General features: G+C 42.0%; 3 protein-coding genes and 3 pseudogenes across 4 annotated transcripts in view; 4 read left to right on the top strand and 2 right to left on the bottom strand.

The window, feature by feature from the left end:
- Positions 1 to 18,908: 18,908 nt before the first annotated feature.
- On the bottom strand, positions 18,909 to 54,356 carry SMIM3 (small integral membrane protein 3). Its single transcript, XM_055143030.1, has 2 exons — positions 54,230 to 54,356; positions 18,909 to 20,206 (listed from the first exon to the last, which is right to left on the bottom strand). Exon 2 carries the CDS (start codon positions 20,193 to 20,195, stop codon positions 20,013 to 20,015), a length of 183 nt encoding a protein of 60 aa, XP_054999005.1. The 5' UTR covers positions 20,196 to 20,206; positions 54,230 to 54,356; the 3' UTR covers positions 18,909 to 20,012.
- A 1,746-nt stretch (positions 54,357 to 56,102) lies between these two features.
- LOC129406296 (small nucleolar RNA SNORA72) lies at positions 56,103 to 56,218 on the top strand (annotated as a pseudogene).
- A 23,523-nt stretch (positions 56,219 to 79,741) lies between these two features.
- LOC129405833 (S-adenosylmethionine decarboxylase proenzyme-like) lies at positions 79,742 to 81,698 on the bottom strand (annotated as a pseudogene).
- A 13,764-nt stretch (positions 81,699 to 95,462) lies between these two features.
- DCTN4 (dynactin subunit 4) lies at positions 95,463 to 133,406 on the top strand. Of its 2 annotated transcripts, XM_004620614.2 has the most exons (14): positions 95,463 to 95,643; positions 98,463 to 98,533; positions 101,467 to 101,645; positions 110,786 to 110,829; positions 112,412 to 112,519; positions 113,992 to 114,012; positions 114,566 to 114,639; positions 115,689 to 115,801; positions 116,630 to 116,739; positions 118,344 to 118,417; positions 122,382 to 122,436; positions 123,625 to 123,732; positions 127,614 to 127,711; positions 130,154 to 133,406. In XM_004620614.2, the coding sequence occupies exons 1-14, from the start codon at positions 95,509 to 95,511 to the stop codon at positions 130,365 to 130,367; spliced, it is 1,404 nt and encodes a 467-aa protein (XP_004620671.1). In that variant the 5' UTR covers positions 95,463 to 95,508; the 3' UTR covers positions 130,368 to 133,406. The 2 variants fall into 2 exon arrangements, with proteins under 2 accessions (XP_004620671.1, XP_004620672.1); XM_004620615.2 differs by lacking the exon at positions 113,992 to 114,012 and having other exon boundaries at positions 95,464 to 95,643.
- Positions 116,345 to 116,465, top strand: LOC129406362 (small nucleolar RNA SNORA48; annotated as a pseudogene).
- Positions 133,407 to 143,580: 10,174 nt separating the features above from the next.
- RBM22 (RNA binding motif protein 22) overlaps positions 143,581 to 144,179 on the top strand; it is an 11,357-nt gene continuing 10,758 nt past the window's right edge. Inside the window, exons 1-2 of the mRNA XM_055143397.1 lie at positions 143,581 to 143,701; positions 143,962 to 144,015. Of these exons, the coding sequence (XP_054999372.1) occupies positions 143,648 to 143,701; positions 143,962 to 144,015 (108 nt within the window). The 5' untranslated portion in view covers positions 143,581 to 143,647. The remainder of the gene's footprint in view (positions 143,702 to 143,961; positions 144,016 to 144,179) is intronic.

The raw sequence follows: 144,179 nt of genomic DNA, 5'->3' as shown, positions 1-144,179 counted from the left end.
TGTAAGCAGCAATGAAATGAACATAGGTGAGTACATGTAAGTATACTTTTATGCATACTTTTATGTATACTTACAAATATGAATACATATTTGATTATATTGCATTTGGATGCAAATACGAATTACATATTTGATTATAATATAGGAGTAAGCACTTTTAGTGATTTCCTCTATGCAAGTCTGTTATTTGTGAGGAAACAGCATAGTTCTCCTCTGGAATTTACCCTCACCTTCTGCTGCAATGGAGAATGAGACCAAGTGTATATACTAGCATAGTGGTATATACTAGCATTGACATTTGCAAGATTGTGAGAGGTTGCCAAGGTGGTGTCTGCAAGACTCTGAACACTATTTATACCCTATAGTGTCTTGCTCCTTGTGTTATTGTGCTAAATTTAGATCATAAGAGTTGATTGCTTGGTATTCACTTCACTCCTGCTTCATCCCCAGGATAAAGTCATGTACCTGAACTGCAGAAAGAGTGCCGTGGATAAGGTATTTGTTTTACATGCACCTGACACAGTTTCTATCCCCACACCATATATGAACCCCCAAGCAAATCTGGGAGTGATCCCTAAGCTCAAAACCTTGAGTAAACCCTGAGAACCATTGGGTGTGCACCCCTAAGATAAATAAGATTAAATAGAATTAAAAGGTATGTATGTACCTCAGTAATATACTGGTAATGAGAGATTTTTAACACTGATTTATCACCTTTGATAGATTGACTAAAGTAAAACTCAACAAAGAAACACTGAGTTTAAAGGAAGAAATGGAAGAGAAGGACAGCAGATGGATACAGAGCACTACATTTCCCTAAAGTTGAGTACACATTCTTTTCCAATGCATATGGAACATTCTCCAAAATGTTGGAGGCCCAAGATCTCATCTTGGGTCACAAAACATGCCTCCACAAAACCAAGAAAATAAAAAATCATCTCAACAATTCTTCAGTCATAATGCATGAAGAATGAGAATTGATCATAAGCAGAAGCAAGGGAAAAACTCAAACACTTAGAAATTAAATAATTCACTACTGAAAAACCAGTGGATGATAAAGGAAGTTGGCGTGGAAATCAAAAGATTCCTTTAAAAAATGAGAATGAGGACATGAGCTACCAGAACTTGCAGGACATAGCAAAAGGGTGTTAGGAATAAAGTTCATCACAATGGAAGTGCTCATTAGGAGTAATACAGGACCTACACAAGTAACCTAACCATACAACTTAAGATGCTAGAAAAAGAACACATTACAAAGATCTCAACCCATGATAAAGTGGGATTCATTCCAGGAATGCCAGGATGATTTAACACCTGCAAATGTAATACACCAATCAATATAATACGCCATATTTATTACCCCCCAAATTAAAATCATATGACCATATAAAATAGATGGTTGGGAAATTTGATAAGTTCCAACACCCATTCATGATTTTTAAAAAGCTCTCAATAAAATGTGAGTTTGAAGCAACATAGTTAAAGCCATTTACCACAAGCCCACAGCAAATAATACTCAGTGGTTAAAAACTGAAAGCTTCCCTCTAAGAACAGGCACAAGACAACAATGCCCACTCACACTGCTATTCAATATAGTACTGGAAGTCCTTGCTATAGCAATTAGGCAATAAAAAATATATTAAAGGCATTAGTATTTGAAAAGAAATGAAGCACTCTCTATTTTCAGATGACATGATACTATACTTAGCCCAGAAGACAAAATTCCAAGAAACGATTCACTTGTATAATAAAGTGGCAGGCTACAAAATCAACATGTAAATGTTTATGACTTTCTTATATACAAATATTGACATAGGTAACAGAGAAATTTTAAAAATAACAGTCCCTTTCACAGTTTTATCTCCAAAAAAGAAATACCTAGGAATAAGCTTATCAAAAGAGGTGGAAGACCTATTTATTTATTTTCTGATAATTTTATTTACTTGTTCTTAAAGTTTTGTTGAAATAAGCAATATAAAGTAAATGTTTTTGTGCCAAAGTGGGCATGTTGGGATTGGGAGGAAAACTGTGCATATTTGGTAGGGGGAGGTCACATTGATGGTGTTGGAATGCTAAATGCTTGAAACAACTGTATAATAAACAACTTTGTAAATCATGATGTTTTTAATAAAACTAATTTTCAAAGAGAGGTGAAAGACATATACAAAGAAAACTACAAAACACTACTATGAGAAATAAAATAAGATACAAGGAAATATAAACACACATATTATTCATTGACCAAGAGGATTAACATTGTCAAAATGACAATATTCTGCAAAGCACTATGCATATTCAATGCAATTTATCTAAAACATCCCTGACATTTTAAAAAGATATATGAAACAACTCCCCACCCCCTACCACCAATAGCCTAAGAAATTCCAGGGGAAAAGAAGAAGGGAGGCATTGCTCTCCCCAACCTCAAACTGAATTATAACACTGTAGTAATTAAAACAGCATGGTACTGAAAGAAGGGTATATTCAGTTCAATGGAATATAATCGAAAATCCAAAGACAGATCCTCAGGTATATGGATAGCTAATTTTTGATAAAGGAACAAAACATATAGGTGGTGCAAGAAAGGCCTCTGAACAAATGGTGCTGAAAAAGTGTTTGGTTACACACAAAAAAAATGAACTCAGACACGTTTAATCCCATTTACAAAAGTCTAATAAAAATGGATTAAAAACTTCAGTATAAGATCTGAATTCATGATTTATCCCAAGGAAAACATAGGCAGAAATTTCCATAACATAGAAGCTACAAGTATCTTTAAGAAACTACGTGGAGCTCAATTTCTAATTTTTTGAGAAGCATCCATATTGTTTTCCAAAAGGGCTGAACCAGCCGGCATTCCCCATTTGACCCAGCCATACCACTTCTGGGAATATATCCCGGAGAAGCAAAAAACTATAGTCGAAATGACATCTGCACTTTTATGTTCATAGCAGCACTGTTTACAATAGCCAGAATCTGGAAAAAACCAGGTGCCCAAGAACAGATGACTGGTTAAAGAAACTTTGGTACATCTATACAATGGAATAGCTGTTAGAAAAGATGAAGTCATGAACTTTGCATATAAGTAGATCAACATGTATCATGCTAAGTGAAATGAGTCAGAAAGAGAGACAGACATAGAAAGATTGCGCTCATCTCTAGAATATAAAATAACAGAATGGGAGACTAACACCCAAGAATGGTAGAAACAAGTACCAGGAGGTTTGCTCCATGGCTTGGAAGCCAGCCTCACATGCTGGGGAAAAAGGCAGCCCAGAGAAGGGAACACCAAGTAAAATGTGGTTGGAGGACCCACTCGGGAAGGGAGAGGCGTGCTGAGAGTAAACTACAAATTGAACATGATGGCCACTCAATACCCCTATTGCAAACCACAACACCCAAAAGGAGAGAGAGAACAAAAGGGTGGGGTGGGGGGGATGGGATTGAGGGTGGGAGGGATACTGGGTTCATCGATGGTGGAGAATGGGCACTGGTGAAAGGATGGGTTCTCGAGCATTGTATGATGGAAACACAAGCATGAAATTGTGTGTAACTGTACCCTTATGGTGATTCACTAATAAAAAAAATAATTTAAAAAAAAAGAGAACACCACATTCAAAGTTTTCTGGGCAGCATTTCCAAATATATCACTTGTATCACTTGTCATCCCGTTGATCTTCGATTTGCTTGAGCAGGCGCCAGTAATGTCTCCATTCATCCCTGTTGCATGCATGTGTAACTCAATGATATCTGCTTGCTCCAGGAACACGAAGAGACTCAAATCGTTCATTCATGGTTTTGACAAAGAAGTCTGTCCATCTCGTTGGTGGGCAGCCACGCAGTCTTTTGATATCCCGTGGAATCTAGTCGGTAACAGCTCTAGTCCAGCGGTCATCTCTGAATCACATTACGTGTCCGGCCCATCTGATTGTTGATGTCTTGGCAAACGAGACGGCATCCCTGAATCAGGGAGGCAGTTTCAAAATATAATAAATTTAAGACAGAACTTTCACCATCAACTAATAATCCTCTAAGACCCCAGACAGGAAAGTATGTTCCCGGCAAGCTCTGGGAAGAAGCCAGCTGGAAGACTGTTTCCAGGTTCGGCTGCCCCACACAGGTTTCCAGATGGCAGGACCCTTCTGAAGCCTCAGTGCCCATGTCTGTGAAATCAGGGGAGTCCCACTCCCTGCAAATTCTACTGACAATAAGCAATGCAATAAATGAAAGTAACTATATCCATACCCTTCAAATGGTGATGGGTGTGTTGTGAGTATTATGTTCATGAGAAATCATTGTTAATAATATGGTAAACCCAAAAATAATAATATTAAAATAAATAAATAAATAATAACAAAACATTAGCCCTCAAAAAAAAAAAAAAAGAAACCAAGTGGAACCATGTCAGGGTCTTCACCCTCCCCCAGTCTGAAGTCTGGCTCCCACACAAAGGGAAGGCTGGACCACATCTAGCCCAGAACTGCCTTTCCGGCCAGGCACCACACCAAACCCATCAATATATCATCTTCAACTCAGCTGTGTGGACTGAGAGGAACTCACCACCCTCCTCCAGCCTGAAAACTGGCCCAGACACACAGGAAAGGCTGAACCCTCAGAAAGTGGCCCTGGGCCTCCCCTCCCAGGCACAGCACCTGACCCATTGATCTAACATCTTCAACTCAGGACTGCGGATTGCAATGGGCTCTTCATTTTCCCCCAGCCTGAAGTTCAGCCCCAACACAAAGGGAAGAACAGACCCTCAGCATTCCACACCCGAACTGCCTCCCTGCCCTGTACCGCCCCTATCCTGAAGATCTAGCATAAAACTCAGATGTGTGGACCACAGCAGGCTCTCAAACCCTCCCCTAGTCTGATGTCAGCTCCACCCAAAGGCAAGACTAAACCCTCAGCAAACTACAAAACGTTACTTCAATAAATAAAAGTGGGCATTAGGAAACAGAGACTCTGCTCAAGGATTGGAAGAATTAACATTGTCAAAATGGCAATACTGCCCACAGTATTATACAGATTCAATGCAGTTCCTATAATGATACCCAAGACATTTTTCAAAGAAATTTGATAAAACACTTGAAATTCATATGGAACACTAAGTCCTCACAAATAGCTAAAGCAATCCTTGGAAAACAAAAAATGGAGGTATCAAATTTTACAACTTTGAACTGTACTACAAAACTGTAGTAATTAAAACAGCATGATATTAGAATAAAGACAAACCCGTAGATCAATGGAGTAGAATTGAATATCCAGACTCACACTCTCAAATATATAAACATTTAATCTTTGATAAGGTTGCAAGAAACAGGAGGTGGAGCAAGGAAATTCTCTTTAATAAGTGTTGCTGGACAGATACATGCAAAAAATGTACTCAGACCTCTATCTGACACCATGCACGAAAGTCAGATCCAAATGGTTAAGGACCTCAATATCAGACCAGAATCCATAAGTTACTTTGAAGAAAATGTAGGCAACACCCTCCACAATACTGAAGCTAAAGGTATCTTCAAAGATGAAACACCAAGCAAAAGGTAAACCAAGCAATGCTAAACCTTTTAGTATCTGTATTGGAAACCACAAAGTCCAAAGGGAGAGAAGAGAGAGAGAGAGAGAGAGAGAGAGAGAGAGAGAGAGAGAGAGAGAGAGAGAGAGAGGAGGGAGGCAGAAGAAAAGTGCCACCATAGGGGCAGGTGGGGTTGGAGAGGGGTGATGGGAAGGAAACTGGGGACCTTGTGCTGGGAAATATACACTGGTGAAGGGATGAATGTCAGAACACTGTATGACTGAAACCTAATCATGAACAGCTTCATAAGGTTCTATCTCACAGTGGTTTAATAAAAAAAAACTTTTAAAAATAATATAAATAAATATTTCTAAACTAAGTAATTGGGGAAAACAAAATCCCACTGATTTATAATCTATGGTTTTTCACCATTGTAGATTATCCAAAATTATGAGAGCCTAAAATTCAATATTAAATTAGTCGTGTTTAACCACTACATAATTAATTCTTAAAGCTATAATAAATAACTTGCATTCTATTATACATATCTCTAATACTTCAGAAGTAATATTAGATGATTTGGGAAAAGACAATAATGAAAGAATACAAAAAGGAAATAATTGGGATTTTTCTAAAGCAAACTTTGCCATTCAGCTACCTCTGGTAAAACTCTGATTCAAATTTTTGTTTTAAGTCTTAGAAATACCCTTCCTGTGAATAATTCTCTCTCGCTATGCCTAATTGTCATACATTAAGAGTCTCTTCATTTAGATCTTCAGTTTGTAGCATATGAAATGTGACATTCCACATTCCTCTACTGAGCTCATTTATTTCATTGAATAAATTAATTAAAGTACAAACTAAACTATCAAAAAATCAATGAATAACACTAAATTGTTGCTTATGTATTTTTAGTTAGCACTTTAGTTTATTTTCTTCATGCAATATGTCAGGATTCTGAAATTATTAAACTATTCATAAAAAATTAAATTGATGACAAGTATTTTTATTTTTATTTTTCTTTATTTTTATTCTATCAATACTTCATACACAACCTACATATTGTATTAAGTGATAAGCTACTGATATAGATATCAATTCATTCAATCAATCTTGTTTCTATTGATAGAAGATTGGCTATGTTGGAAAATGTATTTCTTTTTTTTTTTTGCTTTTTGGGTCACACCCGGTGATGCACAGGGGTCATTCCTGGCTCTACACTCAGGAATTACCCCCGGCGGTGCTCAGGGGACCATATGGGATGCTGGGAATCGAACCCGGGTTGGCCGCGTGCAAGGCAAGTGCCCTACCCGATGTGCTATTGCTCCAGCCCCGGAAAATGTATTTCTAATTGCATTAGAATTTAAGTTTGGAGGGACTACAAATTTCAATAATTCACTGTCACTGTAGCACTGTCGTCCCCTTGTTCATCAATTTGCTAGAGCAGGCACCAGTAACGTCTCCATTGTGAGACTTGTTGTTACTGTTTTTGGCATATCGAATACACCACGGGTAGCTTGCCAGGCTCTGCCGTGAGGGCGGGATACTCTCAGTAGCTTGCCGGGCTCTCCAAGAGGGATGAAGAATCAAACCATGTGCAAGGCAAACGCCCTAGCCACTGTGCTGTCGCTCCAATTTTTAATTCTTTATAAAACATTATGCCTCAAGGTGACAAATGTCATACCTTGAATGCTTATTTAATATTTCTTAGTAATCACAACAGAAATACAAAGATTCATAAACAGGAATTCCTGTTTATTTATTTAAACAGGAAGAAAACGAATTTAAGATGTCCTAAAATTATGTCTGGCTTAATGTGTGGTTTAATTTACTAGAAATAACTACAGATTTTGAAGTTACTGCTTTTGGAACTCTCTCCAAAATTACAAATTAAGAACAACAGAATAACATGTAAAAACAACCAGACAACAATGATTAATTTCTTACTCCTGTAAACTTTCATTCCATGTAAGCTCCATAGATCCTCATCATATTTACCACACTGCTGTTTCTTGTGATCTGTTTGGCAACACCTTAGTAATCAATCTCCACAGTCCCATTTATTTTCTACTCAGCCAGCTATCTCTGATGGACTTTTTGTATATTTCCACATTTGTCCCCAAAATGGTCCTGAAATTTCTATTAAAACTCACTTGTGCTGACACTTCCCAGTATGAAAAAGGTCTTTTTCTTAATGGAGTAATTTTTCCCATCCCTCCCCTCTCAGCCATTCTGATTTCCTATGAAAGCATACTGTCCACTGTACTGGGCATAGGATCCAGCTTGGGGGTCAGGAAGCCCTTAGCTACTTATTCTTCTCATATGACCATGATGTCCCTAGTCTATGGGGTAGCCATCATCAAGTACCTTCTGCCTAAGTCCTGCCATTTGCCTGAATTGGACGAAGTAATCTCTGTTTTCTACACATCCTAACACCCAGGTTAAACCCAGTCAATGTAAGGGTCTAAGGATGCGGTGTTGCTCAGGCTCTGCAATGTAGGTAGGAGATTAGCCAGGCCATCCTGGCTGTTCCCGGGGAGGGAAGGGGAAAGATTGATGGGCTATGCCTAGTGATACTCAGAAGTGATACTCACCATGTGTGGTGCTGGAAATCAAACCAGAGTCAGCAATAGGAAAGGCCTATGTCTTAAGCCCCATACCACCTCTCTAGATCCCAATTTCTTGACTTCTATCTGACTGTTGCCATTTGTCTTAAATAAATGTGTTACTAACACATTATCATAAATGTATCTCTAATAATTATAATGTATCAGTTTCAATGACTGCATTAGATACCAATATCCAAGCTATTTTTCTCAAGTCCAGATTTTAGTAGCCTGGTTATTGCTTTTATTTTGATACATTCCAGATTTGTAAATATAATTTCTAGTAGCCCAGGTTTTTATATGATATTATTACCAGAATTCACCACAGGTTATAACTAAAAGATAACTAATGAAGAGAAGATACACTCATTTGTTGCGATTGTTCAAGATGATAGTTATCAGCACTTAATTACCAATTTATGCAAGTTAGGGTGACACAAATAGTGAAGTGCTGTGGTAGTCTCCAAACACTAAAAGAAAAATTAATATGTAAGAATTTATTTCATGTAGTGTTTGATGTCAGTCAGATGGACACCTTCTACCAGCAGAGATCAGTTGCAGAAAACGAGACAAACATGTAAGGGACAAACAAATATACATGGACTGTCCACTCACAGGTTAGCCTTTCATTCAGCACATTAGCACTCCTCCATCCCCACCGGGTTACCAACAGGTGAGCCATTATTGACAGATATATTAAGGAGAGTAATAAACACATCAGCATTCAATTAAGATTAAAATCAGAGCCTGGGGTATTTCACATAGCTAATCAGATTCCTGCCCCCCTCCCCCCCATCGTGTAATCCTATCCCCCACCCCTCAGCTCCCCCCCCCCCGACACACACACACACCATGTAATCCCATGAAGGACCAGTACTGGTCCTTCGTTGGGAAGGACCAGTAAAGAGAAGCTTCTAAAATCTTAGGGCTAAGATGAATGGAGACGTTACTGAGTACTGAGACAGCTCAAGAAAATCAACAATCAAAGGGATGATGATGATGATGATGATGATGATGATGATGATGATGATGATGATGATGATGATTCTTTCCTGATGCTTTGTGCAAACTCTTTGCATTCTAAAACCTAAACTATTTTAACAAGGGGCATAGCCCATCCTTGGGGTATTCTGTTAGGAGGATGGGAAGTTTGTAACTGTACCTCACAGTGATTCACTAATAAAAATTTAAAAAAAAAAAAGACGATGGGTACTGTCATTTATTATTTTTTGGCGCCACCTAGTTGTAAGAAGCCTCAGCCTGTATGTTACCCTGAATATTTCTTGTCACAGGAGCCTGATTTGTGCTATAGGGAGATTTCAAAGTCACTGGAGGACTGAATGACTGAGATCTAATACTCTTCTTTTTTTTTTCAATTGAATCACCAGGAGATCCGCAGTTATAAAGTTTTTTATTATTGAGTTTCATCAAAAAAATGGGGAAAAGAGAACAGAAACTTCCTCGAAGAAGAAATTTAAATGGCCCAAAGGCACATTAAAAAAATGTTCCATATCACTAATCTTCAGGAAGATGCAAATCAAAACAACAATGAGGTGTGATCTCACACCACAGAGATTGGCACGTATCCAAAGAACAGGAAACAACTCATGCTGGTGTGGATGCAGGAAGAAAGAGACTCTCCTTCACTACTGGTAGTCCAGCCTTTTTTGGAAAATAATATGGACATTCCTCAAAAAAACTAGATATTGAACTCTCATATAACCCAAACATAACACTCCTGGGAATATATTTTGGTCCCCTTAGGAGACCAAGAGCACAATGCATAAAAGTCATCTGCATACCTACATTCATTGCACTATTCTTTTTTCCTTTTTATGTCCCCCATTGTGGGCTTTTGCCATCAACCCCTACTATGGGCTTTTGACCCTCTCTCTTTGAAGCTTCTTGACCCTTCTCGTGACTGGTAACTCAGTGAAATTTCTGTTCTTACAAGCAGAAATTCTCTAGGACCCCTACAGTGTTTTGCAACTTTATTTTTGCTGCCGGCTGCTTACAGAATTGAAAGTTGGTTTTTGTTTGGTTGTGGTTTTGGTTTTGTTTTCAGACAAGAGCTGAAATATAATTTAGTTCAACAGAGAAACACTTGAAGGGAAAACACAGAAGGGAAAAACAGGAAGAAAAATGCATTGCCCTTAAATGAAAGCCATACATTCTTTCCAAGGCACAGTACTGACACTTCCAGATTGACATCAGAATGAGTTTCTATGAAACAAAATCATGAGCCCAAAATCTGCCCTTGAAACAGTTTTCAACTTCATCTCTATGTCTTAAAGTTCAGGGACAATGTTTGTGGCCTTACTTGAGGTCAGATAACCAGTGACAATATCTATTGTGTTTCCAACTATGTGTTTCTTTAGGTTTGTAAGCAAAAGCCTTATTTTGGCTCTGCTGAATTTGGTGTGTATATGTTGATCACAGCAAGTACTTCTTGATCTATTATTCCCTTAACTAATAAGTAGTGTCCATCCCATTTTCTAATTACTTTCTTTAGATTGGGTGCTATTTAGTCTTATACAAGTACAGCTGTCCAAGATTTTGTTTTTGTCAACCATTGACATGGAGCTATTGTACAATTGATTATTTGCTTTACATATACCTTTCAGTATTTATTTCAAGACTGACTTAGTTACAGCAAATTTTGCCAGGGCTTGTTTGTCTGAGAATATTTTTATCCTTCCCTCCAGTCTAAGTGAAAGCTTTGTAGAGTTGAAAGCTTTTCTCACTCAGTAATTTGAATATGCTACTTCACTCTTTTCTCTTGTACAGTTTCATATGGAAGATCTGCTGTGATTCTTATATTATTTCCCTGATATTTGAGGTTTTTCTCACCTGATGCTTTAAATAGTGTGTGTGTGTGTGTGTGTGTGTGTGTGTGTGTGTGTGTCTTGGTTTTTGCCACTTTGATTACAATGTTTCTTGGTGTTGTTCTGCTTGGATCTACTTTGTTTGGTACTCTTTCGACTTCCTGAATCTGTACAACAGCTTCCCTCCAGAGATAGGGGAAGCTCACAGTTATTATCTCTCCAAGCCACCAATTATTCTTCTCCTTTCTCTTGTTCTTCTCCTCTGGGTATTCCTCTAATTCAGAGATTATTTCTCTTGCTGTTATCCATTAAGTACTTTATTTCTCTTCCATTCTTTTGCTTCTCTTTTCTTTTGCCCCTTCCTTATCAATGCAAACTTATATTTTGGTCTACCAGTTTATCTATACTCTTCTTAGCTTGTGAAATTTTGCTACTATGGCTTGCTAATGTGTTCTTTAGCTCCTTCAATTCAATTGTTTGAAATCTTTCATACTCTGATTCAATTCAATTCTTTGAGTTGGTTAAATTTCTTAATTTCAAATGCCAGTGTTTAATTTCTATTGCCAATGCAGTAAATATCTATCCTGATCAATGCAGATGTCCTCATTGACCAGAATCGGGAGTTTTGGTGAGTTTGAGAAATTGCCTGGACTTTTGCCCCTATCTGCCACAGTAGGTGAGTACCTTTGTTTCTCCATTGTTCTTTAAGTTTTTTGGGTGCCAGTGGTGGAGCTGTAGATGGAACTGTAGAGTCCCAAGTGCCTGAGTTCTTATATGTACAGTTGTTTAGACAGTGGGCTACTGCTTATGCCTCTGATTTTCGGATTATTTTTCTTAGTATGTGACGGTATTCAGCATAGCAAGGAAGTCTTAACTAATTGTTCCATTTAGTTACCTCAGATTTATGGAGACAAGCTGTCTCTCGATCAGGACTCTGTTGTTTCCCACCTTTGACGGATGAATGGAGTAATACATTTTTGGGTTTTTGATGTGGCAGCTGGTACTGGGGAAGGGGTCCCTGGAGGAAGCTGCTCACCAGGCAGCTTGACCAAGGAAAGAGGGGTGGGAAACTGAGGTTCCAGATCCCTGGAGCACACCTGGCAATGAAGTTTAGAGACTGATTTTACGCAGTGAATCTGTGGGCTGAGGGATGGATGGCAGTGCAGATGGAGAGAAGCCCTGGGTTTGAGCGTGTCCTAGCATCGAGCTGCCCTACTAGGAAGTGTTCAACTGGGAGGAAGAAGTGGTGCTAAAGGTGATAAGTGTTACGTGTGAAGCTCCATCAGCAACTGTACTGTAAACCACAGAACAGAAAAAAAAACCCACAGTACAAAAACTTATTTAAGAAATAAAAAGTGCCTTTGGTAGAAGCAGCCTGGTGGGTAGGAGACAAATGGGGCTGAGGGCAAACATTGGTTGATACTTGTTGAAGGGGTCAATGTTAAAACTGTGTATGCCTGAAACCAAACCATGAATAACTGTAATTTCACAGTGAGCAAATAAAAATAATAATAATAAATATTTTTTCCTCTTTTTGCCTATGCATTCATTCTGTTGACACTAAAACTTCATGGTAACATTAGCCTTAAAAGACACCTTTAAAGTATAAAGTTGTGACAGTTTTCTGTTTTTACCCACGTTAACCTCTACATTTAAAAAGAACCCAAATTGTTTTGTTCTATGCTTTCTTGGGCACACACATGCTTGCAACATTCATATATTTGTCATTTTTCCTATTTTTTCTTGGGTGCATGTGTGCAACCCATTATATTCTAAGATGTAAACTGTTTTGTCCATGAAAAGATCCCAACTTTGGTGTTTTGCTCAATATAATCTATGAAATCAGATTTGATATAGAGGAATTTAATCCAGTTTGTATCGAAATTTGTGCATGATATGAGACAGGAGTCTAAATTCATATTTTTACATATTTTCCCAGCACCTTCTCACCTTCTGCTAAAAAGGCTTTCCTTGCCTCACTGCACACTGTTTGCTCCTATGTTGAAGATTAGCTGCCCATATACCTGAGGATCTGTCTCGAAGCCCTCAATTCTATTTCATTGGTGTGCAAATCTGTCTTTATTCCAGTATCGCACTCTTTATTAGTATAGAATAATTGAAAGTTGGGGGGGAAAAAGTCTCACATGTTCTATTTCCTAGGAAATCTTTGGATATTTGGAGGCTTCTATTACTCTATATAAAATTCAACAGCATTTTGGTCTATATCTTTAAAAGTGTCATGGGTATTTTTACAGGGACTGCATTGAGTCTGTATAGGGCTTTGTGTAAGATTTTCATCTTGAGCAATATCAATCTTTCCAATTCATGAACATAATGTGTTTTAATTTTCATGTGGATTCTATCATTTCCTTTAGTAATAATTTTTATTTTATCCCTATAATTCTTCTGTTGAACTGGAGCAATAGCACAGCGGGTAGGGTGTTTGTCTTGCATGCGGCTGACCCGGGTTCAATTCCTCCGCCCCTCTCAGAAAGCCTAGCAAGCTACCAAGAGTATCCCACCCACACGGAAGAGCCTGGAAAGCTACCCATGGAGTATTCGATTTGCCAAAACAGTAAAAAGTCTCACAATGGAGATGTTACTGGTGCCCACCCGAGCAAATCAATGAACAACTGGACGACAGTGCAGTGCTACTTCTTTTGTTAGGCTAATTTCCTCAGGGACTTGATTTTTAAAAAAAAATTATTGAATCACTGTGAGATAGTTACAAGCTTTCATGTTTGGGTTACAAACACAAAATGATCAAATACCCATCCCTCCACCAGTGCCCATTCCCCACCACCTATATCCCCAGTATACCCCCCTTTCCCACCCTCCCCCTGCCTCCATGGCAGAAAATATTCCCCATACTCTCTCTCTACTTTTGGGCATTATGGCTTGCAACACAGACACTGAGAGGTCATCATGTTTGGTCCATTATCTACTTTCGGCATGCATCTCCCATCCCAACTGGTTCCTCCAGCCATCATTTTCTTAGTGATCTCTTATCTATTCCATCTGCCTTCTCCCCTCCGCTCATGAAGCAGTCTTCCAGCTATGGGGCAATCTTCCTGGCCCTTGTATCTACTCTCCTTGGGTGTCAACCTCATGTGATGTTACTCTACACTCCACAAATGAGTTCAGTCCTTCTGTCTGTCCCTCTCTTTCTTACTCATTTCACTTAGCATGATACTCTCCATGTCTATCCATTTATAAGCAAATTTCATCACTTCATCTCTCCTAACAGCTTCATAGTATTCCATTGTGTAGATATACCAAAGTTTCTTTAACCAGGGACTCGATTTTTTGAGGTGCAATTGTGGAAGGGATGTTTAAAAAATTTCTCCCTCCTCTATTTCATTAATTGCGTACAATGCTGTGGATTTCTGTGTGTTTATATTGTAGTATACTACCTTACTGTACAGGTTTATAGCTTCTAAAAGGCTTTTGTTGTTGTTGTCTTTAGTGTTTCCTAAGTATAGTGTTAGGTCATTATCAAATAGTGTAGGACTTTTTTTTCCTATCTTGATACATTAATATCTCTTTTTTGTGTAATTGATAAGGACCTCCAATACTCAATCTAATAAGTGATGAGAGTAGAAACCTTGTGTCTGACCTTAGAAGAAAGCCTTTCATTTTTTTCACTGCTAAGTATGCTATTAGCTGTGGGTTTATGGTAAATGGCTTTACCTGTATTGAGGAAAGTTACTTTTGCTTTTGTTTTGGGAACATACCTGGGGACATACCATTGGTACTCATGGCTTACTCCTAGGTCTTAGCTCAGGGATCACTCCTGGCTGTGCTCAGGGGAACTGTATGGGTTGCCACAGATTGAACCCAGGTAGGCTACATGCAGCAAAGTGACTTATACACTGTATTATCTTTTCAACCCTGGAAGAAAGTTACTTTTATCTCATTTTATTGAGAATTTCATCTTGAATGGATTTTGAACCTTGTAAAATGCTTTTTCTTCATCTATTGATGTCATATGGTTCTTACTTTTCCTTTTATTTATATGGCATTGACTTGTATATGTTAAGTATTGCCTTATATGCTAATTTGCATGTGTTAAATAACTTATATTGTTATATATTGATTGCTATGCATATATTAAACCATCTTGCAAACTGGGATAAATCATATTTGAAATGGTGAATTTTTTTGTCCTTTGGATTATTATATGAATGCAAAAATTCATCCATTTATTCTACGTTCTACAATTTCATGGCATAAAATACTTTATAGTAATTACTGATGACCTATTAAATTTCCATGGTGGCTGTTGCAATATCTCCTGTTACATTTTTTATTTGGTTTATTGGGCCTTTTCCCTTTCTTTCTTTATAAGTCTCACTAATGGTTTGTCAATCCTTTTTATTCCTTCAAATAGCCAGTTCTTGGTTTCATCGATCTTTTGAACTGTTTAAGTTTCTGTTCATTGATTTCTGCTCTCCGTTTTATTATGTCCTTTCTTCTGCTTGGTTTGAGATCCTCTTGTTGATCTTTTTCTAGTACCTTAAGTCACGCTTTTAAGTTATTTATTTAGGCCCTTTCCAGCTTCCTAAATGAATACTTGCATTGTTATAAACTTTCCTCTTAATACTGCTTTTGCTCTGTCCCATATATTCATTCTCATTTATTTCCGGGAATCTTTGTATTTCTTTTCTCATTTCCTCATTGATAACACTAGCGGTTCAGTAGTGAGTTGTTTAATTTTCAAGCATTTGGGTTTTTCCTTCATTTCTGTTTGTCAAATAATTCATAAGCCCTAGGGTCTGCTTCTGGGTTCTCAATTCTATTCAATTGGTGTGAAATTATCTTTATTCCAGTAGCACACTGTCTATAGCTTTATAGTTTAAGTTAAATCCAGGAAAAGAAAAGCCTCCAATCTTTTTGTCTAAAACCGCTTTGTCTATTTGGCAAGGTTTATTAGTTGATATAAATTTCAATATTTTTCCTCCAGATCTTTTAGAAGTTGTTTTTTAAATTTTTTTTTATTGAATCACAATGTTGAAAGTTACAAAGCTTTCAGGCTTAAGTCTCAGTTACATAATGCTCGAACACCCATCCCTTCACCAGTGCATATATTCCACCACCAAGAACCACAGTAAACCTCCCCCTACCCACCCCAGCCCCCTACCCCACCTGTGTAGTTAGTGAATTTCACATTACTTTCTCTTTACTTTGATTACATACAAACAAAAAAACTCACTATTATTGTTTGGAGTTTCCCCCCCAGAGTCAGACCTGCTGGAAAGGAAGCATTTAATAATTTGTTTTCCATTGCTGAGTATGAAGAGATATGAGGTCGTGTGGCCACAGCAGTGGCCGTGAGGTTCTATATTTCTGTATTTTAGTATTTTAGTGACTAAGTCTAGAGGTCATCTGCACCTGTATATTTATCGCAGCACAGTTTACAATAGCCGAATCTGGAAAAAAACCAAATGCCCGAGAACAGATGACTGGCTAAATTTAAAACTTTGGTACATCTACACAATGGAATACTATGCAGCTGTTAGAAAGCATGAAGTCATGAAATTTGCATATAAGTGGATCAACATGGAAAGTATCATGCTGAGTGAAATGAGTCAGAAAGAAAGAGACAGACACAGAAAGATTGCACTCATATGTGGAATATAAAGTAGCAGCAGAGAGGTACAAGCTAGCAGTGATGCAACCTCTGGCAGAAAGCCCTCTGGACTTAGTCACTAAAATACTAAAATACAGAAATCTAGAAGTTATTTTAAGTATTTTGATAATATATCATTAGGTTCATACATTTTTAGGAATGTTAGTTCTTCATGATGTACATATGCCTTGATTAATAAAAATTTACTGGCCCTGTGACAATTTTCCACAATAAAGCCAATTGGATTCAACCTCTGTCCAGTGAGGGTCATTCACAGAGAATGGGACAAATACATAAGGCTGGCCAAGTTTTAGGGACACGTAAGCAGCCTGAGTTCGGAGCTTTATGTACCTGTGGGCAGCCAGGGCCATATCAGTCAGTGGGTTCATTTCAAGAGATATAAGTGTGTACTGTGTGAGGTGTTTGGTAGAGAGGTATTTTCAGGTGTGGCCCCAAGACCCCTGAACACCACAGTAAAATCCCTATTTTTTTAATGTGAAAACATGGACTGACATGTTTGGGGGGTTTGTGGAAGATTTAATATTCTTAACCTAAGCACGTACATTCTATTTTAAATCATTCCATACAGCTAAATAAGCAAATTTTAGCACCAATTTCAATAGATATAATTTTTAAAACACTGTAAGTTATTACTGATTCTACAGATCAAAACTGTAGAACTCCCACCTTGATGAGATGTTACTTCTGCTCCAATTGAAAAGTAAAGGAGTAGAAAGCTCTGGTCCCGCCGTAGGACTGTCTCGTCTCAGCTGCTATCTGCTCATCTGGAAACTATTCAGGGTTCAGTCCCAGGACCCAGTAGTTGCTTGGATTCATATGAGCACCATAAATATCTCATCCCTGTCATATTTCTCCCAGTCCCAATGTAAAATCTTGCTTTTACACATTAGCAAAAACTAAATCAAATCTGGACCTCTGACTATAGTTAGGGAAAGATAGCTTTCACTTTCTGGCCTCTACCACCCAGGAAAGCAAATCAGAAATATACGGTGGGAAGCAAACCAGAATTCAATCACATTTACCTAATTACATATAGCTTGACTATTTTTCCCCATCCCTCCTTTAACTCAGACCTCTGTACTATAGTCCAGAAAGAGCTCTGTCTCCTTTATCTCTCTAACCTAACCACTCCCCTCACTGCATAATTTACAAAGAATGATTGTAAAACTCACAGGACCTGCTCAGTCTCCTTGCTTTGGTACCCGCTTAGTTCCTTTAGTCCCGCTACTACTCCTGTTCAGGGTGCTCTGTGTTCTGCATTTAGCACTGCACTCCTGTCTGTGAACTCAGTCTCGATGATCTAATGCTGTGGTAGATCTGTCATGTGGAGATAAGCCCACAAAATATATCACCAGCTGTGAAACCTTTCCCAAGAAACAGATACAGGTTTCCAACTGCATCCTGAAAGTATTCTGAATGTCACAAAGATCAGCAACTCATGCATGCCACACTAAATTCATTCTTTATTTACAAAGTCATTCATTCCCTTGCATGCTTTGTCTGTATAAACTGCACAACTGCCACCCACTTGTCAAAGTTAGAGCACTCAGAGTCAGTCTGATTCTCCTCTTTCCTTTCTTACTTCTACATTCAAACCATCTTTAAGGTCCGCGAATGCCATGGAATATTACCTGAGTAACTTCATTTAAGAGATACTCTTTTTGTGTGTTTTAAAGCAGGTTTGGGAATTTCTTTTGGGGGACACACCCAGCCATGTTTATGGCTTACTTCTGGCTCTGTGCTTGGAGGTCATCCCCCAAGTATACCCTCAGTGCCAGAAATCAAAGCATATTAACTCTCTGTCTCTGTCTCTATCTCTGTCTCTCCCTCTCTCTCTCTCTCTCTCTCTCTCTCTCTCTCTCTCTCTCTCTCTCTCTCTCTCTCTCTCTTTCCCACCCCGTCTCATTCAAATTTTTCCTGTATGTTGTTTGGTTTGGTTTTGTGTTCTGGCTATCAAACCCAAAGCCCTATATACAAGTGATGTGCTCTATCTCTGAGCCATCTCTGGCCCTAACAAACCCTATTGGATTTGGTTTGTTTTGTTTGTGTGCTTGCTTGCTTGCTTGGGGCCACACCTGGCAGTATTTACACTACTCTCCACTCCATATTTGGGGTCCCTCCCGGCAGTATATGGTTCTTGGGGATCATGTGGAACTGGCGCCAGGGACCACATCTGGGCCTTCCACACGCACAGCACATGCTGAGCTCTTGGAACTCTCTCTCTCCAATTCAGCACACACTCTCCAGAAAAATACCTCAGTAATGCCTTCTAACATTTTATTAGAAACTTGTCTTGTACAACAGTGAAGTCAGGTCAAAGTAGAAGCATCATTTTATAATAACATCATGGTATCTGGACTGCTTTCTGACATAATTTAATAAGTCCCAGGACATTTCTAAATTGGACCAAAGATCTTGAGTGGTTCAGAAATCTTCCTACATCATTTGAAATAATCGTCGTCACTGCTTGGGGTTGGCTCCAAAAATCCTGGGAATGTGTCTTTAAAATATGTCTGTCCTTTGGGTTGGTTGCAGTCCTGGTGGGAGTCCAGGAAGACAGTCTGGAGTACTTACTGCAGGATCCTGGCAGAAGGGCAGAGCGCCCTTGTGTGTGTCACACCAGGGGATGGAGGTTAGAGAACTCAGTAGGGCAGAGAACTCAACCACCTGTGTTTTCCAACATTGCTTGAATATCAAAGCGAGTTCGAGCACCTGCTTTGGCGGTCCAGTGCAGACAGAAGCCCAGTGCCCATGCCAGCTCCCTTGACAGTGCCAAAAATAGTAGAGCCCTCCCCTACATTAAATAGGGGCAAAGATTCTGGCTGAAAAAACTCCTGAAAATTTCCACTTCATCTACCCCTCACCTTGCTCCATCTCCACACCAAGCTCAATTTTCTCTTCAGAAAACTTGAGAAAAGCAAGTTTTGAGCCACTGTGGTTTGGGGTCCTTGGAATGAGGATAGAATGCTCTTTGCTTGGTTTGAGATATGGGGCCCTGGTAGAACCACTCTTCCGCTCGCTCCTTCACCATCTTGAAGACCATCATCAGCAAATAGGTCATTTGGTTTTTCAAAGCTTCTTAGCATTCAGCATAACAGTGCCTATCAGTGGTGGCTTTAAATGCTCACAAGAAACTCTACGAAGCCACTAATTCCATAACCTCTGAGGTAGGCAGGATAGGGATCATGACCTCCATTTGAAAGATAAAGAAGTAGGAACTCACAGAATCATGTCACTTGACTGAACCCACACTATCAGCCAGTGAGAGAATCAAAGCCAGAACAAGGGTCTCCTCTTACATATCTCACTCCAGAGTCCACATTCCCAAGGCCCTCCTGCTTGTTTTTGAGGGAGAAGAGACTGAGGGAGTAGATGCCATCCTCATATGTCACCTGCCCCTCCTTGGGAGGCATTCATACAGGTCCATTGAGAACAGGGTGAGTCCGCATGCGGTAGATGATGACTGCCATCGCTGGGCATAGCAGCAAGGACGTCATGATGACAATGGTGGCCAAGATGATAAGGATAATGACCCAAATATCCAAGATGTGCTTGGGGAGCACAGCTTCCATGGGAACCTGGCTGACGGTGTCCATCCTTCTCCACTCTGAAACAAACAGGAAAGAATAAATAACCATTCAGCACCATCTGCCTGCCTACCCTATCAGCTACAAACCTGGTCAGGAGATCAGAAGCATCACTTACCAGCCATGTGATCTTTGAGATTGCTCCAGAAGGGCCAAGAAGATAGCTCAATGGGCTGAGCTGGGCTGAGCATATGCTTTGCATGCCGGAGGCCCAGGTTCAATCCCAAGCACCACACTGCCCTCCATGCACTGCTAAGGAGTGACCCCTGAAAGCACAGAGCTGGGTATAGGCCCTGAACTTATAAGGTGTGACCCAAACAACAAACAATAGGTAGATATAAATATTTCTCAGTAGATAATATTAATAACCTCTTTTACTGAGGTTTTCCTCTATGCCAGGACCTAGGTAAGGCACATGTGTATGAACTCACTCAGTCCTCAGTCCTACCACAAAGCCCTTGAAATAGAGGCTCTAGATTTTCATTCCCTTCTATTTATTGGCTTTTATATTCAATTATTCTCAATTTATTCATTGAGAAAGTCTTAAAATATGTAGATGTATCCAATTTCTCAAGGAAAGCGAAGTCATATGCACAGGCCCTCCCCCAAAGGCTCCATGTTTATCTATAATACTCTCTTAGAAGCAACTGTTTCCTTATCTATAAATGGGAAATTCAGTGATTTGGGTCTTTATCCCTTCCTCCATTCTCCTGGTATCAGAATCTCCTTTCTTTCATAGAATTAATTCACTCCATGTGGTTTAGTTGAGGTGAGTGCTGAGCAGTGGGATTGATAGTGATCTGGGTTTGGCCATCATAAATCTCTATCAGTGCAATACAGAGATAAGCAAGTGGCCCAGGCTAAGTCTATCAAAGTTCTTTTACTCGAAAGTCACAGGAAAAGGTGATTCATTCTGCTCGAGCTGCTAAACCAGAACAATCTGAGTCTGAGAAGGCAGGACCTGAGAATACCCCACCCACATGAGGAGAAGCTGTCCTAGAAAGAAAAAGACAAATAGAGCCTTGGTGACCTCGTATGACCAGTCCAAGTTGATGCCATCTACAGCTTTGGACATGCCAGATACATAAATGAATAGATCCTTGTGTTTTCCTTAGCCAACATCAGTTTGGTTTGTCCCACTAGTAGTAAAAGTTATGATGAATAATTGCGTAAATCAATTGATTCCAAACTTTTTTTAATTCACAGTACTCTTCTTCCTAATAATTCTCAGAGTTCTTTAGGTCAAAAAAATTCCCAGATAGTTCCAATTATTTTGTAGCTAGGTTAAAACAACTTAATGAGCATAACTGAAAAAATTTTCAGTAGAACGTTTTTACTGAAAAAAAATATTTTTTACTGAAAAAATAATGCCCAAATTGAAAGAATATTTTTTATGACATTCTTATTCAGTTATTTAATTCAGTTACTTGATGTGGGTCAAGAACTACACAACTTCTGAAACTCTGGAATCATTTGGACAATGTCTTCTCCCTTCATATTTCACATTCATTTGCAAAGTACTTGCTGTATCATAGCAACTGTCCAAAACTCAGCATCACATATAGCATCACCAAAAATGTAGTAAGATTAACAAATGCCTTACATTCAAAAATCCTAAGTTTGATCCCTAGTAACACAAAAATAATAATATTAAGTTGTAAATTACTTTAAGCCAGTAGTTTGCACAGTGGCTGAGAGATTTCAAGCATTATTCATGTCAAAAAGTTTTTAAATATCACAGCCCCAACACACACACACACACACACACACACACACACACACACACACCTTTCTTGTTGAGTTTCATTGTGGCTCTCAAGGACTCAGAGCAGAACTTGGTAATCACAGACATAACACATTCTTCTGCAGACAATATAAATCTAGCAAAATCGGTTTTGGCTCCCTGTGTTACAAAGATCTATAATTCTTTGTTTTAAAATCTATAACTCTGAGAGTTGAGGCCTCAGGGAAAATTCTCAATTCCAGTTCTATTCCCTCAATAACTTTTTCTTTTAGTGGCTTCATGCCCACGATTATATAGGTAAATGCTGATGAACATAACCAAAGTACAGTCCCCAAGATAGACAAAGACTTTTGTTTCTGTGATTATTGTTACAGCAACCAACACAAAATTACTCATAAATAGAAAAATAAAATAGAATATCCATATAATGGACTATTCTGAAGCAATTTTCATTCATTCACTCATTAATATAAAAAATTACACAGCTTTTGTCACATAAGCATAATCCCAATTTTGTTGCAAATACCAATTTATTTAATAGTTCTTTAAAGGAATGATTATCTGTGGTGATCTTCAAAATATTTTAAATGGAAAAAGTTAAGTTCGGGACAACGTGTATGTGATTCCTCTGTTTCATATTTTGCAGGATCAATCAGTTACACAGAAGAGTAAATACAAGTTAAAATCTCTGTGCGTAGAATCTTATGTAAGAGTTAACAAAACTTTCTTGGTTGTAGTAGGAGTAGAAAAAGATTTTGATTTTTATTCTTCGTGGTTTGGTACTGCTTAGTCTTTAAATGTGACCTTGGGCTCACTCTTCAGGCCATGTTCTCCCTTGAACATGTATCTCCCTTGCTGGTCTCCATGCTTCTTTGCTTGCCCATTTCCCCTCTGGAGAAGCCTGTGTTCTCTTTTGAATACATACTTCTCCCTCATTCTTACAGAAACTTGATTCTAAATAAGTGTCCTATTTCTTGTAACTTCTTAAAAACTATCTTGCTTCACCAAAAAAAGTGTGACCCCTGCAATACTTTCAATTTTTTTAACGTAACCTGTGAGAAAGAGAGAAAGAAAGAAAGAGAAAGAAAGAAAGGAAAGAAAGAAAGAAAGAAAGAAAGAAAGAAAGAAAGAAAGAAAGAAAGAAAGAAAGAAAGAAAGAGAGAAAGAAAGAAAGAAAGAGAGAAAGAAAGAAAGAGAAGAAAGAAAGAAAGAAAGAAGAAAGAAAGAAAGAAAGAAAGAAAGAAAGAAAGAAGAAGGAAGGAAGGAAGGAAGGAAGGAAGGAAGGAAGGAAGGAAGGGAAGGAAGGAAGGAAGGAAGAAGAAAGAAAGAAAGAAAGAAAGAAAGAAAGAAAGAAAGAAAGAAAGAAAGAAAGAAGAAGAAAGAAAGGGGGGAGAAAGAGGGAAGGAGAAAGGAAAGAAGGAATGAAGACTACACATACATATCACTGTCACTGTTATCCCGTTGCTCATCGATTTGTTCGAGCGGGCATCAGTAACGTCTCTCATTGAGAGGACTTATTGTTACTGTTTTTGGCATATCCAATACGCCACGGGTAGCTTGCCAGGCTCTGCCAGGCTCTGCCAGGCAGGCACGATACTCTCCGTAGCTTGCCGGGCTCTCCGAGAGAGGCGGAGGAATTGAACACGGGTCGGCCGCATGAAAGGCGAACGCCCTTCCCCCGTGCTATCGCTCCAGCCCCACACATACATATGTAACTTTTAAATAAAATTAAACTATGAGACTATAAGACTAACGCCCAAGAATAGTAGAAATAAGTACCAGGAGATTGTTTCCATGGCTTGGAGGCTGGTCTCTCATTCTGGGTAACTCAGGGAAGGGACCACCAAGTAAAATGTGGTTGGAGGTCATGTGGGGGAAGGGTGAGGCGGGCGGAATACAGACTAGAGACTGAACACAATGGCCACTCAACACCTTTATTGCAAACCACAACACCTAATCAGAGAGAGAGAACAAAAGGGAATTCCCTGCCATAGTGGCAGGGTGGGGTGGGGGGAGATGGAGACGGGACTGGGGAGGGGGGGGAGGGATGTTGGGTTTACTGGTGGTGGAGAATGGGCACTGGTGAAGGGATGGGTTATCGAACTTTGTATGGGGGAAGCATGAGCACAAAGATGTTTGATTCTGTAACGGTACCCTCACGATGACTCTCTAATTAAAAATAAACTAATAAAAAAAACTGAAAAAAAAATAAATAAAAATAAATAAAATTAAACTATGAGACTAGATTAGTGGTCATCAAACGCTGTATACTGAGCTAAGTGAGAGTTGCAATAGGACATATTGTATGCAATTGGATTCCTCTATCCCAGTCCAGACTAACTGAATTTTCCAGAGGAGGGGCTGAGGGGAAACTTCTTGTCTCATTTCCCAAGTTATCTGAATATGTAATCTGTTTGGTAACTGCTTCGCTCCATGAGCTCTGAGACCTCTGTGACTCCAGCACCATGACTGGGGAATTAGTAAAGGACCTCTGTACTCAGTCTGGCCAGATCTGGGCAAATTCCAGGATGAAAAGAAGCAGAGTCTGGCAAGGGTTCCCAGGGATGCAGAATTATCAGGTTTGCCTTTCCTTATAAACGTGGTGACTTTCTCCAAGGTCTACTGCGGAGAAGTCTGACTCACAGGAGTCACAATTAGAAAGAATGGGGGAGGAGAAACCATGCTTTGTGGTCTCCTGATTACATCAACAGCTAGCTTGTAACAGGCCAAAGGAAGCCCACAAGAAGCCCGTTCCAGGAAATCCATTAACATCAAACAGTCTCTCTGACGCCAAATACCAGGAATACATAATCTCCCTGGCTTATTTTCACAAAACAATCCTATGATTTACAGAAACTTGAGTTCAAGGCTCATCTACAGTCCTAAATCCTGGAACACTGAAACCAGATCCAGTTTTATTTCACAGATGTCAGAATTTAAGTGCAGAGATCTCCCCCACCTCAGTTCTAACAGAACATAGATCTGGCAGACCCATCACTGTTCCTAACTATAAAACAAAACAAAACAGAGGACATAAATGGTGCAACTTTCCCTGTAACCTGTGCTCAAAGACCAGATAGTCCAAACTTACTTGGTCCTTTTCAGAAAAAAAATTTAATTATACAGAGGGCCCCCTTAAAATATATCTTATTTAAACCGCTGCATGCAGTTAGCTCTTCCCAGGAGCTGCTAACTCTGCTCCAGCAAGGCTCAAGTCAATCCTCCATGTACAAGAGTATAACTTCCGCTCTCTCCACTCCAGATGTTAGAAAACTCCCCCAGAAGCCAGCTCAAGAAAAGCTTCCCCAAAGGACATGCACCAAAACTGACCCTCCAGCCTGATTTGGAAGATGCTTAGCATAAAGGATGGAGAAATCTTCAGTATTGTGCATATACCCATCCTGTCAGAAACAAAAATGGTGGTGCCCAGCATAAACAGGGTACAGTTGTCCACAGCCAAGAGCATCGTTTCCAAGAAAGCAAATGGGAGTTAACATTCTAGAGGCACAACACACACCCTAAAGGTGAGCCCCTCCCACCAGGCAGCAGTCCTGAGCTGTCACACCCAAAACTGTTAGGAACAAATGCAAAAATTCTACTTTACTCTGGAGGCTGACTTGCTAAACAGCAGTGGTTGGGTACACATGACCACAATTCCATCACTGCCCAAGTCTTTTGGACTGTGACCCCACATCCACTGCCAGACACCAGCAACAGTGAACCCTGTGCCAGAGACCAAACAAGCTAGGTCTTGGCACTACAGTAGAAACAGGGCATGAGTGCCACAAATCCCTTGTTGTCATCCAGAAGCACAAGAGTCAGAGCCAGTGGCACCAGATTGCTCATACAAGCAGTTAAGAAATTCTCTCAGGTGCCAGAGCAATAGTACAGTGAGTAGGGCGTTTGCCCTGTATGTGGCCAACCGGAGTTCTATCTCTGGCATCCCATATGGTCCCCCCAATTACAGCCAGGAGTAATTCCTGAGTGAAGAGCCAGGAAGAACCCCTTAGCATCGCTGGGTGTGACCCAAAAAGCAGAAAGAAAGAGAGAAAGAAAGAGAGAAAGAGAGAGAGAAAGAAAGAAAGAAAGAAAGAAAGAAAGAAAGAAAAGAAAGAAAGAAAGAAAAGAAAGAAAGAAAGAAAGAAAGAAAGAAAGAAAGAAAGAAAGAAAGAAGTAAAGAAAGAAAGAAAGAAAGAAGGAAAGAAAGAAAGAAAGAAAGAAAGAAAGAGAAAGAAAGAAAGAAAGAAAGAAAGAAAGAAAGAAAGAAAGAAAGAAAGAAAGAAAGAAAGAAAGAAGAAAGAAGAAAGAAAGAAAGAAAGAAAGAAAGAAGAAGGAAAGGAAGGAAGGAAGGAAGGAAGGAAGGAAGGAAGGAAGGAAGGAAGGAAGGAAGGAAGGAAGGAAGGAAGGAAGGAAGGAAGGAAGGAAGGAAGGAAGGAAAGAAGGAAGGGAAAAGAAGAGGAGGAGGAGGTGGTGGAGGCGGCGGAGGAGGAGTGCCTGCCAGTCTGTGTGGACAGGTGGACAAGAGGGGGGGTTACGGCTGCATATATACACTGCTAAGCTGGAGAACCTACAAGAAATGTAGGTTTCTTATAGTCATGTACCCTTGTACATGTTGATCTTGGTTCAGTACCCCATATGGTCCCCCAAGCCCCACCAGGACTTATCCTTGAGTGCAGAGCCTGGTGGAAGGTGTGTCCACCAAAAATAAAATAAAAGAATACCTTGAGATTAAATTCCAATGAAATACATTGAGGAAAACAGGCAGAACTCCCAAGTTATGGACCTCAGAGGTATGTTCAATGGTTTGACTCCATTTGTAAAGTTGACAAAATAAGTGGGACTACCTCAAACTAGGAAGTTTCTCTAGGGGCCAGAGCGACAGTACAGTGGGTAGGTTATTTGCCTTACACAGTCAATACAGGTTTGATTCCCAGCACCCCACATTGTCCCCTTAGCCTAAAGAGTGACTGATCCCTGCACACAGAGCCAGGAGTAAGCCCTGAGCACTGCCAGGTGTGAACCAAAAGAAACAAGAATAAAAAGTTTCTCTCTGGGGGAAAAAGAACACCTTGAGTTAAAACTAAGACACCCTATTGATGGGAGAAAATATTTGCATACAATGCTTCAGATAAAGGACTAATGTCTAAGATATATAAAGCACTCATAAAGCTCAATAAGCAGAGGTATGGTGTCACTAGCAGGTCAACCTGTACCTGTGGGGCAAGTGCATCAGCAGCCTGATGGTGCCTTCAGGCTTCCTGATACCCCAAAATTGCCTCTGTGCCTATGGTCGGACATCAACAACTTGGGACCAAGTTTACCAAGAAATTAAATGGCAAAGGTCTCAGGACGGACCTCACCAAGATATAACCTGCTGAAAATTTGCTTGTTTTGTGACTGAAATATCCAGGTTTTCTCAGAAATGGGAAGGGCTACCTCCCCCCACTTCCCAATACTCCTGGAAGCATGATAGTCACCCCCCATGAATCAACTCCAGTGTCACCGTATATGGTGGCTCTACTACCGGTAGCTCTACTACCAGCCGTGCTTCAGAGACCCATAAATAAATCTTGAAAGAGATCAAAAGTCATAGTTAATCTCGGACTGCACAAGGCTGAACAGACCAGGGTAAATCAGAGGGGTTGCGGGTCAGCCTGGTGCCCACCCAAACAGAGTCCCTGGCAACCACTTGCTCCCACAGCTCAAAATCGCCACCATATCCTCAGCCTGACTCCACCATCTCAGGACAGACCTCACCAAGACAGAATCTGCTGAAAATTCTGGTATGCAGGTTCTGTGACTGAAATCTCCAGGCTTTCTCAGGGTCAGGGTGGGCTACCCCTCCCCATCTCTCTGTACTCTGAGAAGACTCGGCAGTTATATCCCAAAGTTGCCATCCAATGAAAAAGATACTCCAGCCTACCATTCTGATAAAAATACTGAATGCCCTGAACAAACACCATGACCTCTTAGCTCTTGTACTGCAAACTATAATGCACAAAAGGAAAGGGAGAGAGAGAGCAACAAGGAAAGTGCCTCCCATAAAGGGAGGTTGGGGTGGGGTATGGGGTGTTGGGAGATAGTTGGGGGATGGCAGGAGGGAAACAGGGGACATTAGTGCTGGGAAATGTACACTGATGGAGAGATGGGTGCTGGATCATTGTATGACTGGAACCCAATTATGAACAGATTTTTAATGGTCTATCTCATGGATAGTAAAGTAATGTGGAGTTCATGCCCAATCCAATCTGTTTAACCAATGGCTGAACAAACAGCAGTACACCTGCATTAAAATAAAAGCTCAATACACAAAAACAATAATCCCATCAAAATAAAGAGAAGATGAAAAGACACTTCCACGAAGTGGACATACAGAATTAAAATGGGCATTTTAAAAAGTGTTCATCATCATTTATTATCACGATAATGCAAACCAAATCAATGAGACATTATTTCACACCTGTGAGAATGGCGTATATCAAAAGGACTAGCAACAACCAGTTTTGATGGGGATGTGGTGAAAAATGAAACCTCATCATAGTTCGTGTGAATGTCACTTGTTTCAACCTTTGTAAAACAGTATGGATATTACTGTTTTCCACTAGCACTGCCAGGAGTGATCCCTGAGCAAAGAACCAGAAGTAAGTCCTGAACACTGCTGGATGTAGTTAAAAAAAAAAAGGGGGGGGAGAATAAAATTCCCATCTGACCCACCAATGCTACTATTTGGCATCTATCCCCAAAATACAAAAACATTAATTCTCAATAATATATATACACTCTCGCTCACTGCATACTTAGTAAAATAACTAGAATAGGGAGCCAACTCACGTCCAGTGTCAGATGAATGAATAAAGATGTTGTAGTATATATGATAAGCAGCACCTCTGCATACTGGTCAAAGAACTGGCGCTTATAATCACAGAAGTAGACCATTAGTTCTCAAGCTTTCTATACCTGTGTACTGGCAGTTGAAGACCACTCGTACCTATATACATAGTATACAGGCATATTTGTACAAAACTGTAATGTGAAATCATGCAGCTTGCTGCAACATGATGGAACTGGAAATTATCATTAATTAAAGAAAGTCAGAGGGAAGACAAACACTGTTTTGCTCTCATTCTGTCTGTGGTATGCAGACAAGACAAGGAAATAATATCAAACAATGACAAACCCTTGCCCTTGAATCACAAAACTCAGATTACCAAGTAGCAGGGAAAAGAGGTGATCAGAAATAACATAAAGAACACTGGCAGATGTTATTAGCACTTCGGTAGTGGTGGAGTGAAGGAACTTTGTACATAAAAATCCATAAACATTACCACTTCTCTAACCATGTTTACCTAACTCTACTTTTAAATATTTTTTTCATTTCCTTAGAGGCCTTAGAGCTTACAGTGCTCAACTTCTTTCACAATACAACACAAACTAAAAGTCATACTGAACTGTAACACATAAAATGTACAAGTTATGAAGGTTGGCCTTTTCTTCTTCTAACTAAAAGATCAGAAAATCACATTCCCCAATTAGCTTTCTGGGGTTCCTGCTTAGCATTCGGATGATCAGTTTCCCTTCAGTCCCCGGGGTTTCTCAATACTCTGGTCAGCAGCAGAGGCCGTGCAGAGCTTCTACTCCAGCCCAGGAAAAACGAATCTGTGTGCAGGCAGCAGAGGCCAGAAGGCACACTGCCTCCACGGTCACCTTCTCAGTTCTCAATCAGGCACCCTTCAAGGGGCCGGGCTCCCCCCCTCTCGGTGAAGGGGGGAGGTGGGCAGGGGAGGGAGAAGGCCTATCACTTCCATTTCTTGCCACTGTCAAAGAGAGAAATGTTCCCTAATGAGAACTACACAACCCATCTATTCATCCGCTTTAATCGCATACGGGGAAATTTTGCGTGATGGAAAAAAGGGACTGAGAGCTACCGCTGACTGTCTCTTCCTCCTGCCCTCCTCTTTGACCTTTATTTGGCATCTGGGAGTCCCGGCTCCCATGAAGCCACAGAACTCTGCTTCTTCAAACTGAAAGCAATAATCCATCCATGTGTTTACCTCTTGTTTTGAAGCTGTGTTACTTGGTATTTCTGACTAAGGGGTCATATTAGAATATGATTCAACCACTCGTCACAAATTTAGCCATATCAGTGTTTGTTTTTAATGTGGCCATGGGAAATAAAATAGCCGTTAGGTCTAAAACTGCTGTGATTTTTTAAAGTGGCATGCTTCATCTGCTTTTTACCTTAATTATGAATAAGGAACTTTGGCATCTGTGGCTACGGAAAGTCTGTCCAGCAAACTACATGAACACTATTCTGAGCTAATCAGCATTCATTGCTACCCGCAGTTTCCGATGCTGTCCAGGTCCTACTTTAGCCCTGGGAGCTGGGCACATTATAGCTCCTCTTTAGGCCACAGTGGTAAAATTAAAATTGCCCAATGAGGTGGGGAAATGACTCCAGTGGTAGCGCACATGTATAGCAAGTATGAGCCCCTGATTTCAATCCCCAGCACCACTTCTCCCTAAGTTATGCCAGGTATCACCTGGGTGGCCCTCAAGCGCAGTGCCAGGCATAAACAAAAATCAATGGGGCCACAGAGATAGCACAAAGAAATACAGCAAATGCTTTGCATTCAGGAGACCCAGGTTCCAACCTTGGCACCTCTAGAAGCAACAACCAAGCACCACCTGGGATGACGCCCTCCCCCAACACACACACACACACACACACACACACACACACACACACACATACATAATCTATCACTGTCATCCCGTTGCTCATCGATTTGCTCGAGCAGGCACCAGTAACATCTCCATTGTGAGACTTGTTACTGTTTTTGGCATCTCGAATACGCCCAGGGGAGCTTGCAAGCTCTGCCATGCGGGCGAGATTACACCTGGTAGCTTGACATGCTCTCCGAGAGGGGAAAAGGAATCGAACCCGGGTCGACATAATCTACAAATGACTAATTTAAATCCATTAACCTAATAAACGTAATGGTAAAAATTGTAGTTCTTCCAAAGGAAGGAAACATTACATCTTACACAAATGTGAAAAATTCATCTCGTCTATAAAGACTTCTACTTGATTCATTCTAAGGAGAGAACACTCCTGCCTGCTTAGAAAACAGATTTCCTACCGAGACCAGTATTTTTTTTTAATCACTGTGAGATAGGACCCTTACAAAGATGTTCATAATTAGGTTTCTGTCATACAGTATATTCCACCAGTATAAATTTCCCAGTACAATGTCCCCAGGTTCACTCCTATCACCCCCCACCCCCACCAGGCCCTGCCTGCCTGTATGGCAGGTGCTTCTCCTCTTTTCCTCTCTCTCTCTCTCTCTCTCTCTCTCTCTCTCTCTCTCTCTCTCTCTCTCTCTCTCTCTCTCTCTCTCTCTCTCTCTCTCTCTCTCTCTCTCTCTCCCTCTCTCTCACTTTTGGGCATTGTTGTCTGCAATACTGATACTGAAAAATTATCAAGAATATCCCTTAGAGCCCCAGAGGTGGGTGTGTGAGAGTCCTCCCCACCCCAAGGGACCCAGCTCCGGTAGCCAAAAACCTCCACACCCCCAACCGCCGCCACGCTCAAGGCCACTCCCCACGTGCTTGGGCCAAGCCTCACGCATGAATGAAAGTCCTACGAAACCCAGGTAATGCGGAACTCTGTGACCTTGGACTCTGGGCTCAACGGGACCAGGAGCGGAGGTCCTCTGCCCACTTTCCCCAGTCTCCAGCGACCCATAGGGTCATGCCCACAAGTCACCTCCTGCCGGTGCCAGATAATCTCATCACTGGCCACCGGCTTCTTCTCCTGAAAGGGAGCATAACATGAGGCCCCCATACCCATGCCACCAAACTCCGTAATGTGGAGTTTTCGTGCCCTTGCACCAGGGCTGTCTTCACCAGGGCCCCCTCGGAGGGGGGTGGGTTGAGTTTCCCCTCCCTGCCCCAAGCAGAGCCCCGGCAGCCGAAAACCTCCAGAACCCAGCCACAGGCATGCTCAAGGCCACTCTCCACACGCTTAGACAAGTCTCACGCATAAAGGAACCTAGAGAGGAACCCAGGTATGCGGGACCCATGGCTGAGATCTCCAAGCCTGCTCAGATCAGGACTGGCCCCTCCACCAAGATCCCCAGTTTTCTAGTAGCCTTGGGAGTCATACCCACAAACTGCCCCCGGCACCATGTAATCTCATCAATGGCCAAGATCCAGAGACTATAAACAAAGCTCCCAGAAGAGAGCACTGCAGAATCTTGCATGGCAGAGCCTGGCAAGCTACCTATGGCGTGTTCGATATGCCAAAAACAGTAACAATAATGGGCCTCATTCCCCTGATCCTGAACGCAACAGGGACAAATGGATAATCACTGAAGAATTAATAACTATCACTTACTCTTAAGTCATAACTCTGACTTCTAAGAAGCACAGAAATTTAGTATTCCTTCCCCTATTTCCTCATATACAGACCCAAGAAGGCCAGCATTTATTTAATTAATACCAAGATCTAAGTACTGTGCCTTTCTCTATGACTAACTTTCTTCAAAATTATCCATTGTGGGGTATATTACTTTACAGATGTGAAAACTAAAGTTTAGAGTGTTTATTGACTAGTGATCATGAAGTTTAATGGGTAAAAGATATTCAAACTTATGTCTCCTGACCCCACATTCACCACTACATATACCCCCAAAGTATTCACACAACCCAGAATCTGCATAAGCATAGAGTTATAAGCATGCTAGTTCCAAGGCTCTTTTTCAAAGTCTAGCTCAGACTCACAGCTTTTGGCCAAAGGCCCTTTAAGATTAAGAGAAATAAGATATGCATGGTTGGCAAAGATCAGAACATTGGCTTCCGGTTAAAATCAATCCAGACAAGTTTGTGACCAGTCCTCTTACTGAGAAAAACTAGAAATATTAGACAAAACTGCTTGAAGAATACTAAAAAATTAGAAATTGGTTGGAAAAAAATGTTAGCAGACTAAAATTTGAAAGAAGAGAAAAATCCAGTGAAGTTAGCCTGACAGGTGAGGCAGTATTTTCATCAGATAAAGAAGGAAACTAAGCATTGAGTCTTAGCACCAAGATAGACTCTGTTGACTGAGGGAGAAAAAGCTAATGTCCAAGATAGCAATGACTGGGTAAATGAAATCCATGTATTCAAAGGCTGGGCTTCAGAGTGACCTGAAAGTATAACAATCCCAAAGACCTCTGGTTTTCAGATCACCAATACCTCCAATGCCTAACAAAAGCAAATCTCTATCTTCTCTGAAAGAAATAAATTCACAGTAGGTTTTGGGATTTGTTTTTTCTTTTTCTTTTTTTTTTTAGTTATTTATTTTATTGAATCACCATGTGGAAAGTTACAAAGTTCTCAGGCTTATGTCTCAGTTATACAATGCTCAAACACCCGTCCCTTCACCAGTGCCCATATTCCACCACCAAAAACCCCAGTATACCTCCTACCCCCCCACCCCCCTACCCCCGCCTGCATAGCTGATAAATTTCACTTCATTTTCTCTTTACCTTGATTACATTCCATATTTCAAAACAAAACTCACTATTGTTGTTGGAGTTTGCCCCAGAAAAACAGCCCTACTGACAAGGAAGCATTTGATAATTAGTTTTCCATTGCTGAGAATGATGAGATATGAAGTTTCGCGGCCTAAATAGGGGCCGCTTCGTTTAGGATTTCTGTATTTTAGTAATTAAGTCCAGGGAGATTTATGTTAGAAATTGCATCATTTCCCTTCCTGGGGTGCATGTGGCAATGGCTTAGTTCACAGTCTACAGACATGACTGCAAGCAGTTTCTGGGACCAAAAGTAGTCTACCTGGCCTCCAGGTCGCGGTCGATCAGCAGCAGAGCAGCCGCACAAAAGCGTGGCCACTCGGGTAGAATCTCGGCAGAGCGCATGCCAGTATCACCCCTGGCCCGAGACTGCCCAGGCATCCCGCTGTTCCAAGTTCATAAGTCTTTTTTTTTTCTCCTTCCCTCGCCACCAAGTTTGTACTTGCTTAATAGTCCTCATAATATGGCGGACGCCATACTGCTTCTCCCCCAAAAGGGGGGAAAAACCTAGAAAGAAGGATCTTTCCCCTCCTCGGCCGGTGTGGGGCTATGGCTTAGTTCACAGTCTAGAGACATGGCTGCAAGCAAGTTGCTGGGACCAAAAGTAGTCTAGCCGGCCTCTGGATCATGGTCGATCAGCAGCAGAGCGGCCGCACAACAGTGTGGCTACTCAGGTCGCATCTCGGCGGAGCGTGCGCTGCTATCGCCCCGGGCCCGAGACTCTGTTTTTGCTTTTTCAAATCTAAAGTCTAATACATAAAACAAGTAGAAATGAGTCAAGACAAGAGGACAGGAACAGAACCACAAGAAATAATAAACAATAGAAAATGATCTAAAAGAACCTCACATATTGCAGTTTTCAGGTAGGCATACTTTTTATTTATGTTTTGGGTTGTTTTGGGTTGCTAGGGGCTTTTGGAGGGGAAGGGTGATTGGGGGCCACACCAAGTTGTGCTCAGGGCTCACTCCTGGCTCTGCACTCAGGGATCACTCTGATGGGGCTCAGGGGACCACATGGGGTGCCGGCATATGGGAGGGAACCTGAGTCAGCCACATGCACTTTACCCACTCTACTATCTCTCCAGCCCCCACACAGACACTTCAAATCACCCTGCTGACTGTGACTAAGGGGAGAAGAAAAATCCAAAATGAAGAGAAGTTTAACAGAGATGTGAAAACTGTAAGAGAGAACACAACATATTTTTAAAGACTCAAATAAAAATTTCTAAAATTTAAGCATATAATAATAAAAATTATGGTTTAATTGACAGGTTTCATAATGATTAAGAGAGCTGAAAAGAATTAGCAAGCTGTGAGACAGACCAAGAATGAAACAGAGAAAAATAGCAGGATAGAAAAAGAAGAAAACCTATTGGAAGGCATAGAAGAAACAATGACAATGTAAAGTCTATGTAATTGAAGTCCTAAGAAGAAAAAGAAGGGAGCTGGATAGAAACAATATCAGAATTAGCAGTAATGAAATTTGCCAAAGCTGATTAAAGACATTAATTCACAAACTAAGGAAGCCCTATGAAGCTTCAGCAATATAAACAAAATGTTAGGCAACCACAGTTGGGTTTTTACAGGAAATCTGCTGAAACCAAAAATAAAAGAAATATATATATTAAGAAAGAAAATCCATTAGACAGCTAACTCAACAAAGACAATGAAATTCAGAAAACAGAAAACCTGTATCTTTTAAGAGCTAGACAAAATTCACTGCAAAGAACTAAGATGAAATAAGACTTTTTCAACAGAGCTGAGAGAGAGAGAGAAAAAGTGCAAGCTTTGCATCTGGAAGGTCAAGATTCTATCTTTGACACCACATGGTTCACCCACGCATTGCAAGAAGAAACCCCAACCACCACCCAGGAGTTGACCCAAGAACTGCCAAGTGAGTCTCAAAATGTTTTTAAAAATAGAGACATTTTAAGGCCAAAATATGCAATTAAATTATGCAATAAAAATAGTAAACAACTCAGAGAATAAGCAGAAATACAGTGTTCTGATTATATATTTTTTAATTTTTTGCATTGTCTGGGAAAGGTCAAAAAAATCAAATTACATTAACTTCGTTAAGTCAAGGATGTCTATTATAATCTTTTAGGGCAGCGATTTAAAAGTAGTTCAAGGGGTCAGAGAGATGGTGCAGGGGGAAAGGTACTTGCCTTATATGCAGCTTACTCTGATTCAATCCCCAACTTCACATATGGTCCCCCCCAGCACTGCTAGGAGTGAACCCTGAGCACTGCTGCATGTGGTCGAGGCACTAACAAAATTAATTTTTAAGTAAGTAAATAAGTAAGTAGATAAGCATAAGTAGTCCAAGAGAGGGTAAGGAGTCCACGGGATGTGTACTTTGGGATCTCTTCACTCTGGAGAAGCCCAAGTCCTGTCTTGAGCAAGTATTTTACCTTCCCAATAAAAACTTGTTAAACCTAAAAAAAGTCTAAGAGCACATAAAAATTCCAGAAGAAAAAAAGAAAAGAAAGGACGGAAATCATAGAACATGTAGGTCAAATAGAGAACACAAAAATAATAACCCTAACTAACACTATTAGATTGTGTGAAAAAAATATAAAATAGGGACAGAAATATGGCTCAATAATAGACCACTTGATCTTTCATAGGTGAAGCCCTAGATTTAATCCCCAAGAATATATGGGCACATACAAAAATGGAGTACTACTTATTTTTAAGAAAAGATGAAAGCATTCAACATGCTTTGATAAGTTCATCAGAAAGAGAGGGACATCACTGTCACTGTCACTGTCATCCCATTGATCAACAATTTTCTCGAGTGGGCACCAGTAATGTCTCCATTCGTCCTAGCCCTGAGATTTTAGCAGCCTCTCTTTACTCATTCTTCCCAGTAGTGCCGCATTGGAGGCTCTTTCAGGGTAAGGGGAATGAGACCCATCATTGTTACTGTATTTGGCATATCGAATACGCCACAGGGAGCTTGCCAGGCTCTGCTGTGCAGGCAGGATGCTCTCGGTAGCTTGCTAGGTTCTCTGAGAGGGAGAACTAGGCTATAAGAAGTCCCTTCCAGGAGCGTTGTTTTATAGTCTCTGGATCTTGGCTATTGATGGGATTACTCGGGCGCCTGGGGCAGTTTGTAGGTGTGGCTGCCAAGCTGCTGGAAAATGGGGGGTCTGGGTGGAGGAGGCCCAGTCCCAATCTGAGCAGGCTTGAAGACCTCAGCCTCGGGTCCCGCACACCTAGGTTCCTCTGCCGGTTCCTTCATGCATGAGGCTCATCTAAACGAGTGGAGAGGGGCCTTGAGATTAATCTCTTTCATATGAGGGATATAACAAAAACACAGCAGAGGAATTAATTAATTAATTAATTAATTAATTGCCCAAAGGCAATTGGCCAAACTGAAAATTAGCCTTTAGTAGGATGCACACCACATGGGAGTTAAGTGGGGATGGGGGTGGGGGGGAACAAAGATAATAGCGGAGGGAGGTGGTGACTCTGGGGGAGGAGGGTGTAGAGAAAGATTTTGTTGTAAATAAAACCATATCAGTAACTGTATTGCAAACCACAGAGGCTAAGATTAAGAGGGAGGCTGTGGGGGGAGGGGTTGAGGGGGCGCAGGGTGTAGACCAGAAAGATAGTATAGCAGGTAGAGCTCTTGCCTTACACAATGCCAGGTTTAATCCCTGGAATCCCATATGGTCCCCCAAGGCTGCCAGGAGTGATCCCTGAGTCCCGAGCCAGTAAGTCCTGAGCACTGGCAGTGAGAGCAAAAGCCAAAAATAAATAAACAAATAAAACAAAATTTAAAAAATTAAAAAATAGAAAACAAATAAAAGTGTTCTTGTCATATAGACAGGGTGATAGGGAAACTGAGGACACTAGTGGAGAAAGTTGATACTGGTGATGGGATTGATGCTGGAACATTGCATGCCTGAAACTGATCATAAATAACTTCGTGAGTCATGGAGTCTTAATAAAAATAAATTAATTATAGAGGCCAGAGTGATAGTACAGGGGGTAGGGGACACTTGCCCTGCAAGCAGCCAATCTGGGTTCAATCCATAATATCCCCTGAGTCCCACCAGGAGTGATCCCTGAGCACAGAGTCAAGAGTCAGCCTGAGTACTGCCAGGTGTTACCCAAAATCAAAATAATAATAATAATAATAACAACATGCTGATATGATAATAAAAATATTTGAGCACCACATCCAGAGATGTGTGCAATCCCACTCATCTCAACTACTACTACAAGAAGAATGAAGAAAATTAATAAGGTTCTGAAATTTTTTTTTGCTTTTTTTGCTTTTTGGGTCACACCTGGCAATGCACAGGGGTTACTCCTGGCTTTGCACTCAGGAATTACTCCTGGCGGTGCTCGGGGGACCATATGGGATGCTGGGAATTGAATCCGGGTTGGCCACGTGCAAGGCAAACGCCCTACCCGCTGTGCTATTGCTCCAGCCCCCTGAATATCTTTTTAAAAGAGTTGAAAGCAGAGTCTGGGAAAGATTTGTATACCTCTATGTTCATGGCAGCATTATTCAAAATAACTTAAATGTGAAAGCCACTTCAATATTCCACCCATGGATGAAAGGATTAACAAAATGGGATATACTCACTTAAAAACATATATATGATTCAACATTAAATAGGATTAAAATTTGCATTTCGCCACAACACACTGAGCCCTGATGACATCATGCAAGGTCATCTTTAGTTGACCATAAAAAGATAAATTCTGGGGCTGGAGCGATAGCACAGCGGGTAGGGCGTTTGCCTTGCACGCGGCCGACCCGGGTTCGAATCCCAGCATCCCACATGGTCCCCTGAGCACCGCCAGGGGGTAATTCCTGAGTAAAGAGCCAGGAGTAACCCCTGTGCATCGCCAGGTGTGACCCAAAAAAAAGCCAAAAAAAAAAAAAGATAAATTCTGTAACATTCAACTTATATGAGATATTTAGGATGGTAAAAATCATAGAAACAGCAAGCAGAATAGTGGTTGTTATGGAACGTTATTGTTTAATGGGTAGAAAGAGCTTTGGTCTTACAAGGTGAAAAGATGGTTCAATCTGGTAAACTTTACATTTATGTATATTTTACCAGAATGAGAGAAATTAAAAAAAAAAACTAAAGGAGAAGAATGATGGGCAAGTTAAGCCAAAGACACCATTCTGCTGGCCTTACATTGCAAGAAAACACAGCTGCTGACTACTTTAATGCATGTACAAGAATTTCTTCCCTATCAGATGCTCCACTGTCTGGCCAACACCTTGATGATAGCTTTGTAAGGCCCAGCCAATCTGTCCCCACACCCCAGCCCATGGCAATGGTAAAATCATAAATTTATATATTTAGCCACAAAGTGTGAGATAGTCCATTCTATAGCAATTAAAGCCAATTCGGCAGCATTATAATCTACTGGATTTGTTCTATGCAGATGAGATTTCTATGGATATCCTAAAATTTTATATGGAATTTGGACACCATCTCGTTTAAGTTTACAGATAAAGGTATCAACTTGCCCAAGTAATAGAGCAAACTAAAAGCAGGACTGAAGGAAGGATTAAGTCCTGCACCCTGATCTGTAGGGCTCTCTTCAATGTTATTCCAATTCTCTTTGACAGGGGAGCTGAGAAAAGAAAGTGAGATCAGCGCCAAAACGATAGGAAAGCAAGTAAGGCATTTGCCGTGCATGCGACCAATCCGAGTTCAATCCCTGCATCCCATGTGGTCCCCCGAGCACCGCGAGGAGTAATTCCTGAGTGCAGAGCCAGGAGGAACCCCTGAGCATCGCTGGATGTGACCCAAAAAGAAAAAGAAAGTGGGATCAGATTGGAGAAAGTGGGGGCAGTTCCTCTAATATTCATAACCAGCACCACAGAGCTGGGACACACTCTCCATGTGGGAAAAAGGCCCAGATTTGTTTTCTGACTCCACATAGTCCACCAAGCATCAAGCACTGAGAAAGGATAACGACCCAGCACTTCGGTATGGCCCCAAACCGGGCACTGGAATGATCCAAAAGGGCAGTGGTATCCTCAGACACAGCTTGGGGGCAGAGGGGAGGGGAGTGAGCATCCATCTTTTTTCACTCAGTTAAAGAAAGTAGATTATCAGGGGCACTGAGTGATTACATTTCTGAAAAGAAAGGGTACGCTAAAAAAAATTGTGAACCTCTGGACTAGAGGGATCTTGAAGCCCAGAAGTTCACAAAGGGTGAGGCAAGTAAGCTGTTTCTCCAGGTGTGTGTGTGTGTGTGTGTGTGTGTGTGTGTGTGTGTGTGTGTGTGTGTGTGTTGATCCCTCTCCTCCCTCCCTTCTTCTTTCCCTCCAAATCTTCCTCCCAATTGCCTTCCCCTCCTTCTGTCTCAGCAAAGTAGCACTGTAGCACTGTCCTCCCATTGTTCATCGATTTGCTCTAGCGGGCATCAGTAACGTCTCCATTGTGAGACTTGTTGTTACTGGTTTTGGCATATCAAATATACCACGGGTAGCTTGCCAGGCTCTGCCATACGGGCGGGATAGTCTCGGTAGCTTGCCGGGCTCTCTGAGAGGGGCGGAGGAATCAAACCCGGGTCAGCTGCATGCAAGGCAAACGCCCTACCCACTGTGCTAATTTTCTTAAATTCAACGATGTATGAATTTAAGGACAAATGAAAATAAATCTTGTGTAGGTAGTGGGTGAGGCTTGTGACTTTTTTATTCTTCACTGTGTGCAAGATCAGAGGAGAGAGGGGAGACACTGGAATCCAACTAATAGTGGGAGATTCCATCAAAAGGGGAGAAGCACTCATATTGCGTATGGAATGAGCAACTTAAGAAGAGACAGCAAACATTTTAACTAGTACCCTAGTCCAGGCACTCTACTCCAGTTTGGATTCAATCCAACACAACTCAGTGTTTCTCTCAGTACCTACTGTGATCAGTACTGAGCACACAAAAATTTTTGTGTTTTGTTTTGGTTTAGGGGCCACGAACAGCACTACTCAGAAACTACTCCTTACTCTGCGTTCAGGGTTATTCCTAGTAGTGCTGAATGGGGCATTTACAGTACTCGGGATCAAACTGTGGTCAGCCATATGCAATACCAATGCTCTATGTAATCAGCAAATCTCAACCTCCTGTTTTCTGGTAAGGAGACAGAAGCTCTTCTGCTAGAGAAAATACTTGTGAAGATAATTTCTTCTTATACTCAATAGAGAGAAACATTAAATGCCCAGACTTGAATTTACCACTTTCTAGCAGGTATACCTTGAACAAGTCAATACAATGTTATGCTTCCACACATTGCAGAAATGCCTCCTCACCCTGTGCCAGGCTGACTTCATCCAAGAGGGAAGCCACAGAGGGAAGCAGGTGAGTCCCTCCACCAGCTTCAACAGAACCCTGGCAGCCACAAACTCCAGAACCCAATCGTTGCCGTGCTCCACAGGCGCTGAATAAGACCCTCACACATGAGAATAAATCCGCTGAAAAACCTAGATATGCGGGTTTTGTGACAGAAACCTCCAAGCTCACACAGAGTTGAAAATGGACCTCCCCCACATCTCCCTGTGCTTCTGGGTGCCTAGCAGTCACACCCACAAACTGCCTCTGGGCACCATATAAGCTCATTAACAGCCACGACCCAGAGACTCACAAATAAATCTCAGAAGAGAGCAACATGCTGCAGAAATGCCTCCGGACTACAAAATCACCATCCAGTTAAAAATTTAACTCCAGTTCTAGCACCCTTTTAAAATTTTAGAATTCCTGGAGCAACATCTCATACTTTATGCCACTGATATACCAAGAGTAGCACACCACACTTGATGGTGTGCAAAGTAGAAAGCAACTGATCTTAGTATGTCTGTGTGTGTATCTGTTTCACAGGCTCAACCTGTAATAACGTGTTAGTGATCTCTTATACAGGGTTCAGTGTTCCCAAGGTAAGATACAACAGTTTCACACACTTTCCTCTACGGAAATTTCTTGGATGATTTTCAGAGGATTATTTGTAACAAACAACACAAAATAAATTATTTAGCATCTGCCTTTGAAGCAGGCTTGGGTGGTGGTGGGAAAATTTGAAATAATGGTGGTAGGAAGGGGAGCAGTGGGTAGGGCATTTGCCTTGCACGCGGCCGACCTGGGTTCAATTCCTTTGCCCCTCTCAGAGAGCCCGGCAAGCTACCGAGAGTATCTCACCCACACGGCAGATCCTGGCAAGCTACCTGTGGCATATTCGATATGCCAAAAAACAGTAACAAGTCTCACAATGGAGTCGTTACTGGTGCCCGCTCGAGCAAATCAATGAGCAATGGGATGACAGTGATACAGTGATACAGTGAATAAATTATTGTGAACAACTTTATAAAATAAAATTAAAAAACAATTTTATGCTTCCATTTAAGAGTAAAAAACAAAAATGAAAGAATTCAGGAGCAATCCTTGAGCAATAAACCAGGAGTAGCTCACAAGAATCACTGATTTTGGACCAAGAAGGAAGGGAGGGAAGGGAAAGGAGAGAAGGAAGGGGGGATGGGAGGAAGGAAGGAAAGGAAGAAAAGGAGGAAGTGGAGGGAAGTAGGGAGGAAAGAAAGGAAGGAAGGAAGGAAGGAAGGAAGGAAGGAAGGAAGGAAGGAAGGAAGGAAGGAAGGAAGGAAGGAAGGAAGGAGGGAGGGAGGGAGGGAGGGAGGGAGGGAGGGAGGGAGGGAGAGAGGGAGGGAGGGAAGAAAAGGAGGAAAAAAGGAAAGAAAGAGGCAACTCAAAAGAACATTGCATGCCTTGCGTCACATTTGATCCCGGGCACCACATGACCCTTCAAGTATCTCTAGATTTTGCCCTGGTGGCCTCTGAGCACTGCTGGAGTGGGTCCTGGTGGCTCCCGGCTCCAACAGGCCTGAGCACTGAACTATCAGGCCTCCACTACCAACCCAAATATCCCCAGGAGTTATCCTGGACCCCCAAATACTGCTAGGGAGCCCCTACCCCAAATGAGAAGAATAATTTTCTGCCTCGTATTATTAGGCTAATTCCATGAGATAAGCAGTATTTAGCAGCATTCTGACACACAGAAAACCCTCTATGAACATTCCTACGCATGATTAATAATTCCTGAGAGGAAGAACTCACTGACACGAGAAAATAAGCTCCCCTCCTCCAACCAGAGTTTGTTCACACCCTGACTTGGACCATGCCTTTACTTTATCAATAAAGATGGCAGATGATTAATCCAAATTAATACTTCTTTACTCAACCAGCAGCATTCATGATTAACCTGACATATTCCTCCAGTCCAAGTACCAAAAGTGAAACTGGCAGAATAGCAATTCAGTCTAATTCAATAAATATTTATGGTGCTATGATCAGCACTGGGATCCTGGAGTAGGAATAGAGATAGGAAGTACACTTGAAAGTTCACTCTCTTGGTGCTGGGGCAATAGCACAGCAGGTAGGGCATTTGCCTTGCACATGGCCAACGGGGGTTCAATTCCCAGCATCCCACATGGTCCCTGAGCACCACCAGGAGTGATTCCTGAGTGCAGAGCTAGGAGTAACCCCTGTGCATTACCGGGTGTGACCCAAAAAAAAAAAGTTCACTCTTATGGGGAAAAGAAAAAAAAGATACTAATTACCACCACTAATTCCAATACAAGGCAAAGAATTGTGTACTGAGTATATAAACAATATGCAATGGGTAAGGGTTTCCCCCGTGGTGACTTGGATCCCACAGGCCACTTTTGGCGATTGTGCGGCAAATGTAGGAACTAACAGCTATACCAAACAGTGCTGGAGTGGGGGGTGGATAGGTGGGGATTAACTGCTCGTGAAAAGTGCTCCAATCCTTTGAGCCACCTCTCCTCCCACTGCTAAAGAGGAAGGAAGAAAGACGATCTTGATTTGAACCCTGCTTTTCACTCTTAATTAAAGGTATGACTTTGGACAACTTACTCAAAATCTACTCAATCTCTGAAATAGGAAAATGAGAGTTGGCAAGATAGCTGAGGAGATTGTGCACATGTTTTGCATACACAGGCCTGGGCTAGATCCTTAACACCACATGCTCACCAAGCACAGTGCCAGGAACAGCACCTAAGCACCCTGAGTGTGGCCCCCAATATAAGATAAGGATACTAAAAGCTCCACACTGCAACACCTTATTGTAAGGTCAAAGTGAGGCAGTATGGGCGCATTCCAACTTATGGTGTATAATTTCTTTCTTTTAAAAGTGAGATAATGCGTATGATGTCCAGGAACCCAATAAATGCTCAAATATTAATCCCCATTTTTTGTTTTTGTCTCCATGAAATAGGGAATTTTTTAAAATAAAATAAAAGCCTTTGATAGTTCTTTGAAGATTAAAAACAGTTTTCAAAAGCAAGGAATGATGCCAGGCATAGTGTCCTCCCCCACCACACACACACACACACACACACACACACACACACACACACACACACACACAAACACACACAGTTTAAAAGGGAAAAATCAGGATAAAAGGAATAAATACTATTATTTATTAGTATATATACTAGAGATGATTAGATACATGGTGTGTTGGGAGCAGATGCTGTCTTGTGCTTTGTCAATAAGTTTAACTGCTTCAAGTTTCCTTTGTGAAATGGAATGATATGAGGTGGGGGTGGAAATATAGCCTACTGGGCTAAAGCATATGGGAACCCCAAGTTCAATCCCCAACACTGCATGCCTTCCCTGACCACTGCAGGAGTAACTCCAACGCACTGTTAAGTATGGTACAAAAACAAACATAAGTAGAAATAATATATTAACACAAACTACTTTGTTGAAGTGCCGGGAAATTTGGACAAATATAAATTAGTATATACAGCACTTACTGATGCCTATACAAAGCAGGGCTGATTAAAACTTAACATGAACTAGAGAACGCAGATGCTAAAGACAAAGAATTCAAGGTCCCCTCCTTTTTGGAGGACACCGAGACTGCTCTGAGTCTGACCTAGAAACTATACAATAGTTTCTTTTTTTTTTCTTTTTGGGTCACACCTGGCAATGCACAGGGGTTACTCTGGCTTTGTACACAGGAATTACTCCTGGCTGCGCTCGGGGGACCATATGGGATGCTGGGAATCGAACCCTGATCGGCTGAGTGCAAGACAAATGCCCTACCTGCTGTACTATCACTCCAGCCCGATAGTTCCTTTCCTTTCCTTTCCTTTCCTTCTTTCCTTTCCTTTCCTTTCCTTTCCTTTCCTTTCCTTTCCTTTCCTTTCCTTTCCTTTCCTTTCCTTTCCTTTCCTTTCCTTTCCTTTCCTTTCCTTTCTTTTCTTTTCTTTGTACTATCACTCCAGCCCGATAGTTTCTTTCCTTTCTTTTCTTTTCCTTTCCTTTCCTTTCCTTTCCTTTCCTTTCCTTTCCTTTCCTTTCCTTTCCTTTCCTTTCCTTTCTTTTCTTTTCTTTTCTTAATAGCCTTTTTATAGTCTGTCCGAGTTCTGACCTTACACTAGAAACAAACATCCTTTCATGTGAACCACAGCTAAAAGTTAACTTCTGACAAACTGCCAACGGTCATGCAACTGGTTTTACAGCCAAGTAGTTAACCAAGGAAGAGGGCAATAAAAAATAATTACTTCCTGCTGGCATACTAGCTTTATAATTCCAAAGTGGGAGAAAAAGCAGACAAAGACAGGAGTCCAAGGGACTGAAGTGACAGCACAGTGGGTAGGGCGTTTGCCTTGCACACAGCCACCCAGGTTTGATCCCCAGCAACCCATATGGTCCCCCACGCACCACCAGAAGCAATTCCTCAGTGCAGAGCCAAGAGGAACCCCTGAGCATCGCTGGGTGCGACGTAAAAAGAAAAAAAAGGGCAAGAAAGGCCTCAGCCCGGCCTTGCCAAGTCTCTAAGAGGATCGAGAAGGCGCTGTTTCATCTCCTCCAGACACAGGAGGCAGCTACAGCCAGCTGAGTTGCTGATGATAGGACCACACAATGAGGGTGATGGGCATTACACTGGGAGTAGGGGGTAGCAGCAATGCCCAGCTCCTAGGACCTCTTCTCTGAGAAGGAACTGGTGAAATTATCAGAGAGTGGCACAAACAAGTTAGACAGAGGAGGCCACTCAACACCAACAAGGGACCCCACTCACTATCTAGTAGCCTGTTCATCCCAGGTGATGGTTCCACTTCAAAATCTTCTGATGAGATCTTCCTTTTAAAAAAACCCAGTGTCTCATGGCGAGAGCCACCCCCTAAGACTTCCACCCAGAGAGCGGCTTCTTACAGACATGCACTAGACTGTGAGCTGTACTATGACTATGTGCCTTCCAGGGAGGGATTTTCCCTTTCCACCCTGTTTTTCTGCGCGGAAAATGGCAGTGGCGGCATCATCCACATGGCGAGAGCCACCCCCTAAGACTTCCACCCAGAAGTAGGAACTTTGCAATGCTGTGGCTCACAGGCAATCATGAGAAGGGGGCGTTACTGGCACTCCCTCGGCCCAGATAAGATCCGGAGCTGCTGCTCAAGAAACAGACCCTCTGCTCGTAAAGACTATGATCCAAGAGGTCTTCTAACCCATTTTAGCACCCAGAGCGGCTTCTTGCAGACATGCATCTAGACTGTGAACTGAACTAAAATATCAGAAATCCAAAACCGGGCGGCCGGATCTTATCTGGGCCGGATCTTATCTGTCGCTGTCGCAGCTGCGTGAGCTCATAGAATCTTCATTCTCAGCAATGAAAAGAAATTATTAAATGATGCCTTTTCACCAGGCCTGATTGTTGGGGGAAAATTACAAACAATAATGGTGAGATCTCTGTTGAAGTATTGAATGTATTCAAAGTATAGAGAATAAAATGAAGGTCATTAGCTACTTAGGTGGGGGCTGGGTGGGAGGGGGGTATATTGGGGTTCTTGGTGGTGGAACATGTGCACTGGCAAAGGGATGAGGGTTCAATCATTGTATGACTGGGACTTAAACCTAAAAGCTTTATATTTTTTTTCTTTTTTTTTTATCTCACGGTGATTCAATATAATAAAATAAAATTCAAAATGTTAAAAAAAAAAAGAATACAATGATGGGTCTGTCTCACTCCCCTGACCCTGAAAGAGCCTCCAATGCGACACCGTTGGGAAGGATGAGTAAAGATAGGCTTCTAAAATCTCAGGGCTAGGATGAATGGAGATGTTACTGAGACCACTTGAGAAAATCGACGATCCAACAGGATGATGATGATGATGATGATGATGATGATGATGATGATGATGATGATGATAAATAAAGACCAAAAAAATAAAAATTAAAAAAAATTTTAAAACCCAGTGTCTCACTGGCCACAGTCTCAAAGAAAAGACTTTCCAGGTTCACTCTGTTAAATTACCACTCGCATCCAACAGTCACCCTCTATTTTATACTTTGTTTTGTGTCCTTCATAGATTAATTATCAAATAAACTCATCTTGCTTGACTAGAAAGGAAGGAGAATTAAAGGTGGTTAAATAAGATAAAAAGATCAACAATATAGTGAGTAATAATATAATTGGAATTTTAGAGGTAATCGTAAGTAGAATATACACATGTTAATTTATAATACACAGCCTAAATTTGATGTTATACAATGCCATTGGATTCCTCCACCCCTCTCAGAGAGCCCGGCAAGCTACCAAGAGTATCCCGCCCACACAGCAGAGTCTGGCAAGCTACCCGTGGCGTATTTGATATGCCAAAAAAAAGTAACAAGTCTCACAATGGAAACGTTACTGGTGCCCGCTCATGAAAATCAATGAACAACAGGACGACAGTGCCACAGTGCTACAATGCTATTTCCATTTTTAAAAAAATTAAATAAAATTATATTAATGAGTAGGTTTGTGACTCAAATGAACACAAACCTAGAATGTGTAAGGCCTGAGGTTTTATCTTGGGCACTGCCCAGCCCCTCAAGAAACCTAGGTTTGGCTTTGGTGGTCCTGAGTGGCCCCAGGTCTGAGTACTAAACCATCAGGCCTACACTAAGAGTTTGAACCCAATCCCACCAAAAGCAACACTGAGTAGGGGCCCTATTTTTAAAAAATTAATCACTGTATCACTGTCGTCCCATTGCTCATCGATTTGCTGGATCAGGCACCAGTAACGTCTCCATTGTGAGACTTGTGACTGTTTTTGGCATATCGAATACATCACAGGTAGCTTGCCAGGCTCTACCTTGCGGGCAAGATACTCTTGGTAGCTTGCCAGGCTCTCCGAGAGGGACGGAAGAATTGAACCCAGGTTGGCCACATGCAAGGCAAATGCCCTACCCGTAATTTTTGTTAATTAGAAAATTGATACAAATAAAATTTCCTTCCTGTTAATTTGGCCACTTTCTCCTGCTTTGAAAGCACAAAGAGAGAAAAGCCTCAATTCTTGGGTGCTGCCACAGCCTCATTATCTATCATAGGCCCTGGCATATATCAAGTGTCTAGTAAATGTAAGAACAATGAAGGAGTAACAGACTGGAAAATTTCAGATTTGAACTTGACTCCTCAAATTTAGATGGTGAGGATTTAGAAAGGATCCTAGGTTAGAGTGATAGTATAGTGGGTGAGGTTCTTGACTGCTCTGGATGACCTGGGTTCAATCTCCAGCACCACATATGGTGGTACCCCAATCCCAGGAGTGATTCCTTGGCACAACCAGATATGGATAGAAGGAAGGAAGGGAGGGAGGGACGAATGGAAAAAGTAGGGAGGGAGGGAGTATATATTCTTACCCCTCTAGAATCTCCAATTGCCTTAAAAGTTAGAATTGTGTCTCTATGCTGACATTTTCTAATTTAATACTTTCTGAACTCTCTCAGTACTTATCTTGCTTCTCCATTCCACCATGTATACACCAAGCAGTGGAGGACTGATCTTTCAGAATAAAATCCTCTAAGCCTCCTTCTAGATAAACCATTTAGGCTGGTGAGCTTAGATTTCCTGACCTCAGGAGCTGGACATTAAGATAAGCAGCTAGGATACAGCCTTTCTCTCTCCGTTCTCGGATGTACGCGGGAAGACAGATAAAAGGAGGCGATTTCCCAGGCCAAGTCCAGTGTGAAGTGAAAACTAGCCCCGGCTCACATCTAATTTTAGAAACAATCCAGTGTAATATTTAGCCTTACACATTTAGCAAGCCAGCAAAGTGTTCGTTTTATCAGGAACCTTTGTTCCCCACCACCACCACCACCTCCCAAAAGGGACCAGAAGAAGGAATAGCAGGAACACACAATTATTTGAAATGTGATACAATTCAAACCAGAGGCCTGTCTTCAATGACTCAAGGTCCCTGAGGAATAAACTAGTCTTTCTCAAGTAGCCCCATTTGTCTTATTTCCTAAAAAACTCATAAAGTCAAAGGACATGCTCCCTGCCTAAGTTTCTTCCTGCTCCTCTGTGAGTGGAAAATAGGAAAATACCAGGATACTTCAAAGAGCTCATAAAGTAGCCAACATTGTTCAAAACTGCACATACCATACAACTTAGTCAGTCACAAGGTCTCAGAAACTAACAGAGAGAGCCGTTGAGAAAAAACGCAGGCCGACTTCAAGGGACCCTCTGGAAGTCTCTACTACCCATCACTGTAATTTATAGTGACTAAGTGCCAGTTGTGAGCTGGCCCCATGAGGGAGACCCTCCACAGAGCGGGTAACTGGGGAACTTGGTGAAAGAGCTGCAAAGAGTTCCGAAGAGATGCTAACATCCTGTGTCCCTGTGCGGTCAAAACAACTTACTCTCCAAAAGTGGGCCACACTGTAGAGGGAGAATAATGAATGACCTCTCAAAAATATCATTGTCTGGTTTCTGAAAACATGCATATGAGAAATAAAATAGGACTTTTTGGAGATTCCTTAAGAATGGAGATTCTCAGCAATGGAAAACAAATTATCAAATGCTTTCTTTTCAGCAGGTCGACTTTAGGGGGGAGAAACTCCAAATCAATAATAGTGAGTTTTTTGTTGAAATATTGAATGTAATCAAAGTAAAGTGAAAGTAAAGTGAAATTTACAAGTTACATGCTGGGTGGGAGCTGGGGAGGTGGGGGGGAGGGGGGAGGTATACTGTGATTCTTGGTGGTGGAATATGTGCACTGGTGAAGAGATGGGTGTTCGAGCATTGTATAACTGAGATTTAAACCTGAAAGCTTTGTAACTTTCCACATGGTGAGTCAATAAAAGAATAAATTAAAAAAAAAAAAGAATGGAGATTCTTTAAGAACACAGGTGAAAGTGACTTGGCAGTGAAAGTTCAGGACTTTGAGCTAAGAGAAATATTCTAGATTAGCCAGGTGGACCCAGTCTATCACATGAGTGAAGAAAATGGCAGAAGAGTCAAGGAAGTCTGACTTGAGAAACACTTGACTCATTGTTGATGAGTCAAGTATTTATTGTCTCTGAAGAAGGGGGGGCGGGGGGCAGGAGTCCAGGATAACGACAGTCAGGGATGCTGTGACTTGCCTGTTTCAAGACAGTCAGGGATGCTGTGACTTGCCTGTTTCAACTGAAGAAAACAGATCATGGTCGGTCCTACAACTAGTGAATCCTTTGAACTAAAATTAGCAAACATTTCAAATAAAGCTATTGGAGTCTTCATCCCTAAATATTCCAATAGACTAGAGGTGTCTTAATTTTATTCTAGAAAGACTCATAATGGGGCTTGGGGGGTGATGGGAGGGAACCTGGGGACACTGGTGCTGGGAAATGTACACTGGTGGAGGGGTGTGTGTTGGAACACTGTATGACTGAAATCCAATCATGAACAGCTTTGCAATGGTCTGTCTCACAGTGATTCAATAAAAAAAGTTTTTAAAAAACATAGAAATAATAAAATTATTAAATTTTTTTAAAAAGACTCATAATGGACTTCTGACTTGCAGAATGTGATATAATCTGGGGGGGATTTGCAGTCAGTAAATCTGTGATAATGTGTTATATCATTAGAAAATGAATATTTTGGGGCTGGAGCGATAGCACAGTGAGTAGGGCATTTGTCTTTCACGCGGGTGACCCGAGTTCGATTCCCAGCATCCCATATGGTCCCCTGAGCACTGCCAGAAGTGGTTCCTGAGTGCAGAGCCAGGAGTAACCCCTGTGCATCGCCAGGTATGACCCAAAAAGAAAAAAAAAGAATAAAATGAATATTCTGTTATCCTAAATAAGACCGTCTCAAAATGGACCCCTATCTCCCACCACTAAATTGAAAAGGCTGGATGATGCTGTCTCTCACACATACTGCTCTGCTCTCCTGGCATCCTAGCTCAGTTCCAGGATGATTCCGAGCTGAAGTCATTAAAGAAAAAACCGAAAACAGGGAGAAAAGATGGATCACCTGCTCTACTATTCATTACTGTACCATACCACAGAAGAATTAAGTGGGAAGCCTGAGAGAGCTCAATAAAAGATTCACAATGAACTGGCAAAGTCCATCCAAAACACCTCATTAAGAAGGATTCCAAGAGTTAGAGACAGGTTCATGGATTGAACACTTGCACTGCCTGTGTGAAACTCTGGGTTTGATCTCTGATCTTGGAAGGGTGAAAAAAAAAACCAACTTGGAATACTGTCAGACCACAAAGAAGGATTCTAAACAGGTCAGGTACAAAGGTAGAGGTTAGGTACAAAGTCCTGATACCCTGTGAGAAAAGGAATAAGAACAGTGACATGTGTGCCAGACGTGTGTCATCACTAATTGGGAATTAAGGAACCCAGGTTCATCATTTTTGTCTCCTCCCTTTTCCTGTTCACTATCCTTGATCCTATGCTGTGGATGACCAACAGTTCACATGCCCACATCATCAACCAGAGTACAAATCAATCAAATAGAAGCTATAACTATACACAACCAAGCCGCTGCGTGTATGCAGGTTAGTCATTGAGTGTGGTTTGCTTTTAATATGCCAGCCAATTAAAATTCCGAACTGTTCCACTTCCTATCTTTTAGCCTTTTCTCCTGGATCTACACATTTCTTTCTTGAAGTTCACCCGCCACATTCCTAGCAAGTTGGAAGGGTACTAGAGTCCCCAGTAATGCCTTTAGTCCAGTGGCTATGAAACTCTCATTCACAGTCCCCAAGGTTATTCTGCAAATAGGTTTCAGAGACAAGATCTGAAAGCAGATCGCTTACAAGCCAATGAAGTTTAAAACACAGACCCTGTCGATAGACTTTCTGGGTTCAAACTGATTTTGCTATTCACATTGTCTGTGATCATAGGTGAATTACTCACTCTTAACTAGGCCTCAGTTTCTTGTAAACTATAAAATGAGTGTACCTCCGAGGAATGTGGTAAAGACTAAATGACTTAATATACGTAAAATCCTTAGATTAATACCTGGTTCCATGGATGAATTTAGAGGGTACTGAGAATACTAAGGCTAGTGGATAAAAAACTGTCCAATGTCACTCACAAGTGGTAAACAGAGAAAATAAAAAATGTACCAAATAGAAAAGAAACAAATTTTAGACTAGAAAGTCAAAATAATGATTACAAAAAGGGAAGGGGAGCTTCTACCCCCAAAGTCAGGCCTGCTGAAAAGGAAGCATTTGATAATTTGTTTTCCATTGCTGAGAATGAAGAGATATGAGGTCGAGTGGCTGCAATAGCGGCCGCGTGGTTTTGTATTTCTGTATTTTAGAATTTTAGTAACTAAGTCCAGAGAGATTTCTGCCAGAAATTGCATCACTAATAGTGAGTTTTTTGTTGAAATATTGAATGTAATCAAAGTAAATTGAAAGTAAAGTGAAATGTATCAGCTACACAGACGGGGTGGGGAGCTGGAGGGGTGGGGGGGTGGGGAGGAGGTATACTGTGATTCTTGGTGGTGGAATATGTGCACTGGTGAAGGGATGGGTGTTCGAGCATTGTATAACTGAGACTTAAACCTGAAAGCTTTGTAACTTTCCACATGGTGATTCAATAAATAAATAAATAAAAATAATTTTAATAAAGGGAAGGGGAAAAGAGGGGTAAATTGGAATTTAAAAAATTAATGATATGATGAATTGTGATGAACTTCTTGAGTAAACTCTAACTATAAACCAATGTATATGGATAAGACTTTTAATGATGTAAAACTAAAACCACTAGAATGTACAATGCAAATTTCACTTCCACCTCTTTTTAAAAGAATAATATCTCATTTCTGTACTCCATAACTGCCAATTATGATGACTTTCATAGAATTCAGCTGACCGGGTCAGTCAGGGTGAGGGCTCAAAATGCATCATTTTGATAGTACGGTCAATGTTAACAGTATAAGGCCAATTAAAATCGACTCTCTTGGAGTTACTTCCTTGGTGGAGTTACTCCTTGGAGATATTTCCTTTTTCATACTTCAACTGGTGGAGAAGAAACAGAAACATGTAAAGCAGAATCAGAGTACATGTGGGAAAGCATCTGCATCTGTGATGTCTCTTTGTCCCCTCTGGGTCCAACGTGTGACCCAATCACGAGTTCCCCCCCTCCTTACTCTTGTCTCAAACACCTCACCACTGCCCCAATTTTCAGGCTGTGCAGCAGGGGCAGAATCCACAGGCCATGGATGAAATGAAGTCAACAGGAGTCCTCGTTTCTGACAGCTGCCGGCTTAGCTTGGTAAGATTTAGAGACACTGGCATGGTCATAACCCCAGGGCACAGGAAACAGGAGGTCCCGGCCAGAAAGGAGAAGGACCTCTCCTTGTTTATTTCAGTTGTTAGACAGGAGGTCCCAAAGCCCACCCGAAGTGCCCCTGTGACCCGCTCACTCACCCACAGCCCCCATCTGTTCCACACCCCGGTCCTCATTTTGCAGGTGGGGAGCGGCAGGCCAGAGAGGGAATGCCTCACGCAGGTAACGCCAAGCTCTCCTGACTTCCAGAGAACCATTCTCCCCACTGCCACCCCACCCCAAGGCACCCGCGCCCAGTCCCTTCAGCACAACCAAGGCCCGGGGACTCTCTGACTCCTGTGTGACTGACGGACGCCCTAGCGGGGTCTTGGGCAGAGACCCAAGTGCCCACGGAAGGACAGACAGGAAGGAATCCAGTAGAACCGCCTGGCCACAAGATCAAAGGAACCACCTCGGAGTGCTAGGCAGGTTTTCACGGCCTCCACCTCCCAATCTCTCGCTCAGTCAACATAAGGTGAGCACCAGTTTGCCAGGCCCGGTGCCAAACGGAGTTTTCCCAGGTATCGGGACCATCTCTATCCTCAATAAGTAGCTGGGCTGGAGAGGGCAAGGAGGGGGGGGGGCGTAGGAAGGACAACAAAGTCCTAAGTGAAGAGACAGAAGGAAGAGGCCACTTGGTAAGGGTAGACTTCTGCCCAAGATATTTTATACTCCCCCGCTTTCTCGTCTGATTTACGCACACAGAATATTTCCCCCTTTCACGAGTTCGAAGGCTCAGAGGCGGGAGGGTAAAAAGGCCAGAGGGACCCGCCAGCCCCGACTGCGTTCCCCAACCGTGTGCTTTTTGGAAAAGGGGGAAAGATGCGGCCCAGACCCCCCGCGGCTGAGCGGCGCCGGGGTCGGGACGGCAGGGTCCGGGCGGGCCCACCGCAGGGTCCAGGCGCGGCTCCCGGGCGCAGGACCGGTCCCCCAGACGGCAGGAACTGGGTGCCCGGGATCCCGCGGGGGGCCGGGGCTTCGGGGCTGAAAGAGGACACGGGAAGGCGGGAGTTCTGGAGAGAGGAACGCGGGAGGGGGGACTCCAAGGGAAGAGTTCGGGGCACGGGTTAAGGGGCCGCCCCCCGCCCCTTGGCCCGCGCTGCCCCCCACTCACCCGGGCTCCGGCGCTGCGCGCTCCGCTCCGAAAGGGACGGCACCGGGTCCGGCCCCGACAGTGAGCGCGACCCGGGGCGGCCACCGCGCGCCGCCGCTCCGAAGGGCCGCCCCGAGCCCGCCTCCCGCGCCCGGCCCGCGGGCTCCGCCCCGGCTGCCCCCGCAGGGATGGGGCCCCGGCTCCGCCCGCCCCGGGCACGAGGCTGCAACGGAGGACGCAGACCTCCACGACTCTTCCTAGCTGCCGTCTACACTAGGAAGTTCTGGGTTTGCAGGGAGTAACTCCTACTCCGAGTTTCTGCTTTGCAGTGGAAGGGGATTGGGGGTGGGGGGGACGGTAAGCTAGAACTGGAAACTAGAATTCTTTTTCGCTTGCTTGCCTCTGATTTTTGGTTTCAGTCCACCCCCCACCCCCCCACCCCCCCGGGGTACTCAGGGGCTGCTCCCGACCGTGGGTGCTGAGGACACCATCTCTTGGGGCGCCAGGAGCGTAGCTTTCTTTTCTTCTTTTTTCTTTTTCTTTTTTTTTTTGGGGGGGGGGTGGGGGTGGGCAGTGGGGAAGTTGTGGCTTTTTTATTTTCAGACTCAGTGATTTTCAAAACTGCTAATGATGGGCTTTGATGAATAAAACATCCCTGCCCCACACCCTCCACCGTCTTAACCACTTAGTTCCACTTACCCTAGAGCCCCCCTCACCCTAGCCTCCCCTCTCCCACCCAACTAGCTTCCTACCAAAAACCAGTTCTCTGAATCTGTTGCCTTTCAGAGTATAGATATATATATATTTTTTTTTTGCCGGGAGAGGTGTGGGGGGGGAGTTTGGGGGTGGAGGAGAGGAGGGATCCAACCCAGTCAGCTGAGTAGAAGGCGAGCACCCTAGTTGCTGTATCGCTACTACTCCTGCACAAGAATTCTTAACCAGAAGTGCCATCCCATTATCTCCCCAGCTTTGTGATGAGTATTAATTTAGAGGACCAGAGTAAATCAAGCTGACTTATAACCGTAACTCAACCTCTGAGCTTCCTGTTTACTTTTTGTAGAACAGTAAAACGGTCCCATCCAAGGAGATACAAGGCCTACATCTGAGAGCTTCCCAGGCCTCCTCTGCTCCTAGCCTGGCTTCCCCAAAGCACAAGGCCAACTCTGCAACTTCCCCACCCTCCAAGGAAATGGAGGCACCCATAATTAATTTCTTTAAGAATCTGTTAGCAACACAGAGTCTCTTGCCCTGGCGCCTGGCTGTCTTCACCGGGGGCCCCTCGGAGGGGGTGGGTTGAGTTTCCCTCCCCGCCCTGAGCAGAGACCCCGAAGCCAAAGATCTCCGGAACCCAGCCACGGCCGTGCTCAAGGTCCCTTACCACACATCCAGAGGAGCCTCACGCATGAAGGAACCGACAGAGGAACCCAGGTGTGCAGGACTCGGGGCTGAGATCTCCAAGCCTGCTTAGATCGGGACTAGGCCTCTTCCACCCAGATCCCCCATTTTCCAGTAGCTAGGCAGTCACACCCAGAGACTGCCCCAGGTGCTGTGTAATCCCATCAACGGCCAACATCCAGAGACTATAAAGCCAAGCTCCTGGAAGCGACATCTTATAGGTTAGTTCTCCCTCTTAGAGAACCTGGCAAGCTACCAAGAGTTTCCTGCCCACATGGGAGAGTCTGGCAAGCTCCCCATGGCGTATTCATATGCCAAAGCCAGTAACAATGATGGGTCTCATTCCCCTGACCCTGAAAGAGCCTCCAATGCAGCACCATTGGGAAGGTCGAGTAAAGAGAGTCTTCTAAAATCTCAGGGCTAGAACGAATGGAGACGTTACTGAGACTGCTCGAGAAATTCGACGATCAATGGGATGATGATGATGACGATGAAGAATCTGTTAGTATTCTAGCTCTGGTTTTGTTGTAAGGATTGGACTACTGTAAGACCACGCATGTGTCCCCAGACCTTGTTTCTTCCCTAGGCCAAGACTTGTAAATGCTGGTGACAAGGCAAGTCTTGTGACAGAGGTGACTAGGCATCTACTTCACTCATGTGGAGCCAGGCAGCACTGCTAGTCTTTTTTTTTTTTTTTTTGCTTTTTGGGTCACACCCAGCAATGCACAGGGGTTACTCCTGGTTCTACACTCAGGAATTACCCCTGGCGGTGCTCAGGGGACCATATGGGATGCTGGGATTCGAACCTGGGTCAGCCTGGGTCGGCCGCGTGCAAGGCAAGCGCCCTACCCGCTATGCTATTGCTCCAGCCCAGCACTGCTAGTCTTATTGAAGATAACCACTGCCTATTTGAGTATCATCAATTGTCATAAACAGACTAAAAAAAATGCTTCTATTTAATTTTTTTTATTTCCCCATCCTTTCCCTTTGCGGTTGTTGTTGGTACAGGGACTGGAGGTCATTGGCCATCCTGACTGTGAGGATTGCACACTTTCAGTTGGAAAAGGGAACATGGCACATCAGGTTGCAGTGCTCAAGCACAAAGGGTTTCACACTTTTTGTGTATAACTTTTGCTCAAGCACAAAGGGTTTCACACTCTGTGCTCTAGTGGCTCCCTGTGGGACTTAGCAGGGTAAGGGGAGAAGGGTAGCATGCAGTGCCCGAGATCTAAGCGGATGTTCCGGCCTTTCGAGTGATCTTCCTAGTCCATGCATTGCACTTCTTCACTTCACTTTGGTGCTTGCTCACAGGCTCGGAGTTTACAAAGATGAAATGCTCTAGTTGTGGTCATCAGTGCTCACTCAGCTGTGTTGTTATGGTGAGGGTGGGAATGGCATGGGGTAGAAGCTTGTACACATTCCCTGTTGCTTGTGCACATGCTCATCAGGGATCTCATTTCCTGACTGTCCATATATAGCACTTCTTTTATGTGTTCACACATATCTGCGGCCAGAAATTGCTTGGAATACCAGGGCTCACAGACACAAGAACTGCCAAGGTTGCCATCGGGGCATGTGGAGGCACTGAGGTTTGAAGCCTTGACCTGAGCTTGCAAGGCAGCCATTCTAAGTCACTTAGCTATTTCTCTGAGTCCTCTAAAGCTTTATAAAATAAATAAAATAAGTGTAACATTGCATTACAACACTCTAATGTTTCAGGTGTATGTTGTTATAAATCAAAAAACTCTTAACTTTACCAATTATATCCTTCAACCTATAACTGATTCATCTAATTTGATAGGTCTCTTTAATGCACTTCCTCTCCCTGTCTGATAATTCTTGTCGCCTAAACATTTACTTTGTTATATTTAGTTCATTTGGGGGGCCCAGGTGGGGTGGGTTGTGTGTGTGCAGTGTTTCTCTTTTTCCCACTACATATGGACAGTTAAAAATCACATTGTAAATGTTGCGATTCCTGGCAGACATTTCTCTGGACTTAATTACTAGATACTAAAATACAGAAATCCAGAACTATGCTGCTGCTAGTGCGGCCTCCTGACTTCATATCTCTTCATTCTCAGCAATGGAAAACAAATTACCAAATACTTTCTTTTCAGCAGATTGACTTTAGGGGGGAGAAACTCCAAATCAATAATAGTGAATTTTTTTGTTTAAATATTGAATGTAATCAAAGTAAAGTGAAAGTAAAGTGAAATTTACCAGTTACACATGCGGGGTGGGGGGCTGGGGAGGTGGGGGGAAGGGGGGAGGTATATCGTGATTCTTGGTGGTGGAATATGAGCACTGGTGAAGGGATGGGTGTTTGAGTATTGTATAACTGAGACTTTAACCTGAACGCTTTGTAACTTTCCACATGGTGAATTAATAAAAGAATTTTTAAAAAATCACATTGTAAATACTCTAAAGGTCCATTCATGTTATTATAACTGGCAGAGCTTCATCCTTTAATTTTTTTCTTGTTCATTTATTTTCTCACGGTGACAGAAAACAAACTTAAGACCTCCTACGTGCAGGGAAGGTGCTCTACATATGACCAGGTCTGGTGTGAAAGTGCTTTACATGCCTGACCTGGATTCCATCATTTTATACCTCAATAGTATTCATTGTGAATATCCGCCACATCATTCAGGAGGCACTTAAATTGTCTACAGTTCTTAACTATTCAAATAATGCTGCAGAAAACATGGGAGTACTCATTATCTCTTCAAATAAGTGTGTTGTATTATTCAATCAAATACCCAGAAGTGAAAAAATATACATCTATGTAAAAATAAATAGCCAGAAGTAAGATAACTGGATAAGAAACATATCTTCTTAATTCAAAGTTCAGTTTTTCTTTAGTCATAGTTTTCTGGGAGAAAAAAAATGGTGGTGGTGGTGCAAGCTTTGCAGTAGATTTGAGAAGTCTCGAAGTCCTGCTATATTCAGTTTCCTTCCTTCCTTCCTTCCTTCCTTCCTTCCTTCCTTCCTTCCTTCCTTCCTTCCTTCCTTCCTTCCTTCCCTCTTCTTCCTCTTCCTCCTCCTCTTCTTTTTTTGTTTAATCCATGCAGTGAGAACCATCATACCTTACCCAGGCTCACATTTATTATGGTGTAGATCCCAGGACTTGCCTCCTATATTTATCTCTGAATCTGGGATAAACTTTAAGGAAATGACATCAAAATCATTTTTTAATTTTCACAGACATGAGCTCTGTATAGTAAAAATGAGACTGACGGAGACCAACGAGAGTTTCAGAAATGGCATGAGTCTCAGAAACTGTCATTCTAAATATCTGTTAATAAAAAAAAAAAATCCTAAAAACACGTACCTCGTAGTCCTCTTTTAATACAAACCTCTTAGCAGAAAAGTTAAAGAGCGAAAAAATAGTTAAAGATAGAAATTTTAAGATTGGGGGTCAGAGAGATAGTACAGTGTGCAAGACGCTCGCCCCAAGTTCAATGCCCAGCACCCCATATGGCCCCCCAGTCCACCAGGAGTGAGCCCTGAGCACACAGCACAGCGGGGGTGGCCAAAAATATTTTTAGTCCCTCATTAGTGGAAGGGAATAGGGAATTCCTTTGGGTGAAGTTGGAATTCTAGTATAATGCTTTGTGAACGTGGCTGATCTCTGAGAAAATGCTGAGGTCACAGATGGCAGCCAGCTTCAGTAAGGCTTATTCAGCTTTTGCCGCTTTTCTCTTTCATTGTGAGTTCTTTTGACACCCAAAAAGCAAGGGGAAGCATACAACCTAACATCTTATGTAACAGCTAGGCTAATTTTGCCAACAGGGCTGTGGAAGGAAAGAATAGTGGATGCTCTGTTGCAGTGAGACAGTGTGGTGTTTTGGGGAGGTTGGGGAGGGGTGCTTGCATCAGCCTGTGCAATGTCGTTTGCATTGTTGCCAATAGCCAATTTCAGCAATAAGTTTTTGTTACAGAAAAACGCAGGGTACAACTCACATTTAGCTCCGTTTTGTTTTGTTTTGTTTTGTTTTGTTTTGTTTTGTTTTGTTTTGTTTTGTGCTACATCCATCTGTGTTCAGGGATTACTCCTGGTTCTGTCTTCAGGAATTCCTGCTGGCAGTCTTCAGGGGATCCTATGCAATGCCAAGGATCAAAAACATGTCAGCCGTTGGCAAGGCTTACCTTACCACTCTACTATCTCTCCACTCCCTAGCTACCTTTCGATTACAAGTTTTCCAAAGGGATATCCATCAAGAGAACAAATAAGTAAGTCGTGTTTCCTAATTGTGAGGAAAACTAGAATTTTGTAAGTTGGCTTCAATCAAAACACTGGCTACAAGATCTTTTTTTTTTTAGCTTTTTGGGTCACACCTGGCGATGCACAGGGGTTACTCCTGGTTTTGCACTCAGGAATTACTCCTAGCGGTGCTCATGGGACCATATGGGATGCTGGGATTTGAACCTGGGTTGGCCACGTGCAAGGCAAACCGTCCCACTCGCTGTGCTATCGCTCCAGCCCCTGGCTACAAGATCTTATATTGTGGCACAATCCATATCAATTCCATGTGTAAATCTCTTTTTGTGTGTATTTTCTTAGTCGTATCTTAAAATTTTATACATGCTCTTTTTTTAATTGTGGGAAATAATTTCATTTGCTTAGTTGGAAATCAGGAAACCAAAAGTTTTTCTGACATTCATTTGTTAAATTTCATTAAAGGCTCAGCTTCCTCAAGCATAGAAGATTCCTTCTGTCTGATATCATTATTTGAATCAAATTTGACCCGTGTTTTCCTTTATCCAAAACTATTCATTGGAAGTTTCCAACATTGGCAAGAAAGGATTTTTTTTCCTTTTTCTTTTTCTCATAATGTCAAGGATCAAGTTCAAGGTCTATAAATGAGAGGCACATGCTCTGCTATTGAGCCATACTGCTGGTCTAAATTATCTTTCTTTATTGTGCTTATAATTGGTGGGGAAGTCATTTGTAATAAATATACAAATAAATTAGCAGTGTGAAGTCATGAAAAATATATAACAAAGTTATGCTTCCGAGTGACAGAAAGGCGTTATTAATTATGGTCATAATTAATCTGAGTTTTCTAAATTATTTTCTAACATGTTACTCAGGGACATATCACTTTAAATATAATTTTTAATATCTTTAATACACTTTGGAGTATTTTTTTCTTAATTGTATTGATTCACTGTGAGATATAGTTACAAGCTTCCATGTCTGAGTTACAATCACACAACGATCAAACACCCATTCCTCCACCAGTGTACATTCCCCACCACCAATATCCCCAGCATATCCCCCACCTTTCCCACCCTTCCACTGCCTCCATGGCAGACAACATGCCCCATCACTTTGGAATATGTTAATGGTCAAATTTGTCACTTTTCCCAAGTTGTTTTTAATGTTGTGTTACTCAGAATTGCATTGTAAGTAGTGTGAGTTTTGGGGAGGGTGGGGTGCCAGGGTCCTTTTGTATGACATTCGGGAGCCAAGAGTCACCTCCAAGAAAGAAAAAAGAGATGGGAACCATGACAACTGATGGTCAATGGACAATGGATGTTTAATTCAGACTGAACAGCATATTTATAGAATATCTGAGGGGTGTTGAGGTACAGGACTGCATGTAGGTGTGACTGATCATTGACAGAGGTTATGCGTTTCACAGAGGTAATTCTTTTTTGTGGGGATTAACTCAGGGAGATGCTCTGTCTAGAGGCTTGTGCCCAGAGGCAATATTCCATCTATACGTCTATCTTCGTTCCCTTGCTGCTAGTACACATTAAACGATCATTCTAAGTTTCCTTCTTATTAATATATGCAGCTATTTTGGATAAACACAGTAACAAATATAGATTCCAAAGCATAGTTCTCTGGGCTCCGGGGACTAAGGTTAAAAGCCGGTTGGGCTTTTACTGTAAATCCCAGACTGCCAGTCCTCAGGCAGTTTTAGCTTTTCCTACTCCATGAAGTTCTGTCTTTTAAGCCGTTATGGCTTGTTTCAAGACCGTACTTGTCTACGGCCATATCACCCTGATCACACCCGATCTCGTGAAGACCTTGCTTTATGATTTCTAGACTTCCCATATCAAAGCCAGGGTAGGGGGCTGGAGTGATAGCACAGCAGGTAGGGCGTTTGCCTTGCACACGGCCAACCTGGGTTCGATTCCCAGCATCTCATATGGTCCCCTGAGCACCACCAGGACTAATTCCTGAGTGCATGAGCCAGGAGAAACCCCTGTGCATCGCCGGGTGTGACCCCAAAACAACAACAACCACAAGAGCCAGGTTAGCTTTACTGCTAACCTCGGATTCATCCTTGGATCTTTCAGTGGGACCCAGCTTTTTAGGATGCTAGAAACTACAGCGACTGAAGCCGATCAGATGCCCACGAATAGATATATTTTAGAGTCAATCAACTCTCAAATGGTAGGAGCATAGCATTAATGGTCTTTCTGTGTTTAAGCAAAGAATATTGTTCTATAGTAAAATATGAAAAGGTTATAGAGGAAAGAGAAAAGCAATTAATTCACTACAGATACAAAGTCCAAAGTCACCAGAAGGTTTGACTTATAAGTAACCAAGCCTGACTTGGGGAATTTAGTCACCAGCAGAATGAGAGGTAAAGCACAAAGGAAGGTTAAAGATAAACTCAGGGGAAGAGGAGTGCTCATAGGAGCACTACAAGCTCCTAGGGTGGGGGGAGAGAAAGGGGCAATTCACTGATGAAGCGTAAAGCACTTGGGGTTAATATCCAACAATATATCACCTTAAGTAGAATTTTTGATTTCTCTATTTGTCTTCAAAGTGTATGCTAATGGCAATTTTGTCATCTAAATAAACATAAAGAGGCCTAGAAGAATAGTTCAGTGGTATGCCTGCTTTGTGAGCAGATGTAAAATGCTTAAGTCCTGAAGTTGCCACATACATGGAAAATTATCCTCTTTTAGCCCACCAACCCTGCTGCTTGTGATCCCAGCTGTATAAGTGAACCACAGCCAGGTGTGTGTAAGCACCACAACAGAAGATAAAATTCTGCAAGCATCACAAATCAAATGTGTCACCAGGAAGTACAACTGCTGACAAATCTATGTGTGAGCACTACAGCAACTCTCTGTGACCACTACAACTAGATTATCATTATTCAGGTTTTATATTTCCTCCTGAGTCAGGGTTGGAAGTTTTTATGATTCTAAAAAAGAAAGAAAGAAAATTCCATTTCTTTTCAGTTATCTAACTTGGTGCATAAAGTTGTCTTTGTGTATCTTTTATTTGTCCATTATTATTCTGAATTCTGATCCATTCTTGGAGTTCCCTCTCTCTCTCTCTCTCTCTCTCTCTCTCTCTCTCTCTCTCTCTCTCTCTCTTTCTCTCTCTCTCTCTCTCTCTCTCTCTTTCTCTCTCTCTCGTGCTCTCAGAGCAGGTTGTGCTAGCTCCCTCCCAAACAAAGCCCTGGCAGCTGCTCCCATACCCCAAAGCCACCACCATGCCTCTGGCTAGACTCTGTCACCGCAAGACTGAGTCTCATGGAGAACCTAATTTGCTAAAAATCTCAACTACATGGGTCCATGACTGAAAACTTCAGGCCTTCTCAGAATTGGGACTCTCCCACCTCTCTCTACTTCCAGAAACGCTAGTAGCCACACCCGCGTCCCAATATTGTTTCTATTATAAGCCCATCTACCAGCTTGCTCCAGATATTCAAAAAAATCTCAAAAGAGATCACCTAGTCACAAAAATTTCTTGGACAGCTGTTTCTGGCTGAGACCTCCAGGGTGCTCTCAGAGGGGGTTGGGCCAGCTTCCACCCTAGCAAAGTCCCATCAGCTGCTCACATACCTCAAAGCCGCCACCCAGTTAAAAATTTAACTCTACACAGACTGCCCAGTTAAAAATTCTGAATTCTGGAGCTGGAGCGATAGCACAGCAGGTAGGGCATTTGCCTTGCATGCGGCTGACCTGGGTTCGATTCCCAGCATCCCATATGATCCTCCAGCACAGCCAGAAGTAATTTCTGAGTGCATGAGCCAGGAGTAACTCCTGTGCATCGCCGGGTGTCACCTAAAAAGCAAAAAAACAAACAAACAAAAAGAATTCTGAATTCTCTGGACATCTCCAATATTCACAACACTGACATCCCAGTAGTAGATTGGATGGGATGTAGCATAGAAACCAACCAATCTTGACTAACAAAAACATTAACACAGAAGATTAACTTGCAACAACGGCTTGGCAAACTTAATGCCCCCATGGTGAGATACGACAACTTTCACATTTTCTTCTATGAAAACATTTTTTTATCATTCTGATAGCCATTTAGGGGTAACAAGCAATGTAAAATAAATTATTGTTGGACTGCTATGGAGGCAAGCTTAAAAGGTGATTGGGAAAATGGAGACAATGGTGAAGGGAAGGTGACAGTAGTGTTTGGATTGGTGTTGGAATATTGAATGCCTGTAACAAATCATTACCAACAACTTTGGAAACCATGGTGTTTAAATAAAGTGAGGAAGGAAATAAATGAATAAAAGTTTTGAAAAGAATTTTCTCTCTTTCTCGCTCTCCCTCTCTCCCTCTCCCTCTCTCTCCTCTCTCCCTCCCTCCCTCTCTCCCTCTCTCTCTCTCTCTTCTCTCTCTCTCTCTCTCTCCCCCCGCCTGCCTCTGTGTTCAGAGATCTCTCCTGGACTGCTAGAAAGGTTTACAGGACATTGTTGGATGCTGGGAATCAAACCCAAATTGGCCTTGTGCATGGCAAATGCCCTACCCACTGTACTATCACTCTGGCCCCTTGTTATTTTGTAACCCTACATAAGGGTTTGTCAGTCTTATTTATTCTTTCAAAAGAACCAAATGTTTGTTCATTGATCTTTTGATTTTTATTTTATTTCTGCTCTACTATGGAGGCTGTTTTTGTATGGGGATTTCAACCTCTATGATTTCTCTCTCTCTCTCTCTCTCTCTCTCTCTCTCTCTCTCTCTCTCTCTCTCTCTCTCTCTCTCTCTCTCTCTCTCTCTTTGCCTAGAACACTCTTCTTCTGTGAGTACAGGCTGGTTCTCTCACTGCCATTCAATCAAGCCTTAATTTTATCTTTTCAGCAAGACTTTCCCTGTTAAATAAAAAAAAATAAATAAAAATCCTAATAGGATCTCAATTAAGACCTGAAGAATGTGGGTCTTAACTGCTATGGAATAACACTTGGCAGTTGTCAGGGGTTATTCTTGTCTCTGTGCTTAAGGGTCACACCTGATTGGGTTCAGGAGATCATGAGTTTCCAGGCCTCAAGCATGCAAAGTATGGACTCAACCACATGGATCACCCTTCTGGTTCAGTGACTATTCTAATCTTTAATATTTCCTTCCTTCTGACTTTGGTTTTCATGCATTTTTCTTTGTTTATTAGATTTATTTGAGATTTGTTTCCTCAGTCTGTATTTCTATGAATTTTCCTCTTAGTACACCTGTGTGATGTCCCATATTTTCTGATAACATTTTTATTCATTCTCATTTGATTCCAGGAGTTTTATATTTCCTCTTGACCTAAGAATTATTCAGCACTATGGCCCCCAGCGCCATCTTGCCACACTCAGCAGTGAAGAATCCTGGCCGGCGGGCAACGCAACACCGGAGAATGCTCCAGGCCCCAAACTGAGCCGATAACACCAGGGTGCCCCAGATGGAGCAGGTGTAGTGAGGAGGTGCAGTCTCCCCGCCTTCTCCAGATGGAATCCCGGTGACACTGAGCTTCTACAAACATCCAGTATGTGGGGACCAGGACTATTTCTCTGAACCACATGGCTGCTTATGCAGCCATGCGAACTTTCTTGATATACAAAGTGAGCAATGGAAAATAGATGGTCTAGCATCTGCCCCTAGAAGGCAGGCTTGAATGGTGGTGTTGAGTATCCAAGCAAAATATAATCCCAAAACTATAGAGAGAGCCTCAGGGCGTGAGGGAAATCTTGGGATGGGCAGGCGGTACTGACGCTGCCTCCCCCCCTGCCCACCCAGACGAGACCCCAAGCAGCCGCCCACAAATGCCTCCTCCGCTTCTGAACAGCCATGATCCCACAGGCACACAAACCAATTTTGGAACCCAGCAGCTTCTTGCAGAAATGCCTCTAGACTGTGAACTAAGCTACGGCCCAGTGCCACCCAGGAGGGGAAAAATTTTTGTTCCTCGGCCTTTCCTTTCAGTGGCAGCATGGCAACCGCCATCTTTCAGAGCCCATTGGATGGAAGTATGAGTTTGCAGTGACGGGGTGCGTGGGATGGGGGGGCAGTACCAGCGCTGCCCCCCGCCCAGACGAGACCCCGAGCAGCCACCCACAAACAGCTTCTCTGCTCCTGAACAGCCATGATCCCAGAGGCACAAAAACTAATTTCAGAACCCAGTGGCTTCTGGCAGAAATCACTCTGGACTTAATTACTAAAATACCAGAAATCCAAAATCATATATTCTTCATTACCAGCAATAGAAAACTAATTATCAAATGACGCCTTCTCAGCAGGTCTGATTGTTGGGGGGAAACTCCAAATAATAATAATGAGTTTTCTGTTCAAACATTGAATGTAATCAAAGTAAAGAGAGAGTAAAGTGAAAACCATCTGTCACACAGGCAGGTGGGGGGTGGGATGGGGGTATACTGGGGTTCTTGGTGGTAGAACATGTGCAATGGTGAAGGGATGGGTGTTTGGTCATTGTATGACTGAGACTTAAAACTGAAAGCTTTTTAACTGCTCTCACGGTGATCCAATAAAAAATTTTTTTTTTAATTATTTAGCACTATGGTCTTTAGTCTTCAAATGTTTGAGGTTTTTCCACCCTTTTGGGTAATTAATTTCTGTTATTGTCTCACTGTGATCCTGTTCTTGGCTTTTGACATTTGTTTTGTGGTTCAAAATATCTTTGAGAATGTTCCGTGTACATTAGAAAAGAATTTTTATTTGACTTTTGGGAGATTATTTAGTCCACTAAATAATAAAGGGCAGTGCTAGTCAAGACTGTTATTTCCTTATTGATTTTCTGTAAAGTTGACTTGTCCAATGAGATGAGATGGATCTTCAGACCTATTTCCTATTTATTAGCAGTAACTTTATGTATTTTAATGTATCTTTGGCATATATGTTAATGAATGCTCTTCCTTTTGATAACTGGATACCTAGGTCATTACATACTATCCATCCCTCTCCCTTATTACCTTTTGTTTTTTGGGAGGCACACTAAGAGATTCTCAGGGTCCATAATCTCTTCATAAGAAATGCTTAGGGATCACTAACAGGAGTAATTCCTGAGTGCAAAACCAGGAGTAACCCCTGAGCATCGCTGGGTGTGACCCAAAAAGCAAAAAAAAAAAAAAAAAAAGAAATGCTTAGGGATTTTACTATGACAACAGTTATGAGTTAAAACCATACACATATGAGGCCCATTTTCTTCCACTTAAAAGTGGTCTCCTGAGCTGAACAGATGGCTCAATGGGTTAAATGCACGCTTTACATGCAGGAAGGCTAGGTTTGATCTCCAGAATCACATGGTTCCTCAAGCACCACCAGGTGTGACTCCTATGATCCGACAATAGGTGTGACCTAAAAAAACAAACAAAAAATAACTTTGTGTTGTCCTAAAGCAGAGAGGAGCTCCTTCCTTACAAATTCTTAAGTAGTTCAATTCCCAAAAATGGAGGTGCTAAGCATGAGACTACAGAGATTACAACATCCCCTCTTGATCTGGAAAAATTCCCAAAAAGTTCATTTTGTTCTTCATGTTTTATGTTGTTCTCAACCTAGTGGTAACATTGCTAATGACTAGATATTCTGAGGACATCCACCTTACTGCAGATAAGTTTCTCCACAGACATTTATTTTATTTCTTAAGCTAATAAATTTAAAGGGCCAAGCCTTGGGGTTTTTATTATTTCATGATGCCCTTATATGGGTAGCCAGCAGGCATATGAAAAAATGCTCAGCATCACGTACCATCAGAGAAATCAAAATCAAGACAACAAAGAGATGCCATCTCACACCAGTAAGAATGGCACACATCAAAAATAGTAGGAACAACCTGTGTTGGCAGAGATATGGTGAAAAAGGAACTCTCATCCACTGCTGGTGTGTGTGGAAAACAGTATGTCGAGTTCTCAATAAGCTTATGATTGAACTAGGCCATATGACTCAGCAATTCCACTTTAGAGCATCTACCCCCAGGACATAAAAACACTCTCAAAAGGACATATGCACACCGGTATTTACTGATGCACTCAGTATAATAGCTAAGATATGGAAGCAACTTCGGTGTCTAATGACAGATGAGCGGATTATGAGGAGGTGGTATATACACACAATGGAATACTATGCAGCTATAAGGAATGATAAAATCATGAAATTTGCTACAACAAGATTAGAACTAGAAGATATCATGTTGAGTAAAGTAAGCCAGAAGGAAGACAAACACAGAATGATCTCACTTATCTGTGGAATATAGAGTACCGGATGAGGAAACGTACTGTAGTAAAAAGGGAGGCCTAGATCACCCTTGATCCTAGTGGTTAGAGAAGGGACAGAAAGAGAAGGAAAGAAATCAAGAGGGAAGAAGAGAAAAGAAGGAATGAATGAATAGGCATTAGGGCTTCATGTATACCAGTGATGTGAGTGAATGGTATAACCATACATCCAAAACACAGACTCAACAAAACTGAAAATATGAGATCTAAGCTGCAACCACTGAAACTTTGTACTGTGCCTATCAAGTTGACAAGCTGGGCGTCAAGTGGGGGTTGGGAATGGGGATAGAATATGGGAACACTGGTGGAGGATGTTGACAATGTGGGATTGGTGCTGAAATGTTGTTTCCCTGAAACTCTACAATAAATGACTTTTTAAATCATAGTTCTTTAAATTAAAAATTAATTCATATTTTAAGATATCATTATAGCACAACCTTGAGGAAACTTTGGGAAAAAAATAATGGAGAGGAGTACAAGAAAGGGGAGAGAAGGAGGAGAGGAGAGGGAAGGGGACGGGGAGAGGAAAGAGAAGGGGGAGGGGGACGGGGGAGGAGTAAGATAGAGACGAGACTGGTATGACAGTAATAGCTGAGAATGATCGTGCTAGAGAAGAACTGAGTGTTAAAAGTTGGTAAAGGGATATTCTTGATATTCAGCATCAAGATTGCAAACTACAGTACGCAAAAGGAGAGACACAGAGACAGAGACAGAGAAGAAAAAAGCCTGCCATAGAGGCAGGCTGGGGGGAGGGGGTCTGAGGGGAACTGGAGTCATTGGTGGTGAGAAATGTACACTGGTGAAGGGATAGGTGATGGAACATTGTATGACCGAAACCCACTCATGAACAACTTTGTAGCTCACAGTGTTTATCTCACAGTGATTTAATAGTATATAAATAAATTTTAAAATAACAAAATAATAATTTAAAAAAAGAAATATGTTTTTGCCAAGGAAGCAGGTGGAAGAGAGAGGGAATCTCAGGTCCTTGGTGGAGGGATGCTGACACTGGGCGTGAGTTTAGAGTTGGAACACTGAGTGCCTGAAACTCTGCCATCAATAGATTTGTAAATAATAATGTGCAAAAATGTTTATAAAGAACAGAAATGTATAGGGGGCTGGAGCAACAGCACAGCGGGTAGGGCGTTTGCCTTGCACATGGCCGACCTGGGTTCGATTCCCAGCATTCCATATGGTCCCCTGAGCACCGCCAAGAGGAGTTACTGAGTGCAGAGCCAGGAGTGACCCCTGTGCATCATCAGGTGTGACCCAAAAAGAAAAAAAAAGAAAGAAGAGAAGAGAAGAGAAAAGAAAAGAAAAGAAAAGAAAAGAAAAGAAAAGAAATAAAGAACAGAAATTTATAGTGTGGGGAAGAGAGGAAAAATCATGAAAATGGAAGAAAAAGTAACCCAGTCAGTCCCCTACAGACCAGCTATCTAAGTCAGCCAAGATCCATAAAAGAAAGGATCTTAGTTTTACTTTGTGGTAGATGCCCCATTGATATGGATGTCTTAGTCATCCGTGTTAAAAAAATTTATAAGAAAAAAATAGCCAGTTCTGGAGATTATAATCTCCTTGGGAAAAACTCCCACCTTACTTTTGGGGAGCAACCTTATTTACTGATTGATTTTCAAATAAATTTACTTTCATAATGAAAACTAGATTACAGGACTTTGTTTTTGAACCTTACGTGGAGGTGCTCGGGCCTACTGGATTCCAGGGCTGCTGCCAGTGGTGCTCATGGGACAGGCAGGCAGGAATTGAAGAGGGCCTCTCGCATGCAACTCGTGCACCCAGCCTACTGAGATCTTTCTGGTCCCAAGAATTATATTTTAAAAGGGTCACCCTTTTAATTATATTTTAAAAGGGTTGATGCTTTGGGCCGGCAGAGTGAGCTGGAAGCAAGATGCCCAGGAGTAACATATGGTGCAGCTAGGGAGAACTAAGGTTATAACCTAAGGTCTGGGGAAGTCATTCAGGTTCAGGACCGTGACATATGCTGGGCGTGTATTCTACCATCTGATTTATCTCCCCAGTTCAGGAAGTTTTATCTTATGAAAACTTTATTTTATAGATGAAAGATCTCTCAATGGACCAAGTGAATGCTTTGCATGTAGGAGGGCCATGTTCAATCCCTAGTACCTCATTGTCTCCTGACCACTGAAGGACACCAACCGCTGTGCTCTAATGTAGCCTAATATAGTCCCTGAACATCACTGGGTATGGCCCCCAAAACAAAAATAAACAAACAATCTAGTTGAAATAAAATAAAGGATGTAAAGTAATGGAAATTTTCAAACATAGAATTGGAGATACAGCATCGAATTTGAGAGGCTGGAACAATAGTGCAGTGAGCGAGTCATTTCCCTTGTACACAGCTAACCTGGGTTCAGTTCCTGACATCCCATACGGTGCCCCAAGTAGGAAAGGAGAATTCGTTAATTTATAGCTCTCAATGGCTTTATTAAATATCCATGAGTAGATGAATTATTCCTTCTAACAAGACCTACAAAGGCTTGCACAAAATGGAAGATCTTATAGCAAAAAAGAGGGTGTGAGAAGATCATTAATTAAAAACAATAAGTTTTTTCAAGTAAAACCATCTTCCTTCAGGAGAAAGAAGGTGTGGAGCCAGAGAAACAACCGTACGGCAAGTTTGGCTGTTGCCTTGCACATGGCTGACACAAAGTCAAACTCCTGACTCTACGTATGGCCCCCTAAGCACCATCAGGAGTGATTCTTAAGCACAGAGCTGGGAGTGAACACAGCACAGCAGGGTGTGCCCTTCCTCACCAAAAAGCGAGAGACAGAGCAGTGACAGGACGCTCAGGAGATCTCGGGATGGTGGGCGTTACAGGCACCGCTCTCCTCCCAGATGTGACCCCGAGCAGCTGCACGCACATGAACGGCTCCTCCGTTCCTGAACGCCCATGATCCCGGAGGCCCACCAACTACTTTTGGCACCCAGCAGCTTCTTGCAGAAGCCTCCAGACTGTGAACTAAGCTATGGCCCCATGCCGCCCCGGGAGGGAAAGGTTTTCTCCCTTTCCCTCTCTCGGCCTTTCCTTTCTCCTCCAGCAGCATGGCAACCACAATTTTATAAGGCCCACTAAACAGAGGTACGAGCTTGCAATGATGCTACTTCTGGTAGAAATTTCTCTGGACTTAATTACTAAAATACCAGAAATCCAAAACCGCGAGGCCTCAACAACCTCATATGCTCTCCATTCTCAGCAATGGAAAACAAATGATCAAATGATGCCTTTTCATCAGGTCTAATTGTTGGGGGGAAATTCCAAATAATAGTAGAGAGTTTTCTGTTGAAATATTGAATGTAATCAAAGTAAAGAGAAAGTAAAGTTAAAATCATCAGCCATACAGGTGCAGGGGGGGAGTTATACTGGGGTTCTTGGTGGTGGAACATGTGCACTGGTGAAGGGATGGGTTTGACCATTGTATGACTGAGACTTAAGCCTGAAAGCTCTGTAACTTTTCACATGGTGAGTCAATAAAAAATAATAAAAAAAGAGAGGGTTCAGGTTTTAGATAGAGTATTTTTAAAATTAATTTTGTATGGTCGAACAGAAAGTTTCAGATCTGTTACAGTTTTTGAGAAAGAATAAAATTACAATTAGATTAGGCATTATGTCTGGGTGGGGCCCAGGTATGAAAGACTCCATAGGTGATCTTTTGTTTTGTTTTCTATTTTTAACAGGAATAACCCCTACCCTAGCTAAGGCACAGTGCATACACACAATCAGACCATTAGGCACTTGATTATGACACAGGGTGGAGAATAGTAATTGTATGAATTAAAAGGGGGAAAAGAGAGCTAGCTCAATTACTGGGTGCATATTTTTTTTCAATCCCCTGTAGTGTGTGGTACTATGAACACTGCAAAAGGCAGCCCCTGAGCCTGGAGTACCCCCTAAGCACCATCTTCACTGGCTGCGTTTGTTTCCCTTTATCACTACATCACTCCTCTGTTGAGGTATCCTGACAAATAAATGAATTTCACTTACACATTTATACTAAAATATACTTTGAAAGAACCCAAACTGAAAATAGGTTCACTTGATTCTGGCTTTTAGTTGACTGTAGCTAAGAGAGAAACACTAGTAAAAGTTGAAATATTTTATATTTTACCCTCTTTCTGAACTCAAAAATCCAACTTTTGTCAGGAGACCACCTTCACACATCTTTCTAGGTCTCAAGGTTCCAGTAAAACCTTTTTTCCATCAACCCTACAAACATTAGCAGCACGTGCCCCTACTAACTCTAAGACATTTCAGTATTCTGATTACACAACACACCACAAAAAAGAGCTATTAATAAATTAAATTATCTTTATTAATAATTTATTGATCGCAATTTTAGCCCATCTGTCCCCAATCTGTATTATTAGTGATTCTGCAGGTTTGAAGATATCTAACCTAATATCCACAGGTCAGAAGATACTAATGAGAATATGGGAAGTCAAAAGTAAGGAAGGTGGAAGGGAAATGGAAATACAAGTTTAAAGAGCAAAAAATAGCTAAATTTATGGTTGGTGTCTTTAAACACTCATTGTCTCACAATCTGTGAACAACAATAATTAAGGTTCTGCTTAGTTGGGTGATTCAGCTCAACATCCCCCATGAAACGGTGGTTAGAACATCAGTTGTATAGTCTTCTCAATTCTTCACTAGAACTGGAGACTTCTCTCCACTGATTCCATTATTGGAAGGTCTCTGTTCTCAAAGGCTATTGGCTAGAGTCTGCAGTTCTCCTACGGGCCTTGCTTCAGAGGTTCTCACAAAATGACAGTTTGTTTCTCCTCAAAAAAGTGATCCAAGGGGGCTGGAGCGATAGCACAGCGGGTAGGGCATTTGCCTTGCACGCGGCTGACCCGGGTTCAATTCCCAGCATCCCATATGGTCCCCTGAGCACCACGAGGTGTAATTCCTGAGTGCATGAGCCAGTAATAACTCTTGTACAATTCCGGGTGTGACCCAAAAAAGAAAAAAAATGTGATCCAGGAGAAGGCATGCATATGTGTGTCAGTTTACACCTCACATGGGGTATAGCCAGTCAGATAACAGTAACAGCTAAGGGAAGGAATGGGTAATACATACAAAAATAGGAAGCAGGCTAAATAAATGGCATAAATCACCAATGCAGGCAAGCAAAGATAGCACTGGTAGCCAGTGAATTCAGCTCAAAAGACAGGCATGGATGGACACTCAGATTGGTAACTTACAAGATAAATAATGTAAGGAAAATAATGACAATGCGTAACTGTGACCAGCAACTAGTCAGAAACCTGCAAGTGATAACTAGAAACTAGTGAGACACTAGTGAGATGGCACCAGCTAATGGCCTGACAACAAAGCAGCAGAGAGGCAGAGAGTCAAGACGGAAGAGATAAATGGCAATCGGGTTGCTCTCTCAGACTCAGACGTCGCTGTATCTGTGGGTGCTATAGCCTGAAGAGATATATGTGTATGAGCTATTAAATAAACAGCCATTAGAGCAAAGAAATAGTACAGCAGGTAGGGTACTCACCGTGCATGTGGCCCACCCAGATTCTATCCCTGGCACCCACTATGATCTCCTAATCCTACCAGGAATGATCTGTGAGTGCAGAGCTAGGAGTAACACCTGAGCTCTGCTGGGTGTGGTCCAAAAGCAAATAAAAATAATAAATAATAAATAAAGAGCTATTAGATTTAAGATCAGTAACACTGGAAGCAAGTTGTTGTGCTATTCTAGCATGCTGACCAGTTACAAAAGCCCCAAGGTCAGCTGGTTCCGCTGTAGTAGTACCACCACCTTGGTCATTTGCTATTGGTCACAGAAACCAGTCTTTAATTTTTGGTGGGGAGCCACACCTGCTGGTGCTCAGGGCTGACTCCTGGCTTTGTGCTCAGAAATTACTCCCGGGGGGTGCTCAGGGACCATGGAGGATGCCATGCATTGAACCCTGGTCGGCCATGTGTAAGGCAAGAGCCCTACTTCGGTACCACAAAGGCAAATACTGGAGTATACAGAATGCTACAGACACCGCTGAGCATCAGTCTGAAGATCAATTTCCATAAAGACTAAGTAAGAACAAAACATCCCACTTAAGACCCCTGTGGGGACAGAAAGGTAAGACACGTGCAACGTATGGCTTAAAAGAGCTTCCCAGAAATGAATAGTAAGAGGCACCTAAGAAGCACAGATGAGAGCGTGGCAAGAATAGAAAGCCTGGTCATCCAAACATAATAAATCAACTTAATAAGGATTAAGTAAGTCATTAAATCTATTGTAACTACAGACAGACCATTTCCTCTTTCTGAACCTAAATACCCTCTTATAAATGAGGAGGCTGGACTTAAAGTCTATGATAATAACAAATTCTTAAATAACAATCGGTGTTATTCAATGTTCTATCCTCTTTGACTTTTATTAACTCATTTTAATCTCACAGCAAAAAGAAAGCCTTCTCTGGAGGAGTCTTGGCAGCTTTCCAAATGGGCTGGACTCTCCCTCGGCTTCTCCGTAGCCCATACTGGAGCTCTGAAGATCTGATTAATATGTTCAGCAACTGACTGGCCCTTCCTCTGGGATGCTTGTGAAATATTATTTCCTGTGTGGCAATCACCATGCTTTGTGATTTGGTATAAAGTAAACTAGAGACCGAACAAGTTAACGTCATCCTCATCACTTAGACATAAAAGTGTCTGATCTTTTCCATGATGTTTTTATTTTGATCTTTGAGAGAAGAAACAGATAATCTTGATAATTTCTCAGGAAGTAAACTCCCAGAGTGACAGACAAAAGCCAAGCACAACCTTTTAGATGTGTGACCCTTTTTTTTTAATTTTATTGAATCATCTGAGATACAGTTACAAGCTTTCATGTTTGAGTTACAATCATACAATGATCAAACACCCCTCCCTCCACCAGTGCACATTCTCCAATCACCAATGTTCCCAGTAAGCCCCCTCCCAGCCCTCCTCATACCTCCAGGGCAGATAATACTCTCTCTCTCTACTTTTGGGTATTATGGTTTGCAATACTGATACTGAGAGATCATCATGTTTGGTCCTTTACCTACTTTCAGCACACATCTCCCATCCCAACCAATCCCTCCAACCATCATTGTCTTAGTGATCCCTTCTCTATTCCAGCTGCCTTCTCCCTCGCTCATGAGGCAGGCTTTCAACTCTGGAGCAACCTTCGTGGCCCTTGTGTCTACTGTCCTTGGGTGTTAGTCTTATGTTACATTATTTTATACTCCACAAATGATTACAGTCCTTATATGTCTGTCCCTCTCTTTCTGACTCATTTTACTTAGCATGATACTCTCCATGTCTATCCACTTTTAAGCAAAATTCATGGCTTCATCTCTCCTAACAGCTGCATAGTATTCATTGTGTAGATGTACCAAAGTTTCTTTAACCAGTTGTCTGTTCTTGGGCACTTGGGTTGTTTCCAGATTTTGGCTATTGTGAACAGTGCTGCAATGAACATAAAGATACGTATGTCATTTCTATTGTGCTTTTTTGCACCTTTAGGGTATCTTCCCAGAAGTGGTATTGCAGGGTCATGATGCATGACTCTTAAGCACCCTTCATGTGGTAGTCTAAGTACATGACTTCCTAGAGGGGAGTCAGTATCAGGAGATTCCTTACCTCAGCCTTTGAAAATGTGGTCAGACTCTAGTACCGTGACATACCTGGATCATTGCAGTAATTCCAAATGGATCTCCAGCTTCTACCAATTCCCCAAACAGCATCTATCCAGAATAATCCTTGGTTATTTATAGGTTAGATTATGTCACTGCTCTGCATAAAATCCTTTAATTGCCCCAATTTTCTTCAAAACATATCCTTAAGATATTCTTTAAGACTGTATATTGCTTGATCCATCCCATCACCTCTAGAACTCATCATATATACCTCTCCGCCTCTGTCATTCCTTAATAGCCCCCTCAGACTCCTCGCTGCTTCTTAACTACCTCTGTAGCTTTGCTCAGCTTCTGTCGGTGGGTGCCAGGTGTGTATGTGTAGGGTGTGGAGAGAAGGCAGAAATGCTACTCTTGGCTGTGCCGTGGGAAGCCTATTCCTGGCTTTGGGCTTAATGCTTGGGAGTCACTCTTAGTGGTGTTCAGGAACAATGCTGAGAATCAAATATATGACTCCTGCTGTCAAAGCAAGTGTCTCGGTCTATTGAGCAATCTCTCCGTCCCCATTGGGCCTCTGTTGGAAGTCTCATTCCCAGATATCCACCCAGTCATTCTGCACTTTCATCAACTGTTTTGCTCAAATCTTACCTTTTCCCAAAGACCACCCTTAGCATCCTATGAAAAACTGATCTGGATCTGGAGCAATAATACAGTGAGAGAGCACTTGTCTTGAACATGTTCAACACTGGTTCAATCCCAAGCATCCCCTATGGTCCCCAAGCACTGCAAGGAGTAATCCCTGAGTGCAAGCCAAGAATAACCCTGAGCATTGTCGGGTGTCCCCTAAACACACACACACACACACACACACACACACACACACACACACACACTATGGTTCTGCTTTTCTCTGTCCCATTTCACCCTTTCACTTTATTTATTTATTTTTTCACTTTATTTTTATTTTTTTTTATTTTATTGAATCACCCTGAGATAGTTACAAGTTTTCATGTTTGGGTTACAATCTCACAATGATCAAACACCCATCCCTCCACCAGTGCACATTCCCCACCACCAATATCCCTGGTATACGCCCCCTTTCCCACCCTCCCCCTGCCTCCATGGCAGACAATATTCCCCATACTCTCTCTCTACTTTTGGGCATTATGGCTTGCAACACAGACACTGAGAGGTCTGTGTTTGGTCCATTATCTACTTTCGGCATGCATCTCCCATCCCAACTGGTTCCTCCAGCCATCATTTTCTTAGTGATCCCTTCTCTATTCCATATGCCTTCTCCCCTCCACTCATGAAGCAGGCTTCCAGCTATAGAGAAATCCCCCTGGCCCTTGTATCTACTGTCCCTGACACCCTTTCACTTTATAAAGAAGAAAAAAGGAAGAAGAAGAAGAAGAAGAAGAAGAAGAAGAAGAAGAAGAAGAAGAAGAAGAAGAAGAAGAAGAAGAAGAAGAAGAAGAAGAAGAAGAAGAAGAAGAAGAAGAAGAAGAAGAAGAAGAAGAAGAAAAGGAGGAGGAGGAGAAGGAGGAGGAGAAGGAGGAGGAGGAGAAGGGGAAGGGGAGGAGGAGGAGAGGAGGAGGATAAGAAGAAAGAAAGAAAGAAAGAAAGAAAGAAAGAAAGAAAGAAAGAAAGAAAGAAAGAAAGAAAGAAAGAAAGAAAGAAAGAAAGAAAGAAAGGAAGGAAGAAAGAAGGGAAGAAAGAAAGAAAGAAGAAAGACTGATATGATAGTCAATAAAGGAAATACAAATATAGGAAGTAATGTTAAAATTGCAATACACAATAGACGGCAATCAGCTTTTTATGAGGACTTGACTCATGGAAGAAAGCTTTTAACTACTGCTGCAGAAACAGTTGTATGAAGTAGAAATTGATTTCAATATTATTAGTATAAAATAGTTTCAGTGTTTCAGAAAGTGGAAGTAATTAGATATAAAATTCCTGGCAGTGGTTCAATGGAACCGGGAATGGGTGACCTTCCCTCATAGCCCCCTCTTTCCAGCAACTTGGCAGTCATGCCCACAAGCCACCTCTGGCTGGCCCCAGATAATCTCATCAACGGCCATGATCCAGAGACTCATAATTCTCTCAGAAGAGAGTATAAAATGACTGGCCATGCTGCTGGACCCCTGCCAGGCTGTTTCATTCAAGGCACCCTGGAGGGGGATGCCCCAAGGGACCCAGCCCCGGCAGCCAACAATCTCCAGAACTCAACTGCCGCCATGCTCATGGCCGCTCTCGACTTGCTTAGGCCAAGCCCCAGCCATCAATGAACCTATCCCTGGACCACGGCTGTGTGACATCTCATACCTCACACCACTCATATTTCAAGAGCAGTGCACCGCATTTGATGGGGTTTAAAGTAGAAGGCAAAGTTAGAAAACTAAATAAATAAAGTAGAAGGCAACCAATCTTAGAGGGAAATATATTTTTACAGATATGTGTGTATGTGTACATATATATGCACACAAGGCTCAACCTTTAACAATGTTTGTAATCTCTTATAGAAGGGCTTAATGGCCCTTGGGTTAAATACAACAATCTCCACACACTTTGCTCTAAGAAAAAAATTTTGTAGCATTTTCCATGGTTTATTCATAACAAACAATACAAAATAAATTATTTCGGCTCTGCTTTGGGGCAGGGGTTGGGATTCTGGATGGAAACATCCAAAATATGGTGGTGAGAAGGTGTACTGGTGGTGGTATTGATGTTCAAATATTAAACATAATCAAATATTGTGAACTACTTTATAAAAATAAAAGAAAATTGGGCTGGAGCAATAGCACAGCGGGTAGGGCGTTTGCCTTGCACGCGGCCGATCTGGGTTTGATTCCCAGCATCCCATATGGTCCCCTGAGCACGCCAGGGGTAATTCCTGAGTGCAGAGCCAGGAGTAACCCCTGTGCATCGCCGGGTGTGACCCAAAAAGTAAAAAAATAAAAAATAAAAGAAAATTTTTTAAAAATTAAAAGAAAAATTTCTGGCAGCAATTTAATAGAACAGTACCAGATGCTGCCAACACCTAATGAGGACAGAAGTCCTCTCTGCAGGAAATTTTGGATGACACCTAGAGAAATATTGCACTGTGCATAAGCCAAATAGTTGTTTTCTCAACCGTTGTAATGTTTTATATAGCAAAAGGTTTTTTCTACATGCACTTCAATTTGACAGAAAGAGTTGTACAGGACATAAAAGAGAGCACTTATACAAAATATCTTGATGTAATAATGTGTACAACTCAAAATCACACTGTCTTTATACTTAGGGCTTTCTACAAGGTGGTGGATATGGAAAACATGGCCCAGTATCAATATCTAAAAAGCAGCAATCACCTTCTATGTCTGTTCTCTTTTTGTGTTTTTCTTCATATTTTTTTCTTTTTTGGGATGGTGAGGGGGAGAGATTTAGGACCACACCCAACACCAGCTTGATCCAGGTTCTATCCCTGATATGGGATGCCAGGGATAGAACCTGGATCAAGCTGCATGGAAAGTGAGTGTCTCTGTACTATCTCTCCAGCCCTGCTTAATTTTTCTTAATCAACTCGGCTATTGTCACTGCTTTTTAGTGAAATTGGTAAAAAAACAAAATTGTAATCATTCAAACATCACTCTGGAAATAAAGATTTTAAAAACTTCAAGTGTTGTTCGAGATTTAGAACTCCGATTTACAAATTTTTCTGGTATGAAGACTTCTACCACTTGCCCGTGGTAAGTGTACAGGAGGTCTGACTTAAATTTGTTTCAACCCCTATAGCACAGCGGGTAGGGTGTTTTCCTTGCATGTGGCGACCCAGGTTCTATTCTCAGCATCCCATATAGTCCCCTGAGCAACGCCAGGAGTAATTCCTGAGTGCATGAGCCAGGAGTAACCCCTGTGCAATGCTGGGTGTGACCCAAAAAGCAAAATAAAATAAAATAAAATAAAAAATAAATGAATAAATTTGTTTCAAAGGCAACATTTTTTTTAAATGGAGTGATTGATGTGACTCTTTCAAAAAGTCCCATCTGGTTTTATGCCATTCATCAAATATCCACAAGGATAAAACATTGTGGTATCAAAGTTGGTATCAGGTCACAAAATTCCACTCTCTTTAGTGACACCCTTTACAGCAGCACCATCTGTCTTACAGAATTGGTCCACAGCAGCTGGGTCAAAAACATTCATCAGGGGACCAGGATGATGGTGCAGTGGGTAGGGTGTTTGCTTTGCACGAGTTAGACCAGGGTTCAATCCCTGGCATCCCATATAGTCCCCTGAGCACCATCAGGAGCATCACTAGGTGTGACCCAAAAAGCAAAACAAACAAGCAAAAAAAAAAAAAGTTGGATGGGGCTGGAGCGATGTCACGGAGGGTGGGGTATTTGCCTTGCAAGCAGCCAACCCAGGTTCTATTCCCAGCATCCCATATGGTCCCCTGAGCACCGCCAGGGGTAATTCCTGAGTGCAGAGCCAGGAGTAAGCCCTGAGCATTGCCAGGTGTGACCCAAAAAAACGCAAAAAAAAAGTTGGAGAAATAAAGGAACACTCATCAGAATGCCCCGGGTTTTATTTGGCTGACTGATTACTGGACTGTCTGGGAAATCCAAAGTAGAATTTATATGTGCCATATAATGTGCTGCTCCATTTCAGAAAATTGCATTAAGAAATTCTATTTATTGCTGCTGAACAACCAGGATCCAGAGCCAGCTATATTACTTCGGGTCCCAGCAAGTGCTTGCAGCCATGTCTCCAGACTGTGAACTAAGCTTTTGCCCCATGCAGGCTAAGGGGGGGAATATCCTTCTTCCTTGGTTTTTCTTCCCTCCAGGAGGAAGCGGCGTGGTGTCCACCATATTTGGAACTTTTAAACAGGTATGAACTTGGTGGCGCAGGAAAGAAAAAAGTGTTTTGAACTTGAAAGAACGGGACACTTGGGCAGTCTCGGGCCGGTTCTGGCTCGCGGCTCGCGCTCCGCCAAGATTCGACCTGGGTGGCCATGCCTTTGCACAGCCGCTTTGCTGCTGAACGACCAGGATCCAGAGCCAGCTATATTACTTCGGGTCCCAGCGAGTGCTTACAGCCATGTCTCCAGACTGTGAACTAAGCTTTTGCTCCATGCTGCCCCAGGAAGGGAAATGATGCAACTTCCAACTTAAATCTCCCTGGTCTTAATCACAAAAATACAGAAATCCTAAACCTTTATATCTCTTCATTCTCATCAGTGGAAAATTAATTATCAAATGTTTTCTTGTCAATAAGGCCGTAGTTTGGGGGGATAAACTCCAACAAGAATAGTGAGTTCTGTGTTGAAACTCCAACAACAATAGTGAGGTTTGTGTTGAAATATGGAATGTGATCAAGGTAAAGAGAAAATGAAGCGAAATTTATCAGTTATGCAGGTGGGGGTGGAGGGGTAGGGGTGTGGGGGTTCGAGGTATACTTGGTGTTTTTTTTTCTTGGTGGTGGAATATGGGAACTGGTGAAAGGACGGGTGTTTGAGCATTGTATAACTGAGACATAAGCCTGAGAACTTTGTAACTTTCCACATGGTGATTCAATAAAATAAATTTTTTTAAAAAAAAGAAATTCTATTTATTCCTGGAAATTCCTGTGTGGGTACTCTGGGTGAGAAGGTTTCATGAAATTCTTATGAGAATAAAAGAAATTTTTAATTGAGTCAAACCCACTGTAATACCTAACAAATTTCAACGGTGTATTCAGCAAAAGGGTGGTAGCACATGTCTTCAAAATGAAATGTCCCTTGGAGACATGACTGAGCACATAAGCTTCCTTTCGTCAGTTTTTTGCACACTTATGACTGAACAGTGCACATCCTTCTAAAGTATGTACCACTCAGATCTTGAAATGGTAAGAAGACCCCCAGATTCTTGTTTGTGTCGACTTGCTTCCTGGCAAACCATACCTCCAGCAATTTCTCGGTTCCTTTGAAAAAATGTGCAGCTTTCATCACTGTGAGATGAGAACAGAAAAAAAACACAGAAAACCAATGAAATTAAGCATCTTTCTCCCACTGCCACTGCCTCTGGGGATTGATTCAGGCGTGTTACTAAAGTTCAGGTTCCATTTATTTTTTGCTATAATTTTATATTAACTTCTTTTTTAAAGGACTAATGAAAGTTCCCTGGTCTTTTGTGAGTGTGTATCTGAGCAAAAGTTGAATGAGTCATTTGGAAAGAGGAAGTTAAAGTGTGGTCTCTTGTAGTCTGATGTTTCCCTATTGAAGAGAGCAGAGTGAGCACTACCTAATATTGCCAGTCATAATGTGAAAGTCTCACCTCACTCTTTGATCCTACTCTTCCCTACCCCCTCTCACTTGCCTGTCTCCCTGTAATTGTAGATATGGTCTACAACTTCAGGACAAAAGTATGTGCACCACCCAGCAATGGACAGAGAGGAGACCAAAGTTTGTTCCTTATGAATAGCTATATAATATCCTGGTTTTTGCCTTTTCTCCTGCAGAGTCTAAAATATTTAGAACCCGGGGCTGGCATAAAAGTATAGCCAACGGACACTTGCTTTGCACTCAGTTGACTGGGGCTCCACCCCAGCACTCTAAATAGCCCTCCTAGCATACCCAGAGAGATCCTGAATGCAGAGCTGGGAGTAAATTCTGAAACTTCCAGGCGTAGCCCAAAAATTATTATAGTACCTGTTTCATATGGTAATTCAAAAACATCTACCAGGTAGCACGGTAGCACTGTCATCCCGTTGGTCATCGATTTGCTGGAGCAGGCACCAGTAATGTCTCCATTGTGAGACTTGTTACTGTTTTGGGCATATCGAATATGCCACTAGTAGCTTGCCAGGCTCTGCCATGCGGGTGAGATACCCTCGGTAGCTTGCTGGGCTCTCCGAGAGGGACGGAGGAATCGAACCCGGGTCGGCCGCATGCAAAGCAAAGGCCCTACCCGCTGTGCTATCGCTTCAGTCCACCTACCAGGTAATGTTAGCAAATTAAGTATATTGTATATGTAATAAATATTTACAGATGTTAAGTACCTGCTGTTGGCTAAGCCCTTTGTCAGGTCAGGGTTTATTTATTTTATTTTTTTTATAATTTATTTATTTTTAATTAGAGAATCACCGTGAGGGTACAGTTACAGATTTATACACTTTTGTGCTTATACTTCCCTCATACAAAGTTCGGGAACCCATCCCTTCACCAGTGCCCATTCTCCACCACCCGTAAACCCGGCGTCCCTCCCACCCTCCCCACTCCCATCTCCCCCCCACCCCACCCTGCCACTGTGGCAGGGCATTCCCTTCTGTTCTCTCTCTCTAATTAGCTGTTGTGGTTTGCAATAAAGGTGTTGAGTGGCCGCTGTGCTCAGTCTCTAGCCCTCATTCAGCCCGCAACTCCCTTCCCCCACATGGCCTTCAACTACAATGTAGTTGGTGATCGCTTCTCTGAGTTGACCTTTCCCCGGAACGTGAGGCCAGCCTCGAAGCCATGGGGTCAACCTCCTGGTACTTATTTCTACGGTTCTTGGGTATTAGTCTCCCACTCTGATATTCTATATACCATAGATGAGTGCAATCTTTCTATGTCTGTCTCTCTCTTTCTGACTCATTTCACTCAGCATGAAACTTTTCATGCCCATCCACTTGACTACAAAATTCTTGACTTCCTTTTTTCTAACAGCTGCATAGTATTCCATTGTATAGATGTACCAAAGTTTCCTCAACCAGTCATCCGTTTTGGGGCATTCGGGTTTTTTCCAGATTCTGGCTATTGTAAACAGTGCTGCGATGAACATACATGTGCAGATGTTGTTTCGATTGTACTTTTTTGCCTCTCTGGGATATATTCCCAGCAGTGGTATTGCTGGGTCAAATGGGAGCTCAACCTCTAGTTTTCTGAGAATCGTCCATACTGTTTTCCAAAAGGGCTGAACTAGCCGGCATTCCCACCAGCAGTGTAGAAGGGTCCCTTTCTCCCCACATCCTCTCCAACAGCGGTTGCTTTTGTTCTTTTGGATGTGTGCCAGTCTCTGTGGTGTGAGGTGGTATCTCATGGTTGTTTTGATCTGCATCTCTCTGATGATTAGTGATGCAGAGCACTTTTTCATGTGCCTTTTGGCCATTCGTATTTCTTCCTTGGTAAAGTTTCTGTTCATTTCTTCGCCCCATTTTTTGATGGGGTTGGATGTTTTCTTCTTGTAGAGTTCAACCAGTGCTTTATATACCATTGATATCAACCCCTTATCTGATGGGTATTGTGTAAATATCCTTTCCCATTCTGTGGATAGTCTTTGGATTCTGGTCACTGTATCTCTTGCGGTGCAGAAGCTTTTTAGTTTAATGTAGTCCCATTTGTTTATCTCTGTTTTTACTAGATTGCTTAGTTCCGTGTCACCTTTGAAGATATGTCAGGTCAGGGTTTAGAAGAGAGTGCAGATTTTGGGGATTAGAGCTGGGAATGGGGATGAAGTTTATGTGTGTGCAAGTTGCTTCTAACAGGATAGCTGTGGTTAGAGCAACTTGAGCATGGTAATTTCCTTCTTGCAGCCATTCAAGGTTTCATAGAGGAAGTTAATGTTGAGTGGTCATGCAGATAAAGTTCATTCCTTAAAGGACTAAAGGTATAAAAGCACTACATTCTTTTCAGCAAGAGTTTAGTAGGACATGACTGAGAGGTACTTTGAAGATGAGACTGAAGAGATAGGTGGGTATCTCTACTAGAGAGTCTTTACCAATAGTTTGGGATGATGAGCACTAAAAGAAGCTAAACAAGAAAAAAAGGAGAAACAAGACCAAAATATGGAGGGATTTTTACCATTATTCTGGTTTAGTATGGAGAGCAATTTGAGCACAAATTAAGAAACTGCAGAAGGTCTTGTAGAAAAACCGTAAAACTGAATTTAGTAGCTGTGAAAATGAAGAAATGTGGGTATTAGAAATACCTAGAGGTTGAATGAAAGGGAAAATATCTGCCAGGAATTCTCCAGGTTCTTGGCTGGGGCAGTAAGATGAAGTAAAGAATATACCTACAGCCATAATGCCCCAAAATCGAGAGAGAGTATGGGGAATATTGTCTGCCATAGAGGCAGGGGGAGGGTGGGAATGGGGGGTACACAGGGGATATTGGTGGTGGGGAATGTACACTGGTGGAGGGATGGGTGTTTGACCATTGTGTGATTGTAACCCAAACATGAAAGCTTGTAACTCATGATAACACTCTCACTGTCACTGTCATGTCTCGTTCATCGATTTGCTCAAGCAGGCACCAGTAATGTCTCCATTGTGATTACTGTTTTTGGCATATTGAATATGCCACGGGGAGCTTGCCAGGCTCTGCCATGTTGGTGGAATACTCTCGGTAGCTTGCCCGGCTCTCTGAGAGGGACAGAGGAATCAAACCCGGACTGGCCGAGGGCAAGGCAAACTCCCTACCCGCTGTGTTATCGCTCCAGTCCATCTCTCGATGATTCAATAAAATTTTTTCAAAAAAAGGAATATACCTACAATAGAAGAGGCAGTTGTGTGAAAAAGAGGAGAGGCATGGTAGAAAACAACCTGTACAAATTTCCCCCAGAAGGGATCATTATACTCCTTCGGCATGTTTACACATGGAAAATAAGCCAGACTCAGCTCTCACTCCTACTTTTTCCCACTCTAGCTGTCCATTCTACCACATAACTGAAGAAAGATCTCCAACTTGGTCAAAATGTGCTGGCCATTTAAGAATGGGCAATACCATTTCCTCAACAGGACTCCTTAAAAGGGCCAGGCTGGATTTTGATGAAACACTGGCTTTCTTTCCTTTGTAAAAAGACCTTTTTATCCCTTTAATTTGGCAAAGGTAATCTCTCGCAAATACTTCCTTCTTATAGTTGGAAGCCTGTCTCCTGAGCTGGGGGAGAAGGCAGCTTGAATAGAGAAGGAATCACTAAGTCAATGATGGTTGGAGGAATTGTTCGGGATGGGAGATATGTGCTGAAAATAGATAAAGGACCAGATGTGATAGCCTCTCAGTATCTATATTGCAAACCATAATGCCCAAAAGGAGAGACAGAGAGAGTATGGGAAAAACTGTCTAACATAAAGGCAGGGGGAAGATTGAGGGGTGGGGGCGGTATACTGGGGACATTGGTGGTAGAGAATGTGAACTGGTGGAGGGATGGGTGTTCAATCATTGTATGACTGATACTCAAACATGAAAGTTTTGTAACTGTATCTCACAGTGGGGATACAGAAGGAAGTACTTTTTAAAAATTCAATTTTAAAAAATACTTCCTTCTTTCTAAAGATTTAAAAAATAATTTTCTTGAGCATTGAAGACCAGAGATATTCCCTCACAATTTGTAATTACATTCTTTTCTGTTAAATAGGTTTTTATTAACAAGCAGGTCTTGGATTCTGCTATTCTCTTAAGATATATTATGAATGTCTAAGTGTAATAACTGTGTTATTATTAGAATACAAAAATCATTATTTCGACAAGACTCTAATATGGTATTAGGTTGACTGGAAAGAAATTCAACCCCTTGGGGCTGGAGGGATAGCACAGCAGGTAGGGCATTTGCCTTGCATGCGGCCAACCCAGGTTCAATTCCCAGCATCCCATATGGTTCCCTGAGCACCGCCAGGAGTAATTCCTGAGTGCAGAGCCAGGAGTAACGCCTGTGTATCGCCAGGTGTGACCCAAAAAGAAAAAAAAAAAAGAAATTCAACCCCTTTTTGGGAAGCTGAAAGTACAAACTGAATCTTAAAATCTGTCACATTTTGAATATGTGTTTTTTGCAAGTCTCTTAGGAAGGGCTGGGTCGGGTGTTTTGCATACAAGAAGCCCAAGTTTGATTCCTGACCCTGCACCCCACAAATTGGTAGTAGCCCCTGAGCACTTACCAAAGTGTCACTTACCAAGTGTGCCCACCAAAGAGAACCTTCTTGGGCCATCAAGTTTTGCTATGTTTAGTTATGTAAATTTATTTACTAGATCATTACTGACACATTGCCAATTAAAGTATGCTTATCTGGGATTGAGACCTATAAAATGTATTGTTGCCTAGAAAATTATACTATTAGAAAAGATATTATGAGAGAGAAAGACATGAGAATTCATTTGAAATATTTTAAGGATATTAAAATTGCACAGCTTTTATGACTATTTATAATTTTTAACTAGAAATTCAAGTTTTGAAATCTGAACGTTGTTTTAAGTAAGAGTGTGTAATCATCAGGAAATCCCTCAACTCTCTCTCTCCACCTGCATTCGGTGGTCTCGGGTTACTTCCCCACCCAGGATGACCAATGCCATGGCAGACGAAGGAGGAAACAAGGGCCAGGCCAGTTGGTGATCAGTTGCCATTTATACTATTCTCCCCACGTGCCTGTTCCAATCTCACTAAGCCCCTCATTCCCATCCCACATGGTTCCCCCAGGCACCGCCAGGAGTTATTCCTGAGTGCAGAGCCAAGAGTAACCCCTGTGCATGGCCGGGTGTGACCCCCCAAAAAAGAAAAAAGAAACTGTGGTACATCTATGGTTGTACCAATGGAATACTATGCAGCTCTTAGGAAAGATGAAGTTATGAAATTTGCTTATAAGTGGATACGCATGGAGAATATCATGCTAAGTTAAATGAGTTTGAAAGAGAGGGACAGACATCGAATGACTTCACTTATTTGTAGTATATAAAATAACATAATATGAGACTAATACCTAAGGACAGTAGAAATAAGGCCCAGGAAAATTGCTCCACAGTTGGAAGCCTGCCTTGTGAGCTGGGGGAGAAGGCAGCTGGCATAGAGAAGGAATCCCTAAATCAATGATGGTCAGAGGGATCCCTTGGGATGGGAGATGTGTGCTGAAAGTAGATAAAAGACCAAACATTTTGGCCTCTCAGTATCTGTATTGCAGATATTAAGTATTAGGTACTCATTATCTATTGCAGAGAAAGTAACCAAAAACAGAGTAAGAGAAAGGGCCAGAGCCATAATTCGACAGGTAAGGTGCTTGCCTTGTATGTGATTGACCCAGGTTTGATCCCTGGCATCCCATATGATCCCTGACCACCACTAGGAATGATTCTTGAGTGCAGAGCCAGAAGTAGCCCCTGGCGTGACAGGTGTGACCCCCCCCAAAACAAACAAACAAACAAATAAAAAGTAAGAGAAAAGAATTACACATCTCAAGTTGGAATGTGGACAATTCCAAAGTGGTATGAGCACTGCTTGATTTTGCAAAGTTGGTTTTATACAGTTTTTCCCAAAACCACTTGGGAAATTTCTACGGGATTTTCTCTTGCTAAGTATGCAGTGAAAAGATCTTTGAACTTTTAGCAGTCCTCTTTCATATTGTCATTATGGCCTTTGGCTCCTAATGCAGTTTCTCCCTTTCTTAGGGTATCTAGACTTCTGTGGGTTGGTGCCGTTATTATTCACAATCCTCTCAGGTTTCAGACCTCCCGCCATTCCAAAAAGTGTCCAGATTCAGAGAGACAGCCCAACAGGCAGAGGACATGTTTTGTTTGCAACAAGCCTATCTTTGGTTCCCAGCACCACATGCCTTTTCTGTCAGCACCACCAGGTATGGGTCAAAACAAACAAAAACAAAGGGGATCTAGTCTTTTTGGCTGTATTAGGCTTCTAACCTCTTTAGATCATGTTATGATTTTATTATTTCTCAAAATTTGTTGCCATTGGCCCCTATCTATCTGCCTGCCTCATTTTTCTAAAAAAAAAAAAAGACAAAAACTATTGTAACTATGAAGGGCTCATTTCCACTGCTGTTCAAGAGCCAATCAAATAAGAGACACAGTGACAGGACAATAAACAGCTTTATTGGCAACCAGTCAGCAGGTTAGAAAATGCAGACTCATGCCCTCAAAGCAAGACTCATCTTCATGATCAGACTTTTTATAAAAAAAAAAAAAAAAAAACAAGAAAACAGTTTTAGGAAGGGTGGCTTCCGGATTACAAAAATCATCAATAAAATACCCTCAAGGGCTGGAACCCTGAGACAAATTCCACCTTATTTACAGGACTTAACAAAGTAAAACTTAGGCTTTTTGGTGGAGGATAAAAAGGTCTTCTTTTGTCAATTGGAAGATCAAGCTGTCCTTATCATTATAATTTAGAACAAGAACAGTTATCTTTTTCTAATACGAATTGTTGGTCTAGGACCAGGATTCCTAAGACTGGTCAGCTTTTTTAGGTTGCAAAGTATTTGTCTTCCAAATAAATAAACTTTTAATTGAAATAGCCTTATAAATTTTATCATCAGGCTTTTAATAAAGCACACTTAGTCTTGGTCTTAAAATTCTCAATGCTACCATCTTTACTATTTTGGTTAAATGAATAATTAAATATTGTTTCATGATAATTTGTGTAAATGTTTTAAACCTTTTAATACCTGTAAAACAAAACTTCCCAGAAATCAGAATTATATCATAGCAATAGGAATAATAATAATAATAGTAAAATATTAATTGGTTAGAGGAAATGTATATATGAAAAGTGTTAGAAGAGTTCCAAATGCATCCCATATTAAATATATGCCTCTCAGAAGAGCAGGGAAGAAAATAAATTGAGGAGGGAAGCAGAAGAGAAAGAAAAAGTAACAGAGGCAGGGGTGAGGGGCCCTAGCACACTGGTTTATGTCTGAGAGACCACAGAATCAACAACACTGCAATCCAGAGACTACAAGCATGTGTAAGACCTAAATTTAAAATTGCAATAACTAAACATAAAAAGCATGCCTGCCAAGGAACAGTCTGGAAGGGGAAGGGGAACCTGGGGACATTAGTGGAGGGAATGTCACTGGGGCAGTGAGACTAGTATTGGAACACTGTACACATAAAACTGTCTTATGAAGAGCTTTGTAAGTCTTGGTGCCTTCATTTTTAAATTATCATCATCACTGTTATCACTGCCAACCCGTTGCTCATCGATTTGTTCGAGGGGACACCAGTAACGTCTCCATTGCGAGACTTCTTGTTACTGTTTTTGGCATTTTTAAATGATTGGTTTTAATAAGTGAATATGTCCACCATCAGCCCCACACATACTTGTGGTTAGTAAGACAGAGAAGAGACCAGTATCACAATAATAGCAGGGAACAATCACGTTGGACAAGATCTGAGTATTATAAGTAGGTAAAGGGATAGTCTTGATAAGCTTTCAGTATCAGTATTGCAAACCACAGTGCCCAAAAGGGGGTGGGTGGGGGGAGAGAGAGAGTTAGAGAGAGAGAGAGAGAGAGAGAGAGAGACAGAGAGAGACAGAGAGAGACAGAGAAAGAGAGCGCTCCTATAGTGGTAGGGAAGAAACATAGCAAGTAAAAGTGGTCAGAATTAAAGGTTTTAGTTACTGAACTGAACTTATGAGGCTGTTGGAATGATGTATGCATGAGAATTGTGATTAACAATATTTTAAATTCTGGCACCTCAACCAAAAAATGGTTTAAAAATAAAATATAGATTTAAAAAATCAAGGCAAGGTGCCTGGGGTATAGTTCAGTTGTAGAGTCCATGCCTCACATGTTTTCGATTTCTGGTCCACACACACAGACACACACACAAACACACACACAAATATCAGTAGTAAATTGATTAAATATTCAAACTGGAAAATTAACATGCAGGAGGTCCAGACTTGAACTCTGCTACTAGATGGTTCCTGAGCACTGCAAGGACAGACACCACCTGACCACTGGTTGTGGTCCAAAAATTAAAACCAAAATAAGATTCTTGAGCTTGAGCTTAGCTTGGACAAATGAGTTCTTAACTTTGACCACAAAAGCACTGGCCACAAACAATAAAATAATATTTGGGAATGAATCTGACTAAAAACCTGCACAGCAAAGGAAGCCGTTAACAGAATGAAAATATCTTCCTATGGGAGAAAAACATTTGGGAAGTATTTATTTAATAAGGAATTACTATCCAAAACATATTGAAACTCATAACAAATGAGCAATAGATAAGCATAATAAGTTACTTTCTTTTTTTAATGGGCAAATAACCTGAATAGAGATTTCTCCAAAGAAAAACAAACGAGCATGGGAGCCTGGGTTCAGTCCTCCGCATCACATATATGTATCATCAAACATAACACTTATAAGCCTGTGGGCCCTCTTCCTGCCCAGCATCTCTGGATGTGGCCCTGGAGGCCCCCAAGTCCTCTCTCTTTCCCACCCCTGCCCTCCCCTCCACTAGAAAAAACTATTTTACATCAGTAGTCATCTCCTCCTGAAATTCTTTTCTCTCAGAAAATGAAGCTGAGAGACCTGCCCAGAGATGAGGACTGGCTTTTCTTTTCCTGCACAGAGCAATCACTGCAGCCCAAGACCACAGCTTCCTGAGAGCTTGGGTGCTGGGGTGGTGGGAACCATGTCTCAGGGTAGGCAGAGCCAGCGGTGGACCTCAGGTGCAGCTTCACAGCTGCCTTTGTGTGGCCACCAGGATGCCAGCACGCACGCCATGCGGGACCTATTGTCAAACTTTACCAGTCCTAAAGCTCCTGGGAGAGATGAGGTGGGTGAAGTGAGCCAGGGAAGGGCTTGGGGGTTCAGTAGCACCCTCTCTCCAGGCTACTACTTCTCTGGCTCCTCACTTCTCTGAGGACATCAATTATATTCACTAAAGAAAATGTCTATGAGGTGATATACGTTAATTAGTTTGATTGTACTGATTACTTCAGTGTATACTAATTTATCAAGGTTGAACACATTAAACAAAAACAATTAGGTGGCAGTGTTAGTACAGTGGGTAGGGCTGTATGAACTAGGTTGGTATACAGCCAACCTGGGTTCCATCGCTGACATTCCCTATGATCCTCCAAGCACTGCCAAGAATGATTCCTGAGTGCAGAACCAGGAGTAACCCCTCAGCATTGCTGGGTGTGGCCCAAAAATAAACAAAACCAAATAAATTTTAGTATTAATTATATCTCAATAAAACTGGAAAAAAGAAAATATGCTGGAGACAGATACTGATCACAGGAGTACTACATGCAAGCTCTGAAGTCACAGAACATTGTTCTGCTACTTATGAAACTTTGAAAAAGCCACGGTAATCCTCTAAACCTCAGTTTCCTGTACTGTAAAAAGGAGATAGACAGTATCTGCTTTTTGAAATTTTTATGAGAATTAAATGAGGAAAAGTTTGTAAAGTCTTGACAGTGTCCTGCAGTTTAAAGAGTTCAATGTTGACTAATATAATTGTTCGGTTCAATATTGTGTTATTAACATAGCACACTACTCTATTATCATAAATGAGATTATTCTTCTTAATCCCCTACTTTGTCAGATGGGCAACACTTACATACTTCTTGAGTACAATGAGAAAAACACAATATCAGATTACTCGGGCTAATCTTTTGTAAGCCAGTTCTATGCTTATTCACTATTTAAAAATTCCATAAAGAGGGGCCAGTGGGATAGTACAATGGGGAGGATGTTTACCTGGCAGGCAGCTGACCTGGATTCGATCTCCAGCATCCCATATGGTCCCCCAAGCACCGCCAGGAGTAATTCCTGAGTGCAGAGCCAGTAGTAACCCCTGAGCATCACTGGGGGTGACCCAAAAAAGAGGAAAAAAATAATGAAAACTTCTATAAAGAATGAAGAAGTATTTACCGACCTAAATTGAAGTTTAGGTATCAGAAAAATATATAAGACACCTGGGAACAGCGTTCCTTCATCTCATTTATTCATTGAAAAATGCCCACAATAGACACCTAGTCCCACCGCTGAGTAAATCTGGAAATGAACGCCTGAGAAATGCTCTCGAAGTAGAGACAGTCTGAGAAATCTCAAAATGAGGCTCAAAATGGGTCTGTGAGTTTGCTACTGTCAGTGGTAAAACAGTCAGAACATAAGTGCTAGTGTGATAAGTAAAGATAAAACCCATATGATCATATAAATAGATGCAGAGAAAGCATTTGACAAGATCCAACATTCGTTCATGGTGAAAACCCTCACCAAAATGGGTTTTGGAGGAACTTTCCTCAAGATAGTCAAAGCCATCTACCACAAGCCCATGGCAAGCATTATCCTCAATGGGGGAAAAGCTAAGGGCCTTTCCTCTAAGATCAGGGACAAGATAAGGATGCCCACTCTCACCACTTCTCTTCAATATAGCACTGGAAGTACTTGTGATAGCTGTTAGGCAAGAAAAAGATATCAAGGGCATCCACATAGGAGAGGAAGAAATCAAACTCTCACTATTTGCAGACGATATGATACTATATCTAGAGAAGCCTAAAGCCTCTACTAAGAAACTCTTAGAAACAATAGACTTGTGCAGTAAAGTTGCAGGCTATAAAATCAATACCCAAAAATCCATGGCCTTCCTATACGCAAACAATGAGACAGAGGAAAGGGACATGAAAAAAGCAATCCCACTTACAATCGTGCTCCAGAAAATCAAATACCTCGGAATCAGCTTAACCAAGGAAGTAAAAGACCTCTACAAAGAAAACTATAAAACGCTACTCCATGAAATAAAAGAGGACATGAGAAAATGGAAACATATCCCCTGCTCATGGTTAGGGAGAATCAGCATTGTCAAAATGGCAATATTCCCGAAAGCATTACACAGATTCAACGTGATCCCTATAAGGATACCCATGACATTCTTCAAAGAAATGGAGCGAGCAATCCTGAAATTCATATGGAACAACAAACGCCCACGGATTGCTAAAACAATTCTTGGGAAAAAGATGATGGGAGGCATCACCCTCCCCAATCTTAAACTTTACTACAAAGCGGTAACAATCAAAACAGCATGGTACTGGAACAAAGGCAGAGCCTCAGACCAATGGAACAGGGTGGAATATTCCTGAACACAACCCCAAATGTATGATCATCTAATCTTTGATAAGGGAGCAAGAAATGTGAAGTGGATCAAGGAAAGCCTCTTTAACAAATCGTGCTGGCACAACTGGACAACCACATGAAAAAGAATGGGCTTAGACCTCGACCTGACACCATGTACAAAAGTCAGATCAAAATTGATTAAAGACCTCAACATCAGACCACAAACCATAAGGTACATTGAAGACAAGGTTGGCAAAACCCTCCACGATGTTGAAGATAAACGTATCTTCAAAGGTGACACGGAACTAAGCAATCTAGTAAAAACAGAGATCAACAAATGGGACTACATTAAACTAAAAAGCTTCTGCACCGCAAAAGATATAGTGACCAGAATACAAAGACAATCTACAGAATGGGAAAGGATATTTACCCAATACCCATCAGATTAGGGGTTGATATCAAGTGTATATAAAGCACTGGTTGAACTCTACAAGAAGAAAACATCCAACTCCATCAGAAAATGGGGCGAAGAAAGCACATGAAAAGTGCTCTACATCACTAATCATCAGGGAGATGCAGATCAAAACAACCATGAGATACCACCTCACACCACAGAGACTGGCACACATCCAAAAGAACAAAAGCAACCACTGTTGGAGAGGATGTGGGGAGAAAGACACCCTTCTACACTGCTGGTGGGAATGCCGACTGGTTCAGCCCTTTTGGAAAACGGGCTAATATGGACGATTCTCAAAAAATTAGAAATTGAGCTCCCATTTGACCCAGCAATACCACTGCTGGGAATATGCCCCCGAGAAGCAAAAAAGCATAGTCAAAATGACATCTGCACTTATATGTTCATTGCAGCACTGTTTATAATAGCCAGAATCTGGAAAAAATCTGAGTGCCCTAGAACAGATGACTGGTTAAAGAAACTTTGGTACATCTATACAACGGAATAGTATGCAGCTGTTAGAAAAAATGAAGTCTTGAACTTTGCGTATAAGTGCCTCAACACGGAAAGTATGATGCTAAGTGAAATGAATCAGAAAGAGAAAGACATAGAAAGATTGCACCCATCCGTGGAATATAAAATAAGAGTAGGAGACTAATATCCGAGAATAGTAGAAATAAGTACCAGGAGGTTGGCTCCATGGCTTGGAAGCTGGTCTCACATGCTGGGGAAAAAGGCAGCTCAGATAGTGAAGAGGACACCAAGTAAGACGTGGTTAGAGGCCACGCGGGGGAAGGGTGATGCGTGCTGAACGTAGACTGGAGACTGAACACAATGGCCCCTATTGCAAACCACAACCCCCAGCTGGAGAGAGAGATCAAAAGGGAATACCTTGCCACAGAGGCAGGGTGGGGGGGAGATGGGATTGGGGGGTGGGAGGGATACTGGGTTTATTGGTGGTGGAGAATGGGCACTGGTGGAGGGATGTGTTTGTGAACACTGTATGAGGGAAAAACAAGCTCGAAAATGTGTAAATCTGTATCTGTACCCTCACAGTGATTCACTAATTAAAGAATAAAATTTTTTTTTAAAAAAAGTGCTGGTGTGATTCGGCTTTCCAAACGCGATGGAACTCTATGCGAAGATAAACCATTTAAAAATAATGAACTCCGTTAAATAATAGGAGGGCAAAAAAATCGATGCCAAATACACGTAAAAGAGCATCTCTTTCCTGGATGACTTTGCCTGGATGATGGGAGCGAGAAAGGTTGTTGCTTAGAAAAAGCAGCCTCCCAGGCGGGAAGAAACAGACAAAAAGCACCGAGCGTGGTCAGAACTACGACCACACCCCAGGTGACTTAAACCCCCGTCTGCGGCCAGAGAGCGCTGGGTGCGGCTGCGCACGCGCGGTGAGGCGCTCGCGGCGCCGCGCTCCACGGCCGGAAACCGAGCGTCGACGCTCGAGACGCGCAGGGGAGGCGGCGACCGCCAGGGCCGGTCACGTGACGCGGCGTGCGCGTCGCTGCCGCTCCTTCCCAACATGGCGTCCTTGCTGCAGTCGGAGCGGGTTCTCTACCTAGTGCAGGGAGAGAAGAAGGTCCGGGCCCCCCTGTCGCAGCTTTACTTCTGCCGCTACTGTAGTGAGCTACGGTCGCTGGAATGTGTGTCGCACGAGGTAACGCAGTTGCTCCCCGAGCAGCGCCGGGGGTGAGGGGTGGGCGTCCCTTCTAGTTCCCCCCCGGTGGCTCACCGGGAAGTTCCGGCCAAGCGAGGCGGGGAAAGGTCTTCGTCCTCGCTTGCTGATTGGCTAGGCCTTCCCGTCACTCAGTGGATCTGCGATGTCATTTGCTTAGGCTTTGTCGCCGGGGAAGGGGGTGTTGTCGGGTGGGGCTGAGCCCGTCGTCTCGTTGAAGCACTGGGGAAGGGAGCAAGGACGAAGAGGGGCGACCTCTGACTCCACGATTTAGCTTTGTTATTCCGGGGGTGGGCTGGGGCGGGTAGAGGGTGAACATTGTGCACGTTGGAGAGAAAGTAGGGGGCCCCCTTTAGCCACGAGGGCGACTCTCCGGGACCGTAGGGGCGCTTCGGGGAAGGGCCCGGCACCCCGTTTACGCCCCTCCTGCCCTGGAAGTTCGCTGCTGTTGGCTCCCGAAATTGGGTCCTCCTCTCACTGGTCGCGGTCCGGTTTCTGGCCGCCGCGGCCCAGCAGGAAGCAGGGACCGGGCTGGCTGGGGTCGGCGAGCGCAGGGGGAAGCGTTCAAATAGGGTCTTTTGCTCTGGGACGCTCCAAGTGCCCACACATTCCCCACCCCACCCCACCCCGGACTACCGTGCTGCCCTGGTCAGCACTAGGGGGCTTTGGAGGAGGGATTCCGCAGGAATGAGGAGAGCTGCGCCCTGTCCTTTCCATACAGAACCCTAAACCTCCACTCCCTGGCACTTCCTGTGCGTGCAGCAAAGCGCTTGGTATTCAGAGGCGAGCTAAGGGTCAGATTCTGCCCTAGAGGAAGAAGATCATACATACTGCTTATTCTGTCGGCCTCGGTGCCGTTGTTTTGAACCCGCAAACCAATGGAGTGACTGCCTTTCTATTAAAAATCATTATTGCACGTCAAGAAACAGACCTGTGATGTTTGCCCTAAGTGATCCACCCAGGAACTTGGAAACGGGGGGGGTGGGGGGAGATCAAAATTTGAACCCAAGTAGTCTAATTTAGAATGCACCTAGATGGTAAAACTGCATATGAAAACATGCGTAGAAACCGCGCTAGGCAGTAGTGCATAATTGGGGAGGGTGTATTTTTCCTTACCGTAAGAATAGTAAGGCAGGTAAATGATAGAGGAAAAATCCGTGCCATGATGTAACATGGCACGGATTTTTCTTGTACTTTTCTTCTCCGTTAGGCTTTCTCTCGTTCACTCTTCTTTTTTTCCCCCTCTTCCCTACCCTTGACAGGTCTTTTCTCTTTTAGCTGCTTCCCTGTTCTAACTCAGCCCCCAGAACTTAGGGAACTCTCTCTATAGTCTCTTCTCATATCTCCAGTTAGGATAAGCTGGAGATGCCTGTAAGTGCATCTTGCATTTGGGGTTGGGATCCTACTGTCTGTACCTCCCCCCATACAGTCAGTCTGATAACAATTCATAGTGTTCTCTGGGGCTGGAATGATAGCACAGCGGGTAGGGCGTTTGCCTTGCATCTAGCCGACCCGTGTTCAGTTCCCAGCATCGCATATGGTCTCCTGAGCACCTCCAGGAGTAACTCCTGAGTGCAGAGCCAGGAGTAACTCCTGTGCATCGCCAGGTGTCACCCCAAAAAGAAAAAAAAAAAAAAACAATTCATAGTGTTCTCTTTGGTCCCATAGCAGATTGTGCCTATGAAGTGGAGGATTTAGGTTTGGGCGGAGGATGTGGCAAGGAAGGGCTGCAGCTGTCCAGAAATGGAGAGAAGGTGGAGTGCAGAAAGCTTATGGATAATGGGGAGTTGGAGGGGCAGATGTAATTTAGAAAAGGCAAGAAAGAATTGAGTTATAATTTGGCTTTTATGATATATCGAGTGTGTTCTTGGAGTTGGGGGGGGGGCAGCAACTTAATCTTCCCAAAGATGGTCCTGTTTATACAAATGATACACGGAAAGCCAGTTGATAGCATTGTATTTATGTTCAAATCAATCTGCTTTTTCCATCTGTAGGTGACTATAGAGTTTTGGAACTGTTGCATAGGATCTTTAAACATTTTTAAAAATTATGTAGGCCTTAAAATGATTTTTTTTACACTTTTTAAATTAAATACAGTAAGAGTATCTTTTATTTAATGGTTTCATTTATATTGAAAAGTTGTTTGGAATTTCTAAACATTGATACCCACTGTTCTTCAGTAAGTCTCCTCAGCAATAAGAAAGCTAGTTATAGCCCTTCTAAAACAGGCATGGTCAGCTTACTGCCATTTGACAAAATCATAGGAGAAAAATATTTGATAACAGGTTTGCAGATTAGGTTATCAATCTTTGTTTCACTACATTATCATAGTTTTTCCTGTATATAGACAGTTTTTCACAGATCTGATACATAAAATCCTGGTGAAAGAGAACAGGAAAGATCAGAAAGGGAAAAATGAAAAGGTTTGAAAGTCTGGATTTAAAAAAAAATCGAGGGGCTGGAGCAATAGCGGGTAGGCCTTGCACGAGGCCGACCTGGGTTCAATTCCCAGCATTCCATATGGTGCCCTGAGCACCGCCAGGGGTGATTCCTGAGTGCATGAGCCAGGAGTAGCCCCTGTGCGTCGCCGGATGTGACCCAAAAAGCAAAAAAAAATAAATAAAAAATCGAAGTGATTATTGAGGAGTAAATCCCAAGCTGAAAGTAGTCCAGGTTGCTGGTAAGTCTGTGGTTTCTCACCTACTGAACTGTATTTTAAATTTCACTATTTGGCACAATAAACACATACAAAAATGAAATATATTTCTTTTTCTCTGATTTTATTCCTTGTTTCTTTCTAGGTGGATTCCCACTATTGTCCCAGTTGTTTAGAAAATATGCCATCGGCTGAAGCCAAACTAAAGAAGAATAGGTAAGATTTGAATCCAATATTTCTGTTTTCTTCATACTTGGTAACATGAAATTAACTCTTCTTAGTGTCATTCTGTGCCAAAGATGAAATAGCCTTTGATTTTTTTTAAAAAATAAACTTAGAATTATTGTGAAATTGGTACAGAGAACTTCTATTTACTTCCAACTCAGTCTTCCCTGTTTTTAACATCTTATATTTATAGAATCTATTTTCTCATTTGTCTATTGAAACAAATAATGTATTGAAACATTATTATTAAAGGAGCTTCACATTTTATTCAAATTTTGTTGTTTTTTGTTTTTTGTTTTTTTGCCTAATAGCCTTTTTCTATTCTGGGATCCTCTCCAGAATATCTTCATCATTGTTTGTCTTGTTTTTATTTTAAATAATGTTTACCCCATCCTTTAGTACCATGTTCTCATATTCTTTAATATAGTCATATTTCCTTAGATACTTTCTTAGACTTGCTTGCTTTTCCTCACCTTTACAGTTTTGAGTGCAGGTCGTATATTTTGGAGATTATCCCTCAGTTGTTGATAAGCCCCTTGTTTGTGTTTGGGGAGAAGGGTGCCCTCTGTGAACAGGACCCACATGGTGCTGAAGATTGAACACAGAGCACTCTCGTTGCAGAGCATGTGTTTAGCCCTTTGATCCATCTCTGCGACCCTCTCCAATGTTTTTCTTGTCATCTAGAAGAGTATGTTTTAAGGTGAAAAACCACAGAGGTAAAATGTACATACTTTCGATATGATTTAAGACTGTTATTGTTAACTTTGATTGCCTATTGAATGTTGTTTTTTCCCACATCGGGTCACATTTTTCTTACCCTCTTTTTCCATACTATGCTCTTTGGAAGGAAAAAAATCATCACTTCAGCCCACACCTAAATATGGGGAGTTAGGTTCTCTAGTTAAGGCTAGCTACATAAATTGGAATTCTTTTGCATGAAAAGTTTTTCTCCCCTATTTAATACTTAAAGCAATGTGGATTTGTGAATGTTTATTTTATACTATAGCTTAGAATCTAACACTGTGTATTTTTTGCTCAGTTTGTTCCAGCTTTGGGCACTGATTGGTCCTAGAGTAGACTTCTCTATTCCCTTAACATAATTCCATCTTTGGGGCGGGAGTGAATAATCAGTTGTTCTGAACACACTCTTTCTTTTGGACACTACAAGGTACTTCAGATTCACACTGTATGTTTTCTCCGTCATTCCTAAAATGTTTTGGAAACTATTTTTTAAAAGAACTCTGATTTTATTAAAGAATGGTATTGCACTGCACTGCACTATAGCACTGTCGTCCCATTGTTCATCGATTTGCTTGAGAGGGCACCAGTAACATCTCCATTGTGAGACTTGTTACTGTCTGCAAGCTACCCGGGACATACTCGATATGCAAAAAAACAGTAACAACAAAGAATGTTATTAGTAACAGAAAACAGGTACTAGGTATGTTCACTGCTCTGGGTACTCTCTGGAGTTTTTTAATGGTGTGAGAAAAGTTTTCACTACCAGTAACATCCCTGCACCTTCCCACGCATGAATAACTATTATTTGACTTTCCTTTCCCTAAGAAATAGCTTCTGATAAGCCAGACACTTCTCTGTATGTTGTCCACACATTGATTATATCGTCTAGCCCTCAAAGTTGCCTACGAAGATACTGTTACTACCCTAATTTGAGATATTACCCAGAGGCAAAATAGCATAGATAATTAGTGTTGTGGAATTGAACTTCAGAGCATGCCCAGAAGTGTAGGAGATAAAATCTTGATAATTTGAAGTGGGAGGAAAGTTAAAACCAGTACAGCAGAGGTGCAGTACTGGGAAATTAAGGGGGAAAAGTTGGAAATTAAAACGAAATGTTGGAAATTTAAGAGGAAGTTTTGGCTGGGTTTTGCTGATCCTCGGAAAAGTAGTTGCTAAGGGCAGAATCCAGCACACTGGGTGGAGGTGGGGAAACATTGGGCCACACTCAGCAGTACTCAGGGCCTACTCCAGGCTTTGTGCTCAGGAATCACGCCTGGTGGTCCTCCGGGGACCATTTGTGGTGCCAGCCTAGAACCAAGGTCTGCTGTGTGTAAGGCCAGTGCCTTAACCCCTCTGCTCTCCCTCTGACCCCTCTATTCTAAACTCTTCCAATTTGGCATTATCGTTTGGTGTAATGTTTAACTCTCTGGCCCAACAAAGAAACTATATTTTCTATACTCAAGTTCACAGCTTATCATATCGTTTCGCTTAGTTTTTTATTGTGCACTTGACCTGTCCTCTTTAAAAATAAGTTGTTACCTTTCTTTTCTTCAGAAATCTGTGTGGTCTGTACAAGCGTAAAAAGAATCTGAAATAGTTGACTCTAGACTTTTTGTTTGTTTTCGTTTGGGGCCACCGTCCTTGTTTCAGGACCTAACTTCTGGCGTAACTTCAGGGATCACTCCTAGAGCTCCTTTTGGAACCGTACGCAGTGCCTAGGATCACAGCAGGGCTGGCTGCATGTGAGGCGGGCGCCTGACCCTGTGCTACCTCAGGCTCCAGTTCTACCGGCTGTAAACCTCGATTCCTTCTTAGAAGATTGGTTCAGGCTCTAATTCTTAAGAGATCTCAGTGATGGTTGCATTTTAAAAAGTAATGAGGACCGAGGAGAGAGCTCAGCAGGGCCTGTCTTCTGAGCACTGCCAGGAGCACTGGAGCACAGGTCCAGGAGCGGCTCCCTCTCACTGCTGAGTGGAGTCCAAAAATTAAAAATACAAAAAATTAGTCTGTGATACTTAAGAGATTATATGGCAAAGGTTTTAAAAATCCCCCAGAAATATCTTTATATCTTTTTTGCTTGGAGACACTTGACTCTTGGAGGAATGCCTAATACCTAAAACAGGGGCACATGGTGGATGCTTAATTAATGTTGAAAGAGTGAATGGTTGGTTGTTGTGTCCTAGATGCGCCAACTGCTTTGACTGCCCCGGCTGCATGCACACCCTCTCCACCCGGGCAACAAGTATTTCCACACAGCTGCCAGATGACCCCGCTAAGACCACCATGAAGAAAGCCTATTACCTGGCCTGCGGGTTTTGTCGCTGGACATCTCGAGATGTGGGCATGGCAGACAAGTCTGTGGGTGAGTAGGACTTTAACGTAAGACTGAATTTGGCAGTGGTGTGATTACCCACAGATTATCAGCTTTATTACCCATTGGGTCATATTAACTAAAGTCAGAGTATTTGGTCATTCACTTTTTTGTATTCCCCCATTTTCATCTGCAAGCCAGGATGTTGCATCTAAGACTGAGTAAACTATTTAGCATTCTTTAAGTTTTGTTAATAGCTTTTATGAGTCTAATACTTTCTTGATTCCAGTATTAATGTTTTACGTTAAAAAATAAAAACAAAATATCCCTAGGGCCTGAGAGAGTTTTAACAGATGGGAGCACATGCTTTGCTTGGACACTGTCATGAATAACCCTTAGTTCCCTTCCCCTCCCCGTGCCTTTCTGGGTCATACCCTGCAATGCTAACAGGTTCCTCCTGGCTCTGCACTCAGGAATTGCTCCTGGCAGTGCTCAGGGGACCATATGGGATGTCAGAGATCGAACCCTGGTTGGCCACATGCAAGGCAAATGCCCTACCTGAGTACTGTCACTCAGACCATCCGGTAATCCCGTAGCTTATTTAAGCTCCCCCACCACCCCCCGTGCCCCTTAGCTGCCAGATAGACTTCTCTTAGGGTACAGATGGGATTGAACATCCTAAAATTTTGATATCTAGGGGGCACTAGAATCAATCTCTTAACAATATTAGAAATAACTATAACTAGAAGAATGCAGATTAAAACTTCAATTAATTTGGCAAAAACTTTTAATTCTGATAATACTAGATTTGACACTGGTGAGATAGCTCAAAGGGGTGGGAGTGTGTACTTTCCCTATGAAAGGAGCCCTGGGTTCCAGGCCTGGCACCAGTTTTCATTAGTACCACCGAAATGACCCAACATTAAGCAGGTAGTGTTGAGGGGTGAAGAGGAATGTTAGGTATTGGCAAGAAATATGAAAGAAGTAGTTCTCCCTAAACTATTATATGGAGAGAAACTAGATTTCTATTATAGTTTTGTATTGCTTTTATGTTTTCTGCTCAGTAATCCCCATGTATCTATCCTGGGGCACTAAAACATTAGAAATCTGTGGTTTACAGCGAAACAGAAATATTGTTTGTGGGTCAGAGCAATAGTAAGTTGGTAACCTTCTATGGGGTTTGATTCCCTATCGTCCTTTATGGTCTCTTGAGCATCACCACAAGTGATTCCTGAGTGCAGACAGAGCCAGGAGTAACCCTGAGCATCACCAGGTGTGGCACAGAAAAAACTACCAAAAAATTGCATTTGTGGGGCTGGAGTGATAGCACAGCGGGTAGGGCGTTTGCCTTGCATGCGGCCGACCCGGGTTCGATTCCCAGCATCCCATATGATCCCCTGAGCACCGCCGGGAGTGATTCCTGAGTGCAGAGCCAGGAATGACTCCTGTGCATCGCCAGGTGTGACCCAAAACAGAAAAACAAAAACAAAAAATTGCATTTGTGCTTAAAGATCACTTTAGGCCTTTATTTACCTCTTCATGATTTGAGTGTTCCAGAGTAGGAAACTATTTTTGTGTTTCTAGTATTCAATAGTTAACATCAAAGAGTGAAAATTCCATTTTTTCACTTCCTTTTCCTTTGCTGTTACTGTTGTGTTAGCTAAAGGGTCACACACACTCGGTTGTGGTGCTTGCTAGGAGTCCACTTCTCGTTGCAGCACTCACATATCTGACCACAGTGTTTGCCAGGGACTGTGCAACTTTTTAGTTCACATTATGTGCACACTCATTCTTTTTTAGGGGTCACATTCTTTTTTAGTTCTGACTCACTCGCATTTTGGTTGTAATGCTCTCCAGGTGTCATATGTTTTTGATGATGGCTCTCTAGGGATAGTACACTGTAATGATTGCACTGCTCAGACATACTTAGCAGTGGCTGTGTGCCTTAGAGCTGCACATTTTGTCATCCAGCTGGGGGCTCAGCTGTGGACAATATAGGTGTTCAAACTTTTGGTCTCAGCTGGAGAGGAGAGTACAGATAAGGGTAGTAGTAGATACGGCACTACTGCTTGCTCACAGATGACTTTGGGGTTTGATCCCCAGCAGGAGTGATCCCTTGGTGTAGAACCAGGAGTAAGCCCTAAGCCCAGCTAGGTGTACCCTCCCCTTCCCGCTCATCCCCACCCTCCGCCCTCCCCCCCCACACACCCCCCACCAAAAAATATCTTGGTCTCATGCTTGTACAGGAGGTGCTTTATCCCCTCAACCTTTCCTGTTTGTTGGGTCCTGTCCAGCAGCGCTCCCTGCTGTGTGTTCGGAATCACTCCTGGTGGGGCTCAGTGAGCCTACCTGCGTGGTGTACACACAGCTGGGATAACGTCTGTTTTTGTGTGAGAGCATTCATTTTTTTTTTTGAATCTTTTAAAATTTGTTTAAAATTTCCTCTTGAAATTTTCTGCTTAGTGGGGCCAGAGAGATGTTTCATCAGCCTAGATCACGTGCCTTTCTTGTAAAAGGTCCAAGTCCAGTCCCTGCTACTGCCTGGGCCCCTAATCACCACCACGAGTATCCTCCCACCCCAAAGAAGTCAGCCAAGTATAGCCCCTGAGTTTTGCTTGATATTGTCCAAAAACAGCTAATAAAATACATTTTTCAGGGACCAGAATAGTAAAACAGGTAGGATGTTTGCCTTGTGCATTGTTGACCTGGGTTTGATCCCTGGCATCCCATGTGGTCCCGCAAGCACTGCCAGGATTAATTCCTGATTGTAGAGCCAGGAATAACCCCTGAGCATTGCCAGGTGTGACCCCCTCAAAAAAATTTTTTTTTCAGCTTAGTAATTAATACATGAGAAAGCCTAAAATAAGCATGTCATTTTAAAAACATATATATATGTTCATATATATATATATATATATATATATATGAAATTCCTGAGAGATAGTACAATGTCCTTGCACACAGCTTACCTGAATTTAATCTGCAGCACCACAGATGGTCCCCCAGGGTCTGCCAGGAGTAATCCGTGAGCACAGAGCCAGGGGTCAACCCTGAACACAGCCATCTATGGACTGAACATCAAAAAAATAGTTTATTTCCCTTCCCTTTTTTGTTATTGTTGTTGCAGTGACTGGCAGTGACACACTAGGTGTTTGCGCACTTGGTTGCAGTGTGTCAGAAGTTGTGCTTCGTCATGGTGCTGGGGATTCAAATGTCAGTCAGTGCTGCTGGGATCATGGTCCGTGTAGATGGGGCAGTGCCAGGGATCACACTTACACCCTCACATTTTCCAAGGCAGCCACTCTGTTGTTGAGCTAATCTTTGACTCTCTGTTTGCTTCCTTTGACATATGTAAAATGAAGAATTTGCTGAATTCTCTAGATTTTTTTCTTCAGTTTTTATTTGGGGGGGGAGGTGGATTTTGCTGGTGATTGAACACAGTCTCATATATGAGGTACTAGCTCTGCCACTAAATTACATACAGAGTTCTTTCTCTGTATTCTTAGTGCAATTTGGAAGTAAATTTGAGTGAATTTTCCTTAGATTCAACTTTATTCTTAAATTTTTAATCCTGGGCTAGAGAGCACCCACTGGGAAACTTGTTTGCCTTACATGTGCCTGATCCAGGTTCAGTACCTGGCATCCCCTGTGATCCCTTACCACCACCAAGAGTAGTTCCTTAGTGCACAGCCAGGAGTGACCCCTGAGCATCACTGGGTATGACCCAAAAACTAAAATAATAAATAAAATATATGGACCTTTGAATTTTTTTAAATTTTTTACATTGAGTCGATAAAATACTCATTGAAAGCAAAGTTAGGCTGGGAAGATAGTTCAAGAATCTTGTAGCTGTGTATGGTTTGAATCTGGGACGCCTGGGTTTGATTCCTAGCATCGCATAATCTGGACCCTACAGGAACACTCTCCAAGCATTGAACTAGGGGTGGCCTCTGAGCACTGCTGGGTGTTGCAAACACACACACACACACACACACACACACACACACACACACACACACACACACACACACACACACACACACACAAAGTAGTGTTAGGGCTTGTAATACAGCTTAACAGGCTGTAGTGCATGCTTTACATTCAGAATGCCATGATGCTATCCTCAGCACCGAGTACCAAGATGAGAGTAGTCTCTGAGCACTGCCGGTGGTTTAAGCGGTAGAGGTGATGCCTTCCATGTATGAAGCCCTGGATTTGATCCCTTGCTATCCCATGGACTCCTGGGTGTTCCAGACAATTTTAAGTTAACAAAATAAATCTTTATTCTTTTTAAAATTCTCTGCGTAATGTCTGTGGGGCTGAGGGTAGGAAAGGTAGAGACGACACTGGTATGACAATAATAACTGGGAATGATCATGCTGGAGAAGAACTGAGTGTTCAAAGTAGGTAAAGGGATATTCTTGATAATGAGAGGGAGGGGGAGAGAGAGACAGAGAGAGAGAGAAATTTTTGTAAATTTAAAGTGAGTTCACCTCCAGCCTCCTATATGGTCCCGTGAGAACCACCAGGAGTGATTCCTCAACAGAGATCCAGGAGTATCCCCTGAGCATCCCCAACTGTGGCCCCCAAACAAAACCTAACAAAACAAAAATGATGTGTATTAGAACCAGTGTATGTGTATTGTCAGTAAATATTTTTCTTTTCCAATTTACTTTTGTTTGGGCCACGTCCAGTGGTGCTCTGTTTCTGCTGCCAGTTCGCTAGTCTGGGGTCACTCTTGCAGGAGAACATGCGATTTCAGAATTTGAACTCAGGGCCTCACACATGCAACACGCCTTGCTATGTGTAAATCCCTAGCTAGTAGGTAACTTGTTTGCATTTGTCTAAGAATGTAAGTTAAACAGGTGGCTTGGGGATTCAACACTTGACTGGCAAGCACAGGCCCTTAATTTCAAACCCTGGAGTTGCCCGCAAACACTGTTTAGGCATCCACGGAGAGACTTAGTGGCTTAGGAAGCATACACGACAAGCTGGCAGGCCTGAGCTTAAACCAGTGCTTCCCCTGCACTATGGCAAGCCTCATCAAAGTCTGTGATCCTGGCGAGGAAAACTTTTTAAAAAATTAAAACTGGGGACCCAGAGAGATAGTACAACAGATGAGTGTTTGTCTTGCTACAGCCAAGCTGGGCTTGATCTCCAGAACCCCACATGTCCCCTAAACCCACCAGGAGATATCCCTGAGTGCAGAACCAGGAGTAAGCCCTGAACACAGCCACCTGTGGATCAGAAACAAAAAAATGTAAAATGACCCCATGCAGCATTGTATGTATCTTAGTGAGTTAAAATAACTTTTTCTTTTTTTCTTACTTTTTTTTTTTTTCCATCTGGTCAGGGAGACACACATCACACTGTGTTGATTGGCACTCCAGGTCACTTCTAGCGATAGTGAAGGGAGCCATGGAGTTTGGAGATTGCATGTCATCCAGCCTTCATGCTCGCTGAGGATCACCAGGAGTGGCCTCCTGCCGATGACTGAGCCCCCAGAGAAATAACCAGAACAGTTTTTGCCCCTTATTTTTTTTAATATTTACTTATTATTTATTATTTACTAATACTTAGTTTTCCCAGACTAATAAATGTGAAGTGGATTTCTTTGTAGTTTTTGCCATTTATTTTCTTTTTGACTAGTTTTGAGGTATAATTTACAATATTATACTCAGATTTTAAATCTAGAAAGAATACTGTGATTTTTTTAAATTCGTATTCTCTTTTTTCAAGTCACTGAATTACAAAATTACAGTATTATTCATGATTGGTTGACAGGTGTAGACTGTTCCAACACGAATCCTTCACCCGTGTCCCAAGAGTGCTATAAATTTAAGAAGCACCACCACAATCATATATGACACATTCATCACCGCCCCCAGAATATCGTCGTGTCCTTTGTACTCACTTCCTTTCCCTGAACCCTAATGACCACTGATATCCTTTCTTTGACTGTAATTTTGCTTTCTAGAAGTTTATATAATCAATCTAGACAGTGTATATTGTTTCGTGTCTGTCTTCTTTACTTAGCATCATACCCTTCAGTTCTTGTTTTTGCATTGTTGAGTAGCATTCTGTTGTTGGATATGCTATGATTTGTTTATTCATTCTCTAGAGAATTTATGTTTGGGGTTTTCCCACTTTTGGCTCCTAGGAATAAGGCTACTAGGACCAGGTCTTGGTGTGGAAATTTGGTAGATTCCTAGGAGTGAAATTATCCAGTGCATATTTAACTTGACTATAAATTGTCAAACTGTTTTTCAAGATTACTACTTCGGATCTAATTGTAGCTTGAATTCTAATTCCTCAGCAGTCCTCAGTATTGTCAGTCTTTTCATTATAGCCATTCTAACAAATAATGTAGTCTTAAAGTACTTAATTACTTTCCTTTTATCTTTCTTATTTAAGGGTTTGTACAAATTCTTTGCTCTTTATTTTCAATTATAATTTTTGTAGTTTAGGTACCATGATTTATAATTAACAGTTTCAGGCATGCGGTGTTTCAACAACCAGTGTCAACTTACCAGAATGCCCAGGTTCTCTGCCACCCTCCAGTCTGTCTCCTCAACAGCAGGCTTTTAAGTTTGGTTATTACAAGTTATATCTCATGCTTACACTGTTGTTGGCTCTGTTTAAATGTATACTTATGCCTCCCCTCTATACCACCAGTATGACCACTGCCCCTGACTCCTGCCACTTCCCATCCACCTCTTGCGTTTTTCCTTCCTCAGTTTCTTTCCTTCTCTGTCCTCAGGTTTATAATCTAGGGACAGCGTTAATATAGGCAATCTCTTGTAGATACCTTGCATTTCCTTGTCCTTTTTTTCCATGTATGTATCAGATTGGAAAGTGAGATTACCCAGTTTCTATCCTCCTGAGTTTTCCAACCAAGGTTTAGCAAATTGCATGATTACAATTATTCCTTGCAGCTGAGTAATATTCCATTGTATACTTCTTCATTATCTATTCATCTGTCATTGGACACCTGGGTTGGTTCCATATCCTAGCACTTATTTTAAGTGCTGCAGTGAATAATAGCATGATGTTTCCTTTTGAATGAATGTTTTTGTGTCTTGGGGGGATAGATAAAACATGGAATTGCTGAGTCATATGGCAACTCTATTCTTAGTTTTCTGAGAAACTTCTGTTTTCCAGAGGTGTGCAGGCAACAGTCTCAGAAGAGTGATGGATTCCTTTCTCACCACAACCCCACTGGCACGGATTATTCCCAGTTGTTTTGATCTGTGCCATTCTCATTGGTGTGAAATGACAGCTCATTGTCATCTTAATTTGGATTTCCCTGATAATAGGTGATAATGAGCATTTTTTTCCTGTCCTAATGGCTGTCAGTTTGTCTGCAGGGAGTTTCTGTCCCTGTCCTCTCCCCATTTTTCAGTAGAGTTTTGGGGTTTTGTTGTTGATTGTTTTTTAAGTGCTTGGATATTAGCTCTTTATATGATGTGTTGAGTATGAATATTTTCTCCCATTCACTGGGATGTCTTTCAGTTTTAACCTATTTTCCTTTTGCCATGTAGGAACTCTTTGTTTTTGACTTTTTGTTGTTGGTCTGTTTGGGGGGGGGGGGCTAGGGAGCGTTGATTGAAGTGTTTAGTCCATTGACATTCAGGGAAATTTTTAATACAAATTAGGGTTTTTTAATCATTTTTCTATGGTAGTTTTGGTTATTTTTGTTCTTAGATGCTTGGTTTTTGTAGGGGTTCTTGTGGCTTTTGTTGCAGGGCTGGATTAGGTGTAGTAAATGTCTCTGTCTCTGATGTTTGAGAATGTTTTTATCCCTCTGTCAAATCTGGATAGCAGCCTTATGGGGTAGAGGACCCTACATTGAGGATTTTTCTCTTGCAGTGTTTAGAGTATGTCGTTCCATTGTCTTCTAGCTTTTATGGTTTTACATGAGAGATCAATTGTGAATTTGATGTTCTTTCCCTTGTATTTTAGATTTGGCTATCTTCCACTTTTTTTTTTCCTTCCTTTCCCATTTCCCTCTCCTTCAGGTATTCCTGTGATCAGAAAAAAAAAAGCTTATTATCTATTAAATATTTTATATTTTTTCCCAGTTTTTAAAGTTGCTTTTTAATTGCCTTTTTGTGATGCTAGTTTATGTTTTGTCTTCAAGATCACTGACTTGCTACTGTAGTCTGTCATCTCTTTTGATTCCATTTCAGTGTCACTTTTTCTTTGTGTTGATTGAATTTCTCTTCCAGAGCTTCCTTCTTTTCCCTCCACTGTTGCAAAGACAGTGTTCAGGTCCTTCTTGAATGGCATCAACGTGTTTGATGGGCTTGAAGACACTCCAGGACTTCTATCCCTTGTGCTTAAAAGCTAATTTCCTTGGATTTTTTTGTCATTTTGGTGTTTTGTGGGGTAACTTTGGAGCTGGAGAAGAGTTAGGGGTCTGGATGCCCTCTGCCCACTTCTGCAGCCTAAGCTGGGTATGGGTGTCTGGGTTGCCCCAGTGTGTGGGACTAGACAGTGGGGTAGGGGAGGTGTCTGGGCTGTGGTAGTCTGTGAGTAATTTTCCCCTTTGCCAGCATCTTTTTACTATAATTCTTATTAGTATAAAATATATAAAGGTGATCGACAAGCCACTGAGAGTATCTCGCCCGCCGGCAGAGCCTGGCAAGCTATCTGTAGCATATTCCATATGCCAAAAACAAACAACAGTCTTAAAATGGAGATGTTACTGTTGCCCCCTCGAGCAGATCGATGAGCAAATCGATGAGCAATGGGATGACAATGATACAGTGATATGTTTATAATGTTAATGTAACAAATACCCTCCACCAATGTCCCTGTCTTCTGGGTCACCTCTGTATTCCCTTCACCCCCACTCCACTACTTTCCCTGTCCCTCCCATGCTTAGTACTGACCGTTGTGTAATCTAGCGCCAAGGGTTTGTCATCATTAATTGCTATATATTTAATGGGAAAATTTCTTTATGAGCATTTTTGTCTAAATAATTTCTAGGACCCTACGATTTAGGATTTTTGTTTATATTTCATTTTAATGCAATACAGATTACCTGTATTTATAAAAATAAAATTGTCAGGGCCTGAGCAGGGTCCCACCAGGACTGGTCCCTGAGCACTGCTGGGTGTGACCCAAAAACAATTTTTTGGTGAAAGTTTCAAATTATTAATGTCTTGTTTAATGCCTTTATTTTGCAGCTAGTGGAGGTTGGCAAGAACCTGAAAATCCTCATACACAGCGGGTAAGTAAAGAGTCGCCGGGGAGGATGAAATGAGAAAAGATCAGCAAAAGACTCACTCAGGGTCCTCTATTCTGTGTGTAGATGCAGCCTCTGTTTAGAGAGTCATGATCTTCAGGCCAGAGGAGTAAAGCAGGGCACTTGCCTTGCTTGCCACTGACCCTGATTGGGTCCCAGGCACCCCAGATCGCCAAGCACAAACAGGAATTATCCCTGAGTACAAAGCCAGGTGTAAGCCCTGAATACTGCCAGATACGTCCCCCAAAGGGGACAGTGGGGGTGGGAGGAGGGGGGCGGTATTATGCTTTTAATTCTAAGACTTAAATCAGGGACAACTTTTTCTAGTCTGAAACCTTGGTATAGTTTTAGTTCTTTACTCAGGTTGTGATCATTTTAAAGAAAGAACGTTAAAAATTAGTTTTCCCCATATTCGAAAAATAAAGACCTTTTGTTTTTATGCATGTTACAGTTATATATGCATACTCAATAGGTTGATACAAGCAAAATTTGTTATACCTGTCTCTGAGCATGTTTTAAAAAATATTTATTGTGCTGGGTCTTGCACGTGGTCAAACCGGTTTCTATCCCTGGCACCCCACATGGTCTCCTGAGTGCAGAGGCAGGAGCAACTCCTGAGCATCACCAGGTGTGGCCCAAAAACAAACAAAAAAAATTTTTTTTTAACCTGATAATACTTGGACTGGAGCGATAGCACAGCGGGTAGGGTGTTTGCCTTGCACACAGCCAACCCAGGTTCAATTCCTTCGCCTCTCTTAGAGAGCCTGGCAAGCTACCAAAAGTATCTTGCCCCCACAGCAGAGCCTGGCAAGCTACCCGTGGTGTATTCAATATATCAAAAACAGTAACAAGTCCCACAATAGAGATGTTACTAGTGCCCGCTCGAGCAAATCAATGAGCACTGACAGTGACAGTGAATACTTGGTACTGTGCTGGCTAGAAAGTTGAATTTGGGATGACATGAAAGAGAAGCTTTACTTTTAATCATATATTTTACAAAATATTTATAATTGGCGCTGCTTTTATGAAAATTTTTTTATATATATAAAAGACAAATAGTAAAGAAAACAGTTAAAAAGTCACATTTTCAGATGATCCTATTACTGTGGATTTAAAAATTGGAGCAGCTGTGAGGAAATTGGCAGTGAAGGGGACCGGAGCAAATGCAGTGGGTAGAGCATTTGCATCGCGTGTGGCCCCCTTGGTTTCGATCTCTGGCACCCCATATGGTTCCCTGCGCACCTCAAGGAGTAATTCCTGAGTTTAGTGCTAGGAGTAATCGCCGGATGTGATCCAGAAAGCGAAAGGGGGAGGGATGGTGGTGTGTGAAGTAAAAGATCAGTGAGAGCATAACATTTCCAAACCTGTGGAGTGCCAGGCCTGTTTTGGTGTGTTTCAGTTATGAGAGTAGATGATATAATGAAAGAAACTCTCATTGAAGAAAAGGGCAGACTTGCTCTGCTTAGTAATTTGTCTTCATCATTTCTTCAATTCAATAACTAATTTCATGTTTTCTGTTAATTTTTTGTGTGTGAAAAAAATTCTTTATCTTCTGTATCTCTTACAGATGAACAAACTAATTGAATATTACCAGCAACTTGCTCAGAAAGAAAAGGTTGAGCGGGACCGTAAGAAACTGGCACGTCGTAGGAACTATATGCCTCTGGCTTTCTCGGTGAGGACTTGATACAAAAGGTTCACTGACTGAAATCTGTGGGGCTCAAGAACAGTGAATCAGTTGCTGTTTCTTTGTCCTGAATGATGGGTAGCAGAAGAGCTCTTGTATTATAGATACTAAGTTCAGCAGTTATGTTCTTGCTGTGTCATCATTTTTGTTTGGATACTTTGAGGGGTTTTTGTTTTCTGTGTTTGTTTCTTTAGTGGGGGAACTTTGCCCAGGGTGCAGGCTTGATAGTCTAGTGCTTGGACCCAGTGGTGCTTGGGATCCACCAGAGCTGCATTTGATGGTGCGTATGGGGCCATGCGAAACTCGAACCCAACTCAGAGTCTCACATGCTCTCACTGAGCTGTCTCCCTTACCCCATTGAAATGTGAGTTTTTACATCATTTTTACATCATTCCCCGTTCTCATCAGATTATTACTCACAAGAGGCTTCTATTTAACTTCATGGGTGTCATATTACTCTTACAACTTCTAGATACTACAAAATGCCCAGCGAAGGTAAGGCAAGTGGTAGATTCTATTCATATACTTGTCACCACCTTGTACAACCTGGTGGTAGTAGTTTCCCAGCTCTAGGTAACATTTTTTGCAGCTTCCCACAGTTCTCAGTTTTGTAAAACACAAACTTTGGCAGTGTATTTGTGGAACTAACAGGGGAAGAAGAACAAAGGAGAGGTTAAAGATAAACAGGAGAAAAAAAGGGGAAAAAAAAGATAAACAGGAGGGTTGGGAGTTCCCCCCAGTAGTGCGGAGTGGGTCTGACTCATTTAACTGGAGCTCTCTGCGGGAGGAGAAAGGACAACACAGGGATGCGCCTATAAAGCCTGGGACTGTCCAATAGTCTGCCAGTCAGAAGCAGCAGTAGAATTGGAGCTTTTGTTATTGTCCCCAAGCTTTTGTTTGCTGTTGCAAAACTGTATTTTTTATGTATGTGTGTGTGTGTGTGTGTATTTGCTTGGAGACAGGATAAGTGACATTTATTGGTTAACAATGTTGTGTGTCAAACACTGTGCTAAGCACTTTATACTAACCATTTTATTTATCGTAAATAATCCTATAAATGTAAATAACCCCATTTTACATTTGAGGAAATGAAACATTATAAGATTAGTTTGTTGCACTGTTTCTACATGAAAATTAGTTAAGTCCTTGAAACTGTATGATTGCTAATGTTCATATGAAAATATCTAATTTAGAATTTTATAAAACACTAAAGTTTGCAAAAGCATCTATATTTGACTAAGACTTTAATGAAGTCTTTAATTTTTCCCACCTATATGATATATTAGTATAATCTATATATGTGGTAATATATTTAAAAGAAGAATTAGAATGAAATGCATTATTCTTTCAATTTTCTCATACAACCTGCTTGCTGTTTTAGTTTGCTTCTATTTTATACGGCACTTTTTTTTTTTTTTTTTTGTCTCTGTTGCAACCCGCTGCTATTTGGGGGCCTACAGCAACACACTATTCATGTAGTGGTAAGTTCCCTTTTATGATTTTTGCTAACCCTGAAGAAGGCAACAGATGATCACTGAGGTTACAGAAAGACATTTTCTTTAAATCATGTATCTTAGACATTTCCACATCCTAGACTAAGCTGTAACTTGTTATTAGATTTTTTAGATTAATAGTAAAAACATCACATTTAGCCCTCACTGTGTTAGTGTGGTGTAAGTCTGTGAGTGTTGCTTTCATTAACTTCAATATTATGACCATACATGTTCACATTAAAAGAAATTTTTTAGTTAGCTTATTTTTCTTTGCTTATTTCCCTGTGCTTCTCATGCTGTCCCACCCATGTCTTTCTTTTGATAAATAAATGTGTATATGTGGGATTTGTTTTGCGGGGGTGGATTGGGGCTGCTCCTGGCTGTGTGTTTGGGGGTCGCTCCCAGCAATGCTTGGGGGACCATTCAGTGCCAGAGATCCAGTGAAGATCAGCCACATGCAAGGCAAGCTTCTTAACCCCTGTGCTTTCTCTTTGGACCCTAAATGTGGGACTTCTAATCGGAATTTCTGAATTCTGTGCAGGACAAATACGGTCTTGGAACCAGGCTTCAGCGACCAAGAGCTGGTGCAACCATCAGTACCCTTGCTGGACTTTCGTAAGTTTGTGTGTTAAATTACTTTGAAGAAAAAAGCTGTTATCAGAGTAAATAGTGAAGCAAAAATAAGCTCCTGCTCTGCAAGATCAAATCAGTTGCTACCAGAAGGGACGGGAGAGGTCACAAATCAAAAGGGACGGTTCTGTGTTGAAGTATAGAACTGGCTATAATTGGTAGGCTTGTATATAGATACTGCTTTAGTGATACACAACCTCAAACTTAATGTTAAATTAATTTTTAAAAAATTACAGGTCACAGCTGTAGTACAGCAGGAATGGCACTTATGTGACTCAGACTCGGTTTGATCCCTCGCACCACATACAGTCCCTCCCACCCCGCCAGGAGTGATCCATCAGAACAGAACCAGAAGCACTAAAAAAAAAAAAAAAAAAAATTTAAATGTTTTGATTTGGATTTGTTTACTTTTTAAAAAACTAACATTTCCCTCAAACATTACTTAATCTTTTTGGTACCAGGGATCAAACCCAAGTCTCGTATATATGCTCATGAATTTTACCAGTTTAGACATATACCTCCAAAAATATTTTAATTTTGTTTGCAAGAGAGTTTTTGGGCCACACTTGACAGTGTTCCAGAATTATTCTGCGTTTAGGCATGACCTCTGGAAATACTAGGGGTTGTATCATAGATGATGCCAGGGGTCAAAACTGGGGTCACCTACATGCAAGGCAAACACCTTAACTTCCGATACTGTATTTCCTGTCCTCAAAACCAAAATTTTGTTAAGATAAAGACTGAAAATGATAATGTGGTAAAATGTTAATAGTGAATATAGATGAAAAGTGAAAAATAAAAATGCACAGATATACACACTGTTTAAGGAACAACTCTCCATAATTGTCAGTGGGGGAGAAGATTATTACACTTAGAGAAAACTTAAACAGAAAGTATAATTTTTACATAGGGCAATTTAATACATTTGAAAAGAATTATCAATTTCTTGCTATGGAAGAACACTTCAGTTATTAGATCATAGATTTGAAGGTTGTCAGGTAAACCCCTGAGGAGTTACTGTTTTTATTCTTCAGCCTGAAAGAAGGAGAGGACCAGAAAGAGATAAAGATTGAGCCAGCTCAGGCTGTAGATGAAGTGGAACCTCTCCCTGAAGACTATTACACAAGACCAGTCAATTTAACAGAGGGTAATTTTAATCCTTATGCTACTTTGTTCCTATTTACATCAATTATGCTTATTTTACATTGGTTGAACCTTTTTATTTTGAAACTTGTTTTCTTTTTTTTTTTTTCTTCCCTTTGATGTTGGGACCACACACAGCAGTGCTTAGGGCTTGCCGCTCCTGGCGCTGTGCTCAGAGATCATTGCTGGCCGTGCTGGGACAAAACTCAGATCCTCTGCACTCAAGGCCAACACCTTAACCCTCATTCTAGCTCTCCAGCCTTGCCTCTTTTCAAACTGTTTACACTGTCCCTGCTGCCAGTTGCACACTTCACTTTCAGTGTACCCTCGGGGTTACGTACTTGGTTGTGGTACTGTAGAGACTGCATTCTTCATTAAGGCACGAGGGATCACGAATTGCAGTGTTGCCAGGATTGCGCATGGAATCTGGGGCAGTGCTGCAGCGGGGGTACTCAGCCCCTGCAAGCTCCACCTCTGAGCTCTCCCCAACCTGTTTTTTGAGATTTTTTTTTAACAGCATAGTTGTTGGTAGTTAAAAAAAAAAAAGTGCCCAGATAATGGGCAAAGAGTTGCCTCATTGGTGGCATTGCTCTTATATCAGTCAGGGACAAAGCAAGTGGTCCTTTGTTCATCCCAGCTTGATGCCTGTTTGGCTCTGGGGCACATAAAAAATAAATAAAATAGATAACAGTTACTCATTTAGAGAACTTTAAAAATGTCTGACAAGCTTCTATATTGTTTTTGAAACATTTCTCAAAGGCAACCTTTTCTCAGTAGTTAAGTTGAGGCAGGTCACTCTAAGCTAAACCTAGTTTCTGTCTTTCGTCAATAGTGACTACTCTTCAGCAGCGTCTTTTGCAGCCTGACTTCCAGCCAATCTGTGCTTCACAACTCTATCCTCGTCACAAACATCTTCTTATCAAGCGATCCCTGCGCTGCCGGGTAAGTATTTCCAGTCTACTACTTTGCTATTTGTACAGAAAAAGGACAAGTTAAAGGGGACATGGTTAGTGTCTAGGCATTGTCAAAATCCCTGGAATGTAGTGAATACTTAGGAGAATGTTCTGTATGTCCAGACACTTATTTTAGGCTTTGGACTTGGGGGAGATATTTGAGGTAGGGGTGGCGGTGCCAGGGTGAAGCCAGGGCCTCACACAAGCAAGTCAATTGCTCTACCACTTAGCCCCATACACTGTTTAAAATTCTTTCAAGACAAATTCAATATTCCTAACTCTGTAAGGTATTATTATTATTATTATTATTATTATTATTATTATCATTATCATTATCATTATCATTATCTCTTTTTTTCCTGGGTTTTGGTGTGGGGTTTTTTGGGGGAAGGGGGGAGGGGAGAATCACATGGGGGCCATATCCAGTGTTGCTCAAGGAACTGTGTGGAGTACCATGGATTGGACCCAGGCCTTCTGCATGCAAAACATGTGCTCTGGCCTTGTTTGCAGTTGTGTGAACTGACCTAGCTAGAGGTCAAGTTCATAGTGCTGATCCCTGAAAGAACAGTGAAATCATACAGTTTTTAGGCTAGTATAGAAGAAATACAGAGGAATACTAAAAAATAAAATGCTTATTTAAGAAAGCAATTAAAAGAAAAATGACGCAAAAAATTCAAGGTCTGGGGCAAGGAATATAGCTCACAGTAGCATGTGTAAGGCCTTGGATCTGTTGACAGCACCACCAAAACAAGCAAATAGAGTTCATGGTCAGCAAATCTACAGAGCAGAGCACAGAGTTTACTCCGTAAATTAGAAAATGAAATTTTAAATTTTTAAAACAATTCCAGGTAGAGGAGAACATTCTAGATCAGGGAATCCCACAGAACTTTCTGTGATGATGGAAATGTTTTATTTCTGCAGTTTAACATAGTCATCACAATTACATATAGGTTTTGAACACTTGAGTTTTGTACTGAATTACATACTTGAAATGTGTATGTATTTGAATTATGTACTGAAAACAAACAAACAAAAAAAGATACATAGCAAGGTAGCAACAAAGGGCCGAAGGCAAACACTGTGGGAGAACTGATCCATACGAGTTTGGGGAGAAGTTAAGGTGGAGGGAGGTGGGTATACTGGTGAGGGCTGTGGTCTGCATGGGAAACCATCATAAGCAGATCTTGTATATACAACAGTATTAAATATGTTCAGTAGTCTATGCTATAAATATGTATACGCATATCACAGAACCTGTAAGACACAGTATGCAATATTGTATATCACAGAATCTAAATTTTAATAAGCTGAATTTCTAAAGAAGCTCATTGTTCAGCATACTCAGTAAAATACTATGCATGTGTTATTTTATTGCATTAGGTTTGAAGGTGTAATATTTGATAGTGCAATTGCTTATACTTGAAGTCCAAAACATATTTTATAAATTTTGATTATTGGTAGTATACGTCTCGTTTAAAATGTATGTGGTCTTTTAACACAATGTAAATCTCTAGGGAATGCTAAATTTAGTGCTCTGTGCAAGAACAAATTGTCGTCTTGTTTTTCTGATACATACTGTACTTTTCTTTTTAGAAATGTGAACACAATCTGAGCAAGCCAGAATTTAATCCAACATCTATCAAATTCAAAATTCAGCTGGTTGCTGTGTGAGTTTACTCTTGATTTAAAAGAATTAAAGAAAAACTACATCAGAATAATTTGCCAATTATTCCTGTATAGGTTTTTCAATAGTTAATATGAAGTTTAAGGCAAGTCTGTCAACGGAGAATCAGAGAATCAAGGGTGCTTGTTTTTGTCTAAGCCAGGAGTGTGTGATCTGGCATGTTGTGGCATGTTGAGCACTCGAGAGAGTCACTAGCCATTCATCACAATGGATTAGGTGATTACCTAGGGTTAGAAATAGTTTTAAATTAAATAAAAGCTAATACATTATAGCAGACTAAAGAGATCCTTGAAACTTTAACTGTGTTCTGATAACACTTGATTGAATGAAGTAATTGTGTTAACTTACTAGGACTGTCAGTGGAAGGGAATTCACTGCATGAAAATCACCTGTCAAACAAGAAAAGTATTTTGAAAAATTAGGACAATAATTGTCTTAACTTTAAGGTAAAAAGCCTTTCATGAGTAATCAAGTAGCCCCTAGAGAACCTGGCTTGCGATTTGAACTGGCCCCTTACACAAGAGGAAATATACCTGAAAACATGAGAAGATCATGAGACTGGATAAGAAAAGTATAGTTTTTTTAAAAAAATACCCTTGAGACTAGTCAAACATATTGTATATATTGTTGGCTTATGCATTGCTGGGCATTTTTGGAGAGAGGTCTGAAATAGCAAGATAAAATTACATACACCTTTTTGCTATCTCAGGATATTCTATTCTATAGAAATAACATTATCAGTATCTGAAGATATCACTGGTATATAAAGTATCTAAAGAAGGATGTGTATTATAACATTTTAATGACAAAAAAAACTGGAAACAATTTTCTGTCAAGGTGATTAATAATTATAAGGAAATAATTAAATCAAGGTACACATTCTGTAGAGTATTAATTATGTGGCAGTTAAAGAGCAATTAAGCCACTATCAGTTTTTTTAAATGCCGGAATAATAGTACACTGGTAGGGCGTTTGGCTTGAGGCTCGATCTCCAGTATCTGATGTGGTCCCCTGAGCACCACCAGGAGTCATTCCTGAATGGAGAGCATGGGTGTGATCCAAAACCAAACTAACCGAAATATGTGAAGTGCTGGTCTCTTAATTAAGAATTATGAGAAGAGAACTTAGAGGGCCAGTTGCTGAGTTTCGCCATTGTCTAAAACTGCCCCCTCATTCTGGAAAAGAAATGATACATGGGCCCAAGAGATAGTACAGAGGATAGGGCGCTCGCCTTGCACATGGCAGGCCTAGGGGCAGGTCCCCAACACTCAGGGTATGGTCCCCTGGGTATGGTCACAGCTGGGTGTCACCCAAAAACAGAAACAAAAAATAGAAATTCTACCTACCAATCAGGGTTATTTAGTAGGGCTTTGCAATTTAAATTGTTATAAGGTAATGCTCTGTTTTCCTAGCTTATCTTATTAATTATTATGACCAGTTAGAAAGGAACAGTGCTACAAAAATAGTACATGTGAAGTCTGGAATGGATTTCATTCCTGATTAGAAATTAGACTTATTATAGAAACCCGAAACGGCAAGATGTGGTTATCAATATATTAAACTGTATTTGAGAAAAAGACGTTTGATAGCACAGCAGAATCACGCAGGAATACAGGTGCTCTGGCCATTAGGCAGGCCATCGAAGTCCAGTCCCTATTGGCGGGACTCTGGGATTTGAGTTCTTTAAATACTTTAAGTAATTCTGATGGAGAGCATGAAAAAATACTGTTTGAAGCTGAAATACTTTGTCTCAGTTCTAACAGAAACATACCCCCACTCTTAGTGTTTATGCAATGACATTTTACCTTATGTTAATTTATTAAGCATAAGATCAATGCATGTTGGGCTGGAGCAATAGCACAGCAGGTAGGGCGTTTGTCTTGCACATGGCTGACCCTGGTTCGATTCCCAGCATCTCAGTATGGTTCCCTGAGCACCTCCAGGAATAATTCCTGAGTGCAGAGCCAGGATTAACCCCTGAGCATCGCCGGGTATGACCCAAAAAACAAAACATAAAAATATAAAATAAAACAAAATAAAACCGTGGGTGAGGGGGGGGGATTAATGCGTGTTTTAGTCAAACGCTTTCCCACTTATTTGCTTAATTTACAATGAGCCCAAGATTGGGGCTGGAGCAATAGCACAGCGGGTAGGGTGTTTGCCTTGCATGCGGCCGACCCGGGTTTGATTCCCAGCATCCCTTATGGTCCCTCGAGCACCACCAGGAGTAATTCCTGCATGTATGAGCCAGGAGTAACCCCTGTGCAACACCGAGTGTGAACCAAAAAGAGAAAAAAAAATCATTTAAGATAAAGATAAGTTACCTTATTGGTATGGAGGTGAGTTGAGGGGGCGTCTCCACACAGTGCTCGGGAAGCCACGGGCCCAGTGATCCTCAGCCTGGTTTTGTCAGCTAGACAATTCAGTGCATGGGTCCTGTTACTGTGCTGGGCCCATGAACATAACCACTTGTGCTCAGGTTGAGATAGGGAATTTGCAACGTCAAGGATTGAACCCAGTCCTTGAGTTATCCCCCCGCCACCTGTCCTTATTTTATAATTGTTAATACCAAGACACAAAGAGATGAACATCTTTCCCTGGTCTTTATAAGGAGATATCTTAGTTTTGTAAATACTAAACTGACATGTAAACTTGGCAGTGCAGCATAGTGGTTACGAGCAAGTATTCTTGCCTCCTTGCCATCAGGTTACTTCTCCCAGTCCTGTTTTTATCCATAATACCTATTTAAATTTAGTTAAAATGAAGATTACATGAGTTAACGTTTATAAAGAGAATATTTACATGATACATAAATAGGTGCAATAAAAAGTGGTGTTTGGGGATTATTTTTACAACCCTACAGTATATAGTTAAATCAGACTTGAATCTAATAGCCATTTTCCTTTCAGATTTACAGAAATGAACTTATAGATGTACCAGAGAAATAGTACAGTAGGTGGGGCTCTTGCCTTGCACGCAGTCAACCCAGGCACCTTGTATGGTCCTCTGAGCACCACCATGAGTGATTCCTGAGTGCAGAGCGAGGACTAACCCCTGAGTCTCACTGGGTGTAGCCCAAAAACAACAACAAAAAAATATGAAATGAACTTAAAGAATCTTAAAAACAAGAACTGGAGAGAGAGCTCAGAGGGTTGGGATATGTGACTTTCACGTATGAGGACCCAGGTTCTGTCCATTAACTGCATTAGCCCACCATCACTACCCCCACTCTACACTGCAGAGTGTAGACCTAGTGACACTCAAAACCAACCGTGGTGACCCAAGGGTCTCCAGCAGTGGTGGCCCAGATATTACTGGGATTGACTTTTGGGCTCCTGACCACAGCTGGGAATAATTAGTAAGTAATTAATAAGTAATTCAGAAAATCATTAGCACTGTATCATTGTCATCCCATTGCTCATCAGTTTGCTCGAGTGGGCACCAGTAACATCTCCATTGTGGGACTTGTTACTGTTTTTGGCATATCAAATATATCACGGGTAGCTTGCCAGGCTCTGCCATGCGGGCGGGATACTGTCAGGAGCTCCATACATATATGTTACCTGCGTGATGCGCATGCTTATATAAGCTATATATAAAATTTCAGAAGGAACTCGCTGCCAGTTCAAATTGATGTTTCAATTTCTTTTGGAGGGAGGAAAGGAGGGCTAGACTTTGGGGCCACGCCAGGTGGTGCTTAGGGCTTACTCCTGGCTCTGCTTAGGAATCACTCGGCAGTGCTCAGTGGGGCATACATAGGTAGTTCTGAGGATTGAATTTGGGCTGGCTGTGTACACAGAAACCTCAAGATAATTGGATGATCATATGATTCCTTAAAATTCTTTGGCATGTTCAAATTGATATGAATGAGAGTCTTTGCTTTGCCAGCTATAAAAAGAATCTTAAAAGACCTTAAGCTAATCCCTTTTTTCTTTTTCCACACATAGCAATTATATTCCAGAAGTGAGAATTATGTCAATTCCTAACCTTCGCCACATGAAGGTTAGTACCGTGTTTATTCCAGGAAGCAAAAGAATGGATTAAGTATGTGTGGGTGCATGTTGGTGGAGGTCACTAATTAAGAAATTGAGAGTCTCTTTAAAATTACTTATAACAGCATTTCTAAAGAGTGTTTGGGGCAGGGGGTGTATATTATGTAGAAGAAGAATCGTATTTGGAGAAAACAGGGGAGGTAATGTTGACCCCACGGGCAGCATTCCCTCTTCTTCAGTCAGAAAGCTCTCCGCCGTCACGTGCGCCTGCGTGTCCTGTCAGAGATCAGCTAGCTCTCTTCACCGCAGCTGCTTCTCTTTGGGATTCTGTATGCCCTTCTTCCCAACCCCTCCCAGAAAATTACAGAATATTCTACAGCAGCCCTTGTTTTCCTTTTCATGCTGCTCAGGGAAATATACTCCTGTTTCATTTTGAAGATTTTTTTCATAATCTTAACGAGCATATCAAACAAGGGCATATTGTAAGTTAAGAATTCTTTAAAGTCTCTGACACCTGGAAGTGGTCAGGGGTTGTGTCCTTGCCCAGTCCCCGGTGCTCAGGAACGGTAAGGGTTAAACCTGGGACTCTTACGTGCAAAGCGTTCATTCCCAGCCCTAGGATCATAAACTTTAAATTTATTTCAAATTATTTAGAATAATAGGAATTCCTCAAAATTTTCGTATCTAGTAACTAGCCCATTCAAATGTATTTGTTTCGTTTCCTCAGGGAAATAAGCCTAATTCCAGAGAATATATAGTTTAACATATAAGTAATAGACCAGAAATCAGTGATGACTGAGATTTTGTGGTATGGAAATATGGTGCTCAGAAATAATGGGTGTAGAGAGTAAGAGGGAATGTGCCTGGGGGGGGGCAGGGGGGCGAAGGAGGGGTGACAGAAGGAATACTGGTAACATTGGTGTTGGAGAATGGGCACAGGTGGAGGGATGGGTACTTGAATATTGTATGACCAAAATGTAACCATGCAAATTTCTAAGTTTTGTACTGTATCTCACAGTGATTCATTAAAATTTTTTTTCAAATTTTTTTAAGTTATGTTACTCACAAAAGAAAAGAAATATGGATGTAGAGTAATATGGTAACAATTAGAAGCTTTTGTGAAATGTTAGCTACTAAAAATGTGACTCTACATGGCAATAGTGGAATATTTCTGAAAATGCCTTTTTCTGTTCCCCAGGAGAGCCAGGTCCTCCTGACTCTCACCAATCCAGTAGAGAACCTCACCCATGTGACACTGTTGGAATGTGAGGAGGGGGATCCGGATGATATAAACAGCACTGCCAAGGTAAGATTGTTTGGCCTCAAATTGATTGACCCTGATTTCCTAGAGTGCCTTATTGGACCTGGCCTACGGCCTTGCATCATCTTTGTTTCCACATCCACGTAGTTATCAAATTCCTTTTGATTCTTGAACTTTAACTTCAAACATACTTTTGCTGCCTTGTTTGAATATCTTATTGTTTCTTACCCAAATTGTAACCGTAAATTCTGTTACAGTTCCCACCCATTGTTCCTGTTCCCATCTATTATCTTACCAGAGTGATCTTTCAAAACTGTCACTTCAGTAGTGGCATGCCAAACATTTGGCATTCCTCTGATTGAAGTGAAGTCCAAATTCTTAGGAAGCGTAACGCTTTTATGTCTTTTATGTTCTGTTTGGAGTGAGGGGAGGGTTTCTGGGCCCCTGGTAGTGCTTAAGGGTCACTTAAGCACTGGATTGCTGGAGTATTCTGGATTGCTCCTCACAGTGCCCGGAGGACCAGGCAGTTTGGAGAGTGAGCCCAGGGCTCCTACACGCCAAGTGTGCCCTCAGCCCTTGGAGTTACCTCTTCAACCCCAATGTCCTCATCTCTGTTGATGCAGAATGACCTTACAGATCCCTACATCGAGCTTTCTAGATGCATAAAAATATACGTATGAATGTTTATTCTCCAAGCAGATTCACAGGGTTATGAACTTACATGCTGGAAAATGTTACTCTTCATTTTATCCACTTTACCCTTCATTCTTTCCTCAACGGTGATAGTCATATCCATACCACGCTCTTTTTGTTTAATGCATTCTTCAGATTCAGGAAATAACATTTTGGGTGTTTTGGTTTGGTTTGGTTTGGGGCCACGCCGAGTTCTGCTCAGGGCTTACTTTTGGCTCTGAACCCAGGGGTCACTCCTGGTGGGGCTCAGGGAACCATACGGAGTGCTAGAAATGGAACCCAGGCTATCGGGTGTGGAAAACCCAGGTTATCTGTGTGCAAAGTAAATGCACTGCCCGCTCTTCCCTCTCCAGCCAAGAAATAACATTTAAAAGTCTATATGGTTCTTCTGGCTGGGTCACAGAGTATCCATGTAGTATATACACAGCACTTACTAAAGATTGAAATAAGTGATTTGGAATCAAAAGAGATAGTACAGGGGGTTAGGCTTGCAGTGCAGGCAGTTATCCTTGCATCGCATATGGTCCCCTAGCGTGGCCAGGAGTGATCCCTGAGCACAGAGCCAGGAGCTAGCCCTATATGGTCGAAAAAAACTAAATAAAATAAGTGATTCTGATTTTTCACTAAGTATTATTTAAATGAATGAAACGTGGCCTTTACATTTAACACTTATTAGTAGAGAAATCCTTTATCACGTTTTCTCCGCTTTTCAATTATTTTACTTATTAGCCTCACTCCCAAAACAAATGGCTCTTATCTATCCTTGCCTTTTTTTCTGTGTTTCTGTAACACCGATAAGAATAGAGACACAAATTAGAGCCCCATGCATATATCCAGCTTATAGACTCTTTCTCTTAAACCCCCTAACCACATTTGTATTCGTAACAGAAATCAAGTTGACATGATCTGTCAGTCTGACATAGCAGCTGAAGCCTACTTACAGCATTTGAATGAGCTTGACTTAACATGCCAAGCATCTCCATTATTGTTTTGTTTGATTTTTATTTTTGGGTTATACCCAGCTATGCTCAGGACTGCACCCAGCTAGGTGCTTAGGGAACCTCACAGTGTTGGGGATCAAAATTAGGTCTCCACCATGCAAAGCATGTACTCTGACCCTTTGAGCTATCTCCCAGCCCCATTTATTTGTTGTTAAATGTGCTAAAGTTTTCAGATACACTGGAAAGAATAAAGAATAATGCAATAAACACCCATGTCTGCTGCATTATTCTTTATATCCTAACCTCATCTTTAATCTCATTATTGTTTGACCTCATCTTCTTAAAACATAAAATTTTGGAATTGGAGAAAAAGTACAGCAGGTTAGGATTCCCTTGCACTAGCAGACCTCGGTTCAGTCCCTGGCACTCCAAATGTCTGGTACCATATGGTCTCCCAGGCACTGTCAGGAATGGTCCTTGAATGCCTCAGGGTATAACCCAGAAGCTAAATAAATAAACTAATAAAACGAAAGACACGGTTGAAACCTCCATATTCTCCCACTTGAATTGCACAGTGTAGCTAGTGAAATAAGCACTCTTGACTCCATCCTCACCTCAGATATTCTGTTCTTTCATTAGAAAGGTTTGTTTCTGCTTTTTTTATAACTTAGGTAACATGTCTACAATAATATTAATTACTTTGAGGTAACAGTACTGGGGGGGACAAGATAGTTTTTATTTAACAAAGTTGTTTAATTAGCAACATGAAGTTGACTAGAGGGAGAGAAAGAGAGGAAAGCATACATGTTCAAGAGTAAACACAGGCTTCTCCAGAGTGGAAACAAGCAGAAGAGAGAGATGTGTTCAAGGGAGAACACAGGCTTGAAAGAGCAAGCCCAGGACGGCCAGAGACCAGCCCCTGGAGAACAGGCCTGAATCAGGGGCTCGGCAAGGATTAGGATAGAAATCAGAGAAAAAAAGCATGGGGTCAGGGGGCGCACAGCCTCATGAACTGAGAGCCCTGACTGACCTTAGCTTCCAGTATTTATTGATTAGAACCAGTAAACATTAGAATACAAACATTCTTTAGTTGGATTAGACTTTTACATAGCTGAGGGTGTTGATCACTGTATCACTGTCATCCCGTTGTTCGTCGATTTACTCGAGCAGGCGCCAGTAACGTCTCCATTCGTCCCAGCCCTGAGATTTTAGTAGTCTCTCCTTACTCGTCTTTCCCAATGATTGGAGGCTCTTTTCAGGGTCAAGGGAATGAGACCTGTCATTGTTACTGTTTTTGGCATATTGAATATGCCACGGGGAGCTTGCCAGGCTCTTTAGTGCAAACAGGATACTCTCAGTAGCTTGCCAGGCTCTCCGAGAGGCATATACCCTTTATGATGATGTATCGTCACACGGCTGCTTTCAGGAGTATGTTCACTCATGCGTGAGGCTCAGCTCGAACATGTGGAAAGCGCCTGGAGCGTGGCAGTGGTAGGGTAGTGGAGGTCGGCTGCCAGGGCTGGGTCCCTTGGGGCAGGGAGGGCTCTCGCCTACCCCACTCTGGGGCACCCCTGATGCAGAGTCTGGTGGCATGATTATAGGGGCCTTATTTTATGCTCCCTTCCGGGAGAAGCAGCCATGAGTTCTGGAGGGTGGCCGATGAGGAGATTATCTGGCGTCAGCAGGAGGTGACGTATGGGTGTGACCCCCAGGTCACCAGAGATTGGGGGAAGCAGGCAGAGGATCTCTGCTCCTGGTCCCATTGAGCCCAGAGTCCAAGATCCCAAAGTTCCGTGTTACCTGGGTTCCGTGGGACTTTACTCATGCGTGAGGCTATTTATAAATATAGATAGGTTTATAAACAACCTATTTATAAATATATTATAAATATAAATATAAATAGGTTTAGTTAAGCATAAAGATAAACGTGGGCTTAGTTTAACAAGATGGTGAATCCCTTCCTTCGGGGGATTCTAAGAGCTCTGCCCAGGGGCTCTGCCCAGCATTTTGGAGTCTCATCCCCAACAAGACCAGTCTTTATGTCACCTCTAGTCTGCCTCTTTCATTCCCCATCCTTACCCCTCACTGTTGGTAATCTCAGTTTGGTACCCCAAGGAAGAGGCCTGTATTTCTAAAGTATGTTTTGTGGATATAAGTAAAATAATGCTTCTATAAGTTTTTTAAACTTCCTGCTTGATTCTGTGTGTAGGTCATTGTAGTGATTTGGTTATTCCCTTGAATGAATGTCTTACAACACAGTGATCTCATCTGAAGTCTTGTGTTACTGTCCAGGTGGTGGTGCCACCCAAAGAGCTGGTATTAGCTGGCAAGGATGCAGCAGCGGAGTATGACGAGTTGGCAGAACCCCAGGACTTTCAGGATGATCCTGAGTGAGTGAACTTTTTTGACCTGCACATACTATAATTGCCTGATCCAAAATGTTCACATGCCTGGGGCTGGAGTGATAGCGCAGCGGGTAGGGCATTTGCCTTGCACGCAGCTAACCCGGGTTCGATTCCCAGTATCCCATATGGTCCCCTGAGCACCGCCAGGAGTAATTCCTGAGTGTGTGAGCCAGTTGTAACCCCTGTGCATTGCCAGGTGTGACCCAAAAAGCAAAATGTTCACATGCCATATTCAATAATTTATTTCTTCCCTGCTTATAAAAATAATTGCTGTGAGAGTACTTGCCTTATAATAAAAATAATTAGAGAATACTTGCCTTCATGCAGCCAGCCCCAGTTTAATTCCCAGCACCATATATGGTTCCCAGGATTGATCCCAGAGCAGCAAGCCAGGAGTAAGCCCTGAGCACTGCAGGGTGTTACTCCAAAACCAAATAATTATTATTATTGGCTAATGATTATTATAAAATAATTACTATTAATAATTAATAGTATGGAAGTTTGAAGAACATATATATAAAGCATGAAGAATAAAATAAAGTTCCACCACCAGAGATAACCACCATTATTGACATTTTGATATTTATCTATACTTCTAGATATTTCTTTCATCATTTAACTTGTTTATTCATTTAAATATATTTCCTACTCATAGTGATAAAAATTTTCAAATATGTGATTTTTAGTCACTATGGACAGGTCATAAATTCTTACCTTATATGTTTATCATTGGATTCATTCACTACCTATTTTCCAGCAATATAATAACTGAGGAGTAAAGCTCAAACCTGTCCCTGAATTAGGTCTGCATTAGTCATATTCTGTTCCTAAATCAGCTATTCGAACACAAAGAATTTCAGATGTAAATTGTTGTGGTTGGGGACCAGAGAGATAGTACAGTGGGTAGGATATTTTCATTGCAAACAGTAGACCCGGGTACAATCCCTGGCACTACATCTGGTCCCCCAAGTCCCAGCAGTTGTTTTATCCCTGAGCAGAGCCAGGAGTAAACCTTGAGCACATCTGAGTGTGACAGCATATGACTCTGTGATAACATTCTTGTGTCACACGTGTTGAGGCCTGGGGTTTGATCACTATATATATTGTAACGTATATATATATACACACACACACATATATATATATAGGTTTGTGTGTGTGTTTAATGGGTTAATTTCAGAGGTTAAAGAGAACTCTGAAGTATCCCAGATATGAAGAATTTACCAGGAAAAGATTAGAGTTACTAAAATTTAGTCAGACGCCTAGGAAGGTTGGGAGTTGGTAGGCGAGGACACTGCCTGACCGTTGCTGACATCTCAGGTGGGGGAGGAATGGCACAGTGAAGCTGCCTCGTGGGAGATAGAAGCTGATACTGCCCCTCCTTAGTGAAGAAGCATTGCAGTCAGGATGTCCACAAGAAGTTCCCAGGAGAAACAGGCCCCTTCTTCCCCCAGGCCTCTGGTCTAAGGCCTCCTCAGAGGGAACCTGACAGGAAGCCAGCCCACAAGGGAGAAAAGTGGTTAGCACAGCCTGTGTCACAGAGCAAGATACAGAAAGAATAGGAGCTTGGAGCTGAAAAGCAATAACTGAATATTCTAGCAGAGGAGACTTGGCTTTAAACAGAATCATCAAACTTCCTCAGAAGACAGTAAAGAAGAAATAACATGGGATAGGTTGGAAAAGTTTAGAACAGAGGTGAAGTCATTGCGGTCAGTAGCAAATTTGAGTTAACTTTAAAAACTTCAGGACAAGTGATTTGTTACTGTATAGAGGCAAGGAGTTTTTTGTTTGTTTGTTTTTGTTTGTTTTGCATTTTGGGTCACACCTGGCGATGGACAGGGGTTACTTCTGGCTTTGCACTCAGGAATTACTCCTGGTAGTGCTCAGGGGACCATATGGGATGCTGGGATTCGAACCCGGGTCTGCCACATGCCCTATGTGCTGTGCTATAGCTCCAGCCCCGAGGCAAGGAGTTTTTGTTTTAAAAAAAAAAAAAAAAAAAAAAAAAACTTCCCAGTTATCATTTGTTGCTTGCACAATTAAGGCTCAGAAGATTTATTTGCTTTTACCATTTTTTATTCTTGTTTTGTTTGGGGACTATACTTAGTGGTACTTAGGCCTCACTCCTGGTGGGGCTCAGGGTAACCATATGGGATGCTGGGGATTGAACCTAGGTTGGCTATACATGGAAGGCAAGTGCCCTACCTGCTGTAGTATCACTTTAGCACATCCTTTTTACCATTTTTAAGTGAATTTTTATGATATTAGAAAAGTAGATCAGTATTTCATTGAAGAGACTTCATTGCTGGTACACAGATGGGGACATATCTTGCCATCAGCAATTTCTTGTTGGCTGTAAAATAACTAAGTCCTGGTGGCGCGGCTGACTTGTGAGCTGCCTAACACTGTACTTATTTCCTTCCGTAGCATTATTGCCTTCAGAAAGGCCAACAAAGTGGGTATTTTCATCAAAGTGACCCCACAACGTGAGGAGGGCGAAGTGACCGTGTGCTTCAAGATGAAACATGATTTTAAAAACCTGGCAGCCCCCATCCGCCCCATGGAAGAAGGTGACCAAGGCACAGAAGTCATCTGGCTCACCCAGCACTTGGAACTCAGTTTGGGCCCACTCCTTCCTTAAATGGTTCCGTTGGCAGGCAGATTCCAAAGGACAGTATCACCACAAACATGCATTAAACTTTGGAAACCACTACTTCATTAGGCCTTGTTGATAACAGTGGGCTTATGCACTACTGAATCCTATTCCATCAAGGGGAGAGGACAGTAGGTAAGCTTTGGGAACACAGAGTCAAAGCTGTTCCCTTTCTCTTATTTCTGTTGACACTAAACTTGTCTACCACACTGAATCTTGCATGTTGAATAACAGCAGCGTGGTTTACCCCAAGAAAGTTCCTTAGAACTCTCCATTAGATTTGCCACTGAGACACTGACTGTATTGTCTTCAGACTTGGCCACAAAGGATCACAATCTCCCAGATGAAACTAAAAATGAAAATTGGGGCCACGAGTAGGGCGTTTGCCTTGCATGCAGCCGACCCAGGTTTGATCCCCGGCATCCCATATGGTCCCCCAAGCACCACCAGGAGTAACCTGAGCATTTTGGGAGGTGACCCAAAAAGCCAAAAAAAAGAAAATTAGAAAGTAAATCTTGTTAAAGCACCCACTGCTTTCTGCATTCCATTAGATATAATCAGTGCTGAGTGGTCTAAGCATTCCTTCACTTGCCTTCACAGTTTCATCATTTCGTAAATTCCCATTTGACAAAAAGGAGTGGACATTATCTTACTTTTTCTGATGATTGGGGAAATCTGCCGTTTTTAAGGTGCTGTCATTTGGCCTTATCTCACTGAATACAAGATAATTATCAGTGGCTCCTAAAACTTTTTCAGTGTAAAAGTGAACTGTTAGGGAGATTTTGAAAAGCAGATGATTACATATCATGTCAGAGATGGGGGAAGGAGGTGGTGGAGGAGGGGTGTGCAAATATCATTTAATTTAAATGTTGCCCTACCATCCGTGGGTCACCTTCTCCATGGGAGGCAATCTGTGTGTGTCTCACTCCTTTCTTCCTGGCTCTTTAAACTCAATACACCATTCTGAATATTTGGGATCTGGAAAGACCCTAGTGAAACTTGATACACAAGTTCACTTCTGGAATGCAGAAAACTTGAGGCTAGGTTTTTAGCATGGTTTGAACTATGTTCTTTCCATTGAAAGCACTGTCCTCCCATTGTTCATCGATTTGTTTGAGCGGGCACCAGTAATGTCTCCATTTTGAGACTTGTAACTGTTTTTGGCATATTGAATATGTCACGGGTAGCTTGCCAGGCTCTGCCGTGCGGGCGAGATACTCTCAGTAGCTTGCCAGGCTCTCTGAGAGGGACAGAGGAATCAAACCCGGGTCAGCCGTGTGCAGGGCAAATGCCCTGCCTCCTGTGCTATTGCTCCACCCCTGGAATTTAAAATATACTGAATCATTTCTAAAAGTACATAGGTAACTAGGGGCCTGGGGCAAGAACTCAAAGGATGGAAGTACAGTTTGCATGTGGGAGCCCTCTTGTATCACATGGGTTCTAAGCACTTAGTTAAGGGTGACCCTAAGTGATCGCTAGGTGTGGCCCAAACAAACAAAGAAAAATAAAGGTACATTATTAGCAAATTGTAATATGGTGAAGAGATCACTAATATCTGGGAAAGGTTATGCTCTATTTATATAACATGAATGCAACATGTGTTCTAACCTCCTAATGAAAATACCCTGACCACCCCTATCAGCCATGCTAAGACATCTTCCCTGGTATTCCCTAAGTATAATGGAAATTACTCTGTAGTCCGCTCTTGTTATTTAATATGTGGCCTAAATCTATTTAAAAAATACAAACACAAAATACAATTTTGAATCCAAAATTATATTTAAGTTTATGACTTTTATGGATGTCACATAACACCATTTTGATTGTAAACCAAAAAGTAGTTCAGCAAATAGCCAAGAACACTTACCTACACATGCTATTTTCACTGTGTCCTGGAATTGTTAACCCTAATTCTGTGATGTTTCTAAAATGGGGCTAATAAAGTAAACCAGCTGTACCACATTTTTTTTGTAATACAGCAAGTGACCATATCTTTGGGGAAAGAGAAATTTCCTTTTACCCTGATTTTTAGTTCAAATCTTTTGAAAAAAAAAACTAAGATAGGCTATAGGTCACTTTGAAAGATAAAATATTTAGAAAATCTTTGAACTATACCAAATTGTATTCTTCTTAAAGTCAGGACAATTTATGAAACAATATTCCACGGAATAACATATGCTGCAGTATATTAAAAAAAAAACACATATCTCTAATATGACAGTAAGAAGGTTTAGCTTCTTAGGAGTTGGGGCGGGGGTAGGGAGACATATAATGACAAATTTTCAGACCCTAGAAATGGATTTCATTTTTCATGATACCATAGAGTGTTAATGTCATGTTTATTTTGCAGTTTGCTAGAGCCTACTTTGAAACCACTACTCCATACTTAACAGTGGAGGAAATGGGCACCGAAGTAGAGAATAGCTTCAGGTTTACACGTTTGCATAGACTGTACACTGTTTGTAGCGCATTTATAGCACGTAGCTGGTATTTGTTCCCCTAAGTAATGTTGAACTAGTGGGTCTCATTACTTCATGTGACACAAAAATGCAGAGACACTGTAAATCATAGAATGTCTTCTCTTCTGAAGCCAAATTAACTGCAGAATAACAGAACCACTGGTTTAATGTTTCTTCAACATAGTTTTAAATGGAAATTTGCATTCTATGTAAAATTTTGCTTAACAATGTAGTAAAGAATTGGTTCCATGTCTACAGCTGATAAATTTATAATTTGTTGCCTTTTTTATATTAGAGCAGGTGCAAAATTTTGATGTGACAGAATTAGATATCATTAGCACTTGAAACTACAATTTCAGAGATTTAAGGCTTTGTGATTTGATTAACTACCACTGTTCTGTTACAAGTGCTTATAGGCATAATAAGCTAAATGTCACGCATATTTGTGAAGAACATCCTATTTGCCCCTTTGGGGAATAAGAGGCACTCCTTATTCTTTATGAATGACAGGTTCCTGGTTTGCTTTGTTGCTTAACAATGTAGTAAAATAAAGAAGACAAAGCTTTAATGTGTTTTGTTTGCTCTATGGAATCTGATTGGAATAACATGACGTCTCATCAGAACACAGGTTATTTCTAGGAATTTGCTATGCAAATCGGTGGGCATATTTCTTTCCATTTTTCTAAGTGAATGAGTCCTAAGCCATATTATGGGGCTGGGAGGATAATTCAAAGGATGGGAGTGTGTGCTCTTGTGTGGAAGACCAGGGTCCATTCTCCAGCACCACCTAGTTTTCCGAATACTGCAGGTGTTACCCAAAACTTAAAAGAAAAAACCTCTTTACAAAGTAAGTAGGTGTTATTTGAGCTATATAAGCATTCCCAGAAGCATCGTGTAAAATTTACAGTTTATTGTAATGCTCCTGCCAGCATTTTACTCTGGGTCCAAAGATAACTTCTCCACTACACAAAAGGTCCCAATCCTACCAAGTGATTCATCTGCACTTAAATCCATCTGCATATAGGTGGACTGTGCACACTCCTAATACCAACCTCACCACTTGAATGATTCACCCTTTTCACACCTGCAGACTGGACAGTGGTCACCACTGTATTGAAATACCTTTTTTTGCAAGCCAGCAGGAAAGTTTCTGAGAACCAGCATTGGTTTCTGGACTACACTGGAAAACAGATTTAATTGGCTCGGTTTCATTCTCTACCTCTTCAGCAATTCTCCCTCTTCTTCATTTCCATCTGCATGCTGATTTCTTGTTTCTGTTTTGGGGCTACACTCAGCAGTGCCCAAGTATTGCTCACTCCAACTCAAGAGAGATGCTCCCCCAAGGTTCTGGGACAAAGGGGAAACCATAAAATATCTGGACAATCTCCCCACATGAAAAACATGTACACTCCAGCCCTTTGAGCTAGCTGTGTGGCCCTAATTTCTCCTTTTAAAGAAGAAAATGACTTCATATCCTTCTTTAACTTTAACCACCCCATTTCTCTGCTTCCATTACGGCAAAACTTCATTGATTTGTATTCAATCCTCTCTATCACCTCTGAATCCATTCTACTCTTGTAAAGGTTTCCTGTGATTCCTTACATCTCAGTCTGTGTATTCTTTCCAGTAGCAACTGGAGGTTGATCCCCTCCCTGTCAGACTTCACTTGTTCGAGCAGGCACCAGTAACGTCTCTTATTGTGAGATTTATTGTTACTGTTTTCGGCATATCGAATATGCCATGGGTAGCTTGCCAGGCTCTGCCGTGCGGGCGCGATACTCTTGGTAGCTTGCCGGGCTCTCTGCAAAGGGCAGAGGAATCGAACACGGGTCGGCCTTGTGAAAGGCGAAGGCCCTACCACTATGCTATCGCTCCATTTGCTTCTCAAAATACAGAACATCTGGTTTTCCTTCTACCTGACTAGCAACGAATCGACATCATTTGTCAGTTCTTTTCCATCTTCCCTTCTTCCTTTTCCTTCTTTAACACTTTGGTTTGTTAGATTTAGTACCAGTTTCTCTACCATAATTTTCTCAAATCATAAGTATTCTTGGGGCTAAGTAATCCAGTAACTTCATGAAGAAGCAAAAGAACATGGTTAGACACAAGTTCCTATAAAAATTTTAGGTAACAGTGAAAGATACTTAAGCTGTCAAGAGGTCATATAAATTCAAAACCCCTTTGATATAATTTTGCTCATTTTATACAGAGGTCCCAGTGTTGTTGAAGTTACACCTCTATCAAACAACCTAATTTTTTTTCATTCCTTCTAAAGCATTTTTAATTTAATTTTTTATTTTGGCTTTGATTCTTTTTTTTTAATTGAATCACCATGAGATACAGTTACAAAGTTTGCATGTTTGAGTTTTGGTCATACAATGATCAAACACCCATCCCTCCACCAGTGCACATTTTCCACCCCTAAAATCCCCAGTATTCCCCCCTCCCATTCCAATCTTTCCCCTGCCTGTGTGGCAGACAGTTTCCACAATACTTTCTCTCTACTTCGATTACAATCAATATTTTGACACCAGTCCCACCATTATTATTTGGAACTTTCCCACCATCACTCAAACCTGCCAAAAAGACAATGCTAGACAATTTGTTTTGTACTGCTTGTTATGAATAGCATATAATGTTGTGCAGCCACAAGAGGGGCTGTGTGCTCCTGGAATTTTAAGATTTTAGTAATTAGGGTCCAGAGAGATCTCTGCAGCGAGCTGCTCAGTTCCAGGATTGATTTGTGTGTCTCCGGATCATGGCCATTTAGGAGCTTAATAAGTAGCCAGGGGCAGTTCATGGAGTCCCTGGGGGGGGGGGGGTCAGCTCCTGCCCTGTTCCATGAGGCCTGGCATTTGCATACCTGGACTTTTCGTTGAGTTCTGGAAGATGGCAGCCGCCTGGATTCCTAGGGGACAGGCGAAGGGACAGCACCTGCTCCCGTCTGGGGTAGCCCAGTAAAAGTCAACAGCCTAATTTCTAACTGAAGTTAGGCTGCCAACAGGATAAAGACCTGCAACTAATTCACAAGCTCTGAGCTCTGTTCTTCAGCTCTGTTCCTCTTTCTAAAGAGGACAAGTTCTGAAGCTCAAGAATTTCAGGTGTTAACACATTTCACTTTTTCCAATAGATCTTTAGATCAAGAATTTCAATTTCTCCAAGCCCAGGTGTGTATTTCTGGGCACTGAGACTCCACCTACCCATTCCCTGTCACCATGGCCCAGCTCCAGACCTTGGACCTGGGAGCCTGACAGCTAGTTATCCAAACCCTAAACTGATTATCACTGAACACACTTCGTATTGAAACCATTGGATGCAACAAACGTACTTCACTGACCCTATACAGCCTTAGTCAACTAAATGGAGCGACTAGATCAAAAGCCCTTTGTCATAGTCTAATAGCACCAAGTAATAAGAAAAACAGTCTAAAACAAAGGCTTTATTATCAGGTAGCGCTCTGATATAAACAACTGAATATATCAGTTCTTAAGTAGCACTGCAGTGTAGCACTGTCTCCCGTTGTTCATCGATTTGCTAGAGCGGGCACCAGTAACATCTCCATTGTGAGACTTGTTACTGTTTTTGGCATATTGAATATGCCACAGGTAGCTTGCCAGGCTCTACCATGCGGGTGGGATACTCTTGGTAGTTTGCCGAGCTCTCCTAGAGGGACGAAGGAATCGAACCCAGGTCAGCCGCGTGCAAGGTAAACGCCCTACCGGCTGTGCTATGGCTCCAGCCCCATGCTCCAATCTATGGCCATACCACCCTGAACGTGCCCAATCTCATCAGTTCTTAAGTATTAACTGGAAATCTAAACCTCCAACATTAACCCACATAAAGCTCAACAGGGGCAGAGTAATAGGACAGGAGTAGGGCATTTGCCTTGAATGCGGCAATCTTCGGCATCCAATATGTCCCCCTGAGCATTGCCAGAGTTAATTCCTGAGTGCAGAACCAGGAGTAACCCCTGAGTATTGCCAGGTGTGACCCAAAAAGCAAAATGAAAATAAAAAGACATAAAATTCACAAGTTACAAGAAGGAAGAAAGGGCCTACATAGATAACTTGACTTCACAGCTCAAGACCTTAGAAAAAGATCAACAAAAGGAACCCCAACCCGGCCGAAGGAAGGAAATAATAAAACTTAGAGCAGAAATTAATGGCATGGAAACTCAAAAAACAATCCGAAAGGTCAATGAAACCAAGAACTGGTTCTTTGAGAAAATAAACAAGGTTGATAAACCACTAGCAAGACTCACAAAGAAAGAGAGAGAACCCTAATAAACCGAATCAGAAATGAAAAAGGGGACATCACAACAGAAACTAATGAAATTCAAAAGATCATCAGAGACTGTATGCCACAAAACAAGAGAACCTAGAAGAAATGGATAAATTCCTGGATTCCTATCACCTCCCAAGACTGAACCAAGTAGACTTGGAATACCTGAATAGATCCATTAATATCAAGGAAATTGAAATTTTAATCAAAAGTCTTCCCAAAAACAAATGCCAAGGCCCAGGTGGATTCACTAACGAATTCTTCCAAACATTTAAAGAGGACCTGTTGGCAGTCCTCCTCAAGCTTTTCCAGGAAATTGAAGAAATCAATTTGAGGAACTCCCAGTTTCTATGAGGCACATATCTACCTAATACCAAAAGCAAACAAAGACACCACGAACAAGGAAAACTACAGACCAATATCCCTGATGAACACAGATGCGAAGATCCTCAACAAAATATTAGCAAATAGAATCCAACAACTCATCAAAAAGATCATACACCACAACCAAGTGGGATTCATCCAGGGGTTGCAAGAATGGTTTAACATTCGAAAACCAATCAACATAATTCATCATATCAACAAAAGTAAAGATAAAAACCACATGATCATATCAATAGATGCAGAGAAAGCATTTGACAAGATCCAACACCCATTTATGATGAAAACTCACCAAAATGGGTTTAGAAGGAACTTTCCTCAAGATAGTCAAAGCCATCTACCACAAACCTATGGCAAGTATTATCCTCAATGGAGAAAAACTAAGGGCCTTCCCTCTAAGATCAGGGACAAGACAAGGATGCCCACTCTCACCACTTCTGTTCAGTATAGTACTGGAAGTACTTGCAATAGCAGTTAGGCAAGATAAAGACATTAAGGGCATCCATATAGGAAAGGGAGAAATCAAGCTCTCACTATTCTCAGATAATATGATACTATACCCAGAGAATCCTAAAACCTCTACCAAGAAACTCCTAGAAACAATAGACTTGTACAGTAAAGTCACAGGCTATAAAATCAATACCCAAAAATCCATGGCCTTCCTATACACAAATAACAAGACAGAAGAAAGTGACATAAAAAAACAATTCCATTCACAATCGTGCCCCGGAAAATCAAATACCTCGGAATCAGTCTAATTAAGGAGGAAAAGGATCTCTACAAGGAAAACTATAAAACGCTACTCCACGAAATAAAAGAGGACACGAGGAAATGGAAACCTATTCCCTGCTCATGGATAGGAAGAATTAACATTGTCAAAATGGCAATACTCCCCAAAGCACTATACAGATTCAATGCGATCCCTATTAGGATACCCATGAAATTCTTCAAAGAAATGGATCAAGCACTCCTAAAATTCATATGGAACAATAAACGCCCACGAATAGCTGAAGCAATTCTTGGGAAAAAGACAATGGGAGGCATCACCCTCCCCAACCTCAAATTCTACTACAAAGCGGTAACAATTAAAACAGCATGGTACTGGAACAAAGGCAGAGCCGCAGACCAATGGAACAGGGTGGAATATCCCTACACACAACCTCAAATGTATGAACATCTAATCTTTGATAAGGGAGCAAGACATGACGTGGAGCAAAAAAAGCCTCTTTAACAAATGGTGCTGGCATAACTGGACAACCACATGTAAAAAAATGGGTTTAGACCTCGGCCTAACACCATGCACAAAAATCAGATCAAAATGGATTAAAGCCCTCAACATCAGACCAGAACCCATAAGGTACATTGAAGACATGGTCGACAAAACCCTCCACAACATTGAAGCTAACGGTATCTTCAAAGATGACATGCCACGGACTAACCAAGTGGAAATAGAGATAAACAAATGGGACTATCTTAAACTAAGAAGCATCTGCACCACAAAAGATACAGTGACCAGAATACAAAGTCAGTCTACAGAATGGGAAAGGATATTCACCCAATACACATCTGATAATGGGTTGATATCAAGGATATACAAGGCACTGGTTGGAATCTGCAAGAAGAAAACATCCAACCCCATCAAAAAATGGGGCAATGAAATGAACAGAAACTTTCTCAAAGAAGAGATAGGAATGGCAAAAAGGCACATGAAAAAAATGCTCTTCATCACTAATCATCAGAGAGATGCAGATCAAAACAACTATCACCTCACACCACAGAGACTGGCCCACATACATCCAAAAGAACAAAAGCAACCGGTGTTGGTGCAGATGTGGGGAGAAAGGAACTGGACTCTCCTTCACTGCTGGTGGGAATGCCAACTGGTTCAGCCCTTTTGGAAAACAGTATGGACGCTTCTCAAAAAACTAGAAATTGAGCTCCCATTTGACCCAGCAATACCACTCCTGGGAATATATACCAGAGAGGCAAAAAAAGTATGGTTGAAATGACATCTGCACTCGAATGTTCATTGCAGCACTGTTTATAATAGCCAGAATCTGGAAAAAAACCCGAGTGCCCAAGAACAGATGACTGGTACATCTACACAATGGAATACTATGCAGCTGTTAGAAAAGATGAAGTCATGACTTTTGTATATAAGTGGATCGACATGGAAGGTATCATGCTAAGTGAAGTGAGTCAAAAAGAGAGAGAGACATAGAAATATTGCACTCATCTGTGGAATATAAAGTAACAGAATGGGAGACTAGCACCCAAGAATAGTAGAGATAAGTACTAGGAGGTTGGCTCCACAGCTTGGAAGCCAGCCTCACACGCTGGAGGAAAAGGCAGCTCAGATAGAGAAGGGAACACCGGGTAAAGTGTGGTTCAAGGACCCGCTGGGAATGGGAGATGCACGCAGAAAGTGGACTGTGGATCAAATACGATGGCCACTCAATACCTCTATTGCAAAGCACAACACCCAAAAGGAGAGAGAGAACAGAAGGGAATTCCCTGCCACAGAGGCGGGGTGGGGTGGGAGGAATAGGGTGGTGGGGTGGTAGGGATACTGGAGAATGGGCACTGGTGGAGGGATGGGTACTCAAGCATTGTATGACTGAAACACAAGCATGAAAAGTTGTAAGTCTGTAACTGTACCTCACGGTGATTCACTAATAAAAAAAATTCAAAAGTTAAAGATATATATTTTTAACTCAACAATGAGGAGATAGATGCCTTCACATCCTGTGTCATCTGGGCACCCTGGAGGGGGGCGGGTGAGTCTACCACCGGCCCCAACTGAGCCCCCGCAGCCATAAACCTCCAGAACCCAATTGCCACCGGGCTCATGGCCAACTTCCACGGCCCAGGATGAGCCCCCACGCATGCGGATGAATCAGATATGCAGGTTTTGTGATGGAAATTTACAAGTTCACCCTGAGTTGGGAATAGGCGATCTCCCCCCATTTCCCTGTTCTTCCAGGGCCTGGCAGGCAGGCCAAGGAACCGAGGCCTCTGGCCATGATCCAGAGTCTCACAAATAAGTCTCTGAAGAGAGCAACAAGCAGCAGAGATGCCTCCACACCCCGCACCAGGCTGAATTCACTGGGACAACCCGCATCCGGGTGGGTGAACCCATCATTCCCCCCCCAACAGAGTCCCAGCAGTCAAAAACGTGCAGAACCCAATTGCTGCCATGCTAACCACTGATGTCCATAGGCTTGGGATGAGCTCCCCCACTCAGAGAACTCAGAGAATGCATCTGCTGAAACACTCAGCACTGGTTGTTCTTTTTCACCAGTTTTTTTTAATCACCCTGAGATACACAGTTCCAAAGTCGTTCCTGTTACAATGTTCCAACATCAATCCATGTGCATTTCCCTTCCACTATGCCCCCTCCCCCTCCCTGCACCACATCCGCACATTTCTCTCTCTCTCTCTCTCTCTCTCTCTCTCTCTCTCTCTCTCTCTCTCTCTCTCTCTCTCTCTCTCTCTCTCTTTCTCCATACTTCTTATGGTGCTTAGGCCATCCTTTTCTCGAAGCCAAGGTAGTTTAAAGCTTACCCTGGGTCCATGCAGCACTCTACGCGACCTACCCTCGGGGTAGTGTTAGGATAAGAGTAATAGGCTTAAGTAAATATGATGGATGACCAGGATAAATATTATTTGGAGTCAATTAACTCCCATGTTACAAAAGCATAACATTAACTATCTTCCTGTATCTATACAAAAAGGACATTGCTTTAAAATAAGCTATGCAGGGGCTGGAGCGATAGCACAGCGGGTGGGGCATTTGCCTTGCATGTGGCCGACCCAGGTTCGAATCCCAGCATCCCATATGGTCCCCTGAGCAGCGCCAGGAGTAATTCCTGAGTGTAGAACCAGGAGCAACCCCTGTGCATCGCCGGGTGTGACGCAAAAAAAAAATAAGCTATGCAAAAGACATAAAGAGAAAAACAATATTTCACTTACATATACAAAACCCAGAGCCATCAGAAGCTCTGACTTACAAGTTACAGTGTCTGATTTAGAGATATATGTGACAAGGGAAGAAGAGCACAAAGGAGAGGTTAAAGATAAACAGAGGATTGGGAGTGACCAAGGAATTGGGTGTGCCTTGGGAGCAATGAGGTGGGAGTAACTCAATGAACCTAAACTCCCTGCGGGAGGAGAAGGGACAAAGCAATATAAAACCTAAAATGCTTAGGACTATAATCCAATAAGAAAGGGCAAGGGCATTTTGGGGGTTGATACAGCATTTCTGTATTAATGCTGAAAGTATGTAAGCAAAATTCTGTAAAAACGATAAATTTTACTATATAGGAGTTATACCTTATCTAAACTTGATTTAAATGAGGTGACAAAAATACTGAATACATGTGAGTTTCAAAGAAAAGGCACAGTGGGCACGCGAGGGACTCGAGCATTCAGTGGCCAAGAACTGTTCCCCTGGCTGCCCCATGGCAACGGAAGGACAAAGGATCGGAGGAACAGAGAAACTGGGCCCGGGTCCCAGGCTGGTCAATAGTTGGTTTATTTCTCTGTCCTTCCCAGCATAGTCTGATCTCTCCCCTTACTGCACAATCATAGTTGTAGTTTCAGTCGCAGTCCCAGTCATCATAGTTCAATCATTCTAGTTTCCTCATAGTCATCGTATTCTTGTCCTCAAAGTCCCAAAGTCTCTTCTTTCCCCTTACAGCATAGTTATATAGCAATCATGAAGGGTGGGGTGCACATAGGTGGGGCTAAACATTGTCCTAACAACAAACAGAGGTAGAGCCACTCCTTCAGGGGAAGTTCTAGGAGATTAACTCAAGGACAAAATCTCATCTGCAGGTTTAGCACTCCAGATTACTAGATCTGCTCAAGGGCGGGATTCCATCCAAGGTGTATTGCTCTCTCCTTTCCTCAGCTAGTAATCCATTTTAGCAATCATAGTAAATTTACTTCTTAAAATATTTCTAGTCATTTTGCATGAACACAATAAGAAATATATATTAAGCTTAAAGGTTGGCTCTTCCTGGGGACATCTCCCTATGTATTTCAGACTACAGTCCTCAGACCAAGTTAGTCTTTCCTAACCCCAGCAGGGTCCTTACTCAGTTGCTTCTTTTTGGGTTATGACAAAGTTTGTTACATGACCGTGCTCTTATTTCACTTATGACACTTAGCTTGTCTCCTTTCTATGCCAGGGTAGCTTACAAGTTGGCCTGGATACATCCAGTCCCTACGTCGAGACCCTGCTTTTGGAACAAAAGGCAACTGAGGCTTAAGTCAAGTAAATATGGATGCCCAGCAATAAATATTATTTTGGTTTTTTGTTTTTGTTTTTTTTTTTTGCTTTTTGGGTCACACCCGGCGATGCACAGGGGTCATTCCTGGCTCATGCACTCAGGAATTATCCCTGGCGGTGCTCAGGGGACCATATGGGATGCTGGGAATCGAATCAGTTCGAACTCAGGTTGGCCACGTGCAAGGCAAACTCCCTACCCGCTGTGCTATCACTCCAGCCCCAGTAAATATTATTTTGGGGTCAATTAACTCCCATGTTACAAAGCATAGCACGAACTATCATCCTATGTCTACACAAAAAGGACATTGCCAAATAAACCATGTAAATTACATAAAGAAAAGAGAAAAGCAATATAGGATTATTAGTACTTGGAGGAATTGAGTGTGCCTCAGGAGCACTGTTGTGGGAGTAGCTCAATAAACCTTAAGCTCCCTGCGGGAGGAGCAAGGACAATCCTATGTTATCCAATAGATACAATACACTTAAAGTTATCAATTGTTCCAGAATACCTAGATATCATAAATGGTTATGAATTAATAAAACATTTTTATTAACACATGTTATCCAGGATGCTCTTTGGTTTCCTAAATAAGAACATGTTTGGGTAAGTAGGAACCGTCGTATTATATACTACCGTCATTAGCCACACACTCAGAAGCTGGTATCGCTAATTCAGATCAGGCGAGCAAAAGCCAAACCCAGGGAGTGACGTCGGACGCAAAAGCCCCGCCCCTAGGGGAGGGCGCGCGCGCGCAGGGGCGCCTAAATAAGACGTCACTGCCGCGGAGCCTGACGGGATTGTGGCGGTGTCCGTCCCGACTCGGAAGCTGCCGCCGCCTCCGGACGCGCTCAAGATGGCGACCTCGCTGGGTTCCAACACGTACAACAGGCAGAACTGGGAGGATGCGGTGAGGAGCCTGCGGGGGAAAGGCGCGGAGGGGCGGCGGGGCCCGGCCTTCGCGCGCGGGCGGGGCGGGGCAGCGGCGCTTGGCCGCGGGGCCGCGGGGCGGGGGCCGGCGGCGGGGGCGGGCGCGGCCGGGCGGGACGCGAGGGCCCCGGGTGCGGGGCCGCCGGCCGCCCGCGCGCCCCGCCGCCCGCCGCCTGCGCCCCCGGCCGCCCGGGGGCCGCCGAGCCGCCCCGCCACCAACCCTGTCCCCCTTGTCACCAGGACTTCCCGATTCTGTGCCAGACGTGTCTTGGAGAAAACCCGTATATCCGGATGGTGAGTGGTGCCGCGCGCGACGCCGCTGGGGTCCACGCACCGCGCCCGGGCCGGGCCGGCACCGGGGACCCGGCGTCCGCCCAGCCCGGGGCCGAGGACCGTGTGCCCGGGGCTGCCCCGCTCGCGTTCCGAAGCTCAGCCACAGTTGGACATCGTGGGGGGAA

The sequence above is a fragment of the Sorex araneus genome, chromosome 6 (assembly GCF_027595985.1).
Source record: "Sorex araneus isolate mSorAra2 chromosome 6, mSorAra2.pri, whole genome shotgun sequence".
NCBI lineage: Eukaryota > Metazoa > Chordata > Mammalia > Eulipotyphla > Soricidae > Sorex > Sorex araneus.
This window is presented reverse-complemented; position numbering and strand designations above follow the sequence as displayed.

Bases quoted from the DNA above. Each gene is read 5' to 3' on its own strand.
- SMIM3 (XM_055143030.1), bottom strand. From the start codon at position 20,195: ATGGACACCGTCAGCCAGGTTCCCATGGAAGCTGTGCTCCCCAAGCAC.
- DCTN4 (XM_004620614.2), top strand. From the start codon at position 95,509: ATGGCGTCCTTGCTGCAGTCGGAGCGGGTTCTCTACCTAGTGCAGGGA. The intron at 95,644-98,462 runs GTAACGCAGTTG...GTTTCTTTCTAG, and splicing joins TGGAATGTGTGTCGCACGAG to GTGGATTCCCACTATTGTCC. The intron at 114,640-115,688 runs GTAAGTTTGTGT...TTTATTCTTCAG, and splicing joins AGTACCCTTGCTGGACTTTC to CCTGAAAGAAGGAGAGGACC.